We start from the raw sequence: 141,316 nt of genomic DNA, 5'->3' as shown, positions 1-141,316 counted from the left end.
GGCAGCACAGACCACACTCAGCTCCAGCTCGGGTCTCCGGGCACTCAGCCCCCAGTGCTCAGCCCCCAGTGCTCGCAGCTGCTTCCCTTCTCCCCTCCTCGCTGAGGACCGAGCAGCCAAAAAAGAAGAAGAGCAGAGGGAGGAGAGGCCTCCCCGTGGGGTGGGGGGCGGGGAGAAAGGCCTGAAGGGGCAGTCCTGCCACGAGGAGAAAATTGAAGGGGGAATTTGGGAATGTTTTATTTATTTATTTTTGCGGATTCTCTTTCAGCGATCTGGTTCAAATGTTGCCTGGTGAACTGGGGAGACTGGGGGCTGTGGGGTCTCAACTCAGCACACCCCAAAGATGTCAGCAGAGGCTCTTGGTCTCCTTGTGAGGAAGAATTCAAGGACAGACCTGCAGCACAGCAGATGCGTGTGACACAAACAGGAAAGTTTACTAAAGCAGAGGCCACTCGAGACGTGCGAGCAGGCCGGCTTGAGAGAAAGAGCTGCCTTCCTGAGTTGGAGTTTTACCTTTTAGTTCTTAAGGGAGGGAGATACTCATTATTGGAGGTGGGGATTTCTTGCTAGCAGGATTTTGTGCCTTTTTCTTATTTGACCAGGGGTTTCCAGTCGTGGTGCCATCGTGGGCATGTCTGGTGGGATCCGGCTTCTTGCAGATACTGCCTGGACGGGCCTCTGACTCCCCACAGCTGGCCGTGGCCTCCTCCTTGGGATGTGCTGAGTTGAGACCCCAGGGCCCCTGGTCTCCCCGCTGGCCTCTGGGCATCTGTTTAGAGCCTCATTAACTGCCTGCTCTAACAGTTTCAGTAATATTTGTGAAGAAAACATTAAAGACTCAATTTCTTGGGACGCCTGGGTGGCTCAGTTGGTTGAGCAGCTGCCTTCGGCTCAGGTCATGATCCCAGGGTCCTGGGATCGAGTCCCACATCGGGCTCCTTGCTCAGCAGGGAGACTACTTCTCCTGCTTCTCCTGCCTGCCATTCTGTCTGCCTGTGCTCGCTCGCTCCCTCTCTCTCTCTGATAAATAAATAAAATCTTAAAAAAAAAAATTAAAGACTCAATTTCCAAATATCCCCTTTATTAAAATTAGTCATAAGATAACACTATAATTTATGAATCTATTAATTAGTTATTTTCCATTTTCCAATTAGAACATGGCCTGTTTGGCGCAAAGATACCAAAAGAGACAGCAGAAACAAACCAAATGAAACCCAGAGTGTCTTTGTGAGTGTTCGTTCCTCCCCAGAGTTTGGGGCTTTCCTGATTGCTTAGTCTTACAGCTGGCTTTCTCTCATGGTGTGCACAAAAGATACTCAGACCTGACGGAAGAACCCTACCTGGCCCGTCTGAGACTCAGATTATCTGTAAATTAGGAAGTACTTGCACATAAAAGCGTGTATGCATTGTTCAGAAAGCCTGCCGCGGGTCTCTGTGGGCGGTTGTTGCTTTTCCAGTGGTTTTGAAACATGGTTCCCTGTTCCTTTTAGTCTCCGTTTCATTTGCAGACTACGGCTTGAGTCAGATCTAAGGATATTAGATGTGGATCAAGAGAGTGCTGCACGTGTGTCTCGTATGTGCTTTGGTTTTTCCCAGCAAGGCCCAAGACCACCGAAGGTGCTCAGGACACTGATGGCCTGTCCTTACGTGTGCATCCCCAGACAAACCAATCCTTCGTTGCCTTTGAGGTGGGAAATCCTGTGGGAGAGCTCGGCATCGCGAGAAATATTCTCATACACTTCCGCGAGGCTCTCAGTCTCCTGAAAGCACCACGTGCCTAGAAGGAGCACGTGTCCCTTCTCTTCTCATTTGAATGATTCAGTCTTTCATTTTTCCAGTCAGAAAATTTTATTTCAGCCTTATATCAATAACATCAATTAGTATAACACCAAATTAAGACAAATGACCCATAAACTACCCCCCAGATTAGTCCCACCCACAGAACATGACCAGTAACCCTCAACAGCTGAAGTCAGGGTCAGGTCTGGATGTCCGCAGAGTTCAGTAGGTATACCTGTGAGGGGCCATGCTGGTCCCACGCACCCATTTCCAGACAACCCCCAGGTGTTGGTAGGCAAGTGACTCAGATCCTACAGCTGTGCCAAGAAATGTTGATGCAAAATGAACAAACCTTTTAGAATTTCTTTTAAAAAGGGAGAGTTTTTTATTCAAACCCAAGTGAGGGCTACTGCCCAGAATAGCGTGTGCATGAGGAAGGGAGTGCTCTGGTGAGGGGGCACTTGGTGTAGGGCTAGATTCAGGTTTTTTGTTGTTTTTTTTTAAAGATTTTATTTATTTGTCACAGAGAGAGCGAGCACATGCAGACAGAGTGGCAGGAAGAGACAGAGAGAGAAGCAGGCTCCCTGCTGAGCAAGGAGCCCGATGTGGGACTTGATCCCAGGACGCTGGGCTCATGACCTGAGCTGAAGGCAGAGGCTTAACCAACTGAGCCACCCAGGCGTCCCTAGATTCAGTTTTTACAGAAGTTACAAATCATTAAACAAAGGGCATTTCAGCAACCTGCAGGGCTTGTGTTCCTCTTCTAGTGTCCGCAGGCTGCGCGACGCACAGCAGCCAGGGACGTCCGTCCATGACTTTGTGTTCTGAATGCTCCTTTTGGGTTATTTTCTTCAGGGAGGCAGATGTACAGACTGCTGGGGCTAGAAACAGAGCCCGCGGCCTGAGGTTTGAACGGGTCTTCTGACCTGGGTAAATGTTGGTGTAGAGCTTCCCCAGAGCCCAGGGGCAGCGCCCACACGCAGGGACGGGTGGACACTTGGGGTGCACCTCCCAGCAAAGGGGTCAGGCTGAGGGAAGGGATGAAACAGCCGCCCGCTGAGCTTGTGCACTGACCGCACAGTCGCCCCACGAGAGGAAGGCGCGCGTGGTTCCCGCTGGCCGTCAGAGCCGCGGCCCCGCGTTCCTGCGGCGGATACTCGGCGCGCCGGGAGCCCTTGTCTCCTGTTTCCTGCTCGGTGCGTGGAGAGTTGGCGTCTTGCTCCCGCGCACAGGAGGCCGGAAGACAGCGGTGCGGTGCCCGCGACTCACGGACTCATTCTCGCGGCGTGGAGGGCGGGCAAAGGCCGCGCGGGTCTCTGGCAGGAAGTCCCGTTCTGCGGGGGCGGACGCGGGGCGGGAGGGATTTCTAGGTCTGGGCGGGGCCGCGAGCGCGGAGGCCAGAGAAGCCGGAGCAGCCGCGAAGCCGCCTGCAGAGTGCCCCGCGCCGGGAGGGGGTCGGTGCGGCCTCGGCGGACAGGGTGCGGCGTTCTCGCGGTGCGCGCTCGGCGGGAGCCCCCTTCGGCCGGCGTCAGTGCGGTCTGGGTTCTGCGGTGACGGCGCCGAGCGCGGGGGACCCGGCGAGGTAAGCCCCGCATCTTGGGCCCGGTCCCGATGCTGCTGCTGCCGGTGGCTGGCGCTGCGCTGGCTGCGGACCACGGCCTAAACCCGTGTGCTCCTGAGTCCGCCTCCGGGAGAAGCGCGGCGAGCTCGCGGCGGGACTGGCCCTGGCCCCGGTGAGCGCAGCGTCGGTGGGCCGCGGAGCCCGTGCGCGTCAGGGTGTAGTCCCGAGCACGGCCGCAGGGCGGCGCCCGCCCACCATCCCGGCGCAGGCGCGTCCTCCCCGCCCCGCAGCTCCGAGGCCGCGGAGCCCGTGCGCGTCAGGGTGTAGTCCCGAGCACGGCCGCAGGGCGGCGCCCGCCCACCATCCCGGCGCAGGCGCGTCCTCCCCGCCCCGCTCTTCCGGGCCACGCGGTGAGCAGTCCCGGCCCCGCGCCCACAGTGCACCCGCCTGGCTGATGCGCCTCCCGGTCGTGCGTTGGTTCTGTGGGTCGTCTCGCACTTAGATCTCTTAGGTCACGTCCCTCCCTGGAAGCCTCTGTGTCCACGTAGCCCCGGGGGCCGACTTCTGCTTTTGTTCCCCGGCTTTGTGGGGCAGGTGCGGCCGCAGGTTCTGCCGCGGGGCCGGGGGCTGCGGCCCGCGGTCTCCCGTCGGGTCGGGAAGGCCTCCTGCCGCAGGCCTTAGTCCTGCACCGGGGGCCGGTTGCCGTCCGCGCTGAGCGGCGCGGTCCGGGTCCGTCCCTTCGCTGTGGCTGCCCCGCCGTCCCGCCAACACTGCTCACGGGGCGCCTCTGTCGAAGGCTGATTAACCTCAAGCCGGGGCTTCGTCCCGGGACGCGTGTGACCACGGGGAGCGTGTGCGCGGTGCCGTGTTGTTTCAGTCCCCGCCGTGCGAGTGCGGCCGGAACCCCGGCCTGCCACGCCTCCGAGCCCGCTCGTTCCCGGGTCGCCTCCGCACGGATTTTACCACTATTTGCTCAGGTCTGTGAAGACGACTGCTGGCGTTTTCCCAGGGGTTGTGTCACTGCTATTGTGATGAAGATTCTATTTGGGGCGCCTGGTTCGAGTGTCTGCCTTTGCCGTGGGTCATGATCCCACGTCCTGGGATAGAGGTTTGCGTGCGGCTCCCCGCTGCAGGGAGCCTGCTTCTCCCTCTGCCCTCCTCCCGCTCGTTCTCTCAATCCGTCTCTCTCTCCAATAAGCAAATTTTTTTTTTTTTTTTTTAAGTTGAGAGGTTTTAGTTACTTGAGAGCTCACGCACACAGGCATGCACTGCAGGGTGGGCTGGGAGCGGCAGAGGGAAGGGGAAAATCAAGACTCCCCGCTAAGCAGGGAGCAGGACAGAGGGCTCTGTCCCAGGACCCTGAGATCATGACCTGAGCCGAAGGCAGACACTGATCCGTTTAACCTACTCAGCCACCCAGGCGCCCCACTGGGGTTGCGTTAGATGGGTAGATTGCGTTGGGCAGTATGGACATTTTAAGGATAATTGTTCTCCCACTCCATGAGCATGGCATGTGTCAGATTGTGTCATCACCAGTTTCTTTCACAGTATTTTATAGTTTTGACAGTACAAGTCTTTCACCTCCTTGATTAAGTTTGTCCCTGCGTATTTCATTATATTTGGTGCATCTGTAAATGGGACTTTACTTAATTTCTCTTTTTTAGTTCATTATAAGTGTACAGAAATACAGCAGTTTTTCTGTGTATTGATTGTTTTTTGTGACTTTGTTAGGGTCCGTGATCAAAGGAACGAGACTGATACAAAGCGAACGTCAAACAAAACTTTATTTCGCGCCAAGCATCAAGAATCAAACTGACCGGTCAGGACTATCTCTTACAAAAAGGCAAGGACGATGTTCCCAACAAGGTCACTCCCAAGAAGGCCGCTCCGGACGAGGCTGCTCTAAATGAGGCTGCTCCGCAGATGAAGCCGCTCCATGATCGGAGCCGCTCCCAAGAAGAGGCCACTCCCAAGATGAGGCCGCTGCTCCATGAGGTTGCTCCCCAGACAGGGCCGCTCCCAAGAAGACGCCATTCTGGACAAGACCACTTCCCGGACGAGGCCGCTCCCGACGTCAAAGAGGCAACGATGACAGCGACGATGACAAGGAGGACAACCCGGATGACACAGACTCTGCTCCCCACGATACCACTCTGACAAGGCTGCCACCCAGAGGAAGCCACCGCTGCGGACAAGGCCGCTCGTGGCTCGGGGTGGCGAGGCATTTTGCGGCAATGCTGCTGGCGACTAGGGGCCGTTGACATCTCAGGGCCACTGGCGTCTCGGGACCACTGGCATCCAGGAGCTGCAGGCGTCAGGACCGCTGACCGCTGGGCCGCTGGACCACTGGAGTCTCAGGGCCGCAGTCGTCGTCAAGGGACCACTGACAACTGGACCGCTGGTGTCTGGGCAGCTCGGGGCTGCTGGAAGCTGCACGTGGCTGAAGACTGCAGGTGGCTCGGGGCCGCCGGAGGCGGGGCCTCAGGCGGCTTGAAGCTGCAGGTGGCGGCTCCGGGCCGCTGGAGGCAGGACCGCCGGAGGCTGGAGACTGCCGGCGCAGGGACCGCCGGTGGTGGGACCGCTCGCGGTGGTTATAGCTCTTAGAAGAGCTGTTACAGCTCCTCCACTCCGCGGACTCTTTGCTCCCGTCGACTCTTCCGCTCCCACCGACTCTTCTGCTCCCGTCACAGCTCTCCTCTCTCCTGCTAGCCTCGCACAGCAACCTTTATGCGGTTGGTTGAGCCCCACCCCTATACACGTGGCCAATCGGATCTCAATCCACCCTAGTGGATATATACATGCTGCACCGATTGGACATCTCCACCTGGCCTGCCCCACCCCTACATCCGGGGTCCACAAGCAAGTTCCTCTGGGAGGGGCAGGCCCTTACATTCCCCCCTTTTCTTTGGAGATTAGTCAAATCCTTGACTTCTCAGATACTTCTATCTTATATTAAACATATAAGACTAACATTTTATCGCCCCAATTTTCTTTAGTATAGCAACAATAAACTTACAGTTTTTTTAGTCCATGGTCAGCTGGGTCTGTCGGCTGCTGCTCCCATCTGGGGGGCATCCTTACTTGGCTCGTTTGACGTGACCCGCATGAACCCAGGCCCTAATGCCTTCTACTTTTACTGCCATGGGGGTGGTTAGGATAACAGTAAATTGTCCCTTCCAGCGAGGCTTCAAGTTCCCCACTTGATAGTGACGTATCCAAATCAAGTCCCTGGGATGTGGTTCCTCCACTGTCTCTGTCCCAGTGTGGGCAGTTTGGATCCCTTCTTTTTAAGACAGACTGTAATGCCTGCAGTGACTGGGGTATAGACTGATCAGTCATTTCTGTTAGGGCAACCTCCTGTAGCCTAGGACAGAGCGAAGGAGGGGTCCTCCCAAACATTATTTCAAATGGGGTCACCTTGTTTAAATAGGGTGTACATCGTGCCCTGAGGAGAGCAGAAGGAAGGAGATCCATCCATCCACCGCCAGCCTCCAGAATTAACTTTGTCAAGGTCTCTTCGAGAGTCTGGTTCATTCTCTCTCCTTGCTCAGAGCTCTGGGGCCAGTAGGCACACTGTAGTTTCCAATTAGTGTCCGCGGCCTTGGCCATCTGTAGCGCCTTGGTGAATGCAATCAGCTTTGCTTTTCCACCAAGATCCTGTGTGGCAGGGCTGTCGTCCAGAGTCTTGCAGCCCCTGCATACCTCTTATCATTGACCATGTAACTACTCCCTTCTGTGAACAGAGTCATTTCCACATCCTGGAGGGGAGTGTCTCTGAGATCCGGCCTTATTCCCGTGACTTGGGTTAGGACCTTCCCGCAGTCGTGTGGGTGGTCAGCCAGCACCTCTAGTAGCAACGTGGCTGGATTTAGCACTGCCGGGGGCCGGAAGATCACTTTTTTTCGTTCAGGAGGAGGGCCTGATACCTCATCACTCGGGCATTTGTCATCCACCGGTATGGTGGAGTCCGGAGAAGGCCCTCGATAACGTGGGTGGTGGTCAATATGAGATTTTGACCCAGAGTCAATTTGCATGCATCCTTGACCAGGAGGGCCATGGCAGCAATTATGCAGAAACAAAGGGGGAACCCAGCTGCTACTGGATCTAGTTTCTTGCTAAGATAGGCCACTGGCCTTCACCAAGGCCCCAGAGTCTGAGTCAAAACTCCTTTAGTCAGCCCTGCCTTTTCATCCACATACAAGTGGAAGGGCTTGGTAACATCTGGGATGACCAGTGCCGGGGCACACAGTAAGGCTCTTTGTAATTCCCGAAATGCTCCTTCTGCCTCAGCTGTCCACACTCTACCATAGGGAGTCCTCCCTTAGCCAGTTTGTAGAGAGGTTGTGCCATCTCCGTGGAGGCAGCATCCACAGCCTGCAGTAGCCCACCGTCCCAAAAAATTCCCTCTTGGTGATCAAAGTGAAAGCAACCGGTATTCCCTGGCAGTCTTCCATCCAAGTACTAACCAGGCCCGACCCTGCTTAGCTTCTGAGATCAGATGAGATCCGGCACGTTCAGGGTGGTATGGCCGTAGACAATCATAGGGTTCTTACCTGATATTCTCAGATGAGTGTACGCGACACCCTATGTAACATGGAACCGTCTTCCCCTTGCTGGAGGAAGCTGAACTTTCTCATACCCTACTATTACCTTAATCTGTCCAGGCTTGGTTAGCTACCATATCTCTCTCGTTCACAGTTACGTTGGCCCCCAGCCTTCTTGGGCTACTGATGCCTTGTGGTCATACCCATTCTGTACAAAGGAGGAGGTAGTGGAGGGTTTCTAAGTGCTTGGAACAGAATGATGTTTCAGACAGATGGACATGTCGTTCAAAGATGCAGAGGCTGCAGAGAGCCAGCATATTCAGGAACGTGCCAGCAGCTGCACATGTATCAATCGGGACAGGTCCCTGGCAGCCTCCGATGGCCAAGATTTGAAGCCTTGACTCCCGAGCTCCTCCCATGGGCCCTTGTGTGACCCATCAAGTCCAGACATAAGAGGGACGGGCAGCTCATGGAGCTTTAGAGAGTTGTCTTCCCCTTGGAAGATGGCTTCCTAGACTCAAAGTGGACCCTCAGACTCTCGTTTTTCTAGGTCTGAAAGCCAACACAGAGGTGCTGAGCAGAGCCCAAATTCACTGCACAGAATTTCCCCTGTTCCATCTCCCAGATTCTGGGTGGAGGAGCCCAGAGAGAACAGCTGTGGTCTGCTCTGCCATCGGAGCAGGGCTGTCCCTGGATGCTGTCCTGCTCGCGTCCCTTGCGGGAGCTTAGGAGCGTCTTATCTAAGGTCTGTCCGTATAAACCCTGGACCAGGCTACTCCGTGGAGTAGATGACCGTTATGCCATATGATGCCCTGCAAGATTCAGGGTGCAGTCCATTCAGACTCCATAGCGGAAGCGGTGGAGCCATAGAGATACATTCACACAGTCAGGCACTCTCCAGATTCAAACAGGTTGGACATCCTCCCCTTTGGGTATCCCTGGCTAATGGGAGGTGATCAGTCTCCCCTTCCATTCTTTTACGAATGAATTTAGCTCCGACAGTGGCCTCAGGGCTGTTTTTCTCTCTTTTTACATATCTCCTACTTTTTACATACAGAGTTGCTTTTCTCATTTCCATCAGTCTTAATTGCACTTAACAGAATTTTGTACTCCTAGAAATACCTTAACCTCTACTGAAGACAAAACCAATTGTGAGTTGTTAAAACAGAATTCTTTAGATGGCAAATTTATCAATCAGTTAAGCACAGAATGTGTTCACCAGCAGATTTCAAAAGTACAAACCCAGTTCCAGCAACCAGCGCCCTAGCATTTCATCCCATTTGGTTAGGATCTAGATGTCCAACAAATTTAACTCCATTTGTCATTCAAGCAACCCTTCACAGTTTCAGGTTACCAAAGACTTCAGAAGCCATTTTAACAATTACTCATTAAACCCTTGAAACAGACAGTTAACCATCATCCCAGCCATCCCTTCGCCAACAAACCTCATGTTCCACCTGGGCCCATTCCACTTCAGATGCCATGCTTTCCCTGCCAGCAAGGGGGAGGGGCTAGGCAGTCCACATCAGGCCAGAGAAGGCAAGGAATTCCCCGAAACAAAAGTTTCGGCAGCTGCTTGGGAATATTCCTTAAAGTCTCTGTCTCGAGGTCGGTTCATCCCACAGTGCCAGTTCTGCTTACCAAAAGTGGCCAACTAGGCACTCATATTCCATGCCCGGTTCTAATGAGCATCAGCATTGGACACCTCAACCTGGCATTTGACTAACTCCAGGTGGCTCGTTATAGCCCTTAACACACGAAATGAGTGAGGGAGAAACCCCACATCTATTATGAGGAACAGAGAGATGAAAGCCAGCGTCCCCTTACTCTCTGCTTGCCACATTCCTTCAACCATAACAAACAGCACAACAGACAACAACAAAAGAGCAAGGCAAAAACAAACAGACCCAGCGATCCTTATCCAGAGCCTGCTGCTGGGGGGGGCTTTCTTGGTCCCCTACAAACACAACACACCACACAATAGACAACAAAATAAAACCAAAGACAACTGCAGACTCAGAGATTCTTACCCAAAATTTGCCACTTGAATTGTCTTGGCACCTCTGCCAACATCAACTGACCACAAATTGTTATTTCTGTACTCAATTCTATTGATTTGTATGTTTATCTTTATGCCTGCATGTACCACAGTCTAGATTATTGTAGCTTAAAGTTTTATCTCCCCTGCTTGTTTCAGGTTCAGTTTGTTCTCTTCTCAATATTTTTAAGGTAGGGTTTGAGGGGTTTTTTGTATCCTTTAAAACAGGTGCTTACTGCTATAATTTCCCTTTAAGTACTGTTTTAGTGGCATTCCATAAGCTTTGGTGTGTTGCATTTTTGTTTTTGTATAGCTCAATGAATTTCCTAATTTGATTTTTCTCTTTGACCTACTGACCAAAGTTATGGAGTGCATTAATTTCTACACACTTTTTAATTTACGCAGAGCTAGCCACTGGTGGGGGCTATCTTTATCCCCCAACTGTCTAAGGGGACTTGAACCCCTCAACTGTCTAAGGGGAGGCAGGGGACTCGCACCCCCCGACCGTCTAGGGGGACTCGAACCCCCTGACCACCCAGGGGGAGTTGAAACCCCCGACCACCCAGGGGGACTCGAACCCCCTCAACGGGCGGGGGACTCGAACCCCCTGACCATCCAGGGGCACTCGAACCCCCCGACCATACAAGGGGACTCGAACCCCCTGTCGATCTATCAGCAGAGGGATGGGGCGTCCCCGCATCCACTCCAGCCCTGGGGAGCATGGCTGAGTCCAGCTTCTCCTCGGTGGGCTATACCCTGGAGCTCCAACCAAACAGATAGGATCCCAATACCTCCAAACCCAATACCTCCGGAGGCTTTTCCTAAAAATTCTGATGCTGGCTCAGTTCTCGTCGTTTGATCCTGGACGAGCCCCCAAATGTTAGGGTCCATGAGCAAAGGAACGAGACTGATACAAAGTGAAAGTCAAAACAAAACTTTATTTCATGCCAAGCATCAAGAATCAAACTGACCGGTCAGGACTATCTCTTACAAAAAGGCGAGGACGATGTTCCCGACAAGGTCACTCCCAAGAAGGCCGCTCTGGACGAGGCTGCTCTAGATGAGGCTGCTCTGCAGATGAGGCCGCTCCATGATTGGAGCCACTCCCAAGAAGAGGCCATTCTGGACAGGACCGCTTCCCGGACGAGGCCGCTCCTGACATCAAAGAGGCAATGATGACAGCGACGATGACAAGGAGGACAACCCGGATGACACAGACTCTGCTCCCCACGATACCACTCTGACAAGGCTGCCACCCAGAGGAAGCCACCGCTGCGGACAAGGCCGCTCGTGGCTTGGGGTGGCGAGGCATTTTGCGGCAATGCTGCTGGCGGCTAGGGGCCATTGGCATCTCAGGGCCACTGGCATCTCGGGACCGCTGGCATCCAGGGGCTGCAGGCGTCAGGACTGCTGACCGCTGGGCTGCTGGTGTCTCGGCACCGCTGACGTCTAGGGGCTGCAGGCGTGGGGACCACTGACCACTGGACTGCTGGACCACTGGTATCTCGGGACCGCTGGGCCGCTGGACCACTGGAGTCTCAGGGCCGCAGGTGTTGAGGGACCACTGACAGCTGGACCGCTGGTGTCTGGGCAGCTCGGGGCTGCTGGAAGCTGCACACGGCTGAAGGCTGCAGGTGGCTCGGGGCCGCCGGAGGCGGGGCCTCAGGTGGCTTGAAGCTGCAGGTGGCGGCTCGGGGCCGCTGGAGGCAGGACCGCCGGAGGCTGGAGACTGCCGGTGCAAGGACCGCCGGCGCAGGGACTGCTCGCGGTGGTTATAGCTCTTACAAGAGCTGTTACAGCTCCTCCACTCCGCCGACTCTTTGCTCCCGTTGACTCTTCCGCTCCCACCGACTCTTCTGCTCCAGTCACAGCTCTCCTCTCTCCTGCTAGCCTCCCACAGCAACCTTTATGCGGTTGGTTGAGTCCCACCCCTATACAGGTGGCCAATCGGATCTCAATTCACCCTAGTGGATATACACATGCTGCACCGATTGGACATCTCCACCTGGCCTGCCCCACCCCTACATCCGGGGTCCACAAGCAAGTTTCTCTGGGAGGGGCAGGCCCTTACAGCTTCACTGAATGTATCAGTTCTAATGGTTTTCTGGTGGTGCCTTAAGAGTTTTCTCTGTGTAGTGTCATGTCATCTGCAAATAGTGAGTTTCTTTCCTCCTAACCAATTTAGATGCCTTTCTTTTTCTGTTCTGGTTGCTGGAGCTGGGATTTCCAGTACTATATTGAATAAAGATGGCGACAGTGGATCCTCCTCTTGTTCCTGACCTAAGGAGAAAAGCTCTGATTTTTTTCACCATTGAGTGTGATGTTCACTGTGGTTTTTCATATATGGCTTTCATTATGTTGAGGTATTGCCTCTAAACCTTCTTTGTCGAGGGTTTGTATCGTGAGTGGATGTTGTACTTTGTCATATACTTTTTCTGCGTCATTGAAAAGATATGGTTGTTACTTTTTGTCTTGTTGATGTGAGGTTTCCTGTTGATTGATTTGCAAATATCAAACCACACTTGCATCTGAGGGATGAATCCCACTTGATGGGATTGATGCATGCTTTTTAAAGTATGTCCTTTTATATATACTTCTATGTACAGTGTATATAAAGTATGTAAAGTGACACTTTTAAAAATGTATTTTTGGATTCAGTTTGCTAATACTGAATACTGTTAAGGATTTTTGCATCTGTGTTTGTCAGGGATATTGGCCTATGCTGCTTTTTTTGTGGGGTCTTTATCTGGTTTTGGTCTCTGGGTAATGCTGGCCTCATAGAATGATGTTGGAAGCCTTCCTTCCTCTTCTTTTTTGGGTGGTGGTGGTTGTGGTGTTTGAGAAGAACAGGCATTAACTCTTCTCTAAATGGTAGGGGCACCTGGGAGCTCAGTGGGTTAAGTGTCCAACTCATGATTTCAGCTCAGGGCATGATCTCAGGGTCCTGGGATGGAGCCCCAAGGCAGGCTCTGAGCTCAGTCCAGAATCTGCTTGATATTCTCTCTCCCTCTCCCTCAGCCCCACCCCATCTGCACAGTGTCTCTAAAATAAGTAAATCTCTCTAAAAAAAAATATATATATATATATATATTTTTGGTGGAATCGACCCATGAAGCCATCTAATCCTGGTTGGTTTGTTTTGGGGGAGTTTTTTAAATCACTGACTTACTTTCATTGCTAGTAATCAGTCTGTTCTATTTTCTATGTCTTCCTAATTCGCCTTTGGAAGGTTATGTTTCTAGAAATTCATGCATTTCTTCTAAGATGTCCAGTCTGTTGGCATATAATTCTTAATTGTATTTTATTATAATCCTTTGTATTTCTGTGGTGTTGAGTGTTGGTAATCTTTTTTTTCTATCACTTGTTGTGAGACTCTTGACTGATTTTTATAGATATACTTAATTTTACTGCTTTTTTGCTTCCTCTATTTACTCTTATGGTCTTTCTCTTTCACTAACTGAGTCCCCTTCACCACTTCTGGTAAGGCTGGTTTAGTGGTGATGAATTCCTTTTACTTTTTTTTTTGTTTCAGAAACTTTTTATCTTCTTTTATTCTGAATGATAGCCTTTCGGGTTAGAATATTGTGGGATGCAGGGTTTATTTCAATATTTTGAATATATCTTGCCATTCCCTTCTGGACTGCAGTTCCTGTTGAAAAATCAGTTGATAGCCTTATGGGGTTTCTGTTGTATGTAACTTCTACTTGAATTACTTTTAAAATTTTCTTTATCTTTTTTTAAAAACTATTTTTATTAACATATAATGTATTATTTGCCCCAGGGGTACAGGTCTGTGAATCATCAAGCTTACACATTTCACAGCACTCACCATAGCACAGACCCTTCCCAGTGTCTATCACCCCACCACCCTCTCCCTGACTCCCCTCCCCCCAGCAACCCTCAGTTTGTTTTGTGAGATTAAGAGTCTCTTATGGTTTGTCTCCCTACTGATCCCATCCTGCCTCTCAAATTTTTCATATCAGGGAGATCATATTATAATTGTCTTTCTCTGATTGACTTATTTCGCTCAGTGCAATACCCTCTAGTTCCATTAACATTGTTGCAAATGGCAAGATTTCATTTCTTTTGATGGCTGCATAGTATTCCATTGTATATATATATATACCACACCTTTATCCATCTGTTGATGGACATCTAGGTTCTTTCTGTAGTTTGGCTACTGTGGACATTGCTGCTATAAACATTTGGGTGCATGTGCCCCTTTGGCTCACTATGTTTGTATCTTTGGGTTAAAAACCTAGTAATGCGATTGCTGGGTCATAGGGTAGCTCTATTTTCAACTTTTTGAGGAACCTCCATGCTGTTTTCCAGAGTGGCTGCACCAGCTTGCATCCCCACCAACAGTGTAGGAGGGCTCCCCTTTCTCTGTATCCTCTCCAAAATCTGTCCTTTTCTGACTTGTTAATTGTAGCCATTCTGACTGGTGTGAGGTGGGAACTCATTGTGGTTTTGGTTGGTATTTCCCTGATGCTGAGTGATGGGGAACACTTCTTTGTGTGTCTGTTGGCCATCTGGATGTCTTCTTTGCAGAAATGTCCATGTTTTCTGTCCATTTCTTGATTGGATTCTTTGTTCTTGGGGTGTAGAGTTTGATAAGTTCTATATAGATTTTGGATACTAGCCCTTTAACTGATATGTCATTTGTGAATATCTTCTCCCATTCTGTCAGTTGTCTTTTGGTTTTGTTGACTGTTTCCTTTGCTGTGCAAAAGCTTTCGATCTTGATCAAGTCCCTGCTGGGGTCCTGCCTCGGCATCCCAAAGGATGAACCATGTCAGCAAGAGGAATGAGAGAGCCACACAGAGAGTTCTGGTCAGTAGTCTGGCATCTCTATTTTATTCTGATTTTAGAGCTTCTTATGTAGGCAGTTTACTTGGGGTAGGGGGTTACATTCGAGCAAAGGACATCAAAGGACTCAAGCACAAAGATAATTTCTCTTTGTTCAGCACATGTTATTCTAGTTAAGCTATAATGGGTATAGACTGGCACCAGGGATGGAGGACAGGGTCTTGCTTCTTGAGTAATCATGTCCCTCAGAAAGCCATGGGAGGTAGCACAAATGCGTGCTTTTTGGTAACTTACTCTGTAGTATGCAGGAAAACAGAACATAGGTTAATGGAAAACGAGAAGCTTTAGGGATGAATTAGTATGGAACTGCAGGAAAACAGGATATGGGTTAATGGAAAATGAGAAGCTGTCTGGAGAATCTAAGTATATAAGAGAGAAGTAGGAATGAGAAGGTGTTCCCTTTGCAGGAGGCAGGGTATGTTTTAACAGGTCGGCTTGTGAAAGCCTTGGACTAACATCAACTTAGGGAGGAATCCCTCTATCTCGGCTACATAACGAAAGCTCTCCAGTGTCCTAGGTACAGAATAATTTACCTCCTTGAAGTTGCTCCGGCCCACAAGCCTCAGATGTTTGCAGCAGATTAGTAAGGGGCTCTTTATTTGAGAGAGATACGGGGATCAGAGAAAAAAGCAAGAGGCTATCAGACCATGCTTATCTGCAGGGCGATCCTGCCCTTGGCAGGATTAGGCCCGCATCAGTTCAAACCTTAACCAACGGGGGCAATACCCTTGACCAGGCCTCATAGCTCCCAACAAGTCCCAGTAGTTCACTTTTGACCTTGCTTCCCTTGCCTTTGGGGATGTTTCTAGGAAGAAGTTGCTGCAGCTGAGGTCGAAGAGGTTTCTGCCTTTGTTCTCCTTAAGAATTTTGATGGATTCCTCTCTCACATTGAGGTCTTTCATCCATTTTGAGTCTATTTTTTTGTGTGGTGTAAGGACATGGTCCAGTTTCATTCTTCTGCACGTGGCTGTCCAATTTTCCCAACACCATTTGTTGAAGAGACTTTTTTCCCATTGGACATTCTTTCCTGCTTTGTTGAAGATTAGTTGACCATAGAGTTGAGGGTCTATTTCTGGGCTCTCTATCCTGTTCCATTAATCTATGTGTCTGTTTTTGTGCCAGTACCATACTGTCTTGATGATCACAGCTTTGTAAAGGAGCTTGAAGTCTGGAATTGTGATGCCACCAACTTTGGCTTTCTTTTTCAATATTCCTCTGGCTGTTCAGGGTCTTTTCTGGTTCCATATAAATTTTAGGATTATTTGTTCCATTTCTTTGAAAAAAATGGATGGTATTTTGATAGGGATTGCATTAAATGTATAGATTGCTTTAGGGAGCATAGACATTTTCACAATATTTGTTTTTCCAATCCATGAGCATGGAACATTTTTCCATTTCTTTATGTCTTCCTCAGTCTCTTTCATGACTACAGTGGACTAGATGGATATCACAGATATATTCAGAACATTCCATCCCAATGCAACAGAATACACATTTTTCTCTGGTGCACATGGAACATTCTCCAGAATAGATCACATCCTGGGGCAAAAATCAGGTCTTAACTGTGATCATTCCCTGCATATTTTCAGGCCATAATGCTCTGAAGCCAGAACTCAATCACAAGAGGAAAGTTAGAAAGAACTGAAATACATGGAGGCTAAAGAGCATCCTGCTAAAGAATGAATGGTCAACCAGGAAATTAAAGAAGAACTGAAAAAAATTCATGGAAACAAATGAAAATGAAAACACAACTGTTCAAATCTTTGGACACAGCAAAGGCAGTCCTGAAAGGAAAGTATATAGCAGTACAAACCTTTCTCAAGAAACAAGAAAGGTCTCAAGTGCACAACCTAACCCTACACCTAAAGGAGCTGGAGAAAGAACAGCAAAGAAAGCCTATACCCAGCAGGAGAAGAGAAATCATAAAGATCAGAGAAGAAATCAATGAAATAGAAACCAAAAGAAAAGTAGAACAAATCAACGAAACTAGGAGCTGTTTCTTTGAAAGAATTCATTAACCCCTGGCCAAACTTATCAAAAAGAAAAGAGGAATAAATAAAATCATGAATGAAGGAGGAGAGATCACAACCAACACCAAAGAAATACAATTATAAGAACATACTATGAGCAATTATATGCCAGCAAAATTGACAATCTGGAAGAAATGGATGCATTCCTAGAGACATATAAACTACCAGAACTGAACCAGGAAGAATTAGAAAACCTGAACAGACCCATAACCAGTAAGGAGATTGAAGCAGTCATCAAAAATCTCCCAACAAACAGGAGCCCAGGGCCAGATGACTTCCCAGGGGAATTCTACCAAACATTTAAAGAAGAATTAATTCCTCTGCTCCTGAAACTGTTCCAAAAAATAGAAATGGGAGGGAAACTTCCAAACTCATTTTATGAGGCCAGCATTACCTTGATCCCAAAACCAGACAAAGACACCATCAAAAAGGAGAATTATAGACTAATATCCTTAATGAACACGGATGTGAAAATTCTCACCAAATACTAGCCAATAGGATCCAACAGTATATTCAAAGAATTATTCACCATGACCAAGTGGGATTTATTCCTGGCCTGCAAGGTTGGTTCAACATCCACAAATCAATCAATGTGATAGATTTTTAAGCCAGAGACTATAATAAGAGATGAAGAAAGACACTATATCATACTTAAAGGGTCCGTCCAACAAGAAGATCTAACAATTTTAAATATCTATGCCCCTAACATGGGAGCAGCCAATTATATAAATCCATTAATAACAAAATCAGGAGCACCTGGGTGGCTCAGTGGATTAAAACTTCTACCTTCAGCTCAGGTCATGATCCCAGGGTCCTGGGATCGAGCACCACAGTGGGCTCTCTGCACAGCAGGGAGCCTTGCTTCCCCTTCTCTCTCTGCCTGCCTCTCTGCCTACTTGTGATCTCTGTCAAATAAATAAATAAAATCTTAAAAAAAAATAACAAAATCAAAGAAACACATCAACAATAATACAGTAATTGTGGGGGGACTTTAACACCACCTGACTGAAATGGACAGATTCATCTAACCAAAGATCAACAAGGAAATAAAGGCTGTCCATTTCAGTCATGACCTGATTACTGATTTTGAGGGGCGTTCTCTGCACCTCCTGGATTTTGATGCTTGTTCCTCTTACCATATTAGGATAATTATTATAATTTGCTCCAAAATACCTCCTGCCCCCACCTTTCTTCTTCTGGGATCCCAATTATTCTGATATTGTTTCATCTTATGATCTCACTTATCTCTCACATTCTCCCCTCGTGGTCTAGTAGTTTCTCTTTTGCTCAGCTTCTTCATTCTCCATCATTTGGTCTTTTATATCACTAATTCTCTCTTCTGCCTCATTTATACTAGCAGTAAGAGCCTCCATTTTTTATTGCACCTCATTAATAGCTTTTTAAAAAAATTTCAACTTGGGGGGCGCCTGGGTGGCTCAGTGAGTTGAAGCCTCTGCTTTTGGCTCAGGTCATGATCCCACGGTCCTGGGATCGAGCTCCACGTTGGGCTCTCTGCTCAGCAGGGAGCTTGCTTCTCTCTCTCTGCCTGCCTCTCTGCCTGCTTGTGATCTCTCTCTGTCAAATAAATAAAAAAAACCTTTTATAAATAAATTAAATAAATAAATAAATAAATAAATAAACAAACATTTCAACTTGGTTAGATTTTAGTTCTTTTATTTCTCCAGAAAGAAATTCTCTAATATCTTCCATGCTTTTTCAAGCCCAGTTTGCACCTTGAGACTCATCATTCTGAAATCTAGTTCTGACATATTACCAGTGTCTGTATTGATTAGGTCCCTAGCCGTCGGTACTGCCTCTTGTTCTTTTTTTTGTGGTGAGTTTTTCCACCTTGTAGTATTGTCCAGATAAGAATATATGAATGAGAGAATAAAATACTAAAAGGATGGCAAAGACCCCAGATAAATATATGCTAACCAAACCAGAAGAGACCCGAAACTGTGGGGAGAAGAATGGAGGAAAAAATTAAAAAATAAAAAAATACACATATATTACACTGGTGAATAGAACAGAACCACCCACTTGATTTTGGGTATATTCTGGTCTCTTAGAAGAAACTACCTTTCAGAATTTTAAAGAAAAGAAAACTTACATATACAAAAATAAGGGTAAACACGGTGAAGGGATATAATATGACTGTAAAGATGAAAATTTAAAAAGATTCTAAAAAAGGAATTGATAAGTTGGTTGGAAAAAGAAGGGGGAAAAAGGAGAGAGTATGATCAGGCTGGAGCTAGATTTAGGGTATATTTTGATTAAAACCTATATGTTTACAAAAAATAAGGTTAAATACAATGACGGGATAAAATATGACTATAACAATGAAAATTTTAAAAGGTTTTTTAAAGGTATTGGTAAAATAGTTTAAAAAAACTAGAAGAGGAAAGAGGAAAAGTTAAAAAAATAGAATAAGACAAAAATAAATTTAAAAAATTTTAACTTTGCAGGGCACTTGGGTGGCTCAGTGGGTTAAGCCTCTGCCTTTGGCTCTGGTCTTGATCCTGGTGTCCTGGGATTGAGCCCTGCATCGGGCTCTCTGCTCATCGAGGAGCCTGCTTCCCTTCCTCTCTCTCTGCCTGCCTCCCTGCCTACTTGTGATCTCTGTCAAATAAATAAATAAAACCTTTAGTCCTGCAAAGTTAATTTTTTTTTAAAGGATCTTGGGGGGAAAGCCATGAATTCTATGCATTGTTTTCCCTTAGCTCTGGAGTTCCACTGTTCTCCTTGATCGGTGAGCTTGGTCTTGGCTGGATGTTCTTGCTCATCTTCTGGGGGAGGGGCCTGTTGTGGTGATTCTCAAGTGTCTGCCCCAGGCGGAACTGCACCGCCCTTGCCAGGGTCCAGCTAAGTAATCTACTTGGGTTCACTCTTGGGAGTTTTTGTTCCCCGAATGCTTCCATGGATCTCTGGAGGACAGGAATGAAGATGGTGACCTCCCTATCTCTGGCCCAGAGGAGCCGAGAGCTCGGGGCCCTGCTCCTCAGTGAGCCCTCGGAGAAAAGTGCTCAGTCCCTCCCGTATTCCTGGTCTCCGGCCACGCTCTGAGCACTCTGACTGAGCATTTCTATCTCTGGCGCATGGCCCCATGCCCTGCTGTGTGCTCCCTTATGCCGTTCTTCCCAGAGGAGGAAGAAGGGGGTCTCCCTGGATCTGCCACTTGTGGGGTCCCTGCTCGAAGAGCAGTGGCCAGAGTGTCCCTCACATCAGGGTTTAAGGTAAGCCCGAACTGAGAGCTCACTCCTTGGCTCTGTCTCTGTATTTGGCTTCCCCACTCTGATGCCTAGGGGCCCTATCACACTCAGGCACCTCCAGTCTTTCTGTGACTCCATGGGACCTGAGACCACACTGTCCCCCAGAATCCCCCAGAGGCTCTACCCCCGCTTAGCCTCTGGAGCAACGTCCCTCGGTGGAGCAGACTTGTAGAAGTTCCGATTTTGTACTGTTGCTCCGCTGCTTCCCGGGCCAGTCCCTTCCCACCGTGGTCTATCTTCCCGTTGCTTCTGATTCACTTCTCTGCGCGTCCTACCTTCCTGAAAGTAGTGATTTTGTTCCTAGAATTGCTGCTCTTCTGTCTCCTGTTGAGTTTTTAGGTGTTCAGAGTGGTTTGATAACTATCTAGCTGATCTCCTGGGACCTGATGCTGTTTCAGTCTCCTACTCCTCCACCATCTTGCCTCCTCCCTTGGGGGCGAGAGCTGACATTTTATCTTGATTTTGGCCATTTTAATTAGTATGTGTCTTGATGTGGACTCCCTTGGGTTTACGAGGGCTCCCCTTTCTCTGCTTTCTTGCCAACACTTGTGTTGTGTTGTTGATTTTAGCCATTCTGAGGTGTGAGGCAGTATCTCATTGTGGTTTTGATTTGTATTTCCCTGATGCCAAGTGAAGGGGAGCATCTTGTCATGTGTCTGTTGACTGTCTAGATGTCTTCTCTGAAGAAATGTCTGTACATGTCTTCTGCCCATGTTTTAATTGGAGTATTTGTTTTGTCGGTGTTGAGCCATGTAAGTTAAGTTGGCTACTAACCCTTTATCTGATACTTCATTTACAAAGACATTCTTCCATTCAGTAGGTTGCCTCTCAGTTTTCTTGTTTCCTTTGCTGTGGAGAACCCAGTGGTTTATTTTGGCTTTTATTTACCTTGCGTCAGGAGAATAATGTTGCTATTGATGATCAGTGTCAGAGAAATCACTGCCTGTGTGCTCTTCAAAGATTTTTAGGGTTTCAGATCTCACATTTAGGTCTTTAATCCATTTTTAGTTTATTTTTGTGTGTGGTGAAAGAAAGCGTTCTGGGGCTTCTGGCTGGCTCAGTCAGTAGAACAAACATGTGGCTTTTGATCTTGGGTTGTGAGTTCAAGCCCCACACTGGATGTAGACATTACTTGAAAATAATAGCTTTTAAACAATTTTTTTAAAAATGCAAAGTAAATAAGTAGAAATACAAAGCGATCAGAGAGAGTGTGTGTGTGTGTGTGTGTGTATTTTAAGCAATGTCTATACCCAGGCAGTTTTCCCAACACCATTTGTTGGAGACACTCTTTCCCATTGTATATTCATTCCTCCTTTGTCAGATCGACTATAACTGTGGAGTTATTTCTGGATTTTGTGTTCTCTTTGATAGATCTGTGTGTCTGTTCTTATGTAGTACCATACAATTTTAATTACTACTACTCTGTAATATAACTTGATATCTGCAATTGTGCTATCTCCCATTTTGTTCTTTTTCAAAACTGCTCTGGCTCTTTGGGGTCTTTTGTTTAGGAAATTTTGGGATTTTTTCTAGTTCTGTGAAAAATGCTATTGGTGTTTTGATAGGGATTGCGTGACATCTGTAGGTTGCTTTGCATAGTATAGATGTTTTAACACTATTTGTTTTTCCAGCTCATGAGCATGGAATGCCTTTCATTTGTGTTGTCTTGAATTTCCTTCATCAGGGTTCCATTATTTTCCGAGTACAGGTCTTTCACCTCCATGGTTACATTTGTTCCTAGGTATTATTTTTGGTGCAGCTGTGGGGCTATTTTCTTAATTTCTGTTAGTTCATTACAAGTGTATAGAAACGCAGTGGGTTTCTGCTTACCGATTTTATGTCCTGCTTCCTTATGAATTTATTTCTCAGCTAAAGAAGTTTTTTGGTGGAGTCTCTAGGGTTTTCTATATATAGTATCATGTCATCTATAAACAGAAAGAGTTTTATTAATTCCTTACCAATGTGTATGCCTTTTCTTTATGTTGTTTAATTTCTGTGGTGAGGACTTCCAGAACTATGGTGAATAAAAGTGATGAGAGTGGAATTCCTTGTCTTGTTCCTGATCTGAGGAGAAAAGCTATGTTTTTCACCAATGAGTATGCTGGCTGTGGATTTTTCATATTAGAACTTAATTATGTTGAGATCTGTTCCCTTTGGACCTATGTTCCGGAGGGTTTCTGTCATGAATGGATGTTGTATTTTGTCAAATGTTTTTCTGCATCTATTGAAATGATCATAAAAGCATTTTAGTGTTTTCCCTTATTAATTTGATATACCATGTTGATTGTTTTGTGAATATTGAACCACCCTTGCGTCTGGGAAGTCAATCTCACTTGATAGTAGTGTATTATTTTTTTTAATATACTGTTGGACTCAGTTTGCTGATATTTTGTTGAGGATTTTTGCATCATGTGCATCATGACCTACTTATTGCACAAAGGAGTTCTAGCTAGGGGCCTCCCTCTCCTACCGGTTCCTGCAAGATATGCCTCAAGATCTCGTGAGAGTTGGGCTGGGATTTCATGAGATTTGCCCCAAGATGATGTGAGATCTGGGAATAGAAAGAGGTGGCTTGGTTTTAGGAGCGCAAGTCCCAGACAGATCACCCTCAAGTCAGCAGCTTGGGAGAGCCTCGGGCGATGGCCTGTGTTCTCAGATGAGCCCGCTCGTGCGCACATTGCTGCATCCTGCCAGGACTGCCCTCCTGTTTCTGCCACCTCTACTCTACTGTGAGTAAGGGACCACAAGGTCCATTCATCTCTATTTCTGTGCTGTAGCCTCTAGCTCCTTTTTTTGTGGTGTCTTTATCTGGTTTTGGTATCATGGAATGATTTGGAAGTTTTCCTTCCTCTTTTTATGGGATATTCTGGGCGTAGAATTGGTATTAACTCTTCTTTAAATGCTTGGTGGAATTCTCCTGTGAAGCCATCTGGTCCTGGATTTTTGTTTGTTGGAGATTTTTGATTACTGATTTAATTTCTTTGCTGGTTATGGGCATGTTTGAAGTTTTCTCTTTTTTTCCTGATTTGAGTTTTTTTTAAGATTTTATATATATATTTAACAGAGAGACAGATCACAAGTAGGCAGAGCGGCAGGCAGGGCAGGGGGTGGGGAGCAGGCTCCCTGCTGAGCAGAGAGCCCAATGTGGTGCTTGATCCCAGGACCCTGGGATCATGACCTGAGCCAAAGGCAGAGGCTTAACCCACTGAGCCATCCAGGTGCCCCTGTTCCTGATTCAGTTTTGATAGTTTGTGCTTTGAGGAATTTATCCATCCATTTCTTCTAGGCTGTTCAGTTTGACATACAGCTTTTTCTCCATGGGCTTTATGTCCACTTTACCCTGCTGGTGACTTCTCCTTTCCTCCCGTGAAGATGCTGTTGTTACTTGATTTGCTTCCTGTTTCCTCAGTTTTCTTTACTCTTAGCTGCTTCTGCCAGTCCCGAGTTCCAGCAGCACACAGCTTTCCATTTCAGCCTCCAGAGGCACTGCTTCCCCCGTTTCTCCTTTACAGTACCCCCTGCCAGCGCAGCGGCCTGGCCCTCCTCTCCTGCCCACCATCTGGCCCAGTTTTATAGCAGCACTGAGGTTTTCAGCCTGTTATCACCTAAGGTCTTTCTTAGATCATCTTTATGTCATGGGCTCTGCCTGGATTTTCTTTTTTTCTTTTTAAAGATTTTATTTATTTATTTGAGAGAGAGACAGTAAGAGAGAACATGAGAGGCGAGAAGGTCAGAGGGAGAAGCAGACTCCCCATGGAGCTGGGAGCCCGATGTGGGACTCGATCCCGGGACTCCAGGACCGTGACCTGAGCTGAAGGCAGTTGCTCAACCAACTGAGCCACCCATCTGCCTGGATTTTCAACTGCAGATTCAGCACCACCCTGTGGTTACTATGACAGCACTTGCATTTTTTAAAAATCTCCACAAAAAATTAATTTGTGCGCTGAAAGAATGAAACTGTACCTCGATTTAATCAATTCAACAAATGATTTCCCATATCTCACATCAAAAATTAGTCATAGAAAAAGGTAACACTCAAGTTCAACATTTTTACAGATAATTTTTAAAAAATTACTTGTTACAGTAGTCTTTGAAACTCTACACAGATGCTCGGCTTTTTAAAAAATATTTACTTAATAATTCCATTACATGCATTAGGTTTGCTTTGGAAGGGTACAATTGGATTTGTACCTGTGATATTTTTGTCCCGTTAATATTGGCATCATGTTCATTTTTTCTGCCTTAATCTGACGGATTAGCGTTGTGCTCCAAGTAGAAATGTGCAACGTATCTCCGAAACTCTAGGAGGTCTAGAGTGGTGCCCGGGTTACAGGCTCTATGTAGCTGCCAGGCGTTGTTCATGGCCACATCAATTATGTAACTCACCAAAATTGAGTACCATTTCTTGCTTCTTATTCTCACCCTGTACTTGGAAATGATTTGATCCATTTTAGCGACACCTTCCCTGCACTCACCATACAGTTTCACTAGGGCCGGCTGAGCTCCCTGGTGGACGTCCTCCTCATTAGCAGAACCCCTGAGCTCCCGGGCTGGTGCTATGCCCACAGCGTTGGAGCACAGGCTGGTAATGCCATCGCCATGCCAACGACACAAAATTATCTCCTCATTTTCTTCTACTCGGAAATCAAAATATCCCTTCTTCATTTTCCTCATATGTTCTGCATTCATGAGGGGACATTTTTCAGTCCTGTTCTCTCGAATTGTTCCTGTTGCCCTCAGTCCTTTTTTCTTCAAGGCTGACACCAATTTGATACTCGTAAAGAAGCTATCAAAAAACAGGTGGTAGGGATACTGGCCTCTCTCTAGAAGAACATCAGCAAAATGCAGCACTAGATTCCCACCTAAACCCAGATCGACATCCTTACCCACCATCACTGCTGAGTCTTCTTGATAAGGCTCAAACCACACCAGATAACCCTGTGTGGTTGTGCCACACCAGATTTTATAGCCAATTCTAAGAGGTTTCCCACTCAGGAACTGGTCACTGTCAAAGCATTCACACATCGTCTTACCAAAACAATAGTACTCTTCCAGGGGAGCATACAGGAGGAAATTTCTATTCATTTGCTTTATGAGAGGCCTCAACTTTGTAAACTTATCTTTTTGATCTAGGTGGCTATTATCTGCAAAATGTAGGTATGAGAAAATCAATTCAAATCTGTCCCTTCTAATTGCATCTCTAACCAGGTTCTGGTCAGCATCAGAGATGTCCCAGTACATTCCCCTTCGGGGACGCCTCACAAATCCACTCAAAAGCAAGATACCCAAGACACACCTTATTTCCGGAACTGTGACTTCCAGGCTGACATTTTTCTGAGATGCGTAATTATTGGTTTCATTGACAATCATGTTGAATATTTCATCATCAAAAAATAACTCAAAAAGCTCTACTGGGTTCAGCTTCTCACTCTTGAGATTCAAAAGTCCAGAATCCAGCACTGACCAGCTTGGGAAGTTGGGTTTAATGTCTCTTTTGGTCCAGTTCTTCTCTGGTACATCTGACATCTTTAGCTTCTTTTGAACGTGGTGGGCCTCAAGCTTGTTATCTTCTTCCACATCTGAGTCCCCAGAGAATGCAAGGCCTTGGAGCAGTTCACTCACCCGAGCTCTGTCCTTTCTCCTCCCCTTGCGGGTCATGTCTCCTGCAGCATATTCCAAGGAGGAGATGTGCATTCGGGCCCACAAGTCACCCGGGTAACGGTCCTTCAGGGTGTTCAAATGCGCAACTGTCCTGTCAGCAGGGACAGAAGTACAAGGTGGCTGGGGCATGCCATCTCTGGAATGAAAAAAGAAAACAACACAAAAATCCTTAGTCTCACTATAACATGAATCCTGTGTGATTACCTGCTTCTCACTCCTAGGACCTAACGCTGTGGCCTCTCCCTGGCTTGCGCTCACTCCTCCGGACAACCAGCTGTGAGTCTGGAAGGAGGAGCTGGGCATCTGCGGGCAGCACCTCCCTCTTTGGGAGCAGGTGGCAGATGCCCCAAGCTCCTTTTGGCCCCAAGCTGTACCGGGCAGGCCTGTGTAGGAGGTGGTCTGCTGGGGGGCTCCTTTCCTAGCCAGGCTTCTGTTGGTAATGAAGTCGAGGTTTCCAGAATCATCTCTTTTACTCCTGTATCTCCATCAGTTTGTCTAAAACTTGGACAAGGAAGCGGGTCGTTGTTTACTGGGCTCCCTCACGCCTCCCTCAGCACTTCTGAGTGTGGAAGGATTAAGTCTCTCCCAGCTCTACGTTCAGCTGGGGGACACACTGTTCTGGGGAGAAACTTAAGAGAAATTAAAACTTAACTGCCGTTGAACTGGTTTTTATGGGGTTTACAAGGAAGGAAGCTAATGTCACCAAGACGAGAAACATTCTACACAAGCTTCTTTTTTTATCTGAGAAGTTTGGATTATCCCCACTCGTGTCCTCCTGGTAAAGAAACAGTCTAGACTAAGGGTGAAAAGACACTGAAAAGAATATGTTAACTTCCGCTGCATGTATTTACTTGTTTGCCTACAGCATTTGTCCCGGGTGTCTCCAGTGCGCACGCGCGGCCCATGCGGCGTTGCCTACTGTTCCCGCTGCGGGGACCCTGCGCGGAGGCCGTCGTCTGCCGTCTTTTCGTCTCGCCGCCCCACGCCTCTGCCCTCCCATCTCACGGCCCTTCCCCGCCCTCCTGCTTCCACTTCCCTTCCTGCTCAGTCGGCTGACCCCGCGGTCCGCCACCTCACCCCTCCCTGGCCGGGATCGTCCCGAGCACCTGCCCAGGGACCTTCTGCAGCCCGACTTCAGCGCCGGGTGAGGCTGCCATTGGGGCTTCTCCAGTCCTCGCCCCCGCGTGGGCGCCGCTCCCTGTTCACCGTGTCGGTCTCCGAGACTCGGCCAGCCACCACCCTGTCTGGAGTCCTGCTCCCCGCACTTCACCTCTTCATCCTTCTCAAAGCTTCAGCCCCACACCCTCGCGCCCGGCTCCAGAGAGGCCCCAGAATGGCTCAGGCAGAAAGTGCCGCTGACCCGGCCGCCTGCTCCTGCTCCCGCCACACCCTCCCCCCCAGCTCTCGACCCTCTCCGGCGCCGGCGTGGTTCCTCCTCGGCCTCTCTCCTTCCCACCTCATCTGCAGCCCCAGACCCCCGCCCAGCCCCGAGTCCCGTCCAGACGGCCCCTCCCCGGCCCCACGCTGTGCCCTCCGGGACTGTGCCCGGCAGGGACAAGGCACTTCCTGACCGGGTGGAGCCAAGGGAAACCGGCTGGAAAGCCGGAGCGTAAGCACAGTGGCTAGAGTCGTCCAACACCGCTCTTCCTCCGCCTCTCCCGTCAGCTCATCACCGATCCTGGATCCACACTGTGTAGCTCGTCGGGCCTGTGACAGAAACCCGAGGAGCTTTCCCAGACCATCTGCTCGGGGACAGTGGCAGGCTGCGACTGTCCTGCCGGCAGCCCGTGCCTCTTCGAGTCAGCTCGTCAGAAAGCCAGGGCTACCGGAGGCAGCTGCGGTCCAGTAACGGCCGGAACCCGGTCCACGCCAGTCCTTCCAATCCCGTTCCCGATACTCGGTGCCACCAGCCTCTCTTTCCGCCAGACGTCCCCGGAGTCCCTTTCAGCCAGTGAGAAACGGGAAGCCGGGCGGGGCCTCCGGGAAGCCGTCTGCACTCTCGGTCCCGGGAGGGCACATGTGTAGAGGCGGCCTCCTGCCCGCTGTAGACCTAGTACTTGGCGCCGCAGGGACCGTCCTGCAGTCACGGGGGCCAGAACTGGGTAATGACACCGGCTGGCGAGTAGGAGCCTCCTCCGGCTGGTCTGAGCACAGGCGGTGCTTCTCTCCGCGAGTCCAGGCAGCGGTACTGAGCGGAAGGGGAGACACGTCCTCGGACTGGGCAGTCCTGCGGCCGGTAGTCTGGCCCGGAGAAGTGCCCCACGAGGGCGTGGAGCGGAGTCAGCCGCGCGCAGCGGTGTCCCTGCCGAGGGCCCGCGGGCTCCGTGGCGGCTGTGAGTACTTGGAGACACGCGCAGGTCTGTAAACGTGCCAAAGTGCGTATTTTATACAAACAGATATTGACGATGGACGCGCCTCATGGCCCAGAATGGTGGGCGGAGGAAAGGGGAGCGAGTAGCAGGAAAAGGAGGTAAAGCAACTGTGGCTGGCGGGGCCGCAGCGGGTGGACACTCGGGGAGTCAGGTTTCTGGGCTCTGAGGCCAAGCGCCCCTGGCGGACACCACCGGATTCCCACTGCGCGCGCACGAGGACTCACAAAGCGTCATCTCCTTCGGTGGACCTTGGCTCAGGCCTCTGGACTTTCTGAACAGTTTCACTTTTCTTAGGATTTAAGACATTTCCGCTCTCACTCAGCTGCGGTTCGGAGCCCCCCCCCCCCCCCCCCCCCGCTGCCCTGAGGCGGGCTAATTTCCCCGCACCGTTTCCTTTCTCCTCTCCTCAGCTCCGAGGGGCTCATGGCCTCACCCGAACGCAGCCCTCTGCCTCTGACCGGTCCCTCCTGTCCTGCGTGAGGAGTCCCCGTGCTCCATGCCCGCAGCCGGCCCCAAGCACCCGCTGCTGTCTTTACTTCCTTCACCACCAGCCACTTTGCTAACGCGAGGTCTCTCTCCACCGCCACGACAGGCCTCACTCTTGTCTAAATTCTCTGCCTTCTCTGGCTCTTCTGTGGTTCCACAAAGACCTAAGGGCGCTCAGGGAAGGGGGAAAGGTAAACGGAGTCAGGATGGGATTCTTGGAGGCAACTGTGCCCAACTGAAGGTTTTGTGTAATGCGGTACTGGTAGGTCGCCGTGACTCGGGCCTCCCTTGGTGACAGAAGTGAGAGTTACTGGTCCTGCACTGTCCCAGGGAAGCAGCTGTGGACCAGTGGACACTCACCTACTGGCTGTTCCTGGGGCCTCAGCAGCACGCTCCGTTTCTTGAGAAGTTTCTGTCTTTGCATTAAATAATCCATCTTCAGTTACAACTTCTTCAGCTAAAATAATACAATTTATATGTCATCTGTTGCCTGAATTAAGAAAGAGGAAAAAAAAATTTCCAGAGTAGGGAACAGAATTGTCTTTTTCAGGGAGCTCTACGGCCAAGGTGGGGCTCGGACTCACAACCCGAGATCGGGAGTCGCCTGCTCTACTGCCAGAGCCGGCCAGGTGCCCTGGGAATAGGATTTTCAAATTAACGTAATCATCAGGCGTCCCAGGAGTGCTGTCCCGCGGCCCTACAAAGTCTGGCACAGTATGGGAAGATAATGAGGAAGGTCAGTTAGCTGGGGAGAGGGTCTAGCAAGATAAAGCACATTTAAAGAAAATTATGTGAGGACAATAGTCTTTTTGGAGCATGAAGAGAACTTCTCTGAGGTAAAGAAGGGATCAGGCAGAGGCGTGTGTGCGGTTTCCAGACTGGAGATGTCTGAACCGGACACTTACGTGGAACCCTTTATAGGAAAGAGGACGGGAAGCAGAGGAGTCGTGAGGGGTCAGGGAGTACGGAGGGATGAGCGAGAAGGTGACAAGAGCCAGTAAGCTGAGTCATGAGTGACGGAAGAAGACGGGGGGATGTGAAAGGGCAAGGGCTGGGACAAGTCCGCAGGCAGAGGACAGAGAAGGGGAAGGGAGAGCGACGGGCTGTCGGGAATGTTGGCTCACAAGGGTCATTCAGAGCTAATGCCAGGAGAAGGTGCGCACAGACACAGGACTGGCCAGAGGCTGCCCTCACCCATCAGACAGACGTCTGGAACCTTCTCCTGAGCCGACTTCCCATGGGGGTTCCCGGGGGTCCGACTCGGAGGTGGCCACTGCTCTGTGACAAGGGCCTGGGTGGCTTCTTCCTCAGTCTTCACTGATGTCTAAAAAGGCAAAAGACGGCCTCTTAGTCTTCCCTGTGGTAAAGCTGGGGGTCCTGTTGTGAAGGGCGCGTCCCCCACTCCGGGGGCAGTGGCAGTGGCGCAGCCCCCCCCACAGGGCCGTGCTTTCGCTGAGGGTCTTGGCGGTGGGGGTGGGAGTCATCCTTGCCCCCCTCCTGGCTGCTGGTGGTTGGCAGGAATCCATGTTCTCTGGCTTGTAGATGCGTCCCTCCCGTCTGCCTTCCCACGGCCTTCTCCTAAGGACAGCACCAGACCTGCGCCCGCCCTGATCCCGGACGACCGCATCTCACCTGCATCCCATTTCCAAAAGTGTCTTTCCAATAAGCTAACGTTCACAGGTACCTACAGTGCTAGGGCTGCAGAGTACCTTTCACAGCATCAACTGTATTGATTTAAAAACATGTAGATGACTTCTTTTATGTACAGTTATTTTCCTAAAGATAAAATATTTGTTAAGAATAGACGGCACAAGAACTAATTAGAAGCCACAAGAAAGGACCAAGGGAGGTGAGGACTCCACGAGGACCATGCTTTGAGAAAACTGATTCAGCGACACAGGCCTTGATGGAAGACTTAATAATTAAGTAAATGACTAGGAAAATGACTGAACCACTGAGAAACTAAGGGGTTGTGACGGGAAATTTTGCGTTACCATCGTTACCATCCTTAAGGTCAGGTCTGTGCCAGAAAACCAAGAACGGGAAGGAAGAATCCTGGAAGCCAGGTGGGGGAGATACGGCGGAGGCCCCCAAGATAAAGCGCACGCAGGGGTCTGCCTCTTCCCTCTCACCTGAGACGTGGCTGTGCCTCCTGAACACAGCGCAGACTAGGGCACGCGCAGGTCATCCACACGGGCCCCGCAAGAGGCATCCATGCCCTGACCCCTTTTCCGCCCCTGGCTCCCCTTTGCTCCAGCTGGGGCCAAGGAAAGACCAAATTGCCATCCCATTTGACTAAGACAAGATAACAAGTCTTTGGTCCTGCTGAGACAAGAAAAAAACCAGGTGCCCAGTCCTGTTTAAATAAGAAAGAGAAACAGCCCCCTAAGTGATTTAGCACTCTCTTGACTTACCTCCACATAGATTATACTTCCAAGTGGAAGGGCCATTTGGCCTTGAGAGACCTCAAAAACACCGTCACCATCCCCCATTGCCTGTAACCATAAAAACTTCTCCTAACCCTGTCCGGTGCTCAGTCTTTGGGAATGATCCCACTGGGCCCGCTAGCATTAATAAAGCTGTGTTCTCCCGTCTCTCCGTGTGCCGTTTGAGTTTCCTCAGTCACCTGGGATTTTCCACAACAAGCAGAAAAGAACTTTAAAAAACATAAAAGGGGGTGCCTGGGTGGCTCAGTGGTTTGGGCTGCTGCCTTCGGCTCGGGTCATGATCTCAGGGTCCTGGGATTGAGCCCCGCATCGGGTTCCCTGCTCCGCAGGAAGCCTGCTTCTCTCTCTCTCTCTCTCTCTCTCTCTCTCTCTCTGCCTGCCTCTCTGCCTACTTGTGATCTGTCTGTCAAATAAATAAATAAAATCTTTAATAAATAAATAAATAAATAAATAAAACATAAAAGAGTAACAAAATGGCTCTAGGCTCTGTGTACATACCTGTCAATAATTTTTGACTGTAAAAGGAATAAATGCTCCAATCAAAACACAAATGATGGGGGCGCCTGGGTGGCTCAGCGGGTTAAGCCGCTGCCTTCCGCTCAGGTCATGAACTCGGAGTCCTGGGATCGAGCCCCGCATCGGGCTCTCTGCTCAGCAGGGAGCCTGCTTCTTCCTCTCTCTCTGCCTGCCTCTCTGCCTGCTTGTGATCTCTCTCAAATAAATAAATAAAATCTTTAAAAAAAAAAAAAAACCACAAATGATGGAATGGACAGAAAAGCAAGACCCGGCGCTATGCTGCCCAAAAGAGACTTCAGCCCTAAGTCCCAGGCGGATGGGAAGTGAAGAGACAGAAAAGCAGTCATCGGGCAAATGGAAGTGAAAGGAAACGTGGGTAGCAACACTTCTATCAGACAGAATATACTTGAAAACAGAGACAAGAGACAAAGACAGATATTACATAATAGGAACAATCCAACAATAAGATATACCATTTGTAAATACTTATGTATCCAACATGGGAGCACCTAGATGTATAAAATAGTTAATAACAAACATGAAGAAACTGCGAGTAATGCAGTAACAGCAGGGGACTTGAACGCCCCGCGCACATCCCTGGACAAGTCACCCAAACAGAACATCAACAAGGAAACAGTGGCTTTGGAGGACACTCTGGACCAGACGGATCTAACAGAATCAGAACATTTCATACTAACGCAGCAGAATACACATTCTTTTGAAGTGCACACAGCATATTCTCTAGAATGGATCACATATTAGGCCACAAAACAAGTCTTACAAATTCAAAAAGACTGAAATCATTGTTTCAATAAATGCAGAAAAAATACTTGACAAAGTACAACATTCAGTCGTGATACAAACCCTCAAGAAGGTTTAGAGAGGACATACCTCAACCTAATAAAGGCCAAATATGAAAAAATCAAAGCCAACGTCACAGTCAGTGGTGAAAACTGACTTTTCCCCTAAGATCAAGAACAAGACAGGAATTTCCACTCTCACCACTTTTATTCAACGTAGTACTAGAAGTCCTTGCCACAGCAATCAGGACAGGAAAAGAAATCAGAGGCATCCAAATTGGTATGGAAGAGGAAAACTATTTGCAGTGACATGATATTCTATAGAGAAAACTCTAGAGACCGCCAGGAACCTATGAGAACTAGTAAATGAATTCAGTAAGGTCACAAGACACAAAATCAGTACGCAAAAGTCCACTGCATTTCTATACATACACTTGTAAAAAAGTAGCAGGAGAAATTAACAAAACAGTCCTAGTTACCACTGCACGAAAAATAATGAAATCCTGGTAACAAACTTAATTAAGGAGGTGAAAGACCTGTACTCTGCAAACTACAAACCCTGGGTGAAAGAAACGGACAATGACCCAATCAGAAAGATACTCCTCCTCATATACTGGAAAAAGAGTAACCGGTAAAATATCCTTACTATGCAAAGAAACCTACAGATTTAATGCAATCCCTATCTAAGTACCAACATATTTTTCACAGAACTAGAACAAATAGTCCTAAAATTTGTGTGGAACCACAAAAGTTCCCAAATAGCCAAAGCGATCATTAAAAAGAACAAAGCTGGAGGTGTTATAATCTCCGATTTCAAGCTCTACTCCACAGACGCAGTAACTACGTAAGATACTGGCACAGAAATAAACACACACATCACCAGAGCAGCTAGAGAGCCCAGAAATAAGCCCGTGATTTTATGGTCAATTAATTTTCGACAAAGTAGGTAGAACATGCAATGGGGAAAAGGCAGTCTCTTCACAAGCGGTGCTGGGAGAACTGGACAGCCACACGGAGGATGAAACTGCCACACTTTCTGAAACCATACACAGAAACTGTAGACAAGAGCGCAGGCAGTATTGTGTCTGAAATCGTCCATAACATTTTTTTATACGTCCCCAGAGGCCAGGGAAACAAAAGCAAAAATAAACGATTGGGGCTTTATCAAAATAAAAAGCTTCTGCACAGTAAAGGATACAATCAGCAAAACTAAAAGAAAACCTACCGAATGGCAGAAGATATTTGCGAATGACATCCAAAATATATAAAGAACTTAACACCAACAAAATAAATAATCTAACTACAAACTGGGCAGAAGACACAAACTGGCATTTCCCTGAAGACAACATACAGATGCAAACAGAACCATGAAAAACATGCTCAGCATCACTCAGCGTCGGGGAAATGCAGATCCAAACTAGGAGATACCACCTCACACCGGTCTGAATGGCTACAACCAAAACCTCAAGAAACAAGTGTTGGTGAGGATAAGGAAAAAAGGAACCTTTCTGCACTGTTGGTGGCAATGCAAATTGGTACAGCCACTGTGGACAACAGTATGAAGCTTCCTCAAAAAATTAAAAACAGACCTACCCTACAATCCAGAAATCCCACTACTGCATATTTACCCAAAGAATATGAAAATGCTAATTCAAAAGGATATAGGCACCACTGTGTTTATAGCAACATCATAGTAGCCAAATTATGGAAGCAAAGTGTTCCTCCACAGATGAATGGATAAAAATATGGTATATTTCTACAGTGGAATATTACTTGGACATAAAAAAGAATGAAATCTTGCCATCTGCAACAACATGGAAGGATATCTAGATCAATATGATGCTAAGTGAAATAATTCATAGACAAATGTCATATGATTTCACTCACATGTGGAATTTAGAAAATAAAACAAAGGGAAAAGAAATCAAAAACAGACTCTTGGAGTGCCTGGGTGCCTTAGTTGGTCTGCCTTTGGCACAGGTCATGATCCCAAGGTTTTGGGATCAAGCCCTGCACTGGGTTTCTTGCTCAGCGGGGAGTCTGCTTCTCCCTTTCCCCTTTCTCCTTTCTCCTCGCCCTGCTCATGCTCCCTGCTGCTCTCTCAAATAAATAAGACCTTATACAGGAGGCAAGAGATCCCCCCAAAAGATCCACCTAAGGTGCTCCACACCAAGACACATAGTAATTAAAATGGCAAAAGGACATCATAAGGAGAGAATTTATTTTTTAAAAGATTTATTTATTTGAGAGAGCATGACTGGGAGAGGGGCAGAGGGAGGGAGAGAAGCAGACTTCTAGCTAAGCGGGGAGCCCAGTGTGGGGCTCAATTCCAGGACCCTGAGATCATGACCTGAGCTGGCGGCAGAGATGCAGCTGACTGAGCCACCCAGCATGCACCTGTTTAATGAGACTCCAAACTTTAACCCTGTAAGATGTTGCCACGTGATCTCCCCGTTCCTCCCTCACGCTCCTGCTAAACAAACCCTACCCTTTAGCCATGCTGGTTGACTTACTATCCCTTGAAAATACCAGCACAGGAAAAGGGATGCCAGTAGCCTAGGAAGTGGTCTTCAGTTCATGTAGTCTCAAGTAACCTGGAGAAACATGCTGGGATGATAACTGGTAGGCCTTTAGCTAGAGTCTCTAGAATACTGAGGAGCTAAAAGGATATATACTTTTTAAAAAGCACTTGAAAATGAAAAGACTTGCTTCCTGAGGGCCCAAAGAGCATTCTCATCCCAATCACACACACCATAGCAGTGGTGCCTCCCTGCAGGGATGCAGGAAACCACAGCAGGTCATCACTCTGCCCAGATGACCGCTGGCTTCTGGCTTCTGGCTCTGTGAGCCATCTCGGGCAGCTTTTAAGAATTCACGTACCTGAGACTGTCTCTTCAATAAATGGTGCTAGGAAATTGGACAGCTAGGTATAGCAGAATGAAACTCGACCATTCTCTCACACCATACACAAAGATAAACTTGAAATGGATAAAAGACCTCTATGTGAGGCAGGAATCTATCAAAATCCTAGAGGAGAACATAGGCAGTAACCTCTCTGACATCGGCCACAGCAACTTCTTTCAAGATATGTCTCCAAAGGCAAAGGAAACAAAAGCGAAAATGAACTTTTGGGACTTCATCAAGATCGAAAGCTTCTGCACAGCAAAGGAAACAGTCAACAAAACAAAGAGGCAGCCCATGGAATGGGTGAAGATATTCACAAATGACACTACAGACAAAGGGCCGATATCCAGGATCTATAAAGAACTCCTCAAACTCAACACAAAACAGGTAACGTCAAAAAATGGGCAGAGGACATGAACAGACACTTCTCCAATGAAGACATACAAATGGCTAACAGACACATGAAAAAATGTTCATCATCACTAGCCATCAGGGAGATTCAAATCAAAACCCCACTGAGATACCATCCTACACCAGTTAGAATGGCCAAAATCAACAAGACAGGAAACCACGCGTGTTGGAGAGGATGTGGGGAAAGGGCAACCCTCTTACCCTATTGGTTGGAATGTAAGTTGGTGCAGCCACTTTAGAAAAACAGTGTGGAGCTTCCTCAAGAAATTAATAACAGAACTTCCCTATGACCCTGCAATTGCACTACTGGGTATTTACCCCAAAGATACAGATGTACTGAAAAGAAGGGCCATATGTACCCCAATGTTCATAACACCAATGGCCACAGTCGCCAAACTGTGGAAAGAGCCAAGATGCCCTTAAACAGACAAATCGATCAAGATATAGTCCATATACACTATGGAGTATTATGCCTCCATCAGAAAAGAGGAATCCCCAACTTTTGCATCAACGTGGACAGGACTGGGAAAGATTATGCTGAGTGAAATAAGTCAAGCAGAGAGTCAATTATCATATGGTTTCACTTATTTGTGGAGCGTAAGGAATAACAAGGAGGACACTGGGAGAAGGAGAGGAGAAGTGAGTTGGGGGAAGTCGGAGGGGGAGATGAACTATGAGGGACTGTGGACTCTAAGAAACAAACTAAGGGTTTTGGAAGGGTGGGGGGTGGGAAGTTGGGTGAGCCTGGTGGTGGGTGTTAAGGAAGGCACGGATTGCATGGAGCACTGGGTGAGGTGCATAACGAATCTCAGAACACTGAAAAAATTAAATTAAAAAAAAATCATTGAGAAAAAAAAAATTCACTTACATGAAAGAATCTCCCATCCTATGACCGCTGTTATCTTTTGGTCAATCATCCTCACCAGTCTGACAACTGCTCACCTCCATTCATTCCCCCGCTCCTATCTCCAGTGAAAATGAAACTGCTTCCAGCAGATGAATGTTCTCCTAAGTAAGTGGTAATGTCTGCCCACTGTGGGGCTCCCTACCACCTCTCAACTTCACGTAAACCATTCTGGGGCTTTATTGTAATGCTGGCTTTTCATAGCTGAGGAAATAATATAGAACCATCAACCATGGGGCACCTGGGTGGCTCAGTCATTAAGCATCTGCCTTTGGCTCAGTTTGTGATCCCAGGGTCCTGGAATCGAGCCCCACATCGGGCTCCCTGCTCAGCAGGGAGTCTGCTTTCCCTCTCCCACTCCCCATGCTTGTGTTCCCTCTCTCACTGTGTCTCTTGTCAAATAAATAAGTAAAATCTTAAAAAAAAAAAAAAAAAGAACCGTTAGCCATGTAAGTAGGGAAATATCAAGGCCTATTTATGCTGTATGCTGTGGTTAAACACCACAAGCAATGTGAGCCCGATACATTCTCCTCTCCCTCTGATGACATTATTACATGAACCATTTACTCTACACTTACTGTCAAAATACCAATATTCACAGATTATCACTTCTTGGGGGTTCTTCTGGTAGAGCTCTGGAGGTTCACACTTCAAGCCAGTTACCCTGGGCAGGAGCTGGAGGCTCTGACTCTCCAAAAAGGCTCCTTGATACTCTGACACCAGTGGGTACATGTCCTGTCCCTGAGTACAGACACAAGCCTGAGGACAAAAGGTTCACCTTGAAAAGGCATCCTGGTGGGAAGCAGACTGCACAGCACTTAGGGACATCTTGCAGAGGGCCAGACGAGCCGCTGTCCTCTTCTAAAGCGGCAGCGAGTAAGACAGAGGAGCAAGACAGGACAGTCATCTGTGCAGTAGACAAGGACTGCACACGCACCAGGACTCGGACTTTGTTCCACACGCGGAGCTTGTGGTGACAGAGCAGAGGCAAGGCCCACCCAGAGTCGCCGCCCAGGAAGGCAGGAGAACAAACGCGGTGGGTGTTGACGCTAGTGGGTGGGACTTTAATGAGGAACAGGGTAGGTGCCCGATCTCAAACCTGTCCCAAGGGTTACTTACGAATTATAAGAGAGAGATGGTCACTTTACACTGCAGACATCTGACAGACCCCCCTTAGCCTCATAATGGGACAACACATCACCGTGTGCCTCCTGACGGGACGCACGGAGAACACGGAGCTACTGGGGGTTCTGGCCTAAATGCACAAGTGGGACTCCATTGTGAGAAAAGTAGAAGACAAACCCACATTTATGAGTGTTCTATAATGTAACCAGTTTGTCCTCTTCAAAAATACCAGCATCATGACAAAGGAAGACCAGGCAGCTATTCCAGGTTCAAGGAGACTAAAGGAAAGTGATCAAATGCAGCGTGTGAGGCCGGACTGTATCCTGGGAGCAGGATGACACTGGCCAAAACCACTCCTGGGAGGATACGGCAAAATGTGAACATAGATTCCTCTGGATATCATAGTAGGTAACAATTTCAATTTTCTACAACTTGATTTTTGTGTTCTGGTTACACAAAAGAGTGTGCTCGTGCTTCGGAAATCCGTATTGAACACTTAAGTGTTCCTACATAAACAAGTAAGGTGTCCCCGAGAACCCCGCTGGTTGAAGAAAACACAGCGTGAGTGTGTGTGTGACCCACACACCGCGCAGGCGCGGAGAGGACGGGGGCAGCTCCCGCACGCAAGGGGGCACATCAGGATCCGGCGTTCCCTGGTGAATCTGGGTGAAGGGGATACAGGAGTTCTCTGTGCTACCTTTCCAGACACTTCTGTGAGCTGTAAATTATTTAAAGTAGTAAGAGATGCCTGAGAGGCTCAGTCAGTCAAACATCTGCCTTCGGCCCAGGTCATGATCGCTGGGGTCCTGGGATCAAGTGCCACATCACGCTCCCTGCTCAGGGAGTCTGCTGCTCCCTCTGCCTCCTGCTCCCCCTGCTTGTGCTCACTATGACAAATAAATAAAATCTTCAAAAAAAAATTAAAAAGTTCAAAACTAACAGTCAGGGGCACCTGGGTGGCTCAGTGGGTTAAAGCCTCTGCCTTCGGCTCAGGTCATGATCTCAGGGTCCTGGGATCGAGTCCCGCATCGGGCTCTCTGCTCAGCAGGGAGCCTGCTTGCTCCTCTCTCTCTGCCTGCCTCTCTGCCTACTTGTGATTTCTGTCTGTCAAATAAATAAATGAAATCTTTAAAAAAAAAAAAAAAAAAAACTAACAGTCAGGTATTCACCAACCTGCTGTCCTGGGTCTCCCGTGTCTTTCTCCAGGTCCTCCAGCGCGGCCACCGCCTGCTCCCCGCTCTCCGGCTGCTGCTCCCGCACCCAGGCCTGCAGCTCCTCGGGCAGGATGGTCAGGAACTGCTCCAGCACCAGCAGCTCCACGATCTGCTCCTTGCTGTGTGTCTCAGGCTGCAGCCACTGGCAGCAGAGCTCCCGCAGCCGGCTCAGCGCCTCGCGGGGCCCCGGGGTCTCCCGGTAGCAGAACTGCCGGAAGCGCAGGCGGCAGAGCTCCTGAGTGTCGCGGCTGCTCTCCCTCGAGCCCCATGTCTGCTCCCAGGGGGGGTCCTCCTCCTCCACTTTCACAAGGCTGTCTCCGTTTTCAGGTGTGAGGCCTGGCAAAGCTTCATCCATGCTGAGCTTAAAGGAAAAGGTTCACTTAGTCCAGATCTACACTTTAAAAATGTTTTTCCACATCCGAGATGTAAGAATGGATCAATAATGTATTAATAAGAGCTTCAGAACTCCGGAAACATGTATTTTTGTCCCCACCGTTTAAGTCATGCTCACAAACAGAGCCTGCTTGCCTGTGTTGCCAGTGACCATCAGACTCTATCTTGAACCCTAAGGGGGCTGAGCCAGCGGGTAAGGGACGTGAAGGATGGGAGGCCGGAAGAAGGCTCCAGCAGCCTCTGCCTCAGCCGGAGCGAGGAGAGAACTGTATCCACGGCAGAGCCAAACCTACTCGTCTGTGTGCTTCCCACAGAGAGCCCACCTCAAATGCAGGGGAGACAGACTGTTTCCCAAGTCTCCTGTCCCCTAGAATTTCTTAGGATGAAATTTTGTCACTCTTTCCTCAGGAGGTGGAGTCTGTTTCTTCTTCCCTTGAGTCTGTGCTGACCTAGGACTTGCTTTGGCCAAAACGTTTTGCAAAAACGGCTTTGCAAGAGGAAGCATGCCGCAGCCCTTGGCACACCGCAGCGGGCCTGCTGCGCTCTGGGAAAGCCCGGACTGGCCGTGGACGGGACCCCAGAGGCCCCAGCTGAAGTCCAGCAGTGCCCAGCTCCCAGCTGATCCCAACACAGGTAACCCCACCAATAGAAATGGCCAGTCCGCCCACAGAACCATGAAAAATAATAAATTAAGGACGTTTTAAGACACTGTTTGGGGTTTCAACTAATTTTTTAACATAAGAATAGGAAATTGAAACACATGCTTCAAGGTTTTTTTCTCTCTGTTCTCTCTCCTTTTATGATCTCATTAAGCCCAATTTCAGCACATCTCGATTCCAAGAATACACAAGTCTCTGGCTGACTCCAACTCACCTTTTCGTTCCTGACGCACATCATAAAATGCCAGTAGGATGCCTTCCAGATCCTCCTGGGTCATAAACTCAACACATCCCAAGCTGAAATCGGAGTCCGTCACAGCTGCACTCACTGTTCTCCCCACCCCCACTGGCATCACCACCACCCTGATGCGTTCAGGTTTAAACCCTGCCCCTTTCCATAAGCATTCTGGGTCCAGGGAATCCTCCAGAACACCTCTTACAGCCATTTCCTCCCTTGTATTCCCCATTACCACCGACATTCACGACTACAATAACGTTCTGTGTGGTATCCCTGCCCCACAGCCTGCTCTATTGTCACTGCATTAGTATTTCCTAAAGCACCATTCTGACCACGTTCAACACAACTCCCCCACCAAAAACAGGGTTCCAACTCTTCCTCTGTGGACTGGATTCAGACACCCCAGGATCTGACCTTCCGTGTTTTGTTTTGTTACTGTTTTGTTATTCAGTAAACTACCAAGCACATTATTTTACAGGCACAATGCTAACCCCAAATTAAAAGACAGTCCCTATTCCCTAGAAACCCCAAAATAAAAGACACAGTCCCTACCCCCTTTGCAGACTCCTCATGTCACTGCCATGTTGACCTGCTCGGCTTTTCCCCACCCACTTTGTCCCTCATGGCCAGGACGGCCCTTACAGGAGGGCACATTTCCCAAGCACCAGTACAAATGCCCGCCTACACCTCCTATCTGACGCAGGAAACCCCTCTGTCCTCAAGGATATTCTCTCCTCAAGGAGATCCTGGATCTCTATCCAGGATATTCCCAGAAGAGCCAGCCAACCGGCCATCCAAATCCAGTCCCTCACCGGCTCCCCCACCCCACCCATACAAGGACAGAGGCTCCTTCCAACAGCCCTTGCGAGCCTGGCTCCCATCCCCCACCCCAAGTCAAAGGCCCCGTCCACACAACCACAGGGAGCCTGGCCCCCAGCCCAAGAAGTCAGAGGCTCCATTCACAGAGCCCCAGTGAGTCCGGCTCCTGCCCACCGAGGTCAGAGGCCCCGTCCACGAGCCCCAGAGAGCCCGGCTCCCATCCCTCAATAACAGAGGCCCCAGCCACATAGAACGGCGAGCCGGGCTCCCGTCCACCCCACCATCCCCTGAGGTCAGACGCTCTGTCCACACAGCTCCAGCAAGCCCAAATCCCACCCTCCGAGGTCAGACGCCCCGTCCACACAGCTCCAGCGAGCAAGGCGCCCGCTCCTGGAGCTCAGAGGTTCCATCCAGACAGCCCCAGCGAGCCCGGCTCCCTCACCTGACGACAGAGGCCCCGTCTACAGAGCCCTAGCGAGCCTAACTCCCAGCCCTCTGGCCCCCAAAGTCAGAGGCTCAATCCACACAGGCCCACCGAACGCAGCTCCTGCTAAGGTCAGAGGCCCTGTCCACACAGTCAGAGCAAGCCCGGCTCCTGCCCACTGGGGTCAGAGCCACGTCCACAGAGCCCCAGAGAGCCTGGCTCCCCCCACCCCACCCGAGGTCAGAGGCTGCATCCACAAGCCCCAGCGAGCCCAGCTCCTGCCCCCCTGCCCCAGCCCCCCAAGGTCAGAGGCCCCGTCCACACAGCCCCAGTGACCCCAGCTCCCGCTGCTCTGCCGAGGTCAGAGGTGCCCTCCACGAGCCCCAGAGAGCCTGACTGCCGACCCCCGATGACAGAGGCTGTGCATAAAACCCCAGCGAGTCCTGCTCCTGCCCGCCCCCCACCCCCAGGTCAGAGGCTCTGTCCACACAGCCCCACAGTCTGACAGCAGCATCCGACCACGGAGGTCAGAGGCCCCATCCATACAGCCTGCAGCAAGCACGAATCCCGCCCCCGAGGTCAGAGGCCCTATCCACACAGACCCAGGGAGCCCAGCTCAGGCCTTCCCAGGTCATAGGTCCCATCTGCAAATCCCAGCAAGGCCGGCTCCTGTCTTTCTATGAGGCCCCGTCCACACAACCACAGCGAGCCTGGCTCCCCCGCCCACCCCCAAGGTCAGACGCTCTATCCAAAAGCCCCAGGCAGTGGGCTCCCACCTTCTGAGGTCAGAGTCCCCGTCCACACAGTCCCAGGGAGCCTGGCTCCCACTGCCCCGTCGAGGTCAGAGGCCCCATCCACAAACCCCAGCAAGCCTGGCTCTCGTCTGCCGCCGACAGGCTCTGTCCCCAGGACCCCAGCAAGCCCAGCCTCCACTCACCCAGGTCAGAAGTGTGTCCACACAGCACCAGTGAGCAGCTCCCCCGACCCCACCCGAGGTCAGAGGCGCCGTATACATGCCCCAGTGAGCCCAGCTCCTGTCCCTTGACGACAGAGGCCCAGTCCATACAGCCCTAGCGAGCCCGGCTCCTGCCTCCCTGCAACCCTGAGGTCAGAGGCCCTGTCCACTCACCCCCACCGATCCCAGCTCCCACCCTTCAAGATCAGAGGCCTGTCCACACAGTCTCAGCAAGCCCGGCTACGGCCCACGGAGGTCAGAGGCCTGTCCATACAGCTCCAGCAATCCCGAACCCCCACTCCCAGAGGTCACAGGTGCCGTCCACACAGCCCAGCGGGCTGGGCTCCCACCTACCGAGGTCAAAAGCCCCATTCACACAGCCTCGGCAAGTCTGGCTTCCACCCACCGAGGTCAGAGCCAAGTCCACACAGCCTCCGCAAGCCCGGCTCCCCAAGGTCAGAGGCCCCATCCACAAGCCCCAATAAGCCCGGCTGCCGTCCCTCAACAACAGAGTCCCCGTTCACACGGACCCAGGGAGCCTGGCTCCCGCCGGACGATGTCAGAGGTCTCGTCCACACATCCTCAGCGAGCCTGTCTCCTGTCAAACAGGCCCCATCCACACATCCCCAGCGAGCCTGGCTCCCGCCCCTCCTGCCCCCCGAGATCAGAGGCTCCGTCCACACAGCCACAGGGAGCCCGACTCCCACCTTCCGAGGTCAGAGCCCCATCCACACAATCCCAGTGAGCCTGGCTCCAGCCCACCAAGGTCAGAGGTCCCGTCCACACACCCCCAGGGAGCCCAGTTCCCACCTTCCAAGCTCAGTCACCCCGTCCACACAGCCGTAGCAAGCATGACTCCAGTCCCTGAGGTCAGAGGCCCCAGGGAGTCCGGGTCCACACAGCCCCAGAGGCTGGTTCTTGTGTTCCCAGGTCAGAGGTCTCATCCATACAGCCGCTGCGAGTAAGACTCCCACTCCTCCCACCCCGCCCCGGAGGTCAAAGATTCCGTCACCACAGCCACAGCGAGTGCGGCTCCCACCTTCCCAAGTCAGAGGCTCTGTCCACACAGCCCCAGCAAGCCTGGCTCCTGCCCACAGAGGTCATAGGCGCCGTCCACACAGATCCAGTGAGCCCAGCCCCCACCCCTGGATGTCAGAGGTTCCGTCCACACAGCCCCAGGAAGCCCGGCTCCTGTCACCGGATGACAGAAACCCGGTCCACACAGCCCCAGCGAGTGCAGCTCCCACCATCCAAGGTCAGAGGCACCGTTCACACTGCCCCGGGGAGCCAGACTCCCACCTTCCGAGGTCAGATGCCCCATCCACACAGCCCAGTAAGCCCAGCTCCCCACACAGCCCAGTAAACCCAGCTCCTGCCCACTGAGGTCAGACGCCTCATCCACACAGCCCCAGGGAACCAAGCCCCCGCCCCCAAAGTCAGAGGCCCTGTCCACACAGCCCCAGTGAGTGGCTCCCACCTTCTGAAGTCAGAGACCACATCCACACAGCCCTAGCAAGCCTGGCTCCCACTGCCCCACCGGGTCAGAGGTCCCCTCCCGTCCACAAGCCGCAGCGAGCCGGGTTCCCATCACCTGAGGACAGAGCCTTGTCCACACAGCCACAGCGAGCCGGGCTCCTGCCCTCCCCCCATCAAGGTCAGTGGTTCCGTCCACACAGCCCCAGGAAGCCCAGCTCCTGCTTTCCCGGGTCAGAGGCTCCATCCACACAGGCCCAGAGAGCCTGGCTCCTGACTCCCCCCAGCTCTAAGACCCCATCCACAACCCCCCCACACACGGAGCCCAGCTCCAGCCCTCCGAGGTTAGACGCCCAGTGCACACAGCCCCCAGCAAGCCTGGCTCCTGCCCACCAAGGTCCGAGGTACCATCCACAAGGTCCAGGAGCCCAGCTCCCATTACCCAACGACAGAGGCTCCATCCACACAGCTCCAGCGAGCCCGCCCCCCGCCCCCAGAGGTCAGAGGTTCTGTCCATACAGCCCCAGCGAAGCTGGCTTCCATCACCCGACGACAGAGGCCCTATCCATACAGTTCTAGCGAGCCTGACTCCCGCCCCACGAAGTCAGAGGCTCCATCCACACAGACCAAGGGGGCCTGGCTTCCACCTTCCGCAGTCGGAGGCCCCGTCCACAAGCCCCAGCGAGATCGGCTCCCGAACCCTTAACGACAGAGGCTTTGCCCACACAGCTCTTGCGAGCCCGGCTCCTGCACCCTTCCCGCCCCCCGAGGTCAGAGGCCCCGTCCACACAGCCCTAGGGAGCGCATCTCCCATCTTCCGACATCACAGCGCCGTCCACAACCCCAGCGAGCCAGGCTCCCGCCTTCCGAGGTCAGAAGCCCCGAGCCCCACCACAGCCAGCGTGACTCCCGCCCCCAAGCTAAGAAGCCCCGTCCACACAGCCCCAGCGAGCACGACTCCCGCCAGCCGAGGTCAGAGGCCCCGAACACACAGCCCCGGCGAGCACAGCTCGTGTCACACGACAACAGAGGCTCCGTCCACACAGCCCCAGTGAGCCCGGCTCCCATCACCCCACGACAAAGTCCCTGACCACAGAACACCAGGGAGCCCGGCTTTCCTCACCCAAGAGAGATGCCCGGTCCACACAGCGCCAGCGAGCGCGGCTGCCGCCCCGCGCCCGAGGTCCGAGGTTCCGTCCACACAGCGCCAGCGAGCGCGGCTGCCGCCCCGCGCCCGAGGTCCGAGGTTCCGTCCACACAGCGCCAGCGAGCCCGGCTGCCGCCCCCCGCCCGAGGTCCGAGGTTCCGTCCACAAGCCCCCGAGGCCGGCTCTCACCCGGCGTCCGGGCCGCACGGCGGTCGGAGGCGGCTGGCAGGGCACCTGCGGCGGCTGGCAGGGCACCTGCGGCGCCCGGAGCACCCCGGAGGCACCAGGCGGGCGCGCAATGCCTGCGGGTCCGACTGCTGGTCAGCGGACCCAAAGCTCAAGGAACACGTCCAGCAAAGACGCGGCGCCCCGCCACCGGCTCCCGGCCGCTGAGCGCGGAGGTTCCAAAGCGTCTCCTTCCGCCGCTCGCGCAGCCGAGTAGCGGCTTTTCTAGGAACGCGGTCCCGGCCTCTCTAGGATTGCGGCCGCCCTTCTCTCTAGTGCGCCCGGAGGACCCCCGCGGCCTCCCCGCGCACGCGCCCAGAGGACTCGGGCGTGCTCCTCCGCTCTGTAAACCGTCTCAATTAAAAACAAGATGGGGAGCACCTGGGGGTTCAGTCGGTTGACCGGCTGCCTTTGGCTCAGGTCATGAACCCAGGATCCTCAGATCGAGCCCCGCATCCGGCTCCCTACTCAGCGGGGTGTCTGCTTCTCCCCCTGCTTGTGCTCTGTCTCTGTCAAATTAATTTAAAAACAACAAGAACAAAACCCCTACAAGATGGCAAAGGCAAACCCGAGTCTCTCTTTTTAGGATACTCTCAGGTTGCTGGTTAGATGAGTGAACAATTACAATCTAGCAAGCAGCACAAATTCTTAAAATTTAAATATGCGGATTATACAAGCCCAATAAAAATTAAAATTGCACAGAAACTATAAAATGAAAAGTACCCCATCCCCAAAGCTAACCATTGTTAATGGTTATTGGTTAATGGTTAATGGTACTCTGTGTATGTTTTCCCAGGACACTACCAGTCACGTAGTAGCATTTAATAAAAATTTCTTTAGTGAATATGTAAGCTATTTATTTTTAAACACTTATGGGTCCACATGAATTTGCTCCTTAGCCTTTTCCGTTAAGATAGTTTGGATCTTTCCATATCAGCTTATTTTTTAATAGTTTCCATTGTATGGATGCACCCCAATTTACCTAACTGTCCCTATTGTTGTATAGTACGTGTGTATTTATGTGTCTGTGTAAATGTACATGAAGTAACGCTGCAGAGAACATTTAATATCTTCATGTATTTTAATAATTCCAGCTTAAATACTACATACTGGAATTGATCTGTCAAAGAGCATGTGCATTTAAAATTTTACATACAGCTCCCTTATTAATTTTTAAGGGTACTGCTGTTTAAAAGTAAAAGAAGGGACGCCTGGGTGGCTCAGTTGGTTAAGCAGCTGCCTTCGGCTCAGGTCATGATCCCAGCGTCCTGGGATCGAGTCCCACATCGGGCTCCTTGCTCAGCAGGGAGCCTGCTTCTCCCTCTGCCTCTGCCTGCCATTCTTTCTGCCTGTGCTCGCTCTCTCCCCCTCTCTCTCTCTGATAAATAAATAAAATCTTTAAAAAAAAAAAAAGTAAAAGAAAAATCTAATTGAAAAAATCCAGAAAAATGTGAGCATGGCTGTTCACAAAATTAGAATTATAAATGACCAATTCACATGCAAGTAGATGTTCAACTTTGATAGCAAAAGTATTCTTTTACTTATTTGTTCAAGATCCCACTTATCTGAGAGAGAGAGAAAGAGAGCAGGAGCAGAGAAGGGAGCAGAAGGAGTGGGACAGACTCCCTGCTGAGCAGAGCACCAGACATGGAGCTCAATCCCAGGACCCTGGGAGCATGACCTGAGCCAAAGGCGGACACTTAACCTACTGAGCCACCTAGGGACCCCAGAAGTATTATTTTAAAACTGCTTTAAAAAAGGACTTATCTCATACGCACCAGATTGTCAAATTTGCAAAAGAATAATTTCCATGTTTGATATGAGTATGGAAAAACGGGCATCTTCACAGACTGCTAACAGAAGGCACAGATTAGTATAACCTTTCTGGAGGGCAATTTGGCAAATGAACCCAAAGCCTTAGAAAATGTGCCTACCCCATAGTCCCATTCATTCTAGTTTTAGGAAATGAGTGAAGGAAAAGAGTTCTACAAAGTGAGCAAAGCTCTTATGTCCGAGGATGTTCACTGGAATGTTTGTGGTGACGAACTATAAACGACTAACAATGGGAAAATATACCATAAAATCATCTTCGGGACGCCTGGGTGGCTCAGTCAGTTAAGCAGCTGTCTTCGGCCCAGGTCATCTCAGGGTCCTGAGATCGAGTTCTGCATCTGCTCCCTGCCCAGCTGGCCATCTGCTTCTCCCCCTCCCGCTGCTTGTACTCTATTCCGCGCTCACTCTGATCAATAAAATCTTTAAAAAATTTTTAAAATTAAATGATCTTCCATGAAAACTTTTAGTTATCTGAGTGTCTTGATCAGGAACTTTTTTTTTTTAATTGTTAGCAAGGTTCAGAAACCCAATCAAATGGACTTAAAAGAAATCTTTAGCAGAAGCAAACAAGGGTATTCCTTGGACTCCCGGGACCAGCTGGGAGTGTGGCCGACCTCGGGAGAGGAGGGCCGAGTCGCTGCTCCTGAGTGTCTCTGGGCCTTCATGGGTTCCAGCTTCAGGACTCGCTGCCTTCATTACTTCTCACTGGGCTGCTTTGTTTCCGTTTGGTTTTTATGTGACCACAAAAATGGTTCCAGCTCTAGATCAGTTTCTTGTTCAAATGTTTAACAGAGACCAACCAGAGTCTGTGACCCAGGATCAACCTTTAGGAGTATCTGAATGACCAAGCTCAGCTTAGGGGTTCCTCACCCGAGTCCAATCCTCGGTGGTCAGAGAAGGGTCACATGGCCACTGCCCACCCAGATCACGGCAGAACTGGTCTAGAATGGACTGAGCAGGTAGGCAAAGGGACTGTCCTTCTCTTCACAAGTCAAAACTGTTCATGAAAACCAGCAGAAAAGCAAAGTGCTTCTTTGCATAAAAAAGATCAGTATCTCAAAATACATTATTAAGGGATTCTATCTGGACCACGAAGCAGAATGATTTGCTTTCTTTACATTTTTCAAGATTTTTACAAAATATATGAATTTCTATCATAAACAAGTAAGAGTTAATTTATTAAGAATTTATGAAGATAAAACATGGACAATTATATTAAAAATTATCAGTACTTACTAATCACCATTTGAGAGAGAGATTGTGTGTGTGTGTGTGTGTGCACACGCATTAAACAGTGAATATTTCTGACAGGTGAAAATTTAGGGTGCTTTATTTTCCTGTTTTTCCATACTATATTATAATGGCACACTTACTAATAACTTTGTTTTTTAAGCAGAAAGTGAGCAGGAAATGAAGACACACAAGGACCATCTTTTCTGAACATTACAGGATATTATCCCAACAGAAAAGCTGATCAGTAGGATACCTTGTGACACAGCTCATCCCTCCCGGGTTGCTGCCCTCTCAACAGACTTTCGGCTTTCCTTCTACAGCATCTAACATGGGTTGCATCACAAGCAAAACCTTCATCAAGATCTGCTATAACATTTTGCCCTTTCCTCAATATTCCTATAACCTTCAAGAATAGAGAAGAAAAGCATGTTATTAAAATATACCCGTATCCAGGGGCACCTGCTCTTGATTTCAGCTCAGCTCATGATCTTCGGGTCCTGAGTATGGAGCCTGCTTGAGAATCTCTTGCCCCCACTCCTCCTTCCCCTCCCCGTCCCCATGCTCACATTCAAAAAAATTTAAAAATAAAATATACCTGTTTCCAACACTTATGTTCAAGTGGCTATGGGTATGCCCCCAGGGTACTGATGAGAACACCACTGACTTTGGGACTGTGTGAGGGATTAGGTTGGTTACGGTGTCCATGAATTTAGAACACTTATAATGCATGTACCTCAGAATCATCATAAAGAAAGCTATATTTTTCAGATATTTAAGAATATATCACTCTCGGGAGCCTGGATGGTTCAGTTGGTTAAGCAACTGCCTTCGGCTCAGGTCATGATCCCGGAGTCCCAGGATCAAGTCCCACATTGGGCTCCCTGCTCCACGGGAAGTCTGCTTCTCCCTCTAACCTTCTCCCCTCTTACACTCTCCCTCTGACTCTCTCTCAAATAAGTAAATAAAATCTTAAAAAAAAAAAAAGAGTGCATCACTCTCATACTTTAACTCTTGTCACTGTCATTGCTTTTTCATGAGAATAATAAAGACATTCTTTGTTCTTTATTCTTTGTTCCCTTCTTAAAAGGAACAGAATCAAACAGATTTGAACTATGATACAGAGCTGAGGGCTTAGGTACCGACCTCAGCACAGCTGTCAAAACACTTGGGGAGAAAATCCCTGATATCCACTTAACTTTACCCATCAAGGCAGAATGAAAGACAGCTTTACGACTTCCTAAGGAATCGAACATTACTGTTTCCATGGATTCTTCAAAATTGCCTCAAAAAGTTGCCCTGCTTCTCCCACCTATTTGGTCCTCCTCCAGGAAATGGCATTAACGGTGGCAGCCGGTCAGACTGCACACAGCCAGATGCAGTTGGGAAGTGGGTCAAGACTGCAAAGTGCCTGTTCCAGCCTTCATGTTTCCCCTTCTTCTTAGTGATAGAAGCTTAGTTTCTGGCTGGGCACACTGCAAACCATAAGACACTCTCCAGACTCCCTTTCCCAAGTTTTAGTCTGCAGGGTATGTGCTGAACTGACTTCTGAGAGGCTGTGCATGGAGAGCTGGCTGAACTGCGAGGAATTTTTTTCCTTCTGTCTCTGTCTGCATTTTGCATGTGATGGCTGGAGCTTCAGCAGCCACCAAGGATCATGTGACAACTTCAGGACTGGTGGTGTGCACTAGGAGGCTAACAGAAAAGCAGAGGCAGGGTCCCTAGTGGTGTCATGGAACCACTTTATCAGTCCTGGACTGCTTGTCACCAGATTTTTCTGAGATAAAAACAAGCTATTGTGAAGTCACTCCTCGATTGTTTCTAAACAATATGCAGCTGAACCAAAACCTCAGCAATACCCTGGGGTTCATTCCCACAGAAGACTGAGACACTTTTTCCAGACACAATACCCTATACAGCTACTGACAATCAGCAAGCAATGACAGTTCAAGGGCGGACTCCCCTAAGCTCAATGTTCGCCATCATTACCATGACATTGTGGTATTCACAGTATAAAATCATGGTCTCCTCCGAGCTGACTTTATTTGACTTCCAAAGAATTCCAGAACAAGAACATTTGAAAATCATATTATCAGGGGCATCTGGGTGGCTCAGTCGGTTAAGCATCTGACTCTTGATTTTTGGTTCAGGTCATGATCGCAGGGTCCTAGGATCAAGCCCAGTGTTGGGCTCTGTGCTCAGCAGAGAGTCTGCTTCCCCCTTTCCCTTCGCCTTCCCCCCTACTCATGCTCTCTCTCAAATAAATAAATAAAATCTTTAAAAAAATAAAATAAAGTTGCACTATCAGTCTTTAAGGAAAAATGTCTAATCTCTTTCTCCACCTATTAAACAGTGTCTGTGCAGGAGCCACTAACCTGGCACTGGAGTTACCGAGCAAGACAGCTGCTGCCTGATTTAACTCAGCACTAGTCGTTGAAATGACTTATGAAGTCTCTTCCATACTTTAAATAAAATCTTGATTTCTAACTCGCATCAGTGAAGTATTGTGACAAGAATGGGGTGAGAAGTGGTCGAACTAAATTTTCTTTGCTTTCTAAAATGCTTCCGCTGACTGAGGTGGGGGAAGGTGGGGGGATGCCCGCAGGGGTGGTTAGTAAAGCCAGCGGGGGAAAATGCCAGCCTTAACCTGCACTTTAAGATCCCTTTGAGAGCGGGATTTTCCAAACATCTTTAGTTTTACTTTATAGCTGTTGCTGTAGCAGATGCAAACGTATCGACCTGCTCTGGCTCCATTCAAGCCTATAAATCCATAGGTACTTGGCTGACTCACTGCTGACTTCAAAGTCCTCACCCATCATGAGGGTCTCTACTACTTGGAGGTGTGCAATCATACATTTACCAAGTTAAAGGCTCAGAGAAGTCCTGCAGTGAAGAATGCTGTTCCGCTTGTTCCCATAGTCCCATCAAGGGTCAAATAATTGTGCTCGGCACCTGAGCACACGTGAAGGGGCAGAGCCTCCGGCTTGGCCCCTGGAGTTCTCAGAGGTTCGAACCGGCTGGAGTGACTCTTCCTAAAGTGCTGCTTGCTTGTCAACGTACTGTCCCTGATGTTCCCGCAGACAGGATGCCGCATCAAGGCGGACTGTGTTTGTGGTGATATCTCTGATGCTGAAAAAGCCCCGACCTCTGCCTGAAGGCTTCGCCACACTCACTACACTCATAGGGTTTTTCTTCATTGTGGATTCTCACGTGCTGGGCCAGGTGGGAGTTCAGTCGGAAGGCTTTCTGGCATATGGCACACTTAAAAGGCTTTTCTCCGGTGTGAATCCTGTGATGGCGGATGAGGTCTGAGGTCAAACTGAAGGCTTTCCCGCACTCGTTACAGCGATGGCTTTTGGAGTGGCTGTGGATTCTCTGGTGGTGCGTGAGGAAAAGGGCCTGACTGAAGGTCTTCCCACACTCCTTGCACTCACAGGGCTCCTCCTGGCTGTGAATTCTCTGGTGTCGGTTGAGGTGGGAGCTGCGCCTGAAGTTCTTCCCACAGTGGATGCACAGGTAAGGTTTCTCTCCAGTATGGATCCTGAGGTGTTCCAAAAGGCCTGCATTCTGGCTAAAGACCTTTCCACACTCTTTGCACCGATAAGGCTTCTCGCCAAGATGGATTTTCTGGTGTCTGACAAGGTGTGAACTTCTCTGAAAGGCTTTCCCACACTCGTGACACTGATGACCCTTCTCTCTTGAGCAGACTTTCTGATGTGCCACAGGCCTGGGACTCTGACAAGCCTCAGAGCCACAGAGCTTTCCTTCTGCGTGTGTCCCTTCATGTCCAATCAGGTCTGAGCTCTGGGTGAAGCCCTCCCCACATTCTGAGCATTTACACTCAGTCTTCTCCGTGGGCCTGACCTGTTGCTGTTCCAAGTTAGGGTCCTTAGGACCAGGTTCTACAGGTTCAGACACTTTCCCAGATGATTCCGCTCCTCCATGAGAATCTGTCTGTACAACCACCTTCTCATTCTCAGTCTTTGTCCCGTCACCTGAAACATGAAATATATACCACCAATTACTTGTTTTTTGATGCTTAGGGAAGGGAATCTGCATTCAGGAGGAATAAATTTAAATCAAGCCGTGTGTGCCAAGTGGAAATGCTGCGGAAGCACAGAACAGATACACAGTGGCCCACAAGAAACTGTGAGCAGTGGTTGCTGGGGGGGTGGGGGTGGTGGCGACCTTAGAAGGAGGCGGCTTATCTTAAACGGTTTGAACTTGATCATATGACATACACACAGCACACAAAGTTAGCAAGCAAGCCAATAGTCTCAAAGGACATGGCTGTACATTCTCTTTTTTAAAGATTTTATTTATTATTTACCCGACAGAGAGATCACCAGTAGGCAGAGAGGCAGGCAGAGAGAGGGGGAAGCAGGACTCAATCCCAGGACCCTGAGATCATGACCCGAGCCGAAGTCAGAGGCTTAACCCACTGAGCCAACCAGACGCCCCAATGGCTGTACATTCTTGAAAACGCTTTTGGGGCGCCTGGGTGGCTCAGTGGGTTAAGCCTCTGCCTTTGGCTCAGGTCATGATCTCAGGGTCCTGGGATCGAGCCCCGCATTGGGCTCTCTGTTCAGTGGGGAGCCTGCTTCCTCCTCTCTCTCTGCCTACTTGTGATCTCTCTTTCTCTGTCAAATAAATAAATAAAATCTGAAAAAAAAAAAAAAAAAAGAAAAGAAAAGAAAGAAAGAAAATGGTTTGTCAGCCGGAGGTCAACTGAAGGCCCTCGGGCCAGTAAGAAGGTGCTGGAAATGAAGAAATGCAGACACAGAGCCCATTTCATCACTGATTAACTGTGTCATCTGAACTCTCTGAGCTCAGCGTCCTCACCGATAGATCAAAACCACTGGACTACAAGACCTTGAAGCTAACATAAGTTCACAAAGAGGTCTTGGACTTTCCTGATCTCTTTGGACAGCAGTAGCTGCCTTCCTGTGGGGCTCGACGGACACCGGGAGTCTCGATGCTGTAACGGCTCACACGTCTGGTACGTGGAAGACCACTAGCAACATCTGACGAATAAAGCCAAAGCGCAGACACACAGGCACAGGTGGGGGAGTAGAAGGCCTTCCGAGGCCAGGAGCCTGAATGAGGACGCAAAGCTGGAGTGAGAGGAGGTCCTCAGCAGCACCCATGACAAGTAGTGCGAGTTCAAGAGTGTGAGCCCCATGAAGGCAGCAGACCAACCGCAAAGGGAGAGCACATGAGAGCCAAAGCGAACAGTGGGGGACTCGCCAGGCGAGGCCAGAGACCGTGAGTCCCGCACGGGGCACCTTGTGCACATCTTCCTGCAGTGGCCACAGGGGTGGGAGGGCTTAAAGGAAGAGAGAGCCTTCTTCAGCGATGATCTAAGAACATATACAACTAAAAGGAGGGGGCGGCTCTGAAACCCGAAAATGACCTGAACTTTGAATGTAAAACAGCATTTTCAACAGACCCAGAGGGCAAGGGACAGTGTCAAGAATCTACTATGACCACATTTCCTTGTCGTACTTAAAATACATGCCCATCATGGGGTTCCTGGGGGGCTCAGTCAGTTAAGCGTCTGCCTTCAGCTCAGGTCATGATCTCAGGTCCTGGAATCGAGCCCCTCATCGGGCTCCCTGCTCAGCGGGGATCTGCTTCCCCTGCTCCTCACCCCGCTCATGCTCTGGTGCTTTCTCTCTCAAATAGATAAAAATCCTTAAAAAAAAAAAAAAAATGTAAGGGACAGAAACAAGAAAGAGGGATTTAAGCAACAATGAAAATACCATACAGGAAGAAACAAATCTAGGTGACATTTAGAAACAAAAGACAGTAATAACACTACAGTAACTTGAAGGAGACAAGAAAAAATGAGGACTGGTGCACCTGGCTGGGGCTCTCTGCCTCGGGTGAGACACTAGCAACCCTTGTCTGGTCACCCCCGTTGTAAAAGGAAGGAGGAGAAGATGAAGGACAGCATGGGAGAAGCTTTTGGTTTCAGCTGAACAGAAGCGCCAAGGAAAGGACGGGGGGGAAGCGTCTGGGCTGATGGGAATCTTCCAGATCTGGACTGTGGTGATTAGACAACTGAGTTTTGTCATGTTTGTGAAAACTCACGGAGTGAATTCTGCCGAGTGTAGATTAGGCCTCAATAAACCCAACTCAAGACAAACACAAAAGCCGGGCCTCGGCAGGGGACGCCAAACGCGCCTGTCACATGAGGGAGGACGCCGCTGTTCCTTACCCTTCTCTTCTTCGGGCCCCGGAACGTCCCGCTCAGCCTGGACCTGCGGCTCCCGCACCGCTGCCACAGGGGCCGCCTCCTCTGCAAGCACCTTCTGCTTCTTTGCCTGATCTGGGCCCTAGGGACAGTTATGTAGGGACAGTTAGGGACCTGAGGGCTTGGGAGGAAACTTTCAGAAACACTTCCCTGTGAGAAAGGAGCAAAGAGGAACCGGAGGGGGCATCAGCATGTTCAGTTCCTCGCAGTAGACAGTGGGAGAGGCTGACCTTCCCTACGAGCCGCCAAACTGGAAAGAAATGGAACCACAGCTCAGCAGCTCTCCTGCTGCTGAACTCACGCCCCCTGCTCTGGCCCAAGGTCTCAGGTCCTGCTTCTCTGCAAAAGAGCCCATCCGCTCCTTACCGCATGCTGTCCTGCCTTCCCAAGCTCCGGCTGCAGGTGCTCCAGCATGACCACCATCTCGTCCCCGCTCTCTGGGCGGTGCTCCCGCACCCGGGCCTGCAGCGCCGCGGGCAGGATGGTCAGGAACTGCTCCAGCACCAGCAGCTCCACGATCTGCTCCTTGCTGCGTGTCTCGGGCTGCAGCCAGCGTCGGCAGAGCTCCCGCAGCCGGCTCAGCGCCTCGCGGGGCCCTGTGGTCTCTTCATACCGCAACTGCCTGAACTGTTTGCACAGTGGCTCTTGTCCGAAGCCTGAGCTCTTTCCCTGTAGCCTGAACCCCTGTTCCCAAGTAGAGCAGCGATCCTCCTTCCCTGTCCGCGGCCCCTCCTTCTTCAGGTTCAGAGGAGCTGGGGAATGAGCGTTCACCAGTGCCATCGCCATCCCCAGCGTCAGCCTGCTTCCCCAGCGTCAGCCTGCTTCCGCTCTGCCCCAGAGAGCTTCCTTTTCACTGTCTCCTCCTGCCAATGTGAAAACAAGAATCACAGGGGCGCCTGGGTGTCTCGCTATTAAGCGTCTGCCTTCGCTCAGGTCATGCACCAGGAGTCCTAGGACAGAACCCGGCATCAGGCTCACTGCTTGGCAGGAAGCCTGCTTCTCCCTCTCTCACTCCCGCTCCCCCTACTTGTATTCCCTCTCTCGCTGTGTCTCTTTCTGGCAAATAAATAAATAAAATCTAAAAAACAAACATGCAAGCAAACAAACAGAATCACAGAAACAGGTGGCTCAATTGGTGCAGCATCTGCCCTCGGCTCAGGTCATGATCCAGGGTCCCGGGATCAAGCCCCTCATCAGGCTCCCTGCTCAGTGGGGTCGGCCTCTCCTTCGCCCTCTGCCCCCATCCCTGTTGTGCACCCCACCTCAAATAAATAAATAAATCTTAAAAAAAGAAAAGAATCACAGGAGCAGCAATGATAACAGTAACAATAACTGTAATACACCTTTGCTGTACTCACACAATTCCAATGATTAGTATTAATCCCTTTCTCTCGGAAACAACCCTTCCAGAAACAGAATATACATACAAAATGAGAAAACTCGGTTCTACCCAAGATTGCCAGCTGACAGAGCAGGCATAACAAATCTGAAAAATCACGATTTTGCAGCTTGACGAAATAACAGATTGAATCAAGAACCACAAACCGGGGGATGCCTGGGTGGCTCAGTCAGTTAAGCCGCTGCCTTCGGCTCAGGTCAGGATCCCAGATGATCCCAGAGTCCTGGGATCGAGTCCCGCATCAGGCTCCCTGCTCAGCGGGGAGCCTGCTTCTCCCTCTGCCAGCCGCTCTGCCTGCTTGTGCTGTCTCTCTCTCCCTCTGACAAACAAATAAATAAAATCTTTTTTAAAAAAAAGAAAGAAAGAAAAAGGACCACAAATGGGTGAAGTCATTGGGCAAAGGAGTGGGGGAAAAGGACATTCTCACAGTCTCAAAGAATCACCACATGATTGCTTATTAATGACGAAAGAAACAATGGAGACATCTGGCAGCCACAAACTTAATCAAATGCTCAAGCCCAGGAACACCAACAGCCAGACAACCAACCTGTGCCTTCTCGCTTACGCATTTGTAATAAATGTTTCACATGAATCTAGTAACAAGGAGACTTTCAGATAAATCCTGAATGCAGCTCACCTACAAAAGTTGATTTCACAAAAATAAAAAGCGGTATTGTTCTAGATTAAACAAACACCTAAATGAATCATGAAAATTGGCTCTTGGGTTTTAAAAACACTATAAAACCTGGTTGGGCTCCAAATACAGCTTACTGTTACACCGTCCTGGATGTGGACATGGTAACTCTCAAATGATATACATATATATTTTTTTTGGTCAAAAAATGGACTTAAAATTTAAAGTGTTAAATCTTACTGTTCTTAATAGAAATAAAAAAGTCAAAGGAAGTGATGATCATTAGCCAAAAATAAAAGTTTGGTATTTCAACAGTTAATTTTTTTTTTTTAAAGACTTTATTTATTTATTTGACAGAGAGAGATCACAAGTAGGCAGAGAGGCAGGCAGAGAGAGAGGAGGAAGCAAGCTCCTTGCTGAGCAGAGAGCCTGATGTGGGACTCGATCCCAGGACCCCAGGATCATGACCTGAGCCGAAGGCAGCGGCTTAACTGACTGAGCCACCCAGGCACCCCTCAACAGTTAATTTTATGTGAAAACTTGAATGGATCATGGCGTGCCTAGATATTTGATCAAAAACTATTCTGGGGGTTTCTGTAAGGGTGTTTGGGGATGAGAAGAACATTTACATCAGTGGACTCTAAAGAACATTTACATCAGATGCCCTCTAAAATGTAGGTGGGCTTCGTCTAATCAGTCAAAGGTCACAATAGAACAAAATGGTGGACTCTTCCCCAAGTAAGAGAATTCTCCCTGCTTGACCACCTTCACACAGGCCACTGGCTCTTTTCTGGCCTCCAGGCTCAAATGGAAACATCGGCTCTTCCTGGATCTCAAGCCTGCTGGCCTTCCTACTTCCTACAATAACTGTGCCATTGGATCCCCTGGTTCTCAGGCCTTTGGACTCAGAATGGAACTAAACCATCGGCTCTCCTGGGTCACCAGCTCACTGACTCACCCTACAGATCTTGAGGATGTGCCAGTCTCTGTAATTTCATAAGCCAATTCCTTATAATTAATCTGTCTCTATGTGTCTATGTCTACGTATTTCCTATTGGTTCTGCTTCTCTGGAGAACTCAAATACAGATATATAACACAGGTTGCTAACTTAGTGGTGTTCATTTCTATGACAGGATTAAACACACCAAACACAATATATAATAAATAGTATAATAAATGAGCCAACTTTCATATCTTATGCATCAGATCATTGAAGAGCTATTGATTCTGCCTAAATAGCTCTCAAATCTATTTTCTCCTCTTGATCCCCCTGCCACCATCTCCTCCCATCCAGACTACTGGGACGATCTTTCTGACTCACCAATCTATTTCCCACACTGCAAACAGTGATATTTCTACAGAGGAGAAAGGACTGTGCCTCTGCTGTGCATTTACTGCATTAAGTAATTTATCACTACCCTTAGTATCAAGTTAAAGACATCTAATAGGGCTTAAAATTTTATTCTGATGACCTTTCAGTTCCTCAAATTCATGATAATATTTCCTCTTCCTGGGTCTTTCCACATCACTCTTCAAGTCCCCCATTTTTTTTCTCATTAGTGCCCATATACCCTTCGTGTCTCGGCATAATAAAACAATAAGGCAAAACAACTGTTTTATGTACTTTGAGTATGAATGCATTTACTCCTCACACAACTGTATCAAGACACAGCTGTCGGGACGCCTGGGTGGCTCAGTAGGTTGAGCCGCTGCCTTCGGCTCAGCTCACGATTCCAGGGTCCTGGGATCGAGTCCCCACCGCATCCGGCTCCTTGCTGGGCAGGGAGCCTGCTACTCTCTCCGCCTTTGCCTGCTTGCGCGCTAATGCGCGCCCACAGGCTCTCTGACAAATAACTAAAATCTTAAAAAAAAAAAAAAAAAGACACAGGTGCCAACGTCACTGCACAGGGGATACCGAGACATGGAGCATTTAAAAACTTACACAAGATCCCAAAGCTCAACCTCAGATCTTTTCCTCCAAGAGCTCTTAAACCCTTGGAATTAACTTTGCCTTCTCTCTCTCTCTCTCTCTCTCATAATCCACATCTGATCCAACAGCAACGCCTGCTGGCTCCACCTTCCAGGTAGACCATTAATCTGACAGCGACTAACCACGTCTACAGTAATACAAGTCCAAGGTATCCTCATCTCCTACTGAAGTACCGGTAATAGCTTCACTGATTCCGTTCTTGCGGCCCTCGGGTCTAACCTTATCGTGAGTTCCCAGCTATAGATGCTTTAAAACCTAAGTCAGAACATGTTTTCCCTCTGCTTAAAATCCTCCAAAAATTCTTCGCACCGAGAAACGACCAAATGACTTACACAACACAATGCCCACTTCTACGCACAGCCTCTCCACACCCCCTCTCCACACCCCGCCCCGCTCACTGCGTCGGGTCTACCTTCCCGGTCTCCGTGCAGCACACTCCTCGAGAAAGCCAAGCAAGCGCGGAGGCCTTTGCATACGCTGCTCCCCTCGGCCTGAAAGTGCGTGCCCCCCAAGGCCACACGGGTCTTTTCACGTCGCTCAGGTTTCTGCTCGAGCAACTACCTCTAAGGTTTACCTTCAACGCGTGTTTAAAACTGCGTTCCAAGGGCGACACAAGTGCTGCTTAAGCTGTGCCCCGGGAGCCGATCCGCAGCTTCAGGAGGCCCCGGGCCCCCGGCCCCCGCCCCTCGCCCCCCTCCCCGGCCTGCGGGCCCTCTGCCGCAGAAGGCTCCTCTGCACCCAGGGAACAAGCTGCTTCCCAGCCCGGGGCTGCAAGACTTTCCCAGTCGCAGCGCAGTCACCACACACCCAGCACCCACCCGCAGGGGCAGCGGGTGGCGCTCCAGCAAGGTCCGCGGTCCTCACCCTGCACCAAGGCCAGCTCCCCAGCTCACCGTCGCCTCCGCTCTAGGCATGCGGGAGGACCACGGCTCGATGGTGTCCTGCTTCCGGCGCGCGAAGTGGGGCGGAGTTCCGCGCACTCGCGGCGCGCAGGTGCGTGCGCAGGCGGGTCTCCACCGCGAAGTTTACCTTATTAGAGTGAAAACGGGCCTGTTCGGTTTCGTGTTACCGCGAAGAACTGGCATTTCTACTTTGCTCATTCACAGATTAAATACAGACACATTCTTTTTCATTTCTCCCCAATTTAAAAAGTCGTTAAACACAATGACAACACTGTCAATTTATTGCTTTTTAAACATTTTTTCATAGTATCAAGAATTGAATATTAAATTGAACAATGAAACTATGTTTGGATTGAAAGATTTAAGGTAATGAAAATTAAGTATATTACTATAAAAGTATAATCAGCCATACTTTGCAGTGAATGTAGTTTTCAGGGGGAAAAAAGCGTCAAGATATCAGTTTACCAGAACAGTTCTACAGAAGAAAAGAGAGATATTCCCTCTTGTTCATCCCACCAAAAAGTGTTTTTTATGGTCTTTGAGTAAAATAAATCCTTTTTTAAAAAATCTAAACAAATTGGAGCGCCTGGGTGGCTCAGTGGGTTAAGCCACTGCCTTCGGCTCAGGTCATGATCTCAGGGTCCTGGGATCGAGTCCCGCATCGGGCTCTCTGCTCAGCGGGGAGCCTGCTTCCCTTCCTCTCTCTCTGCCTGCCTCTGCCTACTTGTGATCTCTGTCTGTCAAATAAATAAATAAAATCTTTAAAACAAACAAAAAAAATCTAAACTAATGTTTAATTAGTTGAGAGTTTTGAAAAATCATTAAATATATTAATTGTTTTATGACAGGTAGTTTATTCAGTGTTTTCAGCATTGAAATTATCACAACAAAAGAAAAAAACACGTTTCTTTTTTTTTTTTAAAGATTTTATTTATTTATTTGACAGAGAGAAACCACAAGTAGACGGAGAGGCAGGCAGAGAGAGAGAGAGAGGGAAGCAGGCTCCCTGCTGAGCAGAGAGCCTGATGCGGGACTCGATCCCAGGATCCTGAGATCATGACCCGAGCCGAAGGCAGTGGCTTAACCCACTCAGCCACCCAAAAAAACACGTTTCATTAGGACAAGGTGAGTTAACATTTCTCCTTGGGTGCCAGAAGCTTGGAAGTATCTTTCAGAAGTAGCAATTAAATAAATTCACCTTAGAACCTCCTTAGGCAAACAAATGTAGTCAACGCAAATACTTTACTAATTAGAAGTTAACATTTTTTCTTGCACAGAAAACTCATATGTCTGATTTTTTTTTCTTTCTAAAGAAGGGCTTATATATTTTTAAAAAAATTATGTGAAGGATAAATAAAATTTAAAAAGGAAATAAATATATCTTAATTTACTGCCCCTTTCAAACTCTACCATGGCTGGCTTCTTAAACATCACTCATAGTATCAAGGCTTAGATTATTGGCATTGTATTGAACAACCCATGAAAATCAAAATGTAGTTTACCAGAGTTTTAAAAAAAATTCAAGGTCTGCATTTTTATTTTATTTTTTTAAAGATTTTATTTATTTATCAGAGAGAGAGAGAGGGAGAGCAAGCACAGGCAGAGAGAATGGCAGGCAGAGGCAGAGGTAGAAGCAGGCTCCCCGCTGAGCAAGGAGCAGGATGTGTGACTCGATCCCACCCGGGATCATGACCTGAGCCAAAGGCAGCTGCTTAACCAACTGAGCCACCCAGGCGTCCCTAGGTCTGCATTTTTAATTTAAGTAGTCTGTATCTTTTGGAAGGGGTAGAGTTGATGAGAATGAATAAAAATACTATCTTATAGGACAGACTACATGTTGGTAATTTTATAAATTGATTTTCAAATTTGAGACTTTCATTTTCCAGGATTATCATTTTTATAAACAAAATGGTGGTCTGTATGTTTTCATCAGGTCCATTCTCAAGATATTCAAAATAAAAACTTTCTTTTCTATAGGATCTGCTGAGGCACTATTGCATTACAAGTCATGCAATACTTATTATGGTTAATACCATGTTATAGCATAAGAAAGCAGTTCTTACCTTTTTGTTATGATGCTTTCTGCTTTTCTCTCTGCTTCTGCACATTCAGCGAGATATTACTCATTATTCTGAATTTTAAATAGAAAATTATGTGACCAGTGATTGTTCTAAACAATAAAAAACCTACAAATGAGTCCAATATACCTAACCCATAGTTTTATATTAGAAAAATCTATAACTTTAAACCATCATATGAATAAACTAGTAAAGAAAACCCCTATGGGGTGCCTGGGTGGCTCAGTTGGTTAAGCATCTGACTTAAAAAAAAATTATTTATTTATCTTGACAGAGAAAGACACGGTAAGAGAGGGAACACTAGCAAGGGAGTGGGAGAGGAAGAAGCAGGCTTCCCGCTGAGCAGGGAGCCCAATGTAGGGCTCCATCCCAGGACCCCAGCATCATGACATAAGACAAAGGTAGATGTGTAATGACTGAGTCATCCATGATCTGAACCAAAGGCAGATGTTTAACGACTGAGCCACCCTGGTGCCCCTAGCATCTGACTCTTGATTTCAGTTCAGGTCATGATCCCAGGGTCTTAAAATTGAGCCCCAAGTTTGGCCCCTCACCCAGCGGGGAGTCTGCTTAAGACTGTCTCTCCCTATCCCTCTACCCCTCCTCAGACCCACTCACGCTCTCTCTTAAAAAAAAAAAAAGAAAAAAGGAAATGCCTTTTTTCACCTATTAGACTGGTGAAGATCAAAAGGTTTAGGAGTACAATATTGTTAGTTATCTAGGTGTGTAAACTGGTACATCTTATTTACAAAGCAATGTTGCAAAATCTACTAAAATGTAAAAGCACAAAGAACATGTGACATTCTTAGACTTCTCCTGACCACCTTATCAAAAACATCTCCCTATTATTGTCTCTAGTCCCTTATTTTCTTCATAGCATGCTGCAATTAATACATATTTGTCTGGTATTTTTAAAGGTCTGTCTCCTTCAGTAGAATGTACAATTCTGTTGTGATTTCAAGGATCAAACTTCGCTTGCTCTCTGGCTTATACCCAGTACCTGCCATAGTGCCTAGCATTAAAAAAAAAACAAAACCACCCAATAAATATTTTCCTTTTAATTCAAGAACTCCACTTCTAGGAGGCCATTTTTAGACGATCCAAAGAATTCTTTTTGATCCGATAATTCTATTTCTAGGTAAGAATGCCACAGATAATATTCTCACATATCCACAAAGATTTCCAATTCAGTACTCTGTAATTGTAAAATATAGGAAACATCTTAAACATCTAATAAAATAGTCATTTATTCAATAGAATATTATAAAGTCATTAAAAAGAATAAGGTAGATTTATATGCATTGATTAAAACATCTCCAAGATTAAGTGAAAAAAGGAAGATGTAAGTCCATGGTTGAAATGTGGTATGGTTTGTTGCTAAAGAAATAAATATACATAATAATATATGTAATAATAATAAAAGGTAACATTGGCTTTCACCAGTGCTCCCCAACAGTCTGGGGAAATGCTCAAGGTAGTGTGGTCCGGTGCCAGTTGAGTCATCTACTAGGATGAAGATGCCCTTCCACATCATACTGTCCTGTGAGATTCTAGAACCCCACTCGTTCACCTTAGGTTCTGTGGGGCTTAGTAGGGTCTTGAGCCTTGAAAAGGGAGTCCCCTTTTCAAATGAGATAGTTTGCTTAGTGATAAAATGAAGTCTTGGATTCAGGCAGATGTCACTGGATGACAATGAAAGCTTTATCACAGACCCTGAGTGGAGCTCACTCTAAAATCTTCTCTAACACAGGAGCCAGCCAGGCTCTCAATGCTAACTTTGTTGTCCATGAGGTCCCTCCTGATCTGATCTTTTCATGAGCTCCACCGACTTCATTCTTTATACCTTCTCATTTTGCCTCCTTTCTCCTCTTAGTCTAAGGTGGCACCTAATCTACTCTTTGGAAGACCCAAGCACAATGGAACTTTTTCTTTTTTAGACCTATTTTTATGGATAAACCCTATGTCCCCCTCAACAAGTATTCCCTTTTTTTTAAGGTTTTATTTATTTGACAGACAGAGATCACAGATCACAAGTAGACAGAGAGGCAGGCAGAGAGAGAGGAGGAAAAGCAGGCTCCCTGCCAAGTGAGAGCCCAATGTGGGGCTCGATCCCAGGACCCTGGGATCATGACCCAAGCTGAAGGCAGAGGCTTAACCCACTGAGCCACCCAGGCACCCCAGATATTCCCTTTCTAACAGTCAAAAGCAAGCTACAAGAAAATTGTGGCTTTCAGCACATGTACTGTTTTTTTAGAAATCACTCAAAACCATAGTGGGCATTTGTTGGTTACTTATACACCTTCCCAACGTTTCTCTGATTTTTCATTCAGGTATCCACTTCTTCCCCATGTAGCCTATAAATTGACTGTAACCGCAGTTCCAGAAACAGGCTTATCTCTGTGGCAACAGTACCTTTTTTTGAGAGTGGGCATGTGACCTGAGCTATTCCTATTAGGGTCAGTGTCAGAATTCTTGTTTGGAATGCTAAGACAGAAATGTTCTTTCACTCTTCAGAGGTGGACCAGGAAGTATATAACCAAACTCAGGACCAATGGCAACCCCTTTTGTTATTTAAGGAAACCAGACTAAGGAGGGAAATGACCCAGGGAAAAGAAAAAAGTCAAAGTCCCATAAAGGCATGCAGGACTTTTCAGTTACACGAACCAATAAATCTCCTTTTAGTTAACTCAGTCTGTTAACTGCAACCAGAAGGAGACACTCAGTTGAATCCTTTGTTCTTTCTGGGGTTCTTCTGGTCCTCTTAGGGGCAAATGAAGGGCTCCATGAAGCCCTTTGAGAGACAGAGGTCATGGTCAACAGGGAAAATAACCTTCAGTTAATAGCTCCAACCTTGATCCTGCAACACGCTTGTATATACACAGAACTTATGAACAGACGTAAAAGACATAAAAAATTATTTCTTTGGGGAGAAGAATCAGGGACTAGGATGAAAGACCTTTTATTAACTCTCCAACTGTAGTATTTGAATATTTGTTCAGCCATGTGCACATATTAAGTTAAAAATAACAAAATAGTTAAAGAGATCTCAAACAGCAGCTTTTTCTTGAAGGACTTCCTAACACAGTAGATATACAGTAGATAGAGTAGCACTATATATATAGTAGATATAATAGCACCATGAAGTCTTTTCACACTATTTTGGTCATATAAAACCGTTGTTAAAAGTCCTGCTGAACAACAGAAAGTCCTTACTTGTCATCTTTCCCTTTTGTCTTTCTGTACACCATCTCTCGGAAACTGGCTAGAATCTTATTCTCTCTCTTCCGTCTCTCCTCCTGGTTAAAGGATGCCAGGGCTCTCTTCTCATCCGCACTGTAGATCTGGTTCTCCTTACGCAGCCGCACAGCCTCCATTCTACGATGCCTGCTACCACTCATAACATAACCTGAACATTCAAACGACGCGATCTCTTCACTTGTCAGCCCAATTTCACCTCTCCGTGGGATTCGCTTTCCAGCTTTTACATACTCAGCCATGGCTGCACCTTCACCGGGGAGCAGAGCGTGGCCGTAGTTCAAAGGCTTCTCCTCTTGGGAGGTGTGCACTCTAGGTGCTTCCGGACCTATCAGATCCATGGCACCCGCCGCCTTTGACTGCTCAGTCCAGATACCTTCCGGCAACTCCCCTTCCGAATCTTTAAAGCTGGAGTCACTGCATTCCTTTTTAGTCTTCTTACTCTTCTTTTTCTTGGTTTTTTCCCCCCTGTGTTTCTTTTTCTTCTCCTTCTTCTTGGCCTTTTTGGCTCTCTTTCGATCAGTATCAGAGCTAGAATCAGTGTCGGAGTCTGAATTCCCGTTACTATGATCAGAATACTTCCTATGTTTCCTTTTGGACTTTTTCTTCCTTTTTTTCTTGCTTTTCGAATGACTAGTCTTCTTCCTCTTTTCTCCGGAGCTGGAGTCTGAGCTGCTGGTCTCCTGAGTCTTCACCTCGTCGCCCGCCACGGGGGTGTGCTCATCAGAGTCCGGCTCAGGCAACTGTGGGGACAGCCCCCACACCTCGGGAGCGCCCAGCTCGCCAATCCTCTCTCTCTCTCTCAGCCTCCGCTGCCGAAAGCTCTCCTCCTTTTCCTTCTCGTACTCCTCCGCCCACTGCCGGTCGCCCGCATAGTGGCGGTGACGGTAGCGGCACCCGCCGTAGTAGACGGAAGAGGACGAGGACGCGCAGCTGCGGGACGCCGCGGCCGGCCCTCGAGAGCTGCCGAGCGGGCAAGAGGCGCCAACGCCCGAGCCTCCCCACGGGGCCCTGAAGCCCTCGCGGCCGCGGGAGTGAGAGCGGGCGCGGCCTCCCCACGGGGAGTGCCTGGCCGGCGCGGACGGCGGGCTCCCCGACGAGCTGCGTCGCCACCTCCGAGAGCCCGCGGTGTCCTCGGAAGAGCGGGACCGGGACACCGGGGCCATGAGCCACGCCCTCACCGGCGAGCGAAGGACCAACGCCGGGCAGTTACCACAGAAACAGCGCGGGCCGGCACTTCCCGCCCACCCAGGCGCACGAGCGACTTCCGCTTCCGGCGGGTTGCTAGGCGAGGGGACGCCGGCTCGACCGGGACCGCGGGCGGAGAGGCGAGGCTGCGCGGTGCGTAGGGTCTGCGTCTGTGCCCTGAGCCCTCGGGACACGCAAACCAGGAATTTGCATCAGTGACCCCTCTACTGTTCAAACGTCTTCTGTGCTGCTTGGATCTTCGCCTTCCACCGTCTTGATACCCTTCACTCCTCCTTCCTCCCTTCGGCCCTCTTTATCATTGCCCCTTGGGGGACTTTTCCTGCTTCCCACGCTCCTTTGCTGATCCCTTAGAAAGAAACCTGTCCACCATCTCCATGGCGGAAATAACTTCTACTTGTGAACTGCAAACCCCATCTGTACCTACCGGGAGCAAAAATGTCTTTTGATCACTTTGTTTCATTTTTGCTTTTTTGTCTTCCCAAAGTGATAGTGTTATAAACATTTTTTAAGTTTTTTAATGAAAGAAATTACGGTATTTGATTAGAAATTTAATAAAAACTTAATTTTGTTAAAAATAATACATTTTTTGTAATCAGGTCTTCTAATGGGAAGAAAATAAGTTGAGGAATAACATTTTGCTTAATTGGGTTTCTACCATTGCAGGGGAAACACAGCCATAGAAAATATGTAAATCAACATGGATGTGTTCTAATAAAACTATTTTTAGACACTGAAATTTGAATTTCTGCAAATTTCACGTCACAATTTTCTATTGTTCATCTGATTTTTCCTCAACAATATGAAAATATAAAATAATTCCCTGCTCATGCCCTACAAAAACAGGCAGTGGGCCAATTTTGGTCTGCAGACAGTAGACCCCTGACTTAGTGGTACAAAAAATACACAGCTAGGAACAAAAATAAATGCCAACCATACCTTTTTCAGCTATTATTTTCTTACTTTTATGTATAGATGAGCAAATACTCAGAGCACTAAAATATTTTTGAAAATCTTTTTATAAAATATGGTAGTTTGGGGAGCACGTGGGTTGATGTGTTAGCCAAGAGTTGGTTAAGCATCCAACTCTTGATTTCAGCTCAGGTTGTCATCTTGGGGTCCTGGGATCAAGCCCTGTATTAGGTTCCACGCTCAGTGGGGAATCTGCTCAAGGATTCTCTCTCTCTCCCTCTCCCTCTGCCCCTAGCTCTGCTTGTACATGTGCATGTGCTCTCTCGCAAATAATAAACAAATCTTTTTTTATTTAAAGGAAATAGGTAGTTTTTAAATAGAAATACATTCTAATCATCAAGAAAATCACCAGATGTTGAAAGCTCAGATAAAATGAAATTCCTCTTATAGGTAATATTTTACTATCTTTTTCAAAATTTCTCAAAATTGTTTTCCATAAATTTCTCCCCAAATTTTTATTTTAAAAGCTTCCAAACCTACAGAAAAGTTAAACACCTGTAAAGGATCTAGGTAAAATCCTTTACCTAGATTCACTGATTGTCAGGATTGTGGTTCTTACTCAATTGAAGGAAAATTAGACATTATGAAGCTTCACTCCTAAATATTTCAGTAATCAATGTCTAAGAAGGACATTCTCCTTCACAATCACAATGCCATTTTTCCTCTTAAAAACTTTAATATTATTATTAAACATTAGGTGGTGGTGTCTAATATGTAGGATATGTTAAAATTCCTAAATTGCTCCCATAATGTCCTTAAAATGGGATTAAAAATCCAATTAAGTTTCATGCATTGCACTTGATTGTGATTACTCCTTGTTCTGTTTAATGTAGAATGGTTTCTCTCCCTACACTCCCACTTCCACTTTTTAAAAAAGATTTTATTTATTTATTTGACAGAGGGAGAAATCACAGGTAGGCAGAGAAGGGGGAAGTGGAGAGGAGCAGGCTCCCTCCTGAGCAGAGAGTGGGATGCAGGACTCCATCCCAGGACCCTGAGATCAAGACCTGAGAGGAAAGCAGAAGCTCAACCCACTGACCCACCCAGATGCCCCCCACTTCCACTTTTTAAAAATTACTTGACACAGTTTTTCAGGGTCCAAGATGATGTTTTATAAAATGTCCAACATTTAATTCATCTGATAATTTCCTCTCCTCGTGATTAGATTTAGGGTAATTCTGTTTGGCAGATTATACAGAAGAAATATACTTTTTGCAGTATCTCATCAGAAAGCATATCACATTATGAAAAGTATCACAATCTATACTTATGACTAGGAAATTGCTAACAAGCAAATTATATAGAACTCTGAGGACAAGCTGGAATTAAACATCCCTCCAAATTACTTCATACTTGCTGCCTTTACAAGTATTTAGTGACCTTTCCTCAGCAAGCGACAACAAAGGCACTCACACTGAGACTTACACTGCCTGACAGTACGCGTTTACACACAGTGCTCTGAACGACATTTCACGGGGCGCTTCTACAAGGGGTAGCTTATCGGATATGCCCGTGGTCGCCTAAATTTATGCTGCGAAGAGCACACCAACACCTCGATTATGACTGCAGCCCGTTTCCTAGCATCACCCCTGATACGGGCAGATGCAATGCGACTAAAAGAAGACAGCTGATTCTTGAACAACACGGGTTTGAACTGCGCGGGCCCCCCAGCCCCACCCCGGTATTCCGCGGTTTTATAAGAGTTGACAGCAAAGGTCTCAACGCATTTATTGACAACTGCACACCCCAGTCTGCACGGGCCTTCTGCTGCCCTCTGAGTACCTCGGCAGCCCCCAGAGCCCCAGGAATGACCACCCGGTGGTCGTGCCCAGGCCCAGGGACGGGCTGGGCTGAAGCCGAGGAACCGGCCGGACCGTAGGGGCCGCGGGTTGGTTAGGGAGCACTCGGCAAGGCGGCGCTCGCACGGTGGCCGTGGCCGCCCCAGGGGCATCGGGGGTGACCTTGCAGGCGGGAAGGCGGGCTGCTGAGCCCAACCACCAGGCCGGGAACACCACCCGGGAAAAGCGCTGCCCACAGTCTGGGGCACCAACACGCTGGGGAGGCGGCGGACGGGTTGTTTGTTTTTGCAATGAATGTCCATGCAATGCAGTATTGTAAATGCATTTTCTCTTTCTTACGGTTTTGTGACAGGAGGACGGCGCCAGGGCCAGCGCCCCTAACTGCGGGCTGTTGAAGGGGCGCCCCCACAGTGGTTTTAAAGCCCTATTCAACCTCTTCTCTGCGCATTTTTATTTTGTAGTGTGACTTTCTGTGTTTTTAGGTATTGCCTTTTGATTTCCCCCTGATACATTTCCAGGCATCGTAAGGCCAAGAACCACACTTTTCTTTTGTGGTTTCTCCCAAACTCCACTTTGTATCTGGTGTGAAATCAAATAAACACAGCGGGCTGAATGAATGAACCAGGGATTCTCTCGCAAGGGAAACAACACCCTTGCTTAAACGTACAGTTTCTAGGAAAGAGACTGGTAATGGAAGTTAGAAATAAAGGGTGAAGACATGAGGGAGACTCCTAGCAAGGAGGGGAAGGGGGAGAGAGATAAATTAAAAATGTTTAATGGACAGAGCGGGGACTAGGACGAGGTGAGAGAGACACTGAGGGCCCAAATTAAAGGACACATCCACTGTCTTAAATTCTGTGACCTAAATGCTTCTCTCACTTTACCCTACTCGCAGCTCTGTAAACAACAGGTGTAGACAAAGAAACATCCTGTTTTTCCCGATGCAACATATAAAAGAAATTCTGTTGAATCACCTATAGTCTCACACAGAGGATACTGAATTAGGAAAAACACTGTGTAGTTTTGGAACTATATACAGTTCATGTTGTAACAGTTTCCTTTGGCACCACTTAAAGGCTTTTGGACTGAATTATTCAATATTCAAGAAAGAAGGTAGGACTTTGTATAATTAAAAAGCAGATTTCTATGGAAAACTTCAAATATGTAAAAGTGTAAAGAGGATATTACAATGAACTCCTATGCCTCTTGCCCAACTTCAACAACAGCTATTGTGGTACTTTTTTGTGTGTGTTTTCTCTAGTTCTGAGTATTTCATTTTTTTTTTTTCAGGAAGGCTCCATGTCCAGTGTGGAGCCCAACACAAAGCCCAAACTCAGACCTTAAGACCTGAGCTGAGATCAAGAGTCCAAGGCTCAACTAAGTCACCCAGGAGCCCCTAGTTCTGAGTATTTTAAAGCAAATCCAGATATTATACCAGATATTATACCTGCAAGTACCTCATTATAAATTTCTAACAAATGAGGACTTTTTTCCCTCACATAACCAAAATATCATTATGACAACTAAATTGATAGTAACTCCTTAATGTCATTATGTTTTAGTTTTCCCAGTTGACCCAAATGTATTTTTTACAGTTGTTTTGTTCTGATCAGATTCTGAATAATGGTTACATTGTGTTGGCAGGTATATCTATTTGGTCTCCTTTAATCTAATCTAATTCTGTTTTCTCAGCTGCCTTTTCAAAAAATGCCCTTTATCTGTTGAGGATCCAGGTTCTTCTGTCCTGTGGAATACCCCACATTCTGAATTTTATTTATTGCTTCTTTTAAGTATCATTGAACTCATTAATTCTCAAACGTACCTGCCTATTGCACTTACCTAGGAAATTTTTATTTTAAAAATTTATTTACTTGACAGAGAAAGACAGTGAGAGATGGAACACAAGCACGGGAGTGGGAGAGAGAGAAGCAGGCTTCCCGCTGAGCAGGGAGCCCGACCTGGGGCTGAATCCCAGGACCCTGGGATCATGATCCTTAACAACTGAGCCACCCAGGTGCCCCACCTAGGAAAATTTTATGGTTATGCCCACCTGAGTTCCATCCTTCAACATTCTGATTTAGTTGATCTTGGTTGCAACCAAGATCAGGATGTTTTAATGCTCCCCAGTAATTCTAATATGCTGCGCAGAGTGAAAAATGCTAACAATTGCTTCTGAATCTCACCTATATGCAACTATTAGGATCTAGAAACATAATTTGATTCAGGTTCACTTATTTTGCCAACAATACCTCATGGCAGTGCCTTGTACCTCTTGTGGCAGCTCATCAGGAGAAAAATATTTTCTAGTAGTTCTCATTCGTAACAGCCTTTGGGACCTCTCGTTTTCTTAAGTTCTATCCCTTCCTTGCTACCCTTTGAACTGCAGAGGGACAGATTGAGGAATAAAAACTCAGGAAGGAGGGCGCCTGGGTGGCTCAGTGGGTTGAGCCGCTGCCTTCGGCTCAGGTCGTGATCTCAGAGTCTAGGATCGGGCTCTCTGCTCAGCGCGGGGCCTGCTTCCTCCTCTCTCTCTGCCTGCCTCTCTGCCTGCTTGTGATCTCTGTCAAATAAATAAATAAAATCTTAAAAGACAAAACAAAAAACAAAACAAACAAACAAAAAAACTCAGGAAGGTACTGGCATGGTATTTTTCCACTTTATAAACTTCTACCAAACGTGCATTCCACTGAGTAGAAAGGGGACTTACCGAAATCTCAGTCCAGCGAAATAACTGCTTTCACTTCTGGCTTAAGCCTTGTCCCCTCTGGCTCAAAGGAATCTCCTTCCATTTTAGTGAAGGCCTAGCTTACTGTAGATCAGCCAATATTCTAAGAACCTTACACACACAAAAACTCACTGCTCGCAACATCCTTACCTACTATTACTACCCCCAGTTAAGACTCGGCAAGTCAGGCACAAAGAGGTTATGTAGTTAACGGAGGTCACCCAGCTAGTCAGCGGTAAATAAAGCCAGAATTAGGAGCCCAGGTAACTTGGCTTCAGAGTCTGTGGACCTACTCACTGAGCTAGACTCTGAATGGGAACTGGGAAGAAACAAGAAGCAAGCAAGCATGAGAGAGTAGGGATACCAAGCAGCCAGGGATACCAAGTTCCCCGAAGTAGGGGGCAGCATAAGCCTGACTGCCGAAAGGAGGCCCTGGACAATGGGAAGTGGTAACGGGTGGGGGACGTTGGGGACTTACAGTTAATTGGCTGGAGGGGTCGGAATGGCTTTGCCGGCCTTTTGCTGCCGACAATGTGGTAAGGCTGAAAGGCAGCGGACAAGAGACGGGGTAGGGAGGGCTTTCTTCCAAGCCTTTGGCCTTAAAGGGCAGGATGGAGAGTGACAGCTGGAGGCAGGCAAGGACCAGCGGCAGCCACGGCTCTCTTCCAAGGAGGCGCCTGTGATGGCTCCGGCTATTTTTGCAGGCCCTGCTGCGGGAGATCTAAGAACACCGAGGAAGCCGGGCTTCGGAACGTTAGTGTCTGGTGCGTGCCAGCTCTACAGCCACGTGGGCATGAGAGCCCCCGGATTTCAAGGTGAGGTCTTACTTCCTCTGCAGAGCTCGCCGTCCCTTCTTCCGTCCCGCCCCGAGGGCAGCCTAGCCGGCGCGAGCCCGGCAGCTGAAGGGTTAAACTCGGGGCGGCCGCGGAGAGGCGCGTGCTCGCGGGTCCACGCCCCCTGACTTCCGGGGACCAGCTTCCGGTGCCTGGGCTGCGCGCACTCCGGCGGCCAGGACGCCCGCCTGGTCCGCTCCGCCGCGGGGAGAGTGGCTACGGGACTCGGGGCGGCAGCGGAGGGGGCGCGGCCGGGGTGTGGCCGCGGGGAAGCGGTGCCCCGTGTGGCCCGCAGTCGTGCCGGCCGGCGGCGACGTCGCACTCGAGGAACTGCCGGGGAAGTAGCTCTGCTCGCCGGCGGGAGGCCCGAGATGGCCAGAGAGTCGAAGTCCAGCGCGGCCTTGGACGCCGACGCGGCAGAGGAGCGGCCGGGGCTCCTGACGGGGGTCCTGACGGTGAAGGTGGAGGACGACGACGTTCCCGCGCCGGCGGTAGAGGCGGGCGCGCCGGGCAGCCCGGCCCCCGGCCCCGAGCGCTCGCGCCGGCGCTTCCGGGGCTTCCGCTACCCCGAGGCCCAGGGGCCCCGCGAGGCGCTGAGCCGGCTGCGGGAGCTCTGCCGACGCTGGCTGCGGCCCGAGACGCACAGCAAGGAGCAGATCGTGGAGCTGCTGGTGCTGGAGCAGTTCCTGACCATCCTGCCCGAGGAGCTGCAGGCCTGGGTGCGGGAGCAGCAGCCGGAGAGCGGGGACGAGGTGGTGGTGCTCCTGGAGTATTTGCAGAGGCATCTGGAGGAGCCAGGGCCGCAGGTAGAGGCGAAGGGCTTAGTGTCTGAGACGTCTGTCTCTTCCTGAAGTCTCAACATCGGAGTGAGGGTCGTTTCTGGAAGACCCACAAGTTCTCAGTGTCTTTTCGTATCATAAACCTCTTTGCCCCTTTGGAGTACTGGTATTTTTAAGAACATGAAGGATTACAGAAGAACTCAGTTATATTGAAACACAGTTAACAGAGCATGAAACAAATTAGTGATAAATGTGCTTTTTAAAAATTAATGCACTAAATAGTAAGACCCGGTCAGGCCCAGTAACTGGTAGAGTTTTATGGTGGTGCTGAATGCCTTTGACAGCCTGTGCCTGGTTTTGCCTACTTAGGTTTATATCACTTTCATTTGTTGCTTCATTCATAATTGAAGGAACTGCTAAATTTTGCTTAGACACTAGTAAAAATAGAAATATATTTCCTGTTCACATTCATAGAACACTTGTAAGAGAGTCCATGAACCACAAGTTAGGAACTTCTGGGTTCATTTTTATCTGCATCTTCCTGCTTTTTGTGGACCATTTTCCATGTGCATTATCCTGTATTTTTGTGCCTTCCAGAGGACATAGTAACTGGTGACCAGGAGACCAAGGTTTTTTCGTTTTTTTTGTTGTTGTTGTTTTTAAGATTTTATTTATTTGACACAGATAACAAGTAGGCAGAGAGAGGAGGGGAAGCAGGCTTCCTGCTGAGAAGAGAGCCCCATGCTGGGCTCCATCCCAGGACCCTGAGATCATGACCCAAGCTGAAGGCAGTGGCTTAACCCACTGAGCCACCCAGGCACCCTGAGACCAAGCTTTTGAATTGGCCATAGTTTCCCCAAGCCCTGTAACAGTGAAAACTCATTTCAAGTCTCTTGGTTTCAGGTTGTGCATTTTATATAGAAAATGTGGAAATTCTAAGCTGTATATAAGCTTATGATCACTAAAGTGAATTCAGAACTAATTACAAAAGCCCAGAAAGAAACTTGCTTAATGAGGGCATACTATATCCCTGGCCCTGTGTTAGGTTATTTCATATGCTGTCATCCTATTTGCTAGTCCTCCAAACCTCGTAAGCTAGAAATTACTATTTTTACTTTTCAGTAAAAAAAAAGAAAACAAATTCTGAGAACTTAACACTAGTTCCCAAAAAGCACAGTGTATATAAGGAGGGAGCATGCGATAGTGGCTAAGAGCATGGGCTCTGGGGTCCCTCTGCCTGACCCCCCCACACTAGCATCACCACTGATTAGCTGGGTGACCTTGGGCAAGTTGCTTCAACTCTGGGCCTTCATTACCTGAGCACAAAAGTACAGATAATAGTAGTTCCTCGCTCATAGAGCTGTTGCTACCTGCATTCAGTGAATCGTGATTCATAAGGCTCTTAGAACTAGTGCCTGGAAAACAAAGTACTAGCACAGAGAAAGCATACTAGAAGTTCTGATGAATCAGTAAGTGAAACTTCCAGGTCCTCGGTGGTGACCAGAGGCAGCTGCTCTGTTGCAAGATGGCGGTGCTGACACCAGCTCAGAGGCCCTGGAGTACCGACTTGCAGCCAAAGAAGGCTCTGCTCAAGCGCGAATCTCTGGGATCCCAGGCCTCAGCAGACAGCGGTGAGTGTTGTCTCCTGGGCAGCTTGGATTCTACAGCCTTCGTCCAGCTTCATTTAAAAGACAGATCTGTTGACAGGAGCTTTATATGCTCAACACAGATCTACTTTACTTTGAGACTGAGACGACAGGGAAATTTCAGACAATGGTGGGAAGCTTTCCTAACCAAACCTGGACCTAGTAAATAAGACGATTAAAATTGGCATTTGGAAAGAACTGATTTTTTTAATAACGTGACCTCCATTTATTTAACATGAGTTTGTGGAGATGCCCTATGTGGTAGCCAGTGTTCTGGCACCAGGACAGAGCTGTCAGTAAGACAGATCTCTTGCTCCACTGGAGCTTACATTAAAAGGGAAAATGACAAAGAAAGCAATGATATTTTAGTTATTAGTAAGTGAGGAATATAAGGCAAGAAATGTAAAGCCCGCCATAATATCCAGACATTGTAGGAATGCTGCAGGTCAGAGTATACATCTTCTCGACCCTTGGTCTGTAACTTGGACAGGGTGAGTAGTACTCCACGGGAAAGCACCATATGTTCCCAGGTGTTCCCATCTGCTGTGCACATGAGGGCGTATTCCCAAGACACACAGCACTGGGACACACCAACCAATGTGCAGTCTTTCTCCACAGAGGTTCTGCCCTAATTTTTGCAAAGTTCAGCTCTTCCAAGAAAACCAGAAGTGACCCTTTACTTCTCTCAGATTTGAGCAAGTTCCATATAAATAACCTTCATTTTCTTATTTCTAGGTCTAGCCTCATCTCTTAGTTTTTTAAAACCAAAGCAGAAACACCCTAAAAGCTACTAAAGAGTTACTTCACCAAAAATCTTATCCATTCTTTCGACAAAATTCAAGACTAAAGATCATCAAATGGAGAGCTTTGTTTTCTTTTGATGTTGCTTTCCTGTCACAGTTCCTCCGAGGAGCCTGCCTGCGTATCTGCAGCAGCACACCACGCCTCTCTCGGCCCTAGGGCTGGAGCTGGCAGGACCAGGCACTGGGGAAAGGAGTACATTGTGTATAAATTTTCTGGGGAATTTCCTGGCCCAGTTTTTGAGCTTGGAATCCACAGGCCAGGGAGGCTGGGTGCCAGGGTCCATCTCATCCAGAGCGTTTTTCCTTCTTAGTCCTCCAGGTTCCTGGGCTTGCCCCAGGAGGGCGCTGCAGAGGACGCGCAGTGGTGGCTGCCAGGCTGCCCCCAGAGCCCCAGGTGAGCCAGAACCCCCTGCTGTGCAACCTTTCCCGGTCCCTCTCTCCCCGCCCTACATCCTACACCCACCCAAGTCCTAGGTGGGATTTTAAGTTTCTCATGCATGCCAGTGTCACTTGTCATGGTCTAACGTTCTGGTGCCTGTGGAGGAGCCTTTTCTTATTTTATGACTCGCCTGGGCGCTGTCTGTGCTTCCACACCCTCCCTGCTCTCTGGTCAGCCCCTTCCATTTTCTTCGAGAAGTACAATTCGGCAAATGCAAGCTGAAGCTTTTGTTGTGATGGTGCTTTTGTCCTGAAGTGGGATTTTTTTTTTTTTTAAGGATTTTATTTGAGAGAGAGGGAGAGTGAGCACGAGAGCGGGGAGGGGCAGAGGGAAAAGCAGGCTCCCCACTGAGCAAGGAGCCTGACACAGGGCTCCATCCCAGACCCTGAGATCATGACCTGAGCCAAAGTTAGAGGCTTCATGGACTGAGCCACCCAGGCGCCCCAAGTTGTTGTTTTTTTTTTTTTCTTTTTTTAAATGCCATGACTAGGGTATAAACACACAGTCTCTGGCTCTCAAGGAACTTAAAAGTTGAGAGGCAGGTGGGGCATGTCTATTTTTCTCAACTAATAGTACAATCTGAGCAAGCTTTACTTAACGTGGATTTTACTTTCTCATCCAGTTCCTCATGTCCTCGAGATTCTGTAGTTGCACTTTCTTCCCTGACTGTCCTCACCTCAGACCTACATTTCTTTGTATTTTATTCTTTTTAAGATTTTATTTATTTATATGACAGAGAGAGACAGCGAGAGAGGTAACACAGCAGGGGGGTGGGAAAGGGAGAAGCAGAGCCCCCACTGAGCAGGAAGCCCAATTTGGGGCTCGACCCCAGGATCCTGGGATCATGTTCTGAGCTGAAGGCAGACGCTTGACCACTGAGCCACCCAGGCGCCCCTCATTTCATTATATTTTAATAATCATTCATGTCAATGAGCCCCCATCATTACCTTGCTGAAAATCACACCAGAAATCTCGTGCGACGTTTCCGTTGGTTCCAGGCCTTTCACTAGGCTGCCTGTTCTTTTGTCTAGACACTGATGAACACACCCTCACGGGTTCTCTCATTCTTTACTTCCATGCTGTTCTGCTGACCGGTGAGGCGGGTATTTGTTCCTGCGCTGGCATGGTTGGCACAACCGTTCGAGGGGACATTGAGTCTCCTGTGTCCAGCTACGGGCGGGACTTTGGGGCAGAGGAACTAGGTGGGACCGTGTGCTGTTTCAGGGCTTGCTGAAGATGGAAGACGTGGCCCTGGCTTCCTCCCTTGCGTGGACACAGCTGGATTCATCTTGGAGGAGCTTCCACGGAGAGGAAAGGCAGGAGAACTGCGGCGGCCTGACTCCCCTGGGTAAGACATGGGTGCTGGTCTCTGCTAGGGTCTCGGGGCTCCCCTTGTTGGTCAGAAGCTACTGGGCTGCGAGAAGCTGTCTGAGCTGTTTGCATCCAGAGCCACTGTTTCTGAACCCGCTCTTAACCGCAGCGTGACCAGCTCTTTAACCCCCATGACGCCGCCTCCTTCTGCCAGCATTCTGGGCAGGGGACGAGGGATGCAGCAGATGCAACCCCCAGCCTCGCTCGCAGCAGGTGCGCAGTCAGTATTGATCCCCCCTCCCCCCCCCCCTCCCCCCCCCCGATGCCAGCCTTGACAGGAGACTGACTCCTCCTCAGGAGACGGGCCACAGGACCGTAGAGCATGAGAGCAAGAAATGACCCGGAAGGGGTGGCAGAGGTGACCTAGAGATCAGGACACAGGGCAACAGCCGGACTCGTCAGAGCTCACACGGCTCTGTGGTGTGCAGTGGCAGTGCCAGGTCAGCTCTGTCAGCAGCAAAGCCGGTCCCTGCCTGGGGTCAGAGTGACCGCACGTGTCCCTGACGCGGATCAGTTTCTTGGTTCCCACTTGCCCAGTTTCTTACAGAATGTTTCATTAAGTCCTTACATTTGCCTGCTTCCTGCTGCCTTCCGCCCAGCTCTCCGTCAGCCCCAGTCAGGGTCCTACCTCCGTCCTTAGGACTTGGAGCCTCTGTGTGTGTCCCCGGCACAGTCCTCACCACCTTCCCCACCTCCCAGGGGGCGCCCTGCTTCTCACGGCCCCGTGCCTGTTCTCCGGTCTCCCCCAGCGTCCGCCGTCCCCCTTTACTCCCATCCTCATCCTTGCCCGGAACCCTCGTCCCGGCCTCTGAGGAACTCCGCGGCAGGGCATAACCGACCGGTCTGACCACTCGTTCTTTCAGGTGGTGCCGTGCAGGCTGAGATCGCGGACCCGCCCCCAGATGAGCAACATCCAGGGCAAGAGCCTGGGGAAGTGCCGTGCCCCGTGGGTGAAGACACTGCCCAGGCTCCCGCCCACGCAGAAGCTGGTGAACAGGAGGGCAGGTTACCAAGAAAGCAGAAAAATGACACAGGACGTAGGCGGCACTATTGTCATGAATGTGGAAAGAGTTTTGCTCAGAGTTCGGGCCTGACTAAGCACAGGAGAATCCACACTGGAGAGAAACCCTATGAATGTGAAGACTGTGGCAAGACCTTCATCGGGAGCTCTGCCCTGGTCATCCATCAGAGAGTCCACACCGGCGAGAAACCGTATGAGTGTGACGAGTGTGGCAAGGTCTTCAGTCACAGCTCAAACCTTATCAAACACCAGAGAACCCACACTGGGGAGAAGCCCTACGAGTGCGAGGACTGCGGGAAGACCTTCAGCCAGAGCTGCAGCCTCCTGGAACATCACAAAATCCACACGGGGGAGAAGCCGTACCAGTGCAGCATGTGCGGCAAAGCTTTTAGGCGGAATTCACACCTCCTGAGACACCAGAGGATCCACGGTGATAGGAACGTGCAGGATCCCGAACGTGCAGAGACCTGGGAGAGTCGGGGGAGGGTGGGAGGCCAGTGGGAAAATGAGGCTCCTGTGTCTTATAAATGTCATGAGTGTGAGAGAAGTTTCACTCGCAACAGAAGCCTTATTGAACACCAAAAAATCCACACTGGTGAGAAACCCTATCAGTGCGACACATGTGGAAAAGGCTTTACCCGAACTTCATACCTTGTCCAGCATCGGAGAAGCCACGTCGGAAAAAAAGTTCCATCATAGTGACCATGTTGTACACGGCAGAGTTGGTGCTCGTTCCTCATTGAACCGAATCCTTCGCCAGCCCTTCCTGATCACAGACCCGGGGCTGCGCTTGACTGACCACTTCCCGTCATCTTGTGGCAAAAGATGCAGAGTCTGGCTGAGATGGATTCTCCTCTACATCCTAGAAGGTGGCTTAGGAACAGCTGGTTTGACAGGAGGCTATGGGAGAGTAGTCTGGAAGGGGTAATACCAGAAACATTTATTCTCACCTACTGGACTGAAAAGGGCTTCCAGACCAGCTAAGCACCTCTGGCCAGCACTTTATGACGTTTCCTATGTAGATGGCTCTGATGAGGGCTGCTGCTCTGACCATTTTGCCTATGAAGAATCCTCCATCATTCGGTCAGATCCATGACTTCTTACACTCCCTGCTGTGCCTTGCGTACAGGTGCTTATGAACATTAAATATACCAGTGAGGTGACATCCGTAGCTCTGAAAGTCTAAATGTGGTCTGGATTTCTGAGGTCTTTCTAACTAAGGCCACTTACGTTTGTGTCAGATTCTCTGAGGTTCTAGATCCTGGGTCAGTTGTGCATTTACTGCCACTCACACAGGACTGTCAGAGTTGGGGTCGGGGAATCCATTTTCTTCACCAGCTTAGTACTTGTAGACGAATGCCTTAAGCAGCTGATCATTCAGATGCGGTGAGACTGCTCATCCATGTAACTCCATTTTGTTCACATTAATTTTGCTACTTTTTAGGAGGAAACCTTTCACAGGTAAATAAAAAGTGGATTGATCAAGTCAGATCCAACTGGTTATGAATTTTGATATAATTTCTATGATGTTCAATAGCTTGTTTCTCACCTTTTAGTTATCTTGGGCCTAACAAATTGCCAAGACACCACCTGTATCTCTCTCTCCCATGTTTGAGCCAACTTGAATCACAGCTTACATTAGCAAGGCCTGAATTTCCTCCAGGTGAGGGGATTCACACGAGATATTGCTGATAGGCTTCAGTCATGTTTTCAGAACTGGTCTGTTCATTGGGTCAGGATAAGAAGAGTCAGAGGCAGCCAGTGAGGATGGGAGCCCAAGTATGGACAGTAGGAGAAAATGCATCCATTCAGAATTACACTGGACTCCTACTCCACAATATCCAAAGTATCATCCTGTGAAGCCACAAAAAGACTTTTGTGATATCTTTTGTTTTCACCCAGATCACGTTCTGAGTTCTTTAAAGACTGGCGTCTTCTTGATGTCACTGCTTCCAGCTTTCCAGGCTATGCCAAGAATGGATTCCATTTCTTGTGGATCTCAGGACCATGTTTTGTTCGGTCACCAGCAGGGTGGTTCCTGTGCTCTCAAGTACCCTTTCTAGGTCCCCACTCTGAAGCAGCACAGGCTGCCGAGAGAACTGGCAGATTCGGGGGCTTTCCCTCTTCCCACTTTCTCGCAGTCTCATTGTCTTCATTTCCCCTCAGTGTAGTATAATTTAAAACTTTAGTTTTCCAAACTTTTACAGGCCTTCTCCACCTTTTTAGCCTTCTAAAATGTAATCTTTTTTAGCCTTCTAAAATTTCCTTAATCTTTTGTTACTTCCACAAAGCTAGCAATTTTCTTTTCTCTATTCCTAAATGTTAGCAAACAGCCTTGATCTTAAACACTGTTCATATTTCTTTGGTATTTTTTTTAATGTCATGGGGAGAAATGCAGGTGAAAGCTTTTTATAAACCAGAAACGATTATACACATGTAACTTGCTGGGATTAACGGGACTGCTGTGCTTCCTTTGCTTTCTGCTCCTTCCCAGCCTTAGAGGCTTCTCCGTAGAGGAGGGAATACTGTAGAAAAATACTTCTAGTGCCTGTTATGTCTGATAATGAAAGATAAAGCATATACACACATACTTGCGTGGGCTTAAGGTTTTAGTGTGCTGAAGATGGTAAGACATGCACATTAATTGGCATGCCATGAGAAATGCCTTGGGAATGGTGAGCTGAAGGGTACAGAATCTCAGGAAAAGGGTATTTCTGGTTGTCAGCTGTGAGCACATGGATAGGGTTATGTGCGAAAGCTGGGATTACAAAGAGTTTGTCAGATTTAGTAACTAAGGCAAATGAGAAATAGGCACATAGTAGGGGTCTTCAGTGCCAGAGTAAGGAGTTTAAATTTTAGTAAGTACCAGGGAGCCAATGACATGATCAAAGTATTATCTAACAGTATTATGTAATTTCAACTTAAAAAACTTTGTCGGTAGTCTTGGACACCTTGGTTTTGTATAAAACAAACATGTTTATGAAGTAAATTACAAAATGGCTTCAAACCTAGTCTATTTAATAGGGCAGCCAAAATATTATTTCCAGATAAAATTAAATGGAGTAAAATAAGCTGCTTAGTTAAGATATGACCAGTATTTGGGGCACCTGGGTGGCTCAGTTGGTTGAGTGGTTCAGCTCAGGTCATGGTCCCAGGGCCCTGAGATCGAGCCCCGCATCGGGCTCCCTGCTCAGTGGAGAGCCTGCTTCTCCCTCTACCTCTGCCTGCTGCTCTGCCTACTTGTGCTCTCTTTGCCAAATAAATAAAATCTTAAAAAAAAAACTTTTTTAAAGATATGACCAGTATTTAAGGTAGAATAAAATGCCACTTTTTGTGCTGTTTAAAATTGTATTTTGAATTTTAATGTCAACTAGTCAGCCATTCTATTTCATTTCTCCAACTGCTGCAGAGCAGAAATCCTCCATTTTATGTTTTCTCCCTTTGCATGACTAAGTAGCTGGTTACAACATTTTTTCCACTTGGATAGAATGAAGAGTTACTAGGAAAGGAGATTTTGAGGAATAGACCTCCTAGATATATTCTTAATTTTGGTGAAGTAGATAACCCCATGAAACACTTTGTTTTCTCCTTTAGAAAGAAAAAAAGGGGGGACAGATTACCCACAGGGTTGAGAGGACCACTTATACAAACAAGTGCTGGGAAGTTCTAGTTCAAAGTGGCACCATAGGATACCCTGAACTTGCCTCCTCCCACAGACATACTGAGTCAAGCTATAATGAATGGAACAATCTCTTAAAAAACAAAGGATGGCTGAGTGACAGCTACACACCTGGCAACCAAGAAGAAAACCACATTGAAGCTTGTAAAAGAGTTGAAACACAATTTCCCAATAAAGCCCACCCCTCGCACAGTGACCCACAGCTAGGAAGGAACTCAAAACCTGGAGCTTCTCCCTGAGGAGCAATGTGTTCAAACCCACCTCAGGTATACCAACTTTTAAGACACAAACTTGAGAGACAGCTCCCCGAAACATATGCCTGAAAACCAAAGGGGACGTGTATTCCAAGACCCACAAGACTGAAGTGATCTGAGAAGCTACTTACTCTTAGAGGGCTCAGAGGCAGCTGATAGCACTGAGACTGAAGATGAAGGAGGCTGACCTTCTATTAAAACACTGGCCTGAGGAGCAAATCTAACAATATATATGTAGGAGCCTGCTGGAACATTCCAGAGAGGAAATTGGCAGGTATCATCTTTGCAGTCTCTCTTTACCATGCTCCAGAGCACCATATCTCACAAATGAGCTTTTACGTACCTCTGTTGTTCCATTTTTGTGGCTGTCACCTTGGGGATGCCTTTGGATCATCTGGCTCTGGAGGCCAGGGGACCTTACGTTCCTGGTCTCATGGGAGTGTAATATTTGGTGTCACCCCCAAAAGAAGCGCATACCCAGTCTGGTGCCCCAGTTTTTGTGACTGCAAGAGAAAAAAGGAACAGAGAGGAACTGCAAAAACAGCCAGAAAAAATTTCGATAAGCAGTTACCTATCGAATTACCTTAAATGTAAATGGACTTAATTCTCCAATAAAAGAGTGGCTGAATGGATAAAAAGTCAAGACCCATCTATATGCTGCCTACAAAAGAGTCATTGTAGATATGAGGACACACAAGACTGAAAATTAAGGGATGGAAAAAGATACTCCATGCAAATGGGAACAAAAAGAAAGCTGGAGTAGCTATACTTTTATACAATTTCAGATGAAATTGACTTTAAAACAAAGACTAATAAGAGACAAAGAAGGGCATGACATAATGATAAAGGGGTCAATCCAACAAGAAGATAGAACATTTGTAAATATTTATGCACCCAACTTAGGAGCACTTAAGTAATATAAAGCAAATATTAAACAAATAAAAGGAGAACTAGGGGCACCTGGGTGGCTCAGTGGGTTAAAGCTTCTGCCTTCGGCTCAGGTCATGATCCCAGGGTCCTGGGATCGAGCCCTGCATCCAGCTCTCTGCTCGGCGGGGAGCCTGCTTCCTCCTTTCTCTCTACCTGCCTCTCTGCCTACTTGGGATCTCTGTCTGTCAAATAAATAAATAAAATCTTTAAAAAAAAAAAAAAAAAGAACTAACCAGAAACCAATATTGCACTATATGTTAACTAACCAAAATTTAAATAAAATTTTTAAAAAGGAATAAAAAGAGAAATAGGAATCCAAAAGTAGGGCCTTCCATTGATGGGTAGATTATCCAGACACAAAATAAGGAAACGTTGGCCTTACATGATATAGGAGACCAAATAGACAACAGATATTTACAGAACATTACAGCCTAAGGCAACAGAATACACGTTCTCCTCAGGAGTACATGGAACATTTCTCAAGATACAGCATATGTTATGCTACAAAACAAGTCTTTTTTTTTTTTAAAGATTTATTTATTTGACAGAGATCACAAGTAGGCAGAGAGGGAGGCAGAGAGAGAGGGGGAAGCAGGCTCCCTGCTGAGCAGAGAGCCTGATGTGGGCCTTGAACCCAGCACCCTGGGATCCTGACCTGAGCCGAAGGCAGATGGCTTTAACCCACTGAGCCACCCAGGCTCCCCCATCTTTAGTTCAATGATTCATTACTTGTGTATAACACCCAGTGCTCATCATATCACGTCACAAAACAAGTCTTAATAAATTCAAAATTACTGAATCATGTGAGTGTCTTCTAACCACACTGGTATGAAATTAATTACACAAAACATAAAATTCACAAATATGTGGAGATTAAATAACATGCTACTGAACAACTAATAGGCCAAAGGAGATATCAAAAAAATACCTTGAGACAAATGAAAATGGGAATGTAATATACCATATGGGATGCAGCAAAAGCAGTTGTAAGAAGTTCATAGTGATAAATGTCTATCTTGCAAAAGAAGTCTCAAACAATCTAACTACACATTAAGAAACTAGAAAAAGAAGAACAACTGAAGGCCAAAGTTAGCAGAAGGAAGAAAATGAGATTATGTCAGAAATAAATGAAATAGAGACTAAAAAGACAGAAAAGATTAATGAAACTAAAAACCTGTTCTTTGAAAAGATAAAATTAACAAACCTCTAGCTAGAATCACCAAGAAAAAAAAAAAAGAGGACTGAATGAAAAATCAGAAAGGAAAGAGATGCTAGAACTGATACCACAGAAATACCAGAGATCATAAGAGACTACAATGAACAATTATAGGCCAATAGCTTGGACAACCTAGAAGAAATAGGTAAATTCCTAGAAACATACAACCTACCAAGACTGAATCATGATGAAATAGAAAATCTGATCAAGGAGGAGTCAAGATGGCGGAGAAGCAGGCTGAGACTACTTCAGCTAGCAGGAGATCAGCTAGATAGCTTATCTAAAGATTGCAAACACCTGAAAATCCATCTGCAGATCGAAGAGAAGAAGAACAGCAATTCTAGAAACAGAAAATCAACCACTTTCTGAAAGGTAGGACTGGCAGAGAAGTGAATCCAAACCGACGGGAAGATAGACCCCGGGGCGATGGGCCGGCTCCCGGCAAGCGGCGGAGCAACAAAGCACAAAATCAGGACTTTTTAAAGTCTGTTCCGCTGAGGGACATCACTCCAGAGGCTAAACCGGGACGAAGCCCATGCGGGGTCAGTGTGGCCTCAGGTCCCGCAAGGTCACAGAAGGATCAGGGGTGTCTGAGTGTCGCAGAGCTTGCGGGTATTGGAACGGGGAAGCCGGCTACAGAGACAGAGCCGACAGTAAGCTTGCAGCTCGGTGTTACCTTGAACTGGCCGCAGGCTCGGTGAGCTCGGAGCGCGGCCGGAGGTCAGGCAGACGGGAGTTACTGGGCGCTGTTTTCTGAGGGCACACTGAGAAGTGGGGCCCCGGGCTCTGGGCTCCTCCAGGCTGGAGACCAGGAGGCCGCCATTTGTATTCCCGTCCTCCGGAACTCTACGGAAAGCGCTCAGGGAACAAAAGCTCCTGAAAGCAAACCCAAGCGGATTTCTCAGCCCTGCCCCGGGTAAGGGCGGTGCAATTCCGCCTGGGGCAAAGACACTTGAGAATCACTACAAAGGCCCCTCCCCCAGAAGATCAACAAGAAATCCAGCCAAGACCAAGTTCACCTACCAAGGAGTGCGGTTTCAATACCAAGGAGAGCAGCAGAATTCCAGAGGAGGAGAAAGCAAAGCACGGAACTCATGTCTTTCTCCCTGTGATTCTTTAGTCTTGCAGTTAATTTAAATTTTTTTTCTTTTTCATTTTTTTCTCTTCTTCTGCTAATTTTTTTTAACTTTTACCCTTTTCTTTTTTAACGTTTTTTAACTAGTTTAATATATATATATTTTCTTTTTTATACTTTTCTTTATTCTTTTTTTTAATTCTTTTCTTTTTTGTTTTGTTTTGTTTTGTTTCTTTCTTTCTGAACCTCTTTTTATCCCCTTTCTCCCCCCTCACGATTTGGGATCTCTACTGATTTGGTTAAAGCATATTTTCCTGGGGTTGTTGCCACCCTTCTAGTATTTTACTTGCTCCTTCATATACTCTTATCTAGACAAAATGACAAGGCGGAAAAATTCACCACGAAGAAAAGAACAAGAGGCAGTACCGAAGGCTAGGGACCTAATCAATACAGACATTGGTAATATATCAGATCTAGAGTTCAGAATGACAATTCTCAAGGTTCTAGCCGGGCTCGAAAAAGGCATGGAAGATATTAGAGAAAGCCTCTTGGGAGATATAAAAGCCCTTTAGGGAGAAATAAAAGAACTAAAATCTAACCAAGTTGAAATAAAAAAAGCTATTAATGAGGTGCAATAAAAAATGGAGGCTCTCACTGCTAGCATAAATGAGGCAGCAGAAAGAATTAGCGATATAGAAGACCAAATGACAGAGAATAAAGAAGCTGAGCAAAAGAGGGACAAACAGCTACTGGACCACGAGGGGAGAATTCAAGAGATAAGTGACACCATAAGATGAAACAACAGTATAATAATTGGGATTCCAGAAGAAGAAGAAAGAGGGGAGCAGAAGGTATACTGGAGAGAATTATTGGGGAGAATTTCCCCAATATGGCAAAGGGAACAAGCATCAAAATTCAGGAGGTTCAGAGAACGCCCCTCAAAGTCAATAAGAATAGGCCCACACCCCATCACCTAATAGTAAAATTTACAAGTCTTAGTGACAAAGAGAAAATCCTGAAAGCAGCCCGGGAAAAGTCTGTAACATACAATGGTAAAAATATTAGATTGGCAGAAGACTTATCCATAGAGACCTGGCAGGCCAAAAAGAGCTGGCATGATATATTCAGAGCACTAAGCAGAAAAACATGCAGCCAAGAATACTATATCCAGCTAGGCTATCATTGAAAATAGAAGGAGAGATTTAAAGCTTCCAGGACAAACAAAAACTGAAAGAATTTGTAAGCACCAAACCAGCTCTACAGGAAATATTGAAAGGGGTCCTCTAAGCAAAGAGAGAGCCTACAAGTGGTAGATCAGAAAGGAGAGAAAATATACAGTAACAGTCACCTTACAGGCAATACAATGGCACTAAATTCATATCTCTCAATAGTTACTCTGAATGTTAATGGGCTAAATGCCCCAATCAAAAGACACAGGGTATCAGAATGGGTAAAAAAACAAAACCCATCTATATGTTGCCTATAAGAAACTCATTTTAAGCCCGAAGACACCTCCAGATTTAAAGTGACGGGGTGGAAAAGAATTTACCATGCTAAAGGACATCAGAAGAAAGCAGGAGTAGCAATCCTTATATCAGATCAATTAGATTTTAAGCCAAAGACTATAATAAGAGATGAGGAAGGATACTATATCATACTCAAATGGTCTGTCCAACAAGAAGATCTAACAATTTTAAATATCTATGCCCCCAACGTGGGAGCAGCCAACTATATAAACCAATTAATAACAAAATCAAAGAAACACATCAACAATAATACAATAATAGTAGGGGACTTTAACATCCCCCTCACTGAAATGGACAGATCATCCAAGCAAAAGATCAAGGAAATAAAGGCCTTAAATGACACACTGGACCAGATGGACATCACAGATATATTCAGAACATTTCATCCCAAAGCAACAGAATACACATTCTTCTCTAGTGCACATGGAACATTCTCCAGAATAGATCACATCCTCAGTCCTAAATCAGGACTCAACTAGTATCAAAAGATTGGGATCATTCCCTGCATATTTTCAGACCACAATGCTCTGAAGCTAGAACTCAACCACAAGAGGAAGTTTGGAAAGAATCCAAATACATGGAGACTAAACAGCATCCTTCTAAAGAATGAATGGGTCAACCGGGAAATTAAAGAAGAATTGAAAAAAATCATGGAAACAAATGATAATGAAAACACAATGGTTCAAAATCTGTGGGACACAACAAAGGCTGTCCTGAGAGGAAAATATGTATCAGTACAAGCCTTTCTCAAGAAACAAGAAAGGTCTCAGGTACACAACCTAACCCTACACCTAAAGGAGCTGGAGAAAGAACAAGAAAGAAACCCTAAGCCCAGCAGGAGAAGAGAAATCATAAAGATCAGAGCAGAAATCAATGAAATAGAAACCAAAAAAACAATAGAACAAATCAATGAAACTAGGAGCTGGTTCTTTGAAAGAATTAATAAAATTGATAAACCCCTGGCCCGACTTATCAAAAAGAAAAGAGAAAGGACCCAAATAAATAAAATCATGAATGAAAGAGGAGAGATCACAACTAACACCAAAGAAATACAAACAATTATAAGAACATACTATGAGCAACTCTACGCCAACAAATTTGACAATCTGGAAGAAATGGATGCATTCCTAGAAACATATAAACTACCACAACTGAACCAGGAAGAAATAGAAAGCCTGAACAGACCCATAACCAGTAAGTAGATTGAAACAGTCATTAAAAATCTCCAAACAAACAAAAGCCCAGGGCCAGATGGCTTCCCTGGGGAATTCTACCAAACATTTAAAGAAGAACTAATTCCTATTCTCCTGAAACTGTTCCAAAGAATAGAAATGGAAGGGAAACTTCCAAACTCATTTTATGAGGCCAGCATCACCTTGATCCCAAAACCAGACAAGAATCCCATCAAAAAAGAGAGCTATAGACCAATATCCTTGATGAACACAGATGCGAAAATTCTCACCAAAATACTAGCCAATAGGATTCAACAGTACATTAAAAGGATTATTCACCACGACCAAGTGGGATTTATCCCAGGGCTGCAAGGTTGGTTCAACATCCGCAAATCAATCAATGTGATACAACACATCAATAAAAGAAAGAACAAGAACCATATGATACCCTCAATAGCTGCTGAAAAAGCATTTGACAAAGTACAGCATCCCTTCCTGATCAAAACTCTTCAAAGTGTAGCGATAGAGGGCACATACGTCAATATCATCAAAGCCATCTATGAAAAACCCACCGCAAATATCATTCTCAATGGAGAAAAACTGAAAACTTTTCCGCTAAGGTCAGGAACACGGCAGGGACGTCCATTATCACCACTGCTATTCAACATAGTACTAGAGGTCCTAGCCTCAGCAATCAGACAACAAAAGGAAATTAAAGGCATCCAAATCGGCAAAGAAGAAGTCAAATTATCACTCTTCGCAGATGATATGATACTATATGTGGAAAACCCAAAAGACTCCACTCCAAAACTGCTAGAACTTATACAGGAATTCAGTAAAGTGTCAGGATATAAAATCAATGCACAGAAATCAGTTGCATTTCTCTACACCAACAGCAAGACAGAAGAAAGAGAAATTAAGGAGTCAATCCCATTTACAACTGCAGCCAAAACCATAAGATACCTAGGAATAAACCTAACCAAAGAGGCACAGAATCTATACTCAGAAAACTATAAAGCACTCATGAAAGAAATTGAGGAAGACACAAAGAAATGGAAAAATGTTCCATGCTCCTGGATTGCAAGAATAAATATTGTGAAAATGTCTATGCTACCTAAAGCAATCTACACATTTAATGCAATTCCTATCAAAGTACCATCCATCTTTTTCAAAGAAATGGAACAAATAATTCTAAAATTTATATGGAACCAGAAAAGACCTCGAATAGCCAAAGGGATATTGAAAAAGAAAGCCAACGTTGGTGGCATCACAATTCCGGACTTCAAGCTCTATTACAAAGCTGTCATCATCAAGACAGCATGGTACTGGCATAAAAACAGACACATAGATCAATGGAACAGAATAGAGAGCCCAGAAATAGACCCTCAACTCTACAGTGAACTAATCTTCGACAAAGCAGGAAAGAATGTCCAATGGAAAAAAGACAGCCTCTTCAATAAATGGTGCTGGGAAAATTGGACAGCCACATGCAGAAAAATGAAATTGGACCATTTCCTTACACCACACACAAAAATAGACTCAAAATGGATAAAGGACCTCAATGTGCGAAAGGAATCCATCAAAATCCTTGAGGAGAACACAGGCAGCAACCTCTTCGACCTCAGCCACAGCAACATCTTCCTAGGAACATCGCCAAAGGCAAGGGAAGCAAGGGCAAAAATGAACTATTGGGATTTTATCAAGATCAAAGCTTTTGCATAGCAAAGGAAACAGTTAACAAAACCAAAAGACAACTGACAGAATGGGAGAAGATATTTGCAAATGACATATCAGATAAAGGACTAGTGTCCAAAATCTATAAAGAACTTAGCAAACTCAACACCCAAAGAACAAATAATCCAATCAAGAAATGGGCAGAGGACATGAACAGACATTTCTGCAAAGAAGACATCTAGATGGCCAACAGACACATGAAAAAGTGCTCCATATCACTCGGCATCAGGGAAATACAAATCAAAACCACAATGAGATATCACCTCACACCAGTCAGAATGGCTAAAATTAACAAGCCAGGAAATGACAGATGCTGGCGAGGATGCGGAGAAAGGGGAACCCTCCTACACTGTTGGTGGGATTGCAAACTGGTGCAACCACTCTGGAAAACAGCTTGGAGGTTCCTCAAAATGTTGAAAATAGAACTGCCCTATGACCCAGCAATTGCACTACTGGGTATTTACCCTAAAGATACAAACGTAGTGATCCAAAGGGGCACATGCACCCGAATGTTTATAGCAGCAATGTCCACAATAGCCAAACTATGGAAAGAACCTAGATGTCCATCAACAGATGAATGGATAAAGAAGATGTGGTATATATACACAATGGAATACTATGCAGCCATCAAAAGAAATGAAATCTTGCCATTTGCGACAACGTGGATGGAACTAGAGCGTATCATGCTTAGCGAAATAAGTCAAGCAGAGAAAGACAACTATCATATGATCTCCCTGATATGAGGAAGTGGTGATGCAACATGTGGGCTTAAGTAGGTAGGAGAAGAATAAATGAAACAAGATGGGATTGGGAGGGAGACAAACCATAAGTGACTCTTAATCTCACAAAACAAACTGAGGGTTGTTGGGGGGAGGGGCGTTGGGAGAAGGCGGGTTTGGTTATGGATATTGGGGAGGGTATGTGCTTTGGTGAGTGCTGTGAAATGTGTAAACCTGGCGATTCACAGACATGTATCCCTGGGGATAAAAATATATTATATGTTTATAAAAAATAAAAAAATTCAAGATAAAAAAAAAAGAAAATCTGAACAAAACCGTTAACTAGGAAGGAGATTTAATCAATAAGCAAAATGTCCAAACAGCAACAAAAAAGTCCCAAGACTAGACAGCTTCACTACAGAATTCTACCAAATATTCAAAGAATATTGATCTTTTTCAAATTTTTATAAAAAAGAGAAGAGGAAGGAATTTCACACTCCTTTTATGAGGCCATCATTACCCTGGTATCAAAATCAGACAAGGATGACACAAGAAAAGAAAATTACAGGCCAATAGTCCTATTGAATATAGATGCAAAAATCCTCAAAATATTATCAACATTCAACAATACAGTAAAATAATCATACACATGATCAAGTGGCATTTATTCCAGGGATGCCAAGATGGTTCGACTTCTGCAAATCAGTCAATGTGATACACCACATTAACAAAATGAAGGAGAAAGATTGTATGATCATCTCAATAGATGGAGAAAAAGTAGTTGATAAAATTTAACATCATTTATGATAAAAACTCTCAACAAGGGGGTATAGAAGGAATATAACATAATGAAGGCCATATATGATAAGCCCACAGCTAACACCAAAAGTGAAAAGTTGAAAACTTTCCCTCTAAGATCAGGAACAGATGGCTGCCTACTCACCCCTTTTATTCAACACAGTATTGAAAGTCCTAGCCAGAGCAATTAGGCAAGAAAAAGAAATAAAAAGGTACCCAAATTGGAAAGGAGGAAGTGAAACTGTCATATTTCCAGATGACATGATATTATATATGGAAAATGTGGAATGCCTGGGTGGCTCAGTTAGTTAAGCATCTGGCTTTGACTCAGGATAGATCCCAGGGTCCTGGGACCAACTCCTGCATTGGGCTCCTCGCGTGGCAGGGAGCCTGCTTCTCCTCCTGCCTTGTGCTCTCTCTCAGAAAAATAAATAAATAAAATCTTTTGAAAAGGATATGCTAGACACATACACAGTTCAAGCCACTAAATGAATTCAGAAAAATTATAGGATACAACATCAATACACAAAAATTTGTTGTTCCTCTATACTAATAATGAATCATCAATGAAATTAAGAAAATAATCTCACTTACAATTACACCAAAAAGATTTACATGCCCAGAAATAAATTTAACTAAGGAGGTAACAGATCCATATATTGAAAATTATAAGAACATTAATGAAAGAAAAGGAAGACAAATAAATGGAAAGACAGTCAATGTTCATGAACTAGAAGGATTAATATTGTTAAAATGTCCATACTTCCTGAAGCAATCTACAGATTCAATGAAATTCCTATTAAAATTCCAAAGATTTGGGAAGCTTTTGCCTTGGATGGGAAATGGAAGCATGGATTCAGCATGACATGGTGGCACATTCGCCCTTCATTCTTTCCCTCAGGATCAGTGTCTATTTGTCCTTTCAGATATAGGGTTTTTTTCATCTGAAAGAATTCTCCTTATTTAGATTGAAAAATGTAATTCTAATGGCATTTTTCACAGAAATAGAACAAACAATTAAAAAAATTTGTATGGAACCATAAAAGACCCTAAAAGAGTAGCCAAAACAGTCTTGAAAAAGAACAAAGCTGGAGTCATCATATTCCCTGATTTCAAACTATATTACACAATTATTGTAATTAAGAGTATGGCATTGGCATAAAAACAGGCACACAGATCAATGAAACAAAATAGACAGCCCAGAAATAAGCCCATCCATATATGGTCAATTAATTTACGAGAAAGGAGCCAAGAATATACAATGGGAAAAGGACAGTCTCTTAGGTAAATGGTGTTGGGAAAATTGGACAGTCACATGCAAAATAATGAATCTGGACCACTATCTTTTGCCACCTACAAAAGTCAACTCAAAATGGATTAGACTTGAATGTAGGACCTGAAACAAAATTCCTAAAAGAAAACATAGGCAGTAAGCTCTTTGGTATAGGTCTTGGCAGTGATTTTTAAAATCTGACACCAAAAACAAAAGCCAAAGTAAACAAGTGGATTTGCATCAAACTAAAAAGCTTCTGCACACCAAAGGAAACCATCAACAAAATGAAAAGGCAACCTATGGAATGGGAAAATATATTTGCAAATCACATTATCTGATAAATGTCTAATATCTGAAATACATAAGGAATTCATACTACTCAATAGCAAAGCAAAACAAACAACGAACAATCCAACTTACTAAAAAATGGGCAAAAGATCCGAATAGACATTTTTCCAAAGGAGACCTACAGATGGCCAACAGACACATGAAAAGATGCTCTACATTATTAGTCATCAGGGAAATGCAAATCAAAACCATAACAGGATATCTCCTCACACCTGTTAGAATGGATCTTATAAAAAAAGACACAAGAAATAACAAATGTTGGCAAGGATGTGGAGAAAGGGGAATCCTCGTGCACAATTTGTGGGAACGTAAATTTGGTGCAGCCACGGAAACAGTATGGAGGTTCCACAAAAAATTAAAATTGAACTACCCTATGATGCCACAATTCCACTTCTATTTATCAAAACAACCACCAACAACAAAATAAACAACAACAAACAAAAACAAAAACAAAACACTACTCAAAAAGATATATATGCACGTCACATTCACTGCAGCATTATTTACGATAGCAAGATATGGAAACAAGTGTTCATGGATGGATAAGAGGGTAAGAAATTGTGGTGTAAATATACACACTGGGGTACGGTAAGAGCATGGTTTAGAATGGCTCTCTCCCCAGGCCCTTTGCTTAGGAACCTGTCTCTGTTGGTATCACATCCAGCAGTCAGGCATCATTAATCGGTGGCTGATTTCTCTACTGTTTTCAGCAATACCTTATGCCATACAATATTCAAGTATGATACAATTAAATTTAAATCCCTCTGCAAGGATAGTTTTGGGGGGCAATATGTAGAGGTTTCTTTCTGACCCCAGGAAGACTCTTGTCTTTTTCCCTGGCTCTCCTTGGCAAACTAGCCAGCCCAAGATTTGTTACTCAGCTTTCACGGGGTCATTAGCTTCCTTTAAATTGCCTGCACTGTTTCAGAGAGTACCTTTAGGCTTGATCTTTCCCATAATCTGTTCCAGGTATAGCCAGTTCCATTGGGGAGAGCCTCGAAGCACTCTGCTCTTCGACCACCCCTTCACCAGGGCGAAATATGGGTCACTGCTCCAGAGCTGAGGACAGGGACAGTTACCTACTTCTCTCAGTGGCACTTCCGCATTATGATTACGGTTCTGGGCCGGGCAGTAGCCTCTAGTCTTCCCAGCACAGAACCTCTGCCCTATGAGTGAGCTTGGGTGAGGGCTTTTGGGGCTCCAGTTTTCTTAGCTGGCCATCCCCAAAGTGGAGCCTCTGCCCTATGAGCAGGGGCTGGGTGCAGGGAGGAGCTCTTGACTTCCTGGTCATTCTTGCCCGGAGTTTAGTCTCTGAAAAAGAGAGCTTTGGAGGGATTTAAAAAATGTTGGTGCCTTGTGCCTCTTGGGGGGTACCTTAGGCTTTGCTTGAGCCTGGGGAACTGGGAGCTCCATCTTGTTGGACATACCCACCCAGACTGGAGCTTCCCTCATGCTGATTCAGTGCGGATGTGGATAGGACAGGAAGTAGCTCATGGCACAAGTGCTACAGATTGTGTTCGTACCAAAATTTAGTAGATTTTCTTGAACAAATGTTTCCTTATTTGCTGTTTGCTCTTAGGACAATTTCCAGAGATTATATGTGGTAGTGTTCACCAGTTAAGACTGTTTCACTCTGAATTGGTCCAAGAAGCCCCTCATGATGCCAATTCAGAAGTTATCTTTAAGATTTAATTTTTAATGATTTATTCCTAGCTTAATAATGGGTATTAAATGTTTATCAGTCATAGTCCATCCTTCCTGTGCTATGTGTTATGGACCTTTTGGGCTAGTATTTATGTGAGATTTTTGAATTAATATTTATAAATAAATTTGATGGTTAGTTTTCTCTATGCTAGTTTTGACAGGTCTTAATATTGATGTAATATTTACTTTATAAAAGAACTTGGCTTAAATGTATACAGTAATGCATGTCAATTATTTCTCAACAAAACTAGGGGGGAAAACCCTACTTGGAATAATTTCCTCTTTTCTCTATGCTCCAGGAAAGTTTTTATAGGTTTTACTATGAAATTCACTGAACCTGGTGCTGTCTTAGGACTAGAACTTTGACAATTTTTCTGTTTCTTCTCCGTCTGTAGCAGAGATTTCTCACTGACCACCCAACATTCATTTTCCTTTTCCTCTTCAGAGCCACAATCCTGATTCTAACTGGAATACAGGACAATGTTTTGCAGCCTCCCAAGCAGCTGGCTGTGGCCTTGAGACTACGTTCCAGTCAATGGGACACCTGTGGAAGTGCTGTGGGGCTCTCAGCGAAGGGCCTACAGGGAGTTGGCTCAGCTAGGACTAGAATTCTTTCATTCTGCTTTTCTTACCCCTTTACTCTTATACTGTAGATGTGACTGCTGGAGATCTAGCAGCCTCACTGGATCTTAAGTTGATCTTGAGAAATGTCAGCAGACACCACAACGGTTTAACAGAAATGTATAAGACTATAGCCCTGGAAACAACGTGTGTGTGTGTGTGTGTGTGTGTGTGTGCATGTGCGTGTATCTCCCTATATGACACAATGGAACTGCCATATCTGTCCTAAACTGTCTCTATACTTCTTTTTTTTTTTAAGATTTTATTTATTTATTTGACAGACAGAGATCACAAGTAGGCAGAGAGGCAGGCAGAGAGAGAGAGAGGGGGGAAGCAGGCTCCCTGCTGAGCAGAGAGCCCAATGTGGGGCTCGATCCCAGGACCCTGAGATCATGACCTGAGCTGAAGGCAGAGGCTTTAACCCACTGAGCCACCCAGGCGCCCCTATACTTCTTTTATAAAAAAGAAAAATGAAGTTTTATTTAAGCCACTATTACTTGGACTGTTTTATCATATTTAATGAAACCTGATTCTAAGAAATATGTAGTCTCTTTAAATTTCCTGACCTTTCTGAAGTTCATTTTAGTAATTTGTAATTTTACAGAAAATCCTATGTTAGCATGGCCAACTGGTACAAGTAAATAATAAAGTATAACAAATGAAAATTTAACAGCTGAGCTCCAAAGAAAGAACAGGGAATTCCCTGGCACCAGAAGTGAGGAGGGAACCTGCAGGTACTGTGCAAGGTTGTGAAATGGCCCTAAAGAAACCTTCAGCAATCCTGTGCCTGGACACAGGTCGTCAGTAAGGCGGTGTACTGAGCTAGCTATTTCTCTTTCTTAAAGATCTTATATTTATTTGAGAGAGAGAGAAAGCATGAGTGGTGGGGAAGGGCAGAGAGAGGGAGAAGCAGACTCCCCGCTGAGCAGGAAGCTCAATGTGGGAGTGGATCCCAAGACCCCAGGATCATGACCTGATCCTAAAGCAGATGCTTACCGACTGAGCCAAGGTGTCCCTACCTATGTCTGTGTAACATATTACTTCAAAACTCAGTAGCTTGAAATGATATTTATTATCTTTCACAATTCCTGTAACTCAGGAACTCAGGAATACAGGAAGTAGGTAATTCTAGCCTAGGGTCTTCCACGAGGTTCCAGTCAAGGCTCAGCCAAGGCTGCTGTTGTCCTGGACCAGGGCCGGAGGACTTCCTCCCAACAGGGTTCGCTAGCAAGGCCGGCCCACGGGAGGCCTCAGTTCCCTCGGGGGCTGCACCCGTGCCCCCCACCCCCACCCCGGCTCACTGATGCGATGGCATGGCAGCTCGCTTCTCTCCGGGAACGACCTGTGAGGCAGCTGGACGCCCCGTTCTTCCATGATCTACGATCTAGCCTCACGTGTCACACCCCACTCCCCAGTCTGGCTGGGAGAAGTGACAAGTCAGCTCACACAGTGTTGGGTTCCTGGTTCTGCGTGTGAGGAGCGTGCAAGTTACCAGTCTGTCCCGAACACTGAGAAATCAGTAACTCTTCAGGATGCAGGAGAGAGGGGCAGACATGGCAAACTGCGGACCCATGACTGGAGAGACCGTTGAATCCAGGGACGGAAGGTGTGGGAAGCAGACCCTCAGGAGTAGTGACTGTGCCCCACCAAGCAAGGGGAGGAAAGCCCGAACACGAATTGAGGCACGGCCGGAGGCTCCGTGTGGGCAACTCTGAGAGTTTATAAAAACGCCGGGGGGGGGGGGGACACACCAGGGAGCACCAGTCACAGGGCAGCCCCCTCAATACTTACCTCCAGGAGCTTGACCAGTTTCCACAGGAAACAGCAGAGAAAAACGCCCTTGTGCTTCCAGCTGGAGGAGAGGAAAAAGGGAACCGTTTTTAGGTATGCCAGAGCATCCTGTTCTTTTTTAAAAAGCTGCCTTCAGGGGAGACTAGTTAACCCAAGCCTAACCTGCTGGGGAGCCATCAGATCCTCCCCGACCTGGGGGAAGACAAATCTCCAATTCAGCCGGCTCTAGCCTTCCTTGTGAGAGAAGGGAATCACCGGTCTCAGCCACCACGTCCCACTGAAGACAGGAGGACACTAAGGAACACTTGTGAAGTTCAGTCCAGACACAAAGATTCACTGAAAGCAAAATTCAACTGAGTAAATTTTAAAGATCTTACTGGCTTTATTCAGCAATTCATGAATCGGGCAGCACCCCGTGTATCAGAGGGAGAGGAGCCATGCAAACCGGAAGATTAAACGCAGAGGGTCTAGGGATAAGGAAGCTACTCTGGGCAGAAAAAGTGGGTTGGTCATTCCCGGGACACGTTCCTGTAGCGGCGACAGGCACCTACCAGGCACATTCCCTAGCTAGCCCTGACCAGCTGATTCCTGATCAACTGGTTTACTTATGATTCTAGTTCGAGGAGAGCCAAAATGGTATTTAAGTTACATCTCAGTTTGATGATGTGAGGCTTAGCATAGGTGAGTGCATCTGGGGCTAGCTGTCTTATTTTTTTTTTTTAAGATTTTATTTATTTATTTGAGAGAGAAAGCACAAGCAGGCGGAGGATCAGGTAGAGGGAGATGCAGATTCTCTGCTGTGTAGGGAGACCCACATGGGGCTTAATCCCAGGACCCTGAAATCATGACCAGAGCCTAAGGGAAATGGTTAAAAAACTGAGCCACCCAGGCATCCCTGTCTTGTTTTTAGTAAAAGAATACTTTTGGGGCACCTGGGTGGCTCAGTTGGTTAAGTGGTCAACTCTTGATTCGACTCAGGTCATGCTCTCAGGGTCATGGGATTGTGCTCCAACTTAGGCTCTGTGCTGGCTGTAGAATCTGTAGAATCTGCTTGGGATTCTCTTTGCCCCTCCCCCCAACTCTCTCCCACCCTGCCCATGCACGTGCTAAGACAAATAAATAGATTAATTAATAATAATAATATAAAGTAATAATAGACTGCTTCCCACACCTTGCCACCACATTGCTAAAGGCTATTTTAAAGCACTTCCTTCTACTTAGTACATCTTGTCTGGCTCTCAAGAGAAAAAGGACAAGACATAACAAAAGATAAAAAACACAATTTGAAAACATGGCACAAGCATCAGAACGACACATGGCAGGAATGCTGAAATGATCAGACCATAAATTTAAAATAACTGTGAAAAATGTGCTCAGGGCTCTAACAGAGAAAGCAGACAGTGTGCAAGAAAGTGCACCGGCAATGTCAGCAGATGGAAATCTGAACCAAAAAAAGCAGCCAAAAAACCAAAGAACCAAAAAAGAACCAAAAAAAGTAGCACTAGACATGAAAAGCGCTGTAACAAAACTGAAGAGTGCCTTTAATGGGCTCCCTAGAAAACTGGGCACAGACGAGGAAGGAATCTCTGAACCAGAGGATAAATTCAGCTGACACTCAAGAAGAATGGAATTAGACTCTGCATTTGGAAGGAGGGAGTGTAAGGGAATTTGTAGATATATGTTAAAACCACAACAAACGGGGTACGTGGGTGGCTCAGTTCGTAAAGCCTCTGCCTTTGGCTCATGGCTCAGATCATGATCTCGGGGTCCTGGGATCAAGCCCCCATCAGGCTCCCTGCTCCATGGGGATTCTGCTTCTCCCTCTCCTTCTGCCTCTCCCCTCCCCTTGCTCGTTTTCTATCTCTCTCTCTCTCTCAAATAAATAAATAAACAAAATCTTAAAAAAAACAAAACAAACACAACCCCATAGTGACACTTCCAAGCCCAAGAACACAGGGCACTTCCACAGATAAACAAAATAATCTGTCTTGAGAATGAGCAGTGGCAGAAAATAACAGACCACAGGAGTAAGCATTTACCCTGGAAAAAGTCTGCAGAAATGAGCAGCAGAGTTAGCTCACTAAGAGCTTCAGATACACAATGATCTGAAGGAAATGGTAAGATGCATTTAGAACATTTAACTATTTTTCAGACCCCTAGAAGCCATAAATGGAAAAATAACATATAAAGTGAGAAGAGCAGACTGATTTGAAAAAATCAAATAAAACATCAGGAAATGAAATACATGGGCATTGAGATGAAAATCTACGTGAAATAAACAACATACTAAACATAGCTCATGGAGAATAAGTAAACTGTAAGGCTGATCTGAAGACATAGATCAAAGAGAGATGAAGATCAGCAAAACACAGTGGAAGTAAGAGACCCGGTGGACAGCGTGAGAAAGCCCAGTCCCCACCAGTAACAGGAGAGCCAAGAGAACTCTGAGGGAGAGGCTGACTGAGAGTTGCAGGAATTGATGGAAGACCTAAATCTCAAGTTGGAAGAAGCACTTCAAAGTGTCGAAAGAAAAGAAGTGTCAGCGTTCCAAGCAGACAGTTCAGGAGGGCTCCTTCACTGCAAATACATGGAAACCAACACTCAAGGGAGAGAGTAAATGAAAACATGTTCACACAAAGCCTAAGGGAACTTGCCATGGCCAAATCTTCAAGAAAGCCTCAGTGAGTAAAACCAATGTGTTAGAACACATAATGTGAAAATCTAAGTAGTCACTGATTATAAAAACCCAGTAATAATAATTGTAAACTTGAGGTCAAGTGTAACTAAAATACTAGTCAACAGTGGTGCCTGGGTGGCTCAGTGGGTTAAGCCGCTGCTCAGGTCATGATCTCAGGGTCCTGGGATCGACTCCCGCATCAGGCTCTCTGCTCAGCAGGGAGCCTGCTTCCTCCTCTCTCTCTCTCTCTCTGCCTGCCTCTCTGCCTACTTGTGATCTCTCTCTGTCAAATAAATAAATAAAATCTTTAAAAAATATATAAAATAAAAAATAAAATACTAGCCAACAGTTGCAGCTCCTGGGAGTCATTCAGGTTTCGTGCAATACCACAGAGAAGGCACACACAGACATTAGTTTCATAATCTCATAAATCAGGTGGGCATACTGAAATTTTATGTGTCATCAGTAAAAAGAAAGACTAAAAATATATAATTTTCAAACATGTAAATGGGAGAAAGAGAAGAAAATATAAATTAACCAACATAAAACAGGAATAGAGAAAAAATTAAAGAAAGATCATGGAAAAAGGAAAGGCAAAATTGGGTGGTAGCAATAAACTGATAATCATAATAAACAATTGGATTAAATTGATGAGTTAAAAGACAAGATTAAACATAAGAAATTTTATAAAGAGCTGGGGCACCTGGGTGGCTCAGTTGTTAAGCATCTGCTTTCAACTCAGGTCATGATCCAGGGTCCTGGTATCAGGCCCTGCATCAGGTTCCCGGCTCCCTGCTCAGTGGGGAGCCTGCTTTTGCCTCTCCCACTCCCCTTATTTATGTTCCCTCTTTTGCTGTGTCTCTCTCTGCCAAATAAATAAATAAATTTTTTTAAAAGGAAATTTTATAAAGTCATTAAAATCAATTAAAAATTCAAGTTCTTAGGAATGCAAATCTATGCAATAAAAGTATATAAATTGGAAAGCAAGAAATTATAAAATCAGGATTCAAGATAATGTCCTTTAACTGGGAAATGTGAGTGACAAAGATGAGGGATGCCGAGTGATTGGCCATACAGGTGTTTTTCAAGATCTTCTGTTTGTGTTAATAATGACACATTAATGAGTGCTAGATACTGAATTAACTACCTAACTATCAAACTAATAAATCAAAAGCATGGTATTCATGGACCAATGATGAGTGTATGTGATGAATCATACCAAGGATTATAATTAACCCAATTCTGTACACAGGCTCTCCTTATTTCCAAAAAGGAAATAATTTTATTTAAAAATAGAGGATGGGGGATGCCTGGGTGGCTCAGTGGGTTAAAGCCTCTGCCTTTGACTCAGGTCATGATCCCAGGGCCCTGGAATTGAGTCCCGCATCTGACTCCTTGCTCATCGGGGAGCCTGCTTCTCTCTCTGCCTCTGCCTGCCACTCTGCCTGCTTGTGCTGTCTCTATCTGACAAATAAATAAACAAAATCTTAAAAAAATTAAAAAAATAGAAGTAGAGGATGGGAAAGAGACACTAGGCTAATATTCTCTAAAAGAAATTTTTCATGATAAAGAATTCTTACAAATGAGGAGGGAATATTCTTAATGTTATGAGGATATTTATCAGAAACACAGGGACGTCTGGGTGGCTCAGTTGGTTAAGCGGATGCCTTCAGCTCAGGTCATGATCCCAGCGTCCTGGGATCGAGCCTGCTTCTCCCTCTGCCTCTGCTGCCACTCTGCCTCCCTGTGCTCTCTCTCTTTTTCTCTCTCTCTGGCAAATAAATAAATAAAATCTTTTAAAAATAAAAAATAAAATCGTTTCTTTAAAAAAAAAAAGAAAAACACAAAGAAAATATTATTTTTTGCCAAATCATTAGATACATCCACTCAAAATTAGGAATAAGATAAGGATGACTAATAGTATGACTCCTGCTCACAATGTACTGGAGAGACTGGCTCGTGCATCACAATTAGAGAAAAGAGCAAAGGAAGAAATAAAACTCCTTATTCACAGTAACAGGATTATATAAACATACAGGTATGTTTAGTTCTCAGGCAGAGCTAAGAAACGTGAGGTGTTAAGAGCAGCCACTGGAGGCGGTGGGGCTGTGTTATGGACTGAATATTTGTGTGTCCCCCTCTTATACACATATGTTAAAATTAACTCCACAATGTGATGGTATTTGGACATGGGGCCTTTGGGAGGTAATTAGGGTCAGATGAGGTCATAAGGGTGGGATTAGTGCCCTTTTAAGAAGCTTGCTCTCTGTCTTTGTCTCTGTCTCCCTCTCTCTGTCTCTGAGCTTCAGTTTGTCTGTCTGACTCTCTCTCTCCCCCTCCATCCCCCAGGCACACAAGAGAGGTGCCGTGAGCACAAAGGAAGGTGCAGTCACCTAAGCCTGAGCTGGTGCCCTGAAGCATACCTCCCAGTCTCCAGGACTGTGGGATACCTGGCTGCCATGTGAGCCTCCTGCCTGGCCAGCACCAGCCCACCAGGTGGGGGGGGGCAGGGGGATGGGGCTTCAGTGTGTGTTGGGGAGACGCTGGGAGGGGAGAACTCCTACACCAATTTGGTAGAAAGACTGTTGCAGGGCAAATTTATGTTACATGTGAACTAAATGCTCAGTTCAAGGAAAACAAAGAGTTCTACTCAGGACACATCTTCACTTTTTAATATTAACTTACTTTTTTCTCTCTGCTGCCCTGATGCAAGTATTAATTTATTTCTAAAGCCCACATGACAGCAGTCTGTAATATATATATATATATATATTTTTAATGGAGGTAAAAGAAAAAGTCCCACAAGCATTTTAACTTGGGCGGTCTCTCACTGCTGTCCAACCCTCCTTTTGCCTTGTTATAGATCATATTCAAATTTAGTAATAATGTCGCCTCTTGGAGCACGGTGAGCTGTCCGTGGTCCTGCGCCCTGCCCCACGCCCAGCCGGTGCTCCCCTCCCTTGGCCACCAGGAGTGACGACTTCCTGGGCCACCCACTCAGTACAGAAAGGAGAAAAAGGAGAGGCGGACTCGGCTCAAGAAGGGGTGTCGGGAACCCGGCTGGCTCAATCGGCTAAGCAGCTGCCTTCGGCTCAGGTCAAATAAAACATTTTAGAAAATAAAGAAAGAAAGCACAAGCACCTTATGTGGCTGGTGACCCAACTCCGCGGGCGGCCTTGGACTCGGCACACAGATGGCCTGCAAAGCGGGGACCTGAGAGGCAAGCACGAGGGCCTGTCGGGTGGTCGCGCTCCGCGGACACTGCCGGGCGACCCCGGGAAGCCGGGCGGCACCGTAAACGCCGGAGAGTGAAGCCCGAGGCCGGCTCTAGCGGAACACGCGGGTGCGGCATGGACAGCGCATGGAAACTCGGTCTTCCGTGAGCTCACATGGTTCCAAGGCAGAAGTCCAGGCGCCAAGGCGACTCCGCGCGTCTCCCTCGCCGGCCGGCCGGACGAGGACGGCGCCACTGACCGGAGGGCGGCGCTCCCGGAACCGGAGGCAGCGGCGACCCGCGCGGGCTGGGAGAGGCCGCGCGGGAGACGGGGACGCCGCGGGCCCGTTTACCGCAGCCCGTCATCAGAGCTCCGCGCGCTCGCCAGGAGCCCCGACCCACACAGACCCTGAGCGCTGGGGCCCGGCCGCGCGACGTAGCACGCGCCCGGGAGGGTCTGGCCGCGCTCTCGAAGCCGGGACCTACGGGGCGGTGCGGGCAGGGCGGCCCGGGAGCGGGTGAAGGAGCCCGAGGGAAAGCAGCAGCTCCAGACACCGCACCTTCCGCTTCGGGTGTGCGCAGCCCGCAGGCCAGTACTTGCTGGAAACGCAGCCGCACGCGAGCATGGCCCGCGATCGGGAAGGCCCGCCGCCAGCAACCACTAGACCCGCGCGGCCGCCGCGTGCGTCTTGTGATGGCGGCTGAGGTTGCAGCGGCGGTTGAAGCTCTTCCCGCACTGGGTGCACCGGTGAGGCCGCTCGCCCGTGTGGCTCCTCTGGTGCTCGATGAGGAACGAGCGCCGACCGTAGCTCTTCCCGCACTGGCCGCACTGATGGGGCCTCTCGGCCCGGTGGGTCCGCTGGTGCTGGATGAGACCCGCGCTCTGGCTGAAGGCCTTGCCGCACTCCGCGCAGCGGTACCGCTTCTGTACGTTGTGGATGCCGCGGTGGTTGAAGAGACCCGAGCTCCGACTGAAGGTCTTCCCGCACTCCTTACACTCATACGGCCTCTCCCCGGTGTGGATCCTCCGATGGCGCACAAGGCCTGCGCTCTGGGCGAAGCTCTTCCCACACGCGTCACACTTGTGCCCTCGCTCCGCTCGGAGGCCGCCCCGGCGCCCCGCTGCCCAACCCGCAGGGTCACTGGGTTCTCCATGTTGGGGATCCTGGGGGGATTCCTCCAAAGTCTATCCGTAAAATATTTCCCCATGGGACGCCACTGTCTTAGGACAGTCTTTTCTCAGCACCAGCTCTCTGTCCTCAGCCTTGGTCATTGCATCTGAAAGAGAGGAGACCAGGCAAATGTCATTTGTTTCCCGAGTCTATGGGACGGTCACCGTGGCACAAAAGGACAGGTGGCTCCGAACCTGACGTGGCCCCACATCGCAGAGCAGAGAGGAGGTTAGAAACAGCAGGGCTGGGGTTCCTGGATGGTTCAGTCCTAAGTGTCTGCCTTGGGCTCAGGTTGTGATCCCTGGGGTCTTGATTTCAAACCCCGCAATGGGCTCCCTACTCCACAGGAAGCCTGCTTCTCCCTCTCCCACTCCCCCTGCGTGTTCCCTCTCTCGCTGTGTGTGTCTCTCTCTCTGTCAAATAAATAAATAAAGTCTTAAAAAACAGCAGGGTCAGTGTGGTAACACCTTCCTCCAGGTAATAAGAAGTCTGGCCTCCTTGGCAAAATGTGGCTAAGTCCAACCTTACTTGGCCTGGGCCTGGAGAGAATTCTTTCTATGTCTTCATGGGGAGGGGTGGGTCAAGACCAGGGTGGCTTTGCTTAGTTCTCCCTTAGAACTCCCTCACCATGGGGCATCTGGTGGCTCAGTCAGCTCAGATCATGAGCCTGGGACTGAGCCCTGGATCAGGCTCCGGGCTCAGCATGGAATCTGCTTGAGATTCTCTCTGTCCCTCTACCCCTACCCCCATTCGCACACACTCTCTCTAAAACACAGGTAAATAAATCTTAAAAAAAAAAAGCCCTCCCCCCTTTTGAAGTGGGGAGCCTCACAGTGACCAAGGGAAGTCACCCCTGTACTTATGCATTCCTTTATGGGACAAGTATTCAATCCCACCATTCCAGGGGTGTCAGGAGTACTTGACAAGCGTGAAATCAGCACCACCCCAGGGTGTTCCCCACACAGGGCCTTCACTGGCTCTGCTCAGACGGCAGCAAGTCTCCCTCCCTCGTTCCTTCAAGTTTTCACTCAGATCCCATTTCCTTACTGCTCCCTATTACTGCAATCAGCTCGCCACACACCACACTCACAGTCTCCCTCCCCTGCTTCCTTCTGCCACATGCCACAGCTTGCCACCCTCTAACACCCTGCATCACCTCCCTGTTTGTCTCCGCCTTGCCACAATCTAATCTCCACGACAGCAGGATCTTTCTGTTTTGTTCCTTGAATCATGGGTGGCACAGGCAGTTTTCAATAAATATTTGTTGAATGAATAAAAGAAAGCATTAAACCAATCCTACTACTATGGCCTCAAATGACGGCCCAGGGACAGGCACCTGCAGCAAACACTCCTGACAGAACCGGCCCCTCCTGGATATCGTCCAGCCAACCCCAGCAGACCTGGAGGAGTTGAAGGCAAGAATGGAGACAGACCCAAACTGTCCAAACACCCTGGAACAGCCCTGTGGTATCCTCAGGATGTCTTGGGCTCTGCAGGTAGGAAGAGCCTGGTATCCTCAGGATGTCTTGGGCTCAGGCGTCAGGAAGACATGACTGCCAAGTGACCCATGAGCTGGACCCCGACCACTGGAAGCTCCTCACCCTGTCCTCTGTCCTGGAATGTGAGTTCTACCTGACTTCCCCACTCTCAGGAGACGCCCCAAGGCCAGTGACAGTGACAAGAAGACAACACCATCTGGATAGTACACAAGACTGAAGCCAGATAAGGACTCTGCTGAAACTTTTACGATGGGTGTGGAGAGCTACTCACACTGCCGTTACCCAGAAGAGCCTCCCATGTAAGCCTCCTTTGCTTATTAAAACCATCACCTGCCGCTGTCTTTGGTCTCTCCCTGCCCCCCACAGGAGGGGCTGGTTTCAGCTTACTCCTGGGAAGCTCTCAAGGAGCCTGTGCACCAACATATTTCTTCCTTGCAAACCAGAGAGCCCAAGATCAGCCTCCAACCCTCCTCTTTTTACCAAAACATCCAGCTCTTTCTCCCACATCTGACTACTGACCCTCACACACCCAAACAGGAGCCTCTGCAGACTCCTCTGTTGCTAGACCGTGTCCTCCTGCTCCTTTTGGCTGGGGGATGACAATAGGTCTGGAAAACAGAAATGCATCTGCAGAGAAGTAAGGGCCACGAGTGGGATCAGTACTGCCCTTCTGCCTTCACACTTACATTTGAAATGTACAAGAGAACTGCATAGAATATAAAAACAAAGACACTTCTCACCTATTACCATATACACAGCCTCCTGTGACTCATAAAGCACCGTTGCAACTGTTTTCAAACTAACACACCACAAAACCCCCTGAGGTTATTACCCCACCTCCTGAAAGAAGTGAAGAACAAATAAAAGGTAAACACATAGCATGACAGACTCTGCATGTATGCAGAGAAAGTCTGGAAAATACACAGCAATTTGACAAGAGTGGTTAGTCCTGGGGAATAAAATTTGGAGAGCTTTCATGTTTTACTATATAAACTGCTATATTATTTGGATTTGTTTTTACCATCAGCAGTTCTAAAAGGAACTCAAATTCAATGATACAAAGTAACCTTACATGTTGCTTAGTTAAAAAAAAAAAATGAAGAGCTGGAACTTGGATTCAGTCCTTTTGATCTCAAACACTGGGTTGCTTTGCAAAACTGGCGTTTCCTGAAGACACAGACTTGCAATGTTAGTCCTGTAAGAGAACTCTGATTTGTAGATGCCCTCAGGACACTCTCCTGCAGCCACAGAAAATGCTTAATGGATGACTGGATGGAGGGAGGGAGTGATGGACAGACAGGAGGAAGGACTTGCTCAGATGGGCTTCCTGAAAGAAGGGGCTCCCAGTAAGGTTCTAGATGCCATTCAGAAGGCAGAAGAAAGGAAAAGATGGCTGGAAAATAAAAAGCACAAGTTCACGGGGAGATGAGGAAGAAACAAAAGAACAGACGACAAAGATGTTCATGAAGGAGGAAAATGAAACCAAAGCATTTTTTTAAAGACATATTTATTTTATATATATAAGAGAGGGCACAAGTGTGGGAAGGGTCAGAGGGAGAGAAAATCTCCAGCAGACTCCCCATGGAGTATGGAGCCCTGAGATCATGACCTGAGGAGAAATCAAGAATGGACACTTAACGGACTGAGCCACCCAGGTGCCCAGAACCCAAAGGACTTTCAATCGGATGAGTTCAGAGGAGCCAAAGGAAGGTCTGCTGAGTAAAAGAAGTCACTCAAAAATATCTTTTTAAGTCAAGAGATGTGTTCCAAATGGCAGAAATCCGGGATAACCATACGACCGCTAGGGCAGACGAAATAAACGGGCGGGAGGCAGCGCAACAAGGGAAGCAGGGCTTTGCTCTGCACAGGGATGGCGGGAGAACAGAACCAGCAGATGCACCACTGGATCATTGGACAGCCAAGCCTCAGTAAGAGGTGCCGACGTCCGGTGTGAGAAATCAGACGGAAGCTGCGGCAGGGACGGCCGGGACGGGAAGGCAGCTGGCTCGGCCCCATGTGCCCAGGACGGCACCCACCACGATGTGCCCCGCCAGGGAGCGGAGGAGGCTGGTTCCACTGGACTCCCGCATCCAGTCCGCCAGCCACGGAGCGTGCTTACTGCATTCCCCCGCAGCGCCAGTCAGACTGGCAAGGGCAGCCAGAAGGACAGCCTGCCAAGTGCCTTCGGTCAGCTGGTCGCATTCAGTACTACAACCCCCTTCTGTGGTGTGCACTTGCTTGACAGTTGTGTCAGCTTTCTTCCGCCCAGTCACGTGATGAAGCCCCCGACTGTATTTAGAGCTAGGGGCTTTTAGGAAAGCAATTCTGGTAATTCAGGGCCCTAATCCAACAGGATTGATGTCCTTAAAAGGGGGAGAAACACCAGAGCTTTCTCTCCCTCCCGCTCTCTCCCTGTCTCACTCCCTCACTTCCCCCCTTCCCAACCCCAAGACACACATGCCCAGAGACAGGCACCTGTGAGAACAAACCAAGACAGGTCTCACCAACAGCCTGCCTGCAGGCACCATGATCTTGGACATCAGCCTCCAGAACTGTGAGAAGATAAATGTCTGCTGTGTAAGCCCCTCGGTGTGTGCTAGTCTACTACGAGCGCCCAAGCAGACTAAGGCGATGCTATGATCAACCCCACTCTGGAGATGAGGGAACTGAGAGCAGATGGTTAAGTGACCCACCCACGTACAAGTAGCTTCCAGAGGCAAAGCCAGGAGCTGATCCTGTCTATATAGCGATTCTCTAAAGCTTTTCCCCACAGTGATTCCTGGAGGCCTCCCTGAGCTGCCATGTGCCAGGAGACCAGAGAGCCTCCAGGATGGGACTGGGCGGGGGAGCCTGAGTGTGAGGTAAGGGACACAGTGAGTGCACTGTGCACCAGAAACATGGAGTATTGCTTTACCTGGCAAAGGGACTTCTGATCACCTGGTTCCTTGGGTCTGGGCTTTTTATTTGTTTTGGCTGAGGGTGGGGTGGGGAGGAGAGCTGCTCAGCACCAAAAAAATCCTGTCCCTCACCTGTCTCTCCAACAGTGTGGGGCTGCTGAGCAGTGTCACAGGTGAGCTGGGGCTCCTCAGCCTGAGACTGGAGGCTCAGTGAAGTTGGTGCCCCCAGAGGCACTTCTTCAGAGAGGACTTCTTGCCCCTGTGTGTGGGCTATGACCTGGGAACAAAGAGATGAGATCTGACTTCCTGGAAAGTACCAGGAAGCAGGGTTAGAGTTAGTCAAGGGGATACAAAACAACAGATTCAAGGGTCATGCACATATACTTTTTCTTGGCCGATCTCCCTTCCTACCTCATGTTGTGGCTCATCGAGCTCTCTCTCCAGATCCTCCAGCAAAATCACAGCCTCTTCCCCACTCTCTGGGCTGTGCTCCCGCACCCAGGCCTGCAGCTCCTCGGGCAGGATGGTCAGGAACTGCTCCAGCACCAGCAGCTCCACGATCTGCTCCTTGGTGCTCACATGTGGCCTCAACCACTGGCGGCAGAGTTCCTGGAGTCGGGTGAGGGCCTCCCTGGGTCCCGGGGTCTCCTGGTAGCACAGCTGTCGAAAGTGCCTTCGGAAAATTTCCCTCCCCAGAAGATTACTAGGTTTCAGCCTGGACTCCTGCGTTCGGACACGACTTTCCATCTCCACTTTCACTGTCAGAAGTTCTTCCCAAACTTCAGGAGCTTGCCCATCCAAGGGGAAAACCTCCTTCGAGTCTGTATTCATCTTGTCCTTGAAGAATTTAAAAAGCACCCTCCAGCTGGAGCTATGTTTTAGAAACACCTTTGAAGTTTCCCTCCTAAGCAGTAAAAACCACCGTTTACCTAGAAAAATGGCAATAACTAATGATGGGCCCTGATTATACAAGCAAACGTTACAGGTCCCAGGGCTCTTCACTGAAAGTAAAGTCACTTGGGGACCAAAGGATGGGAAGAATGGAGAATATAAGACCGTAATGTGCAAAAAGCATGCACTTTCAAGTCACTCAGAACTGGGTTTTATTCTGGCTCTAACATTTACTAATTGTGTGATCTTCAGCCAATTTCTTATCTTCTTTCAATCTCAGTCTCTCAAAGTGAAGAAACAGCAACGGAGAATGCTCATGGAGAAATCAGGGGCCAAACAGTTCACTCGGAACGGTTAAAAAGCTCACTCCTTATGTAAAAGTGCAATTAGACGAACTATTCTTGTCTTTGATCAATGAATGAACTTACTTGCATGGGACTCGAGATTTCAATACCAGACCGCGGTTAATGCTCACACGACCCTCTGAAGTTTCATTAACAACCGCTATCTCAGGAGATAGGAAAGGGAGGTCAGGGGAAGTTAAGTACGTTGCCTAAGGTCAAGTTCTTTGTGAGGACAGTCCTAAGAACCCACAGAAGTCCAGGTAGTGCCTGCGACCCAGGAAGCCTGTGGGTCTGCACAATGTCAGCAAGGGCAGCCCCGAAGCTGAATTCCCGCTGGACAGGCGCTGTGGTGGACACGCAGGGAGTGGGCCCTGGGCAAGGGGGTGGGAACGGGACAGGGAGTCCCGCAGCACGCATCTCCCGCAGGCTCCCCGTGAGAGCGCGCGCCAGGGCTCCAGGATGGTGCAGCTAGGGGACAGGGAATGGGCACCTGGGGACAGGGGTGGGTGACAGGAAGGGCAGGGAGTCCCGCAGCACGCATCTCCAGCAGGCTCCCCGTGAGAGCGCGCGCCAGGGCTCCAGGATGGTGCAGCTAGGGGACAGGGAATGGGCACCTGGGGACAGGGGTGGGTGACAGGAAGGGCAGGGAGTCCCGCAGCACGCATCTCCAGCAGGCTCCCCGTGAGAGCGCGCGCCAGGGCTCCAGGATGGTGCAGCTAGGGGACAGGGAATGGGCACCTGGGGACAGGGGTGGGTGACAGGAAGGGCAGGGAGTCCCGCAGCACGCATCTCCAGCAGGCTCCCCGTGAGAGCGCGCGCCAGGGCTCCAGGATGGTGCAGCTAGGGGACAGGGAATGGGCACCTGGGGACAGGGGTGGGTGACAGGAAGGGCAGGGAGTCCCGCAGCACGCATCTCCAGCAGGCTCCCCGTGAGAGCGCGCGCCAGGGCTCCAGGATGGTGCAGCTAGGGGACAGGGAATGGGCACCTGGGGACAGGGGTGGGTGACAGGAAGGGCAGGGAGTCCCGCAGCACGCATCTCCAGCAGGCTCCCCGTGAGAGCGCGCGCCAGGGCTCCAGGATGGTGCAGCTAGGGGACAGGGAATGGGCACCTGGGGACAGGGGTGGGTGACAGGAAGGGCAGGGAGTCCCGCAGCACGCATCTCCAGCAGGCTCCCCGTGAGAGCGCGCGCCAGGGCTCCAGGATCCTGCACCCAAAAGCCGGTCCGCTCACAGCCGCTTAACCCGCTCTCAGAACCGAAAGCTGAGGGACTGAACGTTCTGCTCTGTGCTTACCCTCCGCGTCCCCGAGGCGGTCAGACTCCAGGCGTCTCCTGCCCAGTCAGACCTGCGGCCGCTACTGCAGGGGGCGGCCCTCCAGCCCCGCGGTCCTCCCAGACGCTGCCCGCGCGACGTGTCCCCAAGCCGGGACGACGCGCCCTCTGCGGGGAAGGCTCCCCTTCCACGGCCCTCTCCCCGCCACGCGCGTCCGCCCAGCGGTCCCAGCGCCGACTCACGAGAATCGAACGCGGCCCGGAAGCGGAGAACCGGGCGAGGCGTCGGCGGGAGCGCGCCCGCCGGAACAATGCGCCGCAGCGAGGGCCGCCGGCCGCGCGGGGCGCTCGGGGACGGGAGCACTTCCGGGCCGCTCTAGGATCCCGCGTCTCGGTCTCCCGCCTCCCGCGGCGGAGCACGTGGTTGCAATTTCGCGCCGGGGAAACGGAAGGAACGCCTGCAGCCGAGGCCATTAACTTGAAATTGCTTGTTTTGTTTTGTTGTTGTTGTTGTTTTTAACAAGAATACATTACCTGTGATTTTTTAAAAAAATAAAATCTCAAGCAATGCCAAAATTAATAAAGCAAAAGGTGAAATCCCATCCTGTCCCTCCTGCCACGGTTAGCTGGGGGTTCGCGCGCGTAATTCCATCTCTCTCTCATCCAGCTAGATAGGCACGAAGCTTTTTACATTTAGCTTTTTCTCCACTGACTTTACCGTTTTCGGTTCACGTACCTTAGACATCTTTATTGCTCATGTAGGTCTAACTCCTTTGGGAGCTGCGTAATAGTACATCAAGCGCATGTACTGCGACTTATTTGTCTAGGCTCTAGGTATCGGTAGACCTTCCTCCTTCCTCCCTAACTACCTTCCTTCTTTCCTTCCTTCCTCTGCTTTCCTTCTTTGCTTTGTTCCCCCTTTCCTTCCTTCATTTTTTGCTACAGAAGTCTCTTGCATGTTTAGCAGGAATACAAAATCGGTCCCAAGTCAACTAAATTAACCTTACTGATACAAAAGAGCATAATTATTAGTAGTTAGTCATCCATCAATTTTGTCATGCCAACCAGAATGATGGTTTTGCACAAACTATGTTTTGTTTCTAACAGAACCTTATTATTTTATCACAGCAGTTGGAAAATTGGAAAGTCTTGCATATTAATGTAAATTTGATGCAGTGTTTTAACTCCCAAACCATAGCTTTTGTAAATTTCTGTGGTTGTTTTCCTCAAACTAGCCATCTCAGGGCACTAAATAAGGTCATTTCATTATTTATTTTAACTTCTTCTAAATATCCAGTAAGTGCATAATCATCAGGAGTACCAGCATGGAGAAAATAAGCTGGAAATCTTGATCGCTTTCTTCAACACACTCCCAAAGCCCTCAGTACAAACTTTTCCAAAATATATAATGTATATATAAAGTATATAATGACTGTAAATTTTCAGCTTTTCTTTAACTGGAATACTGTTCAAATATGGTTATTACATTTTGGATGCCGACCTGTGACAAGTAAACCGTTTCTGTTTACATTAAACTGTCAAATGAGTCACTGACAGTTGCTTAGGCTCTCTAACTGGATCCTGTGTTCATTAAGTAGGTCAAGTATAGCACCCAGGCAGCCTCTACCCTAGGATCAAGTGGATAATGCATTGGATTGCCTTGTAGTTAAACATCTCTGAGAAACACTGGCTCCCACTTGTCTGTTTGGAGGGAAATTCCCCTATAGCAGTACCCTGATGATTGTCCTGGGACAAAAAGGATTATTTTTTACTTAGAATTGGGAATCTTTGCTGAAAATACTTAAAACACCACTCAGCTCAGACAACAAGAAATGCTGATTACAAGACTAAAAAGATTGAGTGTTACCTGAATCTGGGAACAGGTTTGTTGAGATATTGACTCTTCTGTGGGTTAAGACATAAGCTTTAAAACTATGAAGAAGGAGGAGGAGGAGGGCATCGAGGGGAGGAGGAGGAGGAGGAGAAGAAAAGGGAGAAGGAGAAGGATAGAAGGGTAAGAATTAGAGAATTGTTAACAAAGAGATTGAGGGAACTAGCTGGTATGTAGATAGACCCAAGTCTAAAAATATGTCTGTGTGGGGGCGCCTGGGTGGCTCAGTGGGTTAAGCCTCTGCCTTCAGCTGGGGTTATGATCCCAGAGTCCTGGGATCGATCCCCACATCAGGCTCTCTGCTTGGCGGGGAGCCTGCTTCTCCTTCTCTCTCTGCCTGCTGCTCTGTCTGCTTGTGATATCTCTCTCTCTCTCTCTGTCAAATAAATAAATAAAATCTTTTAAAAAAAACTCAAAAAAATAAATAAATAAAATAAAATAAAAATACGTGTGTGCCATATGAATCTTCACTAACCCCAGACGGTTTCAGTACGTAAGTGGACAAGTTGATATGCCCTATGGATGTCACCAACCAATTCTAAACCCTAGGTATGATGTAATATACCCAGTGGAAACAGCAGTTACCTGGTGGCAAACTGATTACATTGAACCCTCTCAGTGATGGAGAGAACAAAATATTCCTTCAAAGTAATAGACACTTGTTTTGGGTTTTGATTGGCTTTCCATGCCTACCATGCTATCAGTATTGACTGGATGAAAGTCCCACTCACACTGGCCCTAACTTAGCTGGGCATTAAAATGAAATGTCCACCCCTCCACCCCACTCTGTACTTTCAACGGGGTTCTTGAAAGAATCCTTGTTTCCTGTCCTTTAAGGATACCTTGGGCAGATCCCATAGCTTTCTCGTCATTTTTAAGTATTAAAGATCCCAATCAGTTTATTTTTCATTTGAAAATTTATTATCTATTGGATAATTTATATGGACACAGATTCCCTCTGATTTTTCTCTTCTGTTGAGTTCAATAATGATATTGTAGTTCCATAGGAAAATGTCCTTATTTTTCAGAGTACTGAAGTATTCAACGGTATTATCTGTAATGTCTATAATTTACCTCAAAATACTTAAGCAGAGGGAGAAAAGCAAATATGGCAAAATGAACAATTATAAATGTAGGTAACTACACGGTGTTCATTATATGTTCCTTATATAAACATAAACCTTTGGGAGTAACTGGGTTTTTTAATTCAAATTTTCTTAAGACTATAACGAATTTCAGTCCACTTCAAGATTTGCCCCAGATGACCAGTGTGTTGGGATGCCACACCCAGAGCCGCTTCTCCTTTACCCATGTGGGCAGCCACGCACCCAGCCCCAGAGCCAGAGTCACCACGCTGTCCAGTCCGGTGGTGGTCTCGGGGGACCATGCCTGTAGGCAAATGGGGCAGTGTCTCGGCAGTGGGCGCAGCGGTGGGCTGACATTGAGGAGAGCAGTGACAATCCTGCCCTCACCCCCTCCCTGGCCAATGCCCCCAGCGCGCGCCCTAACACACACACACACACACACACACACACACACACACACACACCGGAGCTTTTTTGCGCCCCAGCGAACAGCCTCTACATCACTGGGGACAAAGAGTGTGCAGCATTGGGAACTGGTACCCATCAAGGTCATGGAGGCGCGGCAGGTGAAGACCAGCTTCAATACGCTGCTGAAGGCTCAGTTCCGGCGGCCGAACCGGCCCCGCCTCCTGTCCGCACTCGCCGCAGGACTGAGGGGCTGATCAGACCCACAGGCCGCCGCGGGTGTCGGTGCTGGCGGCGCGGCTCCTGGACTCAGGCTCCCCGGTCCTGGTGAGCCCGGGGGACGGCTCGGCCGTCAACACCCAGCTCTTGTCGGATCCCCTCCACCGCGCTCGTCCGGGCTGCTGTGGGCTGGGGGAGAACGAGCGGCTTCAGCCACCGCAGGGCGCAGGGGCCGGCCGGGAGGGCGGCGGCTCCAGAGCCGGTTTCCTGCAGTTAGTGCTTGGACTGCGAGCTCCAGGGCCACCTGCAGTTCCCCTTGGAGGTCGAGTGCAGCCCCTTCTACCTCAAGTTCGTTGGCTACTACCGCGCCCCACGCTGCCTCCGGACCTCCCTGCTGGACTGGGCCTGGGAGCGCCTGGAGCCGGGGCTACCGCGCCGGGAGAAGCAGGAGCGCAGGACCCGCGGGCGCGCAGGCCGGTGTCGGGGGCCGTGCACGCGCCGAGCCGGAGGACGCCGCGTTCCGCCACGTACGCGCCCGAGGACACCGAGGTCCCGCGTCCCTACTGCAACGGGTCCGGCCTGAAGGTGTGGGACTTCGACACCGAGGAGACGCTAGCCGCGGGGAGTCACTTGGGTCTAGGAACTGGCCCAGCATCCCGGCCCGGAGTCCCCAAAGGGGGACCGCCTTGACGGGCTACTCCCCAGAACAGGCGCTGCGTGGTGGGGCCCTGCTGCGACAGCCTCCGGCCCAGCCCGACGCCACCCCACGCCAGTCCGAGGAGCCGCCGCGGCTGGAGACCGAGCTGGGCGGACCCGGACGTGGCACCCCCAGCTCCGCGCTGCTGTCCCGTGAGCCCGCGGCCGCCGCTCGCTGGGTGCGCACCCGCAGGAGGCCGGGCGGGCTGCACTCCGAGCCTCAGCCTGAAGCGCCCGGAACCGCGGCCGCACGCGTCGGGTTCCCGCTGGGCAGCATCTGCACGAGGAGAGCCAGCTCCAGACCGCCGAGAGTGCGGCAGGCCCTACCCGGCACCCCGAAAAGAATGGGGCCTTTGTGCTGGCCAAGCCCGAGGACCAGCTGCGCCGCGGTGACCACCGTGTGCATAAGGAGTGCAACGGTGCCCCTGACCTGGCACCCCCACCATGGGCGCCCCAGGAGGCCTTCTGTGACGTGAAGACCCCGCGCTGCGTTCGTAACTTCTAAGGATGGAGGCTCCGCTCCCAGCACCCCGCCGTTATTTTGGTTTTGGGTGCGCGCGGCCCGGAGGCCGGGGTGGCACAGTCCCCGCGGTGGGCGGGACAATAAGCCACCTGCGCCCAGGCCCTCCCGGGGTTAGTGGCGGCCCAGCCGCGCCGGCCACGCGTTCCCGGAGCCAGAGTCTCTAAAAACAGAACCAACAACAACAGAGATTTCCCCCAGATGAAGATGAAGATTTACCAGTTTGAAGAGTTTTCAGAATTTTATGGATTTTTGAAACTGGATAAGGGATCGTGGATATGTACCAGTCTTTCTCTCTTTCGCTCTCTTTGTATATTTAAACAATTTCAAAATAAAAAAAATTTTTAATTAAAAATCTTCATCCTACTCGTACCCCCAGCCACCTAATTTCCTTCTGCAGAAACAGTAAAAACTTTAGATTTCTTATGTAGATTTTCGGAGATATTTTATGCATAAAGAAGCATATGTTTATACATTAATCTCCCCATTATTGTACATGAATAGTAGAAAATGATGCCTACAGCCTCCTATTCTGTTTAATTTAACAATAAATCTTGGAAATTTTCCTAGAATTGGACACACAGATCTCCCTTTTTATTTTTGACAGTTGTAAAATATTCCATTGTTTATTTACAGATTTATTTACCCAGTCTTCTACTGATGAACAATTATGCTATTTCCAATTATTTTCTTTTTAAGATATTTTATTTATTTATTTGACAGAGAGATCACAAGTAGGCAGAGAGGCAGGCAGAGAGAGAGGGGAAGCAGGCTCCCCACTGAGCAGAGAGCCCCAGGCAGGACTGGATCCCAGGACCCTGAGACCATGACCTGAGCGGAAGGCAGAGGCCTAACCCACTGAGCCACCCAGGCACCCCTCCAATTATTTCCTATTTATAAGCAATGCTGAACTAAATAGTTTCTTACATACAGCATTTTATACATGTTAGTAAATCTCTAAAATAAACTAAAAGTGGAATTTCTGAGTCATAGAATATATGCAATTACAAAATTGATATATTCTACTAAATTACTCTCCAAAGTAGCTATAAAATACACCTGAAACTAATATAATTATGTTAACTCTACCAGAATTAACATTTTTCAATAAATAAAACATCAGTAGTTACACTAATCTACAACTCTAGGGTGCCGGGCTGGCTCAGTCAGTTGGGTGCCCCCCTCTTGGTTTCACCTCAGGTAATGATCTCAGGGTCATGAGATCAAGCCCCTCAGTGGAGCCTTGAGTCCAGCTCCCCGCTCAGTGGGGAGTCTTCTTGGGATTCTCTCCCCCTACCCCCCCACACTCTCTCCCTCAAATAAATAAATCAATCTTCTCTTTAAATCAATAAATCTTTTTAAAAATCTACAACTCACCAGTGCCTGGTGGCTCTGTTGATTAAGCGGCTGCCTTCAGCTCAGGTCAGGATCTCAGGGTCCTGGGATCGAGTCCGCATGAGGCTCTCCGCTCACTGGGGAGCTGGCTTCTTCCTCTGCCCCTCATCCTGCTTGTGCTCTCTCTCACACTCTCTTTTTCAAATAAATAAATAAAATCTTGGGGGCAAAAAGAGTTTTAGAAGTGGATCTGAGTGTTGATACAGTAAGATATAATTTGCAAACAATAAAATTTACCTTTTTATGTGCTTGGTTGGGTGAGTTTGGACAAGCATGCATCATCGTGCAAAGACTACTAGCTGCAACCAAGAAACATCTCCAGTACCCCAGGATCCCTTCTTGTCCCCCCCCCTTTTTAAGTAGGCTCCATGCCTGGCTTGAGGTGCAAACTCAGGACCCTGAGATAAATATTTGAGCCAGATCAAGAGTAGGACACTTAGCCAACTTAACCAGCTGAAGCACCCAGGCACCCCACTCCTTCCTCCTTTTTTAAATTTTTTTTTCAAGATTTTATTTAATTACTTGACTGAGAGTAAGCATAAGCAGGCGTGGGGGGCAGAGAGGGAGAAGCAGGCTCTCTACTGAGCAGAGAGCGGAGTCCAGGACCTGAGCCAAAGGCAGACGCTCAACCTACTGAGCCACCCAGGAGCCCCACTCCTTGCTCCTTTTTTTTTTTTTTAAGGATTTATTTATTTGACAGAGAGAGACAGCAAGAGAAACACAAGCACGGGCAGTGGGAGAGGGAGAAGCAGACTTCCCACTGAGCAGGGAGCCGGATGCTACGCTACGATGCTATGGAGCTCAATACTAGGACCCTGGGATCATGACCCAAGCTGAAGGCAGATACTTACTAGCTGAGCCTCCTAGGCACCCCCTTGCTCCTTTTTAATCAATCTTTCCTCCATCCCCAGCTCTGACTATCACTAATCTGATTTCTCACTTTTGCCTTTTCTGGGATGAAATCATACAGCACTAGCATTTGAGTCTTGGTTTTAGTTTCTTTCACTTAGCATACTATTTTTGAGATTCACTGATGCTGTAGCGTGTTATCAGTGGCTTGTCCTATACATTGCTGAATGAAATTCCATTGCATGGACATACCACTTTGCATATCCATCCACAGGGCGACGGGCGTTTGGATTGACTCCAGGTTTGGGTGATTATGAAGAAAACTGTTATGCACATTCACTTACAGATGGACATGTGTTTCCATTTCTCTTGAGTGAACGCCCAGGAGGAAGATGGTTGAGTTGTCAGGTTTGTGTTTAACTTCGTAAGAAACTGCCAAACTGACCTTTCCAAGTGACTGCATCATTTTGTATTTCCACTACAAGATATGAGAGTTGCACTTGCTCCACATCCTCATCGACATGTGGTATTGTTACTTGAAAAAAATTATTTTAGCCATTGTAGTAAGAGTATAGTGGTACTTTGTTGTGGTTTTAATTGAATTTCCCTTATAACTATGATATTGAAATCTTTTCTGATGCTTATTTGACATCTATATGTTTTCTTTGCTAAAATCTAAAATAAAATCTCATCCTCATTCTATCTTTTTTTTTTTTTTAAGATTTTGTTTATTTATTTGGCAGAGTAGGCAGAGAGAGAGAGGGCAAAGCAGGCTCCCTGCTCAGCCTGGTGCGGGCCTCGATCCCGGGACCCTGGGATCATGACCTGAGCCAAAGGCAGAGGCTTTAACACACTGAGCCACCCAGGCGCCCTCTTCCTCATTTCAACAGAAGATGTAATTGTTTTCTCCTTTTTTAAAGGTTTTATTTATTTATTTGACAGAGAGAGACAGAGAGAGAGGGAACACAAGCAGGGGAGTGGGAGAAGGCGAAGCAGGCTTCCCGCAGAGCAGGGAGTCGGATGTCTGGCTTGATCCCAGGACCCTGGGATTATGACCTGATTTTGGACACAAGCCTTTTTTTTTTTTCTTTTAATCAGATATGTGCTTTGCAAATATTTTCTCCCAGTCTGACGCTTGTCCTTTCATTTGTATTAACAGTGCCTTTGAAGTAACAGAAGCTTTCAATTTTGATAAAGTCATCTATTTTTCTTTTATAGAGTGTCTTATTTTAAAAATATTTACCTAACTCAGGGCGCCTGGGTGGCTCAGTGGGTTAAAGCCTCTGCCTTCAGCTCAGGTCATGATACCAGGATCCTGGGATCGAGCCCCATGTCTGGCTCCCTGCAGAGCAGAGAGCCTGCTTCCTCCACTCTCTCTCTCTGCCTGCCTCTCTGCCTACATGTGGTTTCTCTCTGTGTCAAATAAATAATATCTTTAAGAAATATATATTTACCTAACTCAAAGTCATGAAGATTTTCTCTTATGCTTTCTATTAGAAATTTTAATGTTATATGTTTTCATTTTCATTTCCCCCTCCCCGCCCAGCCCCCCACCGTGGGCTGTCCAATTGTTGCAGAACTGCTGGTTGTAAAGACTCTCCCTCTCGCTCTAGAGGATTCCTCGAATCAGCTGGGCATCTCTGATGAACATCAGTTGACCATACATGTGCGACTCTGCTTCTGAAGTCTGATAAGTATTATTTAAATGGCGATCAATAACGCGCCAGTTTGCACCCCACCCCCCCAAAGGCGATTATCCCACCAGACGTGCGGACAGCGACTTCAGGGCAGGATCCCAGGTCGCTCGCTCCGTTGCCGCCTCTTCACCAGGAACAAACTGCGGCCCCAGCGCTCCAGTTTCCCCCGCCTCCCAAGACCACCAAGCTTACAACACTCAGGATTCCTAATCATTTCCTCCTTGTGCCTCCATTTAGATGGTGTGACCGCGCTAGGTCAAATAATGCTCCCCCGGAGAGGGTGGGGAGGGTCAGTGTCTACAACCCCAGGGGGAAATGCGATGGTATCTCACAAGTGCGTGCACCTGGAACACAGCAACCGCTGCTAGACGTCTGCGTGACAGAAGCAGACACACACACGTGCAAAATGCTGCGTCTATGCAGACATACACATGTTTACTTCTTCTTATAAGTGCCATCTCCATATTGTCTTGTACTGTGTTCTTTTTCATGTAATGACATATCTTGAGAGCTTAATATTATATATCCATAGTTTGTTTCTGGAAGGATACTTGTGGGCTAATAATGTCCTCCCCGTGGGGAGGGTAATTGGTGACAAAACTTGCTGTATAGGTTTTTCTATTTTTTGAATCATGTGACAGTAGAACTTATCAAAAATAGAAATAATAGGGGCGCCCAGCTGGGTCAGTCAGTAGAGCATGAAGTTCTTGGTATTGAGGTTGTGAGTTCAAGCCCTGTGTTGGATATTAAATTAATTAATTTAATTTTAAAAATAAAAATAGGGGCACCCGGGTGGCTCAATCATTAAGCATCTGCCTTCGGCTCAGGTCATGATTTCAGGATCCTGGGATAGAGTCCTAGGTGGGGTGGGCTCCCTGCTCTGCGGGAAGCCTGCCTCTCCCTCTCACACTCCCCCTGCTTTTGTTCCCTCCCTGTCTCTCTCTCTGTCAAGTAAATAAAAATCTTTTAAAAAATAAAATAAAGTGAGAATAAAAGGTAATAGACGAAAATTGCAGTAGAGGTACCATTAGCTTGAAAATACCTTAAATAACCCGTGAAGTTTAGTACATACAATTTTGTGTGCATTTCTCTGCAGTCTGTCTTACCAGTTCCTCTTTGTTAGGCAATATTTTTCTATGGTCCTCAATGGTTCAGTTGTCTCCTCAGTGGGGAATCCGGGCTAAGCAAAACTTTTAAAGGAATGAAAATTTGATGGGGGAACGAAACATGAACGAAATAAATCAATTAACAAACATTCCAGCAGAGGAGAATCGCTCCGGAAGAAGCAGAGAACAGGGCGGAGTCTAAGCGGTTAGCGGGGTGCGGAGTGAGGAAAGAACTGAGAGAAAGCGCGAACTCGTCGCTCGGGATGGGCGGGACAAGAGGAAAGCAGAGCCGACGAGGGTGGGATTCGAACCCACGCGTGCAGAGCACAATGGATTAGCAGTCCATCGCCTTAACCACTCGGCCACCTCGTCGCACGGGAGCCCCGCCTGTCCGGGTTCTCCCTCCCCGCTGTCCTCAAGTTGTGCCCCAGTAGGTCCCATCGCCTTTTCCCTGGCTTACTGGCCGCCACCACCGTCTCAGTCCGGTGTCCGGAACTACCCCAGGCCGACCGCCCGGGAGCGCGGCGCGCGATCCTCCGCAAACCGCTGACGGCGGGCGCAGCCGCCTGCTCCTCCCCGCCCGCCGCCCCGTACGCGCACCCCGCTTTCCCGGGACGCATTCCCGCCTCCGGAGCGGAACCCGCCGTGCATTCCTGTGTTCCGGTGGCACTGGCCCTGCGAGTCCCTTTTTATGCGGCTTATCCGCACTCCAGGCCCGGGCAGGGGTCTCCAAAGCCTCGGCAGCCGGTGAGCACGAGTTTGGGGCAAAGCAAACTGCGCGAGCGCCCCGCGGGGAAGAGTCCGCCCGCCGCCCCCGGCGCGCTGACCCGTCGCGGCCCAGCTCCGGAGCGGCGGGGGTGCGAGCCGGCGCGGGACTCAGGGCGCCCGGTCCCCGCGCGGCTCCTCCCGGCTCAGCGTCGGGAACCGCACGCCGCGCCGCCGCGACCCTCCCACTCGTGAGAGTGCACGTGCTCTTTGGTAGAGACTGCAGAATGGGGGGGGGCATGTTCTTTTCCCCCAAAATCATGATGCTTTTTGCCTCCTCGTGAAATCTCTTGGCTCTGTTCTCCGCTGCGTCGCAGGACGCCTCTCCCGCGCTCAGCAAATTTCAAGTCACCCTCCGGCCGCCCGCAGCTGCCCCTTGGGCTGTCCTCCGCGCTAACGTCGCGCGGGTCGCGCTGAGCCGAGCGCACCCGCCAGCGCACACTCACCTTCGGAGACTCAAGGGCGAGCCCACGGCGCTCCAGGAGCCTCAAGACCGGTGCCAGGAGAGGCAGGGCGCGGTGTGCCGCGGCTCTCACTAAGCACGAGTTTCCCTGAAGTTCCGTGCAGACCACCGCCCCTCCGCGGGACCGCAGGGAACCCCGCGTTTGTCTTGAGCATCTCATCACGCCAAGTCCGGAGTCAGCAGACCGTACTGTTGAATGAAGCGATGACATGTTCCGGATTTAATACAAAATCTGAGACTCAGAGGCGAGTCCTTAGACAGGAGATTTTCAATTAATTAAACCTCTTGGGTTAATATTCCTAGTTTTAAAAAAAAACCCATAAGGCTGTGATGATTATTAAATTAGATAAGATCAGTAAAAAGCTCAGAAAATTGTCTTGGAAATAGTAATTGCTGTGGAAGTCACTTGACCTTGTAGTTGTTTTATGCTTCATAAAATAAACTAATGATTATATGAAATTCTATTCACCAAAAAAAGAAAACTCAGTAGGAAAAAAAAAAACACAACAATACAAAACTCCACCACGTATGGTTCACAGAAGAAAATCAAATGATTGGAATGCTTGGGTGGCTCGTGGGTTGAACATCTGTCTTCAGCTCAGGTCATGATCTTAGGGTCCTGGGATGGAGCCCCTTATCGGGGCTCCTGGCTCAGCGGGAACCTGCTTCTCCCTCTGCCTTCTTTCTGTTCCCCCTGCTTGTATTATCCCTCTCTCTGACAAATAAGTAAAATTTAAAAATAAAATATTAAAAAAGGAAAATCAAAATAATAACTGAAATGCTCCACGTAACTTACATATAAGGACATGCAACTTACAACAAGATCTCACCCTTCCTTCCTTACTCCCGCTTTAGATTTCTGAAATACTGTCCGTGCAGCTGTCAATTAGCTCAACCACACTGAAAGAAAATTGCAAAAGATCTAGTAAAATTTACAAAGTTCATACCCTTCCTTAACGGAGCAGTCAACCCACTAATAGGAGATTATGCTAGAGAAATACCAAAATACCAACACTAGTGTGAAATATATATATATATATATATATATATATACATACACATAGGTTACCCATAGTACAGAGGGGCACTCCTGCTGATAGTTAAATGTGAGAAACTATGCCCACCAAATGGAACACTTGAACAACTTTTTTAAAAGCAGGCTCCATGCCCAGACCAGAGCCCATCATGGGACTTGAACCCAAGACACTGAGATCATACCTGAGCAGAGATCAAGAGTCCCACTCAACCAACTGAGCCACCCAGGTGCCCCCAAATAACTTAAGATTAAACGTAATATTGGAGGTGTATGTGATTATTAATAAGGACAATACATATCCACATGTCATAACTGACAAATATTTTCCCACTTATTTTCTTAAAGGCAAATTACAGAACAGTATGAGTAATATTTTTGTATTGTTTTAGAATTGGGTTTTGTTTTAGGTGATAGACTGAGTTTAGCTATTTATTATGTTTTTTAAGATTTTATTTTTGGGGGAGCACCTGGGTGGCTCAGTTGGTGAAGCAGCTGCCTTCACCTAGGTCATAATCCCACGGTCCTGGAATTGAGTCCCACATCGGGCTCCTTGCTCAGCAGGGAGCCTGCTTCTCCCTCTGCCTGTTGCTCCTCCTGTTTGTACACTCTCTCTCCCTCTCTGACAAATACATAAAAAAGATTTTATTTTTTTGAAAGTAATCTCTATACCCAGGGGAGCTTGAACTTACAACCTGAGACAAGAGTCACATGCTCCAGCCGCTGGGCCAGCCAGAGCCCTTGAGTTGAGATGTTTCTTATCACTGAAGTTCATCTAGCTTCAGTCTCAGTTTTATCAAGGTCTCAAACTTAGACTTTTCATGTTATCTTCACAGAAGTATTATGTATGGTTACGTAACTGCTGGGGTTTTGGAATATAGGTGAGGTTTGGCAGGGTGAAGTCCAGGGCCAACGACCAAGAAAGAATTCTTGAGACATCATTGGTGCAACAAGGTGGTTCATTAAAGCTCGGGGACAGGACCCGTGGGCAGAAAGAGTTGCTGCCCCGGGGTTTCGGGTTCGAGGGCTGGTGATTATATACTATGGGGTAGCGGAGGTAAGAAAAAGGGGGGTTTCAAAAGGATTTTCATGTGTTAAAGAAGATTCGCAGGATGCCGGGAGGCCTTGCCATTGTCAAGTTAAGGTTGTTTCCCCCTCTAGCAAGGCATTAACAAGACAGTAGGAAGCTTCCTGGAGAAACACTGCACTCTGCCTGCTTCAAGAATCTGTCATGGGCTGCAGGTTCCAAGGACATTTAATTGTATCCACATTTCCTTCTGGAAGCTAAGCCATTGATAGAAATGTTGTGCTCTTGCAAACTGCTAAGACATTCGTAAACTGAGGGAGACTCAGATCTTGCAGGGTTGTGATCTCTACAGCTTAACTGTTTTTCCTTTAGGGCACCCAGGAGTGCAAGAGGAATGTCACATATATCCCACGGTTGGTGGGGGTATGGGGTGTCAGCTTCTGCTTTGTCCTCAGCTTGCCTTCTGCTCCCTCGTCATAACTATTATGCATACAACCACTGTGCATTTCTTTTTTATGAGTTAGCTGAAGAGTTTTTAATATGAAAAATGTACAGAGTAGCATGAGGAAAGTCACATGGGAGGTTAATGTTAACTGGGAGATTAGGATATATGCATCTGAATAGACATCCTTCTTTTTTTTTTTTTTAAGATTTTCATTTTGAGAGACAGAATGAGCAGAAGGGAGAGGGAGAAGCAAACTCCCCACTGAGCAGCTGAGCAGGGAGGAGCTGATGTGGGTCTCGATCCCAGGACCCCAGGATCGTGACCGGAGCTGAAGGCAGTCGCTTAACCAACAGAGCCACCGGGTCTCCCTGAATAGATGTCCTTTAGATGAGTAGGTGACATTTAGGACAAAGGCCGAGAAAAGTGTAGGCAGAGGCAGGGGAACGTGAAGTGAAAGGCACATGTGGGAGCGTCAGGAAGCCTGAGGGGAGGCCAGTGTGAGCTGCACAGAGGGAGGAAGGGATGGGGGGGTGTGTGTGACACTAAAACCGGGGACAAATCACACAGGCACTGACCACGTCTAGGATTTGAAATTTTACCCAAACTGCAATGGGAACCTATTGAAGCCTTATAAGTGGAGGAAGAGTATGATCTGTTTTGTCTTTCTGAAAGATCATTCTGGAGAGAACAGGTGGCAAGGACAAGTGTGAGTGGCCTAGTGGGGAAGCCGCGGCGGAGAGAGGATGGTGGTGCGGACTGGCACCATGGATGGTGGCAGCAGGAATGGAGAGGAGCGCACGGAGAGGAGGCATATTTTGGAGATAAGATCTGTAGCTGCGCATGATTTGGATACCCGCTGACAGGGACGTGTAGGGTGACTACTCTTGGTTTGCTGGGAACTTTCCCCTTTTAGCACTGAAAGTGCCTTCTCTCTGGGAGCCTCTCAGTCCCAGGCAAACCCCAGCTGGAGACAGGGTGAAGAATTTGGTGAAGAATTTAGCTTTTAAAAGGACTGTCAAAATATCAGACTTCTATCCATAAGGAGTGACTCTTTCACCACTCAAGGTTTTACTTGTAAAGATTCTGGAATTTTCTCTTTTGCAGTACATTGATTCACAGGAAATCATTTGCTGATTTCTTGGTTTTCCAGTTTTCATGATTCCATTCTTTCTTTTGATAGTTTATTTAAATACTGCAAAGTTAAGTTGTACATATTTAATTTATTCAAAATAGGGAAAACTTTTAAGAAAACTTCCAGTCTTGCAAAAGCTTTGACAAAACCAATTTGTATGAATAAACTGGAATAAAAATACTTTTTTATTTGCAGATGTCTTCTTAGGAAAGGTGGCAGGCCAGTCTTAAAACCTGAAGACAAGCTTCTGAAAAGAAAGTGTGTTTCGACAGAAAAAATGACCCAAGTTAAATACAAAGAACAAATGAAATCCAGGAGGCAATTGCAAAGAATTCGAGTAGAGAAGTAAAGGAAGATACACACATTGCCTTGAACATGAAAATTTAGGTAACTCTGTTCTTGAAGAATATTGTTGATTAAGTTCAAATTAATAAAATCAGAAAAATTCAGTATTTAAAGATTTTTATTTATTCATTTGACAGAGAGAGACACAGCGAGAGGGGGAACACAAGCAGGGGGGTGGGGATGGAAGAGGAAAAAACAGGCTTCCTGCCAAGCAGGGACCCTGATATGGGGCGCCGCTCAATCCCAGGACCCTGGGATCATGACCCCAGCTGAAGGCAGATGCTCAACCACAACTGAGCCACCCAGGAGCCTCTAAAATCAGTATTTAACATTGATTCTTTTTTTTTTTTTTTTTTTTTTTAAAATTTTTTTTTTTTTTTTTTTTTTTTTTTTGTTTTTATTTATTTATCAGAGAGAGAGGGGAGAGAGCGAGCACAGGCAGACAGAATGGCAGGCAGAGGCAGAGGGAGAAGCAGGCTCCCCGCTGGGCTCATGACCTGAGCCGAAGGCAGCTGCTTAACCAACTGAGCCACCCAGGCGTCCCTAACATTGATTCTTAAAAGGGAAATTATCTTGCTGAGCATGTAGGCAAGTCTCTGCCCTACCAACTTGGGGCAATGAAATTGTTCACCTGAGCCTTTAAGACCATTCTAAGAAAAATTATCACACTGATCAAAATAAAAAAGGATGAAGAAAAGAAATCTGAAGAAGCCATTTTCTCCCTACTAGACATCCTCACTAAATAAGTAGTGCTTATATCTAAAATTCCCATCTCTCTTCTCTTACATATTGGAATATTTATGGATAAAATGATAAGATGCTTGGAATTTTTTTACAGGAGGAAAATGTTATACATATACAGAGAGAGGGAGGGACTGAAGGAGAAGTTGGGAAAAATACTGCTAAATCTTGCAGTTGGGAGACAGACATATGAGCGTTAATTAATTAATTAATTAACCAAGGGAACTTGGTTTTTGTATTTAAAAATTTCATTAGTAAAAGTAGTGGTGCTTGGCTGGCTCAGTCAGTAGAGCACAGGACTCCTGGTCTCAGGATCATGGGTCCGAGCCCCACAGTGGGGGTAGTTCAGTTAATAAAAAATGTTTTTAAATATCTGTAATAAAAAGTTCTAATATGGGCGCCTGGGTGGCTCAGTGGGTTAAGCCGCTGCCTTCGGCTCAGGTCATGATCTCAGGGTCCTGGGATCAAGGCCCGCATCGGGCTCTCTGCTCAGCAGGGAGCCTGCTTCCCTCTCTCTCTCTCTGCCTGCCTCTCCATCTACTTGTGATTTCTCTCTGTCAAATAAATAAATAAAATCTTTAAAAAAAAAAAAAAAGTTCTAATATGGTTGACTTTGCTTCATTCTATGAATATGTCAGATGTTATGGTCCCAGCCCAAGCGGAATTAATAAAATGGTCATGGAAAGTATAAGTAGATAAAGACATATATAACTTAGGGGATAAGAAAAGCTGAAGGAGGGGCGCCTGGGTGGCTCAGTGGATTCAGCCTCTGCCTCCGGCTCAGGTCATGATCTCAGTGTCTTGATCCCAGGGTCCTGGAATCGAGCCCCGCATCGGGCTTTCTGCTCAGCAGGGAGCCTGCTTCCCCCTCTCTCTCTCTGCCTGACTCTGCCTACTTGTGATCTCTCTGTGTCAAATAAATAAATAAAATCTTAAAAAAAAAAAAAGCTGAAGGAAGGGTTTAACACCATTTTTGGGGAAATTTCTTAGGGACAATCGGAAGGCGCTGGAACCAGTAGGGCAGCCCCGCGGGGAGCACGCGCGCAGGTGCGTGGGCGGTGCTCCCCTGGCTGCGGGGGGGCCCCCCCCGCACCCGTGCCCCAACACCGCCAGGTGCCCCAGCTGTGAACCCAGCTTGCATCTTATACCTGCGAGAACGCAGGAGGTCGAGGGGCACAAGTTGGTGGCGAGGCCACTGCGCCTGATCCGCTCCCCGGCGTTGGCGGAGGCGACGGGGCCGCTCCGCGGACTTCCATAATTTCTGGGGTCCGTCTTCTGAAGCCCCCAGAATTGCACGGTGACAGGGGCAAACCCCCACGGCGCCCCCTCCCGCCCCGACCCCGGGGACAGCAGGGTCACCTCTGCAGAGGGGCGCCCTCTCCCTCCTGATCCGGCTCTCCCAGCCCCCCGACCTCCCCGCACCGCGCGGGACGCGAACACTCAGACAATACGTGGAAAGATGCGTGCGAGTCTGCGTGGCGGACGCCTCCGTCTGACCCCACCTGCTGGGGCCGGGATCTGGGTCCGCTGCGCGCGCGGGGTCCCGCCCCGACTCTCGGGGGTCTCAGAAGGCCGTTCCGGGGGCCGCGTTGCGGGCGGCCTGCGGCGGTCGCTGCGCGGGACCGACCCTCTCAACCTGCCGGCGAGCGTCTCCGGGGCGCGGGTCCCGCAGCCGCAGCACGCAGCCCCCGGCCCGCTGGGCTTCCGGCGCTGGGGACGCGGGGCCCCAACTGCCGAATGGGAGAAAATATTTACAGACCAGGTCTGGTGGGGGTTACCCCAACTGCGCGCGCACTTCGTTTGGTGGCGCTTCACTTGCCTCCCGCCCCCGCAAATGCAACGCGGCAGCCATCAAGCGGGGTGCTGGCGCCGCTTTCCAACACTTGCTCACTTGGGTTTTCGGCCTTTTCATTTCAACCTTTTTCAGCATTAGTTTTTTTTTTTTTTTTTAAGATTTTATTTATTTATTTGACAAAGAGAAGGATCACAAGTAGACAGAGGCAGGCAGAGAGAGAGAGAGGGAAGCAGGCTCCCCGCTGAGCAGAGAGCCCAATGCGGGGCTCGATCCCAGGACCCTGAGATCATGACTCGATTCCAGGACCCTGAGATCATGACCTGAGCCGAAGGCAGCGCTTAAGCCACTGAGCCACCCAGGCGCCCCAGTCTTAGTTTGTTTTTAAAAGATGTTATCTATCTGAGAGAAAGAGCACGACAGAGGGGGAGGGCACGAGTGTGGTGGAGTGGGTGAAGCAGGCTCCCCGCGGACAGGGAGCCCAATGTGGGGCTCGTCCCCACTCAGGACCGTGGGATCACGAGCTGAGCGGAAGGCAGATGCTCGACCGACTGAGCCACGCGGAGGGGCTCCTGAACTTTCATATCGCTGGATCTGGTTGCCACAGAATGAGCCTTTAAGAAAGGGTTGAGAATGAGTACGTTTGATTTTGGTATCTTCCAGCTCGAAAACTGCATTATTTTAGTGCTTATGTCTAGCCTGGGGAACTGTCACTAGAATTTCAGTATCTAAGAGGTAAGTGGGGAACGAGTCCATGTTAGAGGAGACTTGAGTCTGGAAAGAAGCTTGATAATCATCCAGTAGAAAAGGGAGAAGCTAAAATAAAATATTTCATAAACTGACCTCTGGTGGAAAGAAGAGGTCAGTGACAGAAGTCCTTAAACGCGAACAATTTTACGTGGTGTTGCTGTCGATTCCATGCAGAATGTAAGGAAGACTAGTCGTGTCTCAGAGGACACCCCAACCTTTCCTGTACTGAGGTATGTTCAGCATCTGCCTCACATACTCTCTACAATTCTCCAACCAAAATCAATCTCATATTCACTCTTTGGGTTTATTTTGGTGTATTTTTATCTCAACCTTTACTTAGAAAAAACTGGAGGAACAATGGAATGAGAGCTGTATTCTTTTCCCCTAGACTCACCTACGAATGCTTGCCACTTGCTCTCTCCTTCATATACATCTTTACTGCTCTTATCTGCTAACCCACTAACCCCCTTGAAAATGTGCAGCAGGGGCCCCTGCGTGCCTCAGTTGGTCAAGTATCTGCCTTTGGCTCAGGTCAGAACCCCAGAATCGTGGCACGGAGAGACCCTGGCTGGGCTTCCTGCCCACGGGGGACTTCTGCTTCTCCCCCTACCCCCAGCTCATGCTCTCTCTCTCTCAAATAAATAAAATCTTTTTAAAAAAGAAGAAAATGTGCTGCAGTACCAAGCACCTTTACTCCTAAACACTTCAGCATGTACCTTCTCAGAGCAGAGACATTGTCTTGTGACCACAATACAATGACTGACTCAGGAAACCAGACCCTGAGGCAATGCTGTTACTAAACATATAGTGTGCGTTTATGCCAGCTGTCCCAATAATGCTCTTCACATATTTTATTCCAATCTAGGATCCAACCTGAGATCACACTGACTTTAGTCATTATATTACTTTAATCTCCTTTAATCTAAAACAATTCCTCAATGCTTCTCCTTTATAACATAGATACTTTCGAAGACAGGCCGGTTTACCCCAAATTTGGGTCTGTCTGATGTCTCATGACTAGATTCGGGTTACACGTTTTTGCCAGAAGTACCGCAGAAGTCGTGATGTGTCCTTAGTGAAGCAACTGTATCAGAAGTTCATCCCGTTCCTAGTTGTTTGATCGCTCGGTTAAGGTGTTGTTTGCCAGATTTCTCCATGGCAAGGATGTCCTTTCGCCTGGATTATGTGTTTGAACTTGGGCTGACAGCTCCTCAGGCGGGGTGGTCAGGAACCTCTGACCACCAGCGCCTGCAGGATCAGTGCGTTGTGGGCCCCTGGCCTCCACTGCTGGTGATTATCTGCACAAGGAACCTCCTTTCCTTCCTTCCTTCAGTATCTACGCAGCAACTAATACCTGTCAGGTACTGCTCGAAGTGCTGAGATACACTGAGAATAAAAATGGTTCTCAGCTCAAGTTGATCCGGAGGCCTCCCCCACTGGATCTCCTGAGACCTAGGACTTAACAGGTAACAAAAAACCAACGCAGACTTGTAAGAATGCACTCTGTTTAATCCCCCATGCCTATTACAATGTCTGTATTGTTGTCTAGGGCTGTTCTCAAAATAAGGCTAACCAAAACCTATTTCTTGGAGAGAAATGCGGAGAGTATATGTGAGTCGAAAGCCAGTTCAAAGTAACAGCTTTTATCAAGGACAATGATGCTGTACAGAGAGAAACATCCCAAAACATAAACAAATCGAGATGGGCTTTTTTTTTTTTAAAGCTTTTATTTATTTGACAGAGAGATCGAGAGTACAAGTAGGCAGAGCAGCAGGCAGAGGGAGAGGGAGAAGCAGGTTCTCCACCATCAGGGAACCTGATGTGGGGGTTGATCCCAGGACTCTGGGATCATGACTTTAGCTGAAAACAGGTGCTTAACCGACTGATCCCCTCCCCCGCAGGCGGCCCTCGAGATGGGACTTCTAAAATCATGTTCAAGTAACCCACAAGAAGGCAGGGAAGAGAAACCACAGAAATGCAACACTGAATAAAAAAAAAAGCAGACGTAAGCCTTAAAGTACCAATGATTTCATTAGATGGAAATCATTTCTATCCTTCAATTAAAAAACAAAGATTGGGGGTCTGAATTCAAAAACGTCACCCAAGCATATGCTGTCTACAAGGACCTCACTTTAAATTTAATGATATAAGTAAACCGAAAGTAAAAGGACGGGAAAAGATACATCAGGCAAACCTCAATCCAAGAAAAGGAGAAGCAGGGATTATCCTTTTGCTGGCTGTCTAGATTTCGCAAGGTGTTGCAGACAATGTTAGTAATGTACATCACACTTAAAAATGTCAGATCTATAGCTGTTACACTGTGGTTAGCACAAAAAAATGAGAAAATACTCTTCCATTATTTGAAAAACACCATGAGCTTCAGCAAAGAAGTCCCTCATGTCATTGCCTGAGGGTTGAAGCTAAAAGAGGTTTCAGTTTTATAATTTGTAGGACAGTAAAATGCTGGAATGAAAGGTTTGGTTTTTCCCTCTTTCCTTTGGTCCTTCTCAGTTGTGGACTCAAGGAGTATATTCACAAGGAGACAAGTCTGCCCTGGGCTTTCGTCCTAAAGGCCCCTCTAGATTTTGAGCTACTGGAGGCCAATACCCTTCTGTTCTCCCCATCAGTAATACTGTAACACATCCTCTATTCACCCAGAAATGGTAATGCTAGGGGTGGGGATCAGGAGGCGTCTGCAGACCATCCACTTCTGGTCAAAGGCTTGGTTAGGGAGGTAGGGAAACGGGCAATTCATCTCACACGTCCCAAACTTGGATATTCTGGTGTCCTCGACTGGTACTCAGAGTAGTAATTTCAATGCTGGGAACGGCTAAAGCTGGTTAGAAATCCAAATGGTTCTGGGAGCCTGGGTGGCTCAGTCGTTAAGTGTCTGCCTTTGGCTCAGGCCATCATCCCAGTGTCCTCCGGTTGAGCCCCATGTCTGGCTCCCTGCTCAGTGGGAGCTGCCTCTCCTTCTCCTTCTCAAAAAGAGAGCTCATGCTCTCTTTTTGCTATCACTGTCTCAAAAAAAATCTAAAAAAAAAAAAAAAAGGTTTGATAAAACATAAAAAAACCCTCATGAATTCAGTAGAAAAATGTAATTTATTACAGCTGCCCTTATGTATTTTTTCACCATACTAATTAATACTTCATTGTAGTTAATAAAAGTAATCACAGGTAAATTTCTTGTTGATATTTCTTTTTCTAAATTCTCAACTCTTCCAGTATTTATGACCTTTATAAAAACTCTTTGATGTGGCATCTCTGATTTTCTTTAAATAATGAAGTTCAAGAAACATTTTATTTCAGATTTTAAAAGTTCTGGATTCTTCGTGAAGTTGTCACCTAACACCTGGGCAAGGTGTCCAGTTGTCCAGTTCTGCAGGTCTGATGAAGGCCTTTCCACATTCCATACATGAGTCTGGTTTCTCCCCAGTGTGGATCCTCCTATGCATGGGAAGGCCTCTTATCTAGGTGAAGGTTTTCCTACATTCCTTACATGTGTGTATTTTTTTACCTGTGGCATGTCCATTCTGCATTTCCAAATTTCCATTAGGCTCACTGTCTCTTGTGTATTTGGCAAGCTGAGACACAGTTCCGTCATGTGTGTACATTTGTATGTGTGTACACAATACACTCATATACGTAGCAACACACATATGCATGCCTGTACTTGTATTTATATATTCGTATGTATATAGTAAGACATGTACAACAAAACAAAAAAATTATGTTAAGATCAAACATAATTGTCCTAACAGACATATCGATAAATGCAAATGGCTTAACTCATTAAAAAAAAATTTAGATTTGATCACAGACCAAAAATCAGCTCTATCATATCTACAGGAGACACATATGCAACATAATGATTGAGAAAAATTATGGATAAAGGTTGGAGAAGGATATGTTAAGCAAAGGCAAATCAAAAGAAGGCATGGCGATTTCATTTTCAGAGAAAGGGGAGATTCGGGCCAAAAGCATGAAATGAGACAGAGGACTACTTAAAAGTACTAAAATAAAGAACACGACTTGCAATGCAGATGTAACAAACATGAATAATTATGCAGAAAACAAAAGAGTGACAACTTTCCTGAACCAAAAAGTATAGGTGATATAAAAAGAAACAGACAAAACAAAGAACAGACTTTAGTCGTCCTTTCTATATCTGAAAAATGCCAAATGGATAAAAAATATTGATAAAGAATATTCAGAAAACAAACTCAATAAATTCAATCTTATAGATACACATGTATGTCAAATGCTGATCCTGAAAATAGAACTTTCAGATGTAATGAACATTAATGAAAACTGGGGCACCTGGGTGGCTCAGTGGGTTAAGCCTCTGCCTTCGGCTCAGGTCATGATCTCAGGGTCCTGAGATCGAGTCCCGCATCGGGCTCTCTGCTCGGCAGGGAGCCTGCTTCCTCCTCTCTCTCTCTCTGCTTGCCTCTCTGCCTACTTGTGATCTCTCTCTGCCAAATAAATAAAATCTTAAAAAAAAATAACATTAATGAAAACTACTGGGTCACAAGAAAACCATAGTAAATTTTAAAAAATAGGAATCACACTAACACTCTATAATCACAACGCAATAAATTAAAAACAACATCAGAAAACAAGCTCTTTCATCTGTCAATTTTTAAACTCCAATAATTGCTAGTTCAAAAACAAAATGTAGACATACATTTCAGATTTTCTGGAAAATAATAATGAAAACACTACATTTGAGGACATTTGGAATTCATCTAAACCAGTGTTCAATGAAATATTCACAGCATCAAATACTTTTTTAGTAAATAGGAGAATGAAAATATATAAATCAACCCAGCTCAAAAGTTAGGGGAAAAGTGGGTTGCCTGGGTGACTCAGTTAGTTAAGCAGAGTCTGACTCCTGATCTCAGCTGAGGTTTTGATCTCAGGGTCATGAGCAAACCCAGCGATGGGCTCCATGCTGGGTGGGCGCTGGAGCCTATGGAAAACAAACAAACAAAAAAACACAAAAAAGCAAAACAAAGACCGCCTGCTCATTTATGCACTTATTGCCTTTTCTCGCTTCAGTGTCTCAATTCCCACTCCTTGTGCTTTTTGGGATCACCTTTGCTACAAAATGCTAAAACCAGAAGTAAACCAACCAACCAACAAAGGAGAACTCAAGAAAGCAATGTTAAAAAATGTAGGAACAACGCAAAAGACAAGGGAAGCAAGGGCAAAAATGAACTATTGGGATTTCATCAAGATCAAAAGCTTTTGCACAGCAAAGGAAACAGTTAACAAAATCAAAAGACAACTGACATAATGGGAGAAGATATTTGCAAACGACATAACAGATAAAGGACTAGTGTCCAAAATCTATAAAGAACTTAGCAAACTCAACACCCAAAGAACAAATAATCCAATCAAGAAATGGGCAGAGGACATGAACAGACATTTCTGCAAAGAAGACATCCAGATGGCCAACAGACACATGAAAAAGTGCTCCATATCACTCGGCATCAGGGAAATACAAATCAAAACCACAATGAGATATCACCTCACACCAGTCAGAATGGCTAAAATCATCAAGTCAGGAAATGACAGATGCTGGCGAGGATGCGGAGAAAGGGGAACCCTCCTACACTGTTGGTGGGAATGCAAGCTGGTGCAGCCACTCTGGAAAACAGCATGGAGGTTCCTCAAAATGTTGAAAATAGAACTGCCCTATGACCCAGCAATTGCACTATTGGGTATTTACCCTAAGGATACAAACGTAGTAATCCAAAGGGGCACATGCACCCGAATGTTTATAGCAGCAATGTCCACAATAGCCAAACTATGGAAAGAACCTAGATGTCCATCAACAGATTAATGGATCAAGAAGATGTGGTATATATACACAATGGAATACTATGCAGCCATCAAAAGAAATGAAATCTTGCCATTTGCAACAACATGGATGGAACTAGAGCGTATCATGCTTAGCGAAACAAATCAAGCAGAGAAAGACAACTATCATATGATCTCCCTGATATGAGGAAGTGGTGATGCAACATGGGGGCTTAAGTGGGTAGGAGAAGAATAAATTAAACAAGATGGGATTGGGAGGGAGACAAACCATAAGTGACTCTTAATCTCACAAAACAAACTGAGGGTTGCTGGGGGGAGGGGGTTTGGGAGAAGGGGGTGGGATTATGGACATTGGGGAGGGTATGTGCTGTGGTGAGTGCTGTGAAGTTTGTAAACCTGGTGATTCACAGACCTGTACCCCTGGGGATAAAAATATATGTTTATAAAAAATAAAAAATTAATTAAAAAAAAAATGAAGAAACCGACTACAATTAAGTAGTGATGGAACATAATGGTAAAGCATTCTAGCTCTGGCCATGAAATGTCTAGAAACAGTGTTACCCACGTGATGAAGAACACCCCTAACACCCAGATTTTATTCTCCAATAGCATTCTCTGTTAACAAGATCCAAGGCTCCTTCAGGAATGGTTGATTCCAGATCTGGGTACAGGGAAGATACAAGGTGAGCCTGAAACAAGTTATTTTGTTCTAAAAGCAAAAGCAAGCAGTCAAAATGAATAGAGCCATCATTAATAGAGCAAAACAAAGTTAGAAGCAAGACCAAAGACATCCACACAAGCCAAAGATGTGTGGAATGAGGGTGGATTTTTAATGTGGGGGCTGAAATACCCGGACTCAATAAAAAACTGAAGTCCAGGGCGCCGGGGAGGTGGGTGGCTCAGTCAGTTAAGCATCTGCCTTCGGCTCAGGTCATGATCCTGGGGTCCTGGGACGGAGCCCCATGACAGGCTCCCCACTCACAAGAGAGTATGCTTCTCCTTTGCCCTCTCCCCCCATGCTCTCTCACTCAACTAAAAATAAAAGCTTTAAAAAAATAAATTCCTACGTCCATAATGATACCAACACAGAAAAAGTCTGAAAATCTCAAGTTGCCATTTAAGATGACTAATAAACTGCTTCTTGAATTTGGAGATTGGTAAATAAAGGGGAAACAGCATCAATCATGACTACCTAGATGGTAAATAAAGGGGAAACAGCATCAATCATGACTACCTAGAAGGAAGTGAGCCAACAGACAGATGTGATGAAGGAAAGCTTTAGTACGAAGAATGCCAGTTACTTACATAGAAGGAATAAAGAATTATAAAATCATCCCGTAACCCTTAATAAAATCGTTGACCCACACAAAGATTATCAAACAGCTGTCACTTGTTGATGGGAAACCATTTGCATAGTGCCAAGGTGACACCACATAGTTAGCTACAAGTGGAAAAATTAGCTGTTCAGTGTAGGGATCACACTGTCATCAGGCCAAACCAGTGACTTTTTTCCCCCAAAACCAGTGATTTAATACTGGGCCACCAGGTATTAATGTCTCTTATTATCTAACACTAATCCTAGCCAAAAATGTTTAACTTGAATCCTTCAAGCCTGGAGATCTGATTTCCAGTTCATAGGAAATACAAGGCACATGGACAGCAAAGTAAATGACACAGTGTGGAAGCAAGCAGAAAACTCCAGAGCGTGGGAAACTGGCTTGGCTCATCAGAAACTCTGGGAAAAAATGGGAGAAGGAAACTGTTCTACAGTAAAAAAGAATTAAGAGGCATAACGACGATGTATCATGCCTCCCTGAGTTGAACAAATAAGCTTTAAATACATTTTAGAGGGGCACCTGGCTGGCTCAGTCAGTGACCTTTGGCTCAGGTCATGATCTTAGGTCCTGGGATCCCCAGCCTGCTCCATGGTCAGCCGGGAGTCTGCTTCTCCATCTTCCCACCTGACTGGTACTGTCTCCCAGCACCCCCACTGGTGCTTTCAAATACATAAAATCTTTAAAAAATAGATTTTGAGGGGCACCTGGGTGGCTCAGTGGGTTAAAGCCTCTGCCTTTGGCTTGGGTCATGATCCCAGGGTCCTGGGATGGAGCCCCACATTGGGCTCTCTGCTCAGCAGGGAGCCTGCCTCCCTTCCTCTCTCTGCCTGCCTCTCTGCCTACTTGTGATCTCTGTCTGTCAAATAAATAAATAAAAATCTTAAAAAAAAAGATTTGGGAAAAAACGAGACTATCCGAACTTAGACTGCATTTAGATAACATGAAAATGTACTGATAGAGGAAAGATCATGAACTCAACAAAATACCTGGTTATAAAACAGCACGGAATATGATCTCTTTTTGGTAAAAGGTACATGTGTGTACACACATATGCATGTAAATACATATGTACATAAAAAGATACACAGATATAGAATGAAAAATCATCAGTTATAATCTCTGGGTGACAATATCATGCTTTACTTTATGTTGCTATTATGTATTTTCTAACTTTGTACAATTCATATATACTTCTCTGGCAATATTAAAAGGTAACTTTCAGAAAAGTCAGTATAGTTTTATATATTATAATGTTATATTTTTATATAGTTTTTATATTATAGTGTTAATATTCTATGAGTTTCTACTGAAGGATACAAGCATCAAAATACTTGAAATAACATTTGCTACTAGACCATAAGTAGAAAATTCAAATATGGATATTTAAAACCCACCATACTACTGAGGCTGCTCTGAAATGACTTATTACCTTCTAATCATTATTACCCCAAATGTCACCTTTGTCATGTTCTTTAAAAACCCTTGTCACAAGGAATTAACGTGTCACACTCCACAAAAAAACAAAATCCAACTCAGAGGTCATTTCAGTCCAAATTCCCTAGAGAAATTCTTGCCTCACCTCCTTTCTGTGATGGTTGGGGCTCAGGTCCTATGCCCTTGAACTGGATCGCTGGGGGCTTAACCCATGTGCATGAAGATTCTTCATCTAGTATCTGAAAGGTCACTGTGTGCAAAAGGATTTCCTGTTCCAGAGCATGGGCGGAAACCTAAAGACAAGCAAGTCATTAAGCTTTAAGGATATCAAGCATTTAACAGAGATTACACCTCTGGAGGAGTGCACAAGAAATATTCTCCCAGAGATTATGAAAAAGAAGTGAGAGGGACGCCTGGGTGGCTCAGTTGGTTGGACGACTGCCTTCGGCTCAGGTCATGATCCCGGAGTCCCGGGATCGAGTCCCGCATCAGGCTCCCAGCTCCATGGGGAGTCTGCTTCGCTCTCTGAACTTCTCCTCGCTCATGCTCTCTCTCACTGTCTCTCTCTCAAATAAATAAATAAAATCTTAAAAAAAAAAAAGAAAAAGAAAAAGAAGTGAGAAACCAGGGCCTTATTTCCCGTCTGGGGCACTGAGAAGCAGCTAGAAAGGTAAGCTAAGCAAAGTCTGATCAGGTCTTGTTTCTGTAATTTCACTATGTGTGTCGCCAGTCTACCCAACCTCTCTGAACTTAGTTTCCATGTATGCAAATTGGGAATGATTTCGCCTACTTCTCTGTGGCTGTGAGAGTCGAGTGACCTGTAACGTAAGGAGCATGACGCTGCCCGTTCTATCTGAAACACAGAATGCCTTCAGTATCTGCTCACCATCCCAGAATCTGCTGTTCCCCCTCTCCCTCTTTACCCGGCTGGCTTAGCAGAAGCTCGCTTCCTGCCGACACTGGGTTTTCTCAGTGTTCTCTGAATTCCCCAATAGAGAAAGTTTTGTTCCCAGCTTCCCAAAACCACATTAGACCAGCGTCTTCCTGCTTGTGCATTTCTCTTTCCAGGTCCTCCAGCATGGTGACCGCCGGCTTCCCGCTCTCCGGCGGCTGCTCGAGCAGCCGGGCCTGCAGCGCCTCCCGCAGGTCAGAAACTGCTCCAGCACCAGCAGCTCCAGGGCCAGACGGGGTACAAGGGAACCCCTGTAGCAGAAGTGTCTGAACTGTTGCCTGAAGATCTCCCAAGCAGGGGCCGGTTCTCTGGAAAGCTGACAGCCTGACCCATGGGGTAGTCCTCCAATTCCATCTTCACCATCGCACGCCCCTGCCAACCCCATCTTGCTTGGAATAACCGGCCAGCGGCCTTTCTTGTGCGCACCGCCATCCTGCCTGGCTTCTGCTGGACTGCCAACTGGAGGCTTCTGAGAGCATTCTAGGGAACAGAATTAAAGGGGATAAATGGCAAAAGCTGTGAAGAACTCCACAAGAAGGAAGACCCGTAACCAGAGTGACTAATTTTTTTCATTCATTAAATCCACAAATATTTATTAACAGAGGCCTCCCTTGTGCAGAAACTGTTCTAGGTGCTTGTGCCCAAAGCAGGCCCTGCCATGCTGGAACGTCCGCTGCACTTGGGCGATCAGCAGACATAAGGGTGACCAGCACGCGCGAGGTCAGGGGGTGCTACGTTGTTGCCCGTGGGCAACAACGGGGGCGGGGTGGGCCGAGGACACCCCGGCGCGGGAGAAGCCCGCAAGTCCCGCAATAACTACACCAGTGAGGTCCCAGCCCAACGCAAAACTTACAAGCTTGTCCAGGAACAAAAGCCTGGCCTCGCCACGTGGAGAGAGCTTCTCCTCAGCTGATGCACTCTGCGGGAGTTAGCTTGCTTCCACTTATGCACTCCTCCCTGGCAGAAACAACCTGCTTTCTTGGGATGTGCAGACCGCTGGCCTTGAGCAGCGAAGGGCCATGCTTTCCCAGAAGGCAAGGCCTGACTGCATTAGAGAGCAGCCAGCCTGTTCAGGGTCAGGTCCACATAAGAGTAACAGCGTGGACACCTGCTTCTCCCGCGTGCAACCCCTCCTTTTCCCCGTGCCTTCCCTTCACAGCCCTCCAATTCGCCCTGGGTGGGGACGATGGTGCGTCACCAGCAGATCCAGGATCTGCTCCTTTGTGTGCACATCTGGCTTCAGCCACTGACGGCAATGATCCTGGGGCCTGCCTAGAAATTTGTGGGGTCCTCCTGGTAGCAGAACCGCCTGAAATGCTAGTGAGAGAGATTCCGGAGAGGAGGCACATTCCCAGTGTAGACTGCTCCCAAACATGTTCTTCTCTTCCAGTTTCCCTACGTGCAAACCTTTCCTTTCCCAGGGAGTTCGAACGACAGGAGTCAGGGTTACAGGCAGCGACGGCTCAAGCCTCTGACTCTTAGTTTCTGCTCAGGTCGCGATCCCATTGGTAGTGAGATGCAGCCCCACAATGGGATCCACACTCAGCCAAAGATTCTCTCCCTCTGCCCCTCCGTAATGTGTGCACTGGTTCTCTCTCTCAAATCTTTTTTTAAAAAGTAAAAGTTGACTTCTTCTTGTCTCTATTTTCTCTGCCATTAAACATAAACCTCTTCTGAAGTAGTCACTCTCCAGATAAGCAAATTCACATCTCCAGGGCCCAGTCACATAATGAGCTGGAGGGTGATGATGCCAATGAGGTCTGCCCCAATGATGCCAGATCTTCATTTTTCAAAATAAAATGGAAGTCCCATTTTTTACATAAAAATTTCTAGATTTTTTAAGTTGGCAACTAATTCAATTCTTAAAAACAATGAATGAGCTACACAACTGTCCGCAAAACGTATCAACTTTTGACTGCCAGGTTTCATCTCTGGCATAAAATTCGTACTGCCAGAAAGTTAGTGCATCAGCACATTTCATGGGAGAATTCCTCCCGTTGGTTGAAAATTCCTAATATACAGGTCTTCTGTGAAAGCCTATATTTTAAATTTCAAAGTGCCTAACTTCCGGGAGATTTATCCACTTCTGTCTTATATTTATCGTATTTATCAACTTCCCTCTGGTCTATAGACTTCCACCTCCCAAGTGTTTCCTATCTCAGCCTGAAAA

At 47.4% G+C, this 141,316-nt stretch overlaps 6 protein-coding genes, 1 non-coding gene and 1 pseudogene across 19 annotated transcripts in view; 2 read left to right on the top strand and 6 right to left on the bottom strand.

Annotated features, from left to right (window-relative positions):
* The window catches only part of ZSCAN31 (zinc finger and SCAN domain containing 31), a 32,579-nt gene extending 31,659 nt beyond the window's left edge, over nucleotides 1–920 (top strand). For all 3 annotated transcript variants that reach the window (XR_004284532.1, XR_004284528.1, XR_004284529.1), the window contains one exon: nucleotides 269–920. The gene's annotated coding sequence lies outside the window, so the exon portion shown is untranslated. The remainder of the gene's footprint in view (nucleotides 1–268) is intronic.
* A 6,837-nt stretch (nucleotides 921–7,757) lies between these two features.
* Nucleotides 7,758–7,876, bottom strand: LOC116589631 (annotated as a pseudogene).
* Nucleotides 7,877–23,918: 16,042 nt separating this feature from the next.
* On the bottom strand, nucleotides 23,919–45,516 carry PGBD1 (piggyBac transposable element derived 1). Of its 4 annotated transcripts, XM_032338159.1 has the most exons (6): nucleotides 45,228–45,516; nucleotides 40,197–40,279; nucleotides 38,890–39,291; nucleotides 29,804–29,933; nucleotides 28,970–29,066; nucleotides 23,919–25,887 (listed from the first exon to the last, which is right to left on the bottom strand). In XM_032338159.1, exons 2-6 carry the CDS (start codon nucleotides 40,218–40,220, stop codon nucleotides 24,333–24,335), a joined length of 2,208 nt encoding a protein of 735 aa, XP_032194050.1. In that variant the 5' UTR covers nucleotides 40,221–40,279; nucleotides 45,228–45,516; the 3' UTR covers nucleotides 23,919–24,332. The 4 variants fall into 4 exon arrangements, with proteins under 4 accessions (XP_032194050.1, XP_032194052.1, XP_032194053.1 ...); XM_032338161.1 differs by lacking the exon at nucleotides 40,197–40,279; XM_032338162.1 differs by lacking the exon at nucleotides 40,197–40,279 and having other exon boundaries at nucleotides 38,890–39,286.
* A 5,505-nt stretch (nucleotides 45,517–51,021) lies between these two features.
* On the bottom strand, nucleotides 51,022–72,253 carry ZSCAN26 (zinc finger and SCAN domain containing 26). 3 transcript variants are annotated; one of them, XM_032338186.1, is made up of 4 exons: nucleotides 72,022–72,253; nucleotides 54,949–55,445; nucleotides 54,547–54,664; nucleotides 51,022–52,321 (listed from the first exon to the last, which is right to left on the bottom strand). In XM_032338186.1, exons 2-4 carry the CDS (start codon nucleotides 55,366–55,368, stop codon nucleotides 51,420–51,422), a joined length of 1,440 nt encoding a protein of 479 aa, XP_032194077.1. In that variant the 5' UTR covers nucleotides 55,369–55,445; nucleotides 72,022–72,253; the 3' UTR covers nucleotides 51,022–51,419. The 3 variants fall into 3 exon arrangements, with proteins under 3 accessions (XP_032194077.1, XP_032194075.1, XP_032194076.1); XM_032338184.1 differs by lacking the exon at nucleotides 72,022–72,253 and adding an exon at nucleotides 59,471–59,585; XM_032338185.1 differs by lacking the exon at nucleotides 72,022–72,253 and adding an exon at nucleotides 59,019–59,464.
* Nucleotides 63,746–66,543, bottom strand: NKAPL (NFKB activating protein like). Its single transcript, XM_032338195.1, has one exon. The coding sequence runs from the start codon at nucleotides 66,005–66,007 to the stop codon at nucleotides 64,796–64,798; it is 1,212 nt and encodes a 403-aa protein (XP_032194086.1). The 5' UTR covers nucleotides 66,008–66,543; the 3' UTR covers nucleotides 63,746–64,795.
* A 411-nt stretch (nucleotides 72,254–72,664) lies between the features above and the next one.
* ZKSCAN4 (zinc finger with KRAB and SCAN domains 4) lies at nucleotides 72,665–79,926 on the top strand. Its single transcript, XM_032338172.1, has 5 exons — nucleotides 72,665–73,182; nucleotides 74,642–74,786; nucleotides 75,916–75,998; nucleotides 77,268–77,391; nucleotides 78,278–79,926. Exons 1-5 carry the CDS (start codon nucleotides 72,748–72,750, stop codon nucleotides 79,132–79,134), a joined length of 1,644 nt encoding a protein of 547 aa, XP_032194063.1. The 5' UTR covers nucleotides 72,665–72,747; the 3' UTR covers nucleotides 79,135–79,926.
* On the bottom strand, nucleotides 73,182–111,271 carry ZSCAN9 (zinc finger and SCAN domain containing 9). Of its 6 annotated transcripts, none has more exons than XM_032338213.1 (5): nucleotides 109,146–111,271; nucleotides 108,867–109,011; nucleotides 97,276–97,336; nucleotides 82,712–82,871; nucleotides 73,182–73,318 (listed from the first exon to the last, which is right to left on the bottom strand). In XM_032338213.1, the coding sequence occupies exons 1-4, from the start codon at nucleotides 109,563–109,565 to the stop codon at nucleotides 82,823–82,825; spliced, it is 675 nt and encodes a 224-aa protein (XP_032194104.1). In that variant the 5' UTR covers nucleotides 109,566–111,271; the 3' UTR covers nucleotides 73,182–73,318; nucleotides 82,712–82,822. The 6 variants fall into 6 exon arrangements, with proteins under 6 accessions (XP_032194104.1, XP_032194103.1, XP_032194105.1 ...); XM_032338212.1 differs by lacking the exon at nucleotides 73,182–73,318 and adding an exon at nucleotides 80,205–80,289; XM_032338215.1 differs by lacking the exon at nucleotides 73,182–73,318 and adding an exon at nucleotides 103,094–104,444 and having other exon boundaries at nucleotides 82,827–82,871.
* A 10,123-nt stretch (nucleotides 111,272–121,394) lies between these two features.
* On the bottom strand, nucleotides 121,395–121,476 carry TRNAS-GCU. The gene has a single exon. It is a non-coding gene; the product is annotated as a tRNA-Ser (tRNA).
* Between the last annotated feature and the right edge of the window lie 19,840 nt (nucleotides 121,477–141,316).

The sequence above is a fragment of the Mustela erminea genome, chromosome 4 (assembly GCF_009829155.1).
Source record: "Mustela erminea isolate mMusErm1 chromosome 4, mMusErm1.Pri, whole genome shotgun sequence".
Lineage (NCBI taxonomy): Eukaryota > Metazoa > Chordata > Mammalia > Carnivora > Mustelidae > Mustela > Mustela erminea.
The sequence above is the reverse complement of the archived record's forward strand: the minus strand, read 5'-3'. Positions and strand labels throughout refer to the sequence as shown.

What these genes read in the sequence shown, in the direction of transcription:
- ZSCAN9 (XM_032338210.1), bottom strand. Translation starts at nt 104,321, where the DNA reads ATGGAGAACCCAGTGACCCTGCGGGTTGGGCAGCGGGGCGCCGGGGCG.
- ZSCAN26 (XM_032338186.1), bottom strand. Translation starts at nt 55,368, where the DNA reads ATGGCGATGGCACTGGTGAACGCTCATTCCCCAGCTCCTCTGAACCTG. An exon ending in GGAAGGCAGGACAGCATGCG is followed by an intron (nt 54,665 to 54,948) that starts GTAAGGAGCGGA and finishes AACTGTCCCTAG; the next exon opens with GGCCCAGATCAGGCAAAGAA. An exon ending in GGGGCCCGAAGAAGAGAAGG is followed by an intron (nt 52,322 to 54,546) that starts GTAAGGAACAGC and finishes TTCATGTTTCAG; the next exon opens with GTGACGGGACAAAGACTGAG.
- PGBD1 (XM_032338159.1), bottom strand. Translation starts at nt 40,220, where the DNA reads ATGATGTGCGTCAGGAACGAAAAG. An exon ending in TGTGCGTCAGGAACGAAAAG is followed by an intron (nt 39,292 to 40,196) that starts GTGAGTTGGAGT and finishes TTTTCCTTTAAG; the next exon opens with CTCAGCATGGATGAAGCTTT. An exon ending in CGGGAGACCCAGGACAGCAG is followed by an intron (nt 29,934 to 38,889) that starts GTTGGTGAATAC and finishes TTGCCTTTTTAG; the next exon opens with ACATCAGTGAAGACTGAGGA.
- ZKSCAN4 (XM_032338172.1), top strand. Translation starts at nt 72,748, where the DNA reads ATGGCCAGAGAGTCGAAGTCCAGCGCGGCCTTGGACGCCGACGCGGCA. An exon ending in GGCTGCCCCCAGAGCCCCAG is followed by an intron (nt 75,999 to 77,267) that starts GTGAGCCAGAAC and finishes GTGCTGTTTCAG; the next exon opens with GGCTTGCTGAAGATGGAAGA. An exon ending in CGGCGGCCTGACTCCCCTGG is followed by an intron (nt 77,392 to 78,277) that starts GTAAGACATGGG and finishes TCGTTCTTTCAG; the next exon opens with GTGGTGCCGTGCAGGCTGAG.
- NKAPL (XM_032338195.1), bottom strand. Translation starts at nt 66,007, where the DNA reads ATGGCCCCGGTGTCCCGGTCCCGCTCTTCCGAGGACACCGCGGGCTCT.